Source organism: Arachis hypogaea, chromosome 13 (assembly GCF_003086295.3).
Source record: "Arachis hypogaea cultivar Tifrunner chromosome 13, arahy.Tifrunner.gnm2.J5K5, whole genome shotgun sequence".
Classification (NCBI taxonomy): Eukaryota; Viridiplantae; Streptophyta; class Magnoliopsida; order Fabales; family Fabaceae; genus Arachis; species Arachis hypogaea.
In genome coordinates this window covers 11033951-11178129 of record NC_092048.1, presented here as the reverse complement: position 1 = coordinate 11178129, position 144179 = coordinate 11033951, and the positions used below count along the sequence as shown (strand labels likewise).

Here is a 144179-nt window from a genome sequence, read left to right as displayed (position 1 = left end):
CCTACAAGTGTGTCCTGTCTGTCTGTGTAACACCCTAATTACCCTAAGTCTTACCTCTAGCCATAAAGCAAATGTTACGACAATTCTAAGGCTTATATATCTTTATATATAGAAGGAGATAATATATTCTAGAAGCCCAATGAAAGATTAAGCTTAAAAACATAATTACAAAAGCGCGAAACATTCACACGAAGCTAACGCATAAGACACAAGGTATAGATGCAAAGGAATAGAATATATATATATACAGAGAGAGAGAGAGAGAGAGAGAGAGAGAGAGAGAGAGAGAGAGAGAGAGAGAGAGAGAGAGAGAGAGAGAGAGAGATATAAGAATATAATAATCATAAGGAACTAGTCGCAGCTTGCGGAGTTTAAGCCGACTAGTATATACAGACATACAGAGTTTTAGAGTTAAAAACAGCTTATACAACTATTCTCTCAATTAAGCCTCTAAGGTCATAAAGATAAATATACAAAGAGATGTGAGAGTAACTACAACAAAGTAAAATAGAAATAAATCAATGAGGAACCATACTCCGCTCTGTCACCATATCTGCAATCCCACCGAAGTGGATTTGTAACCTGCATCTGAAAAACGACAACAAAGTATGGAATGAGAACCGGAGATTCTCAGTATGGTAACAGTGCCCAATAATGTAAGATGTAAGGCTCTGGGATGCCATAGGCAATCCTAGAACTTCACATCGAATACGGATATTCAAGCTTAGAATAAATATAAATAAATAAAGAACTTAAACCATAAACCATAAGCAGGGTTATCTAACTTAGGGGATTTCTAACTAGAACTAGTCACACTGCTGTATCCCACAGCCTTCGCCACCCTAACCTTCGTGCGATCCCATCGTCACCACCTACCTAACCTCCTCAGCACCAGGCAAACACAATTAATGCAAACAAGTAATACACAAGTAATAATCATATATCACAATTAATTCAAGAAGCAAGTAAGCATATTATACAATTAGGCAAACTCAAGAAATCAAAGCAAACAAGCACATAAAAGATGCATATGATGAATGTCTGTCCTATTGCCTCGTGATATCACTTGTTGGTCTATAAATGCCAATCCGACACATCCTTTCGAATGTCGTCTTTCTGCCACGTCCGAGGATATAGCGCTTGTCACGCTTTTTGTTTCGAGGATATAGTGCCTGGCACACTTTTCACATCAAATAAGTCCATCCACCTCAAATCATCACCAGTAGTCATTAACATTTTTCATTTCAATCCACTTTCAATTATCAATTCTCAACATTCCAAGGATATAGTGCCTGTCACACTATCTTTCAATCATTATCATTCCAATGATATAGTGCTTGGCACACTCTCAACATTCATCAAGATCATTCATTCCTTTTTGAGTCCTCAACTCATCACATCCATCGTCAATTCATAATTTCCATTCCAAACTCATCAGTTCATCAGTTTCTCAATTCATTGTCGGTCATCACCCAGTTCACTACTCTTCCTTCTCTCTCAACCAAACTCTTTCTCAATACACCAGAAACCTAAACCTCCGTTCGCTAACTTTTCAAAGAATTACCCAATAAAATCCTCCTAGGACCTTTCCCATGTCTGATATCCGAAAATAAGCCCAAGAGTCTTAAAATGGTGTCACAGAAGCTTACAAGCTTGTTGAGAAGGTGAAATAGTTGAAAACAAAGTTTAAGTTTGAGAAACAGGGCGTGTGCGTACGCACAGGGGTGTGCGTGCGCACGCCCAAAGAGATTTTCAAAACGTGTGCATATGCATAGGGGTGTGCGTACGCACAAGTACCAAATTCTATAAATTTGTTCACTCGCACAAGGCGTGCTAGCGCCCCCAACAGACTGACCTTCCCAACTTGTGCGTGCGCACAGGTTGTAATACTCCAGTGGATATGTGCGCGCACAGGTCGTGCTAACGCTCTCACTAGCAAGCCTTTTCCTGCTTGTGCGTACGCACAAGGCTGTGTGCGCGCACAGGATTAAAATTTTACAGGGTTAGGCGTGCGCACATACCAGAAATCACAAAATTATGCAACTTTGTAGAATTTCAGATTTTGATACCAAACTTTGAATGATCATAACTTCATCTACAAAATTCTAAATTTTACAAACTTTATATCGATTCGAAGAGTTTTCAATAAAATTTAATTCTAAACCAGTTTCAACAAATTTTGAAAATCGAGGCATAAGTTATGATCAGACAAAATTCATCAAAAATCTGTTTTAACCAAAAACCTTAAAAACTTACTTTTAACAAAACCTTCACTTCAAAACCAAACTACTCACAATCCAATTAGTACCAAATTAACACAAAAGCTCATACCACTCATTCCTTAATCTCAACCATCAATAATCTCCCATTTACACTATCCCACACCATCAAAATCATTATTCTCCAACAATCAAAAATCATCACAAACAATTCTAATTCTCCTCATTCATCAATACCATTTCTACAACTCATAATCAATTATCAACAATACCAACAACTCTCAACAATATTACACATCAATAATAATCAACCAACCTTAACATAACATCAACCACAAGATTCAATATCCAAAAATCATCATCAACATACATCATCACACATCATAATCATCAATATCCTTTATTCCAAACCACCACAAACATTTTACATTAACTTATTACCTTAAATTCTCATAATCCTCATTTACCCAATTCCGACATCATACATCAACATCATCCTCATCATAATCATCACAATCATCCAAATCATCATATTTCATAATTTTCAACAATCAAAAGCATCATCAACATACATCTTAAATCTCAATATCCACTACCACAACATATTAATAATTAATATTATTTAACAACATCAACAATATTTCGCATCCAGAATCATCACAAATCATACCTCCAACACATACATTCTTCTCAATCTCATCATCATACATATATCACAAACAACCATACTTCCAATTCAATCCTATCCTGTGGGCCACTAGTCTAAGTGTCCAGAAACATTACATATTAGATAAAAAAACCGAAATCATACTTTGATCGATTCCTAAACGCACCAAACACCAAATGAAGCTACCAAACTTGATCCAAAGCCTCAACCAACTCCAACAAACACCCCAAAACTCAATCTAATATCAAACCTAAGGTTCACAAAATAACTAAACACAAGGATTTAGTGAAACATTACCTTATCCAACAAGATTAGGGGTAAAATCCAATAATTATCCGCTACTAGAGATCACCTAAACAAGCAAAACCATACAATCCACTCAAAAACCAAACCCCAAAAAATGCAGAAGTTAGGGCAGGAAACTGGAGATTGAATTTCAAGATCTTACCAGATTTTCTTAGATAGAAAGGAAGAGCTCGTCGAGAGCTTCGCGTAGCCCCAAACGGCTCATCAATCGGAGTTCCGTAGCTCAAAATATGGCTCCCAAAAGATGGAGGTGAATAGTGTCACCCACCCTCACCTCTCTTCTCTCTCAATCCGAGCTCTCTCTCATTTTGGGGGAGGAAATGAGCTGAAAAGCTCATTAAATGAGCTTATATATGTTGGGCCTTGGGCCCGATCCAACCCGTTAGCGTTTTTAGCCCGTTTGACCCACTTTGGGCCAAAACCTTTAAGATTAGTGCCCGGCTTTCAATTCCAAATTACTTTTTACCCTTTCAAAATAATAAATCACTTTTCAAAATCTTATTTTTTCCAAAATACGTGGTACTGGTCAGACTAAAGCCGGTACTGCCAGCTTAAGCGCCAGTACGCTTTTTTACAAGGACCCTTTCGAAAAAGATACATTTTTCAACACAGAAAAATTCACTGAAATCAAATTTTACTTTTATATTTTCAAATTAAAACTTCTAAATTTTAAATCAATTTCGGACACTAAAATTATTTTATTAAAACGGTTTTATGTGAAAAATTCTGGTTCTTACATTCTCCCATCCTAATAAAATTTTTACCCTCGAAAATTCGAATCACGCGATACACACACACACACACACACACACACACACATATATATATATCCTCCACGAAGCATTCTACAGCGTCGATGTCTCCTCTCGCCTTCCGCTGCGTCACTTTGATTATCGTCATTAAGCATCCAAAATTTTCTTTAAAACAAATACCGACTTTTGTAACATTTTTCCAAAACCTTCAAAACAAGTTCAATCTAAACAAGTTCAACGGAGCCAAAAATCATTTCTTTGTAAGTCAAATACTTGAAATCACAGTTTTCTCAAATAAAACTTTTCGATTTAAATCCGTATTCGACAAGATAATTTAGAAACTAAGTTCACAAATTGACAAAATCATAGAACTCTCTTTTCTTTTAAACCATATATTCGAGTTTCCATCTTGCGCAATAGCCAGAAGCAAAGTCCCACCATACTTTTCATACAAATGCGTTCTGTCAATGCTGACTAGTGGCTTGCAATGTTTAAAAGCCTCAACGCATGGAGGGAACGTCTAGAAAAGTCGATGAAAGTACTCAAAGACTCGTCAATCTCACCACCAACACGCACTGGAGAACACCTTCTTCACCGACTTGGCCCCAGCTAACCCTGCCTTCTGCAATATGTTCCTCTTCAGATCCGTCAAAGTATTAGTCGAACGGATAAAAATGCTCAGCGGTTCTTTATCCGGGAACTTAACACCATGCCTGTTACTTTTTTTAATTTTACCAGAACAGTGGACTAGAACCATCAAGCTTTCCTCTCTATCCATTTGTGAAAGTGTAAAAATAACTCTCTTTAAATAACTCACTCCCTATCTTGCTTGGTATTTATAGGCAAAGTTTACAAAGCATAAATCGCTACATTCCTGTACCGGTTTATGCACGTTTCACAAACACACATAAATCCCGACACCCCTGTAGCGGATTACGTTCATACTGTAAACTGCGATACCCCTACCGCGGTTTACATAGTTTAGGGAAAAAATACATTTCGGTATCCAATTTGCTTAATGTATATTCTAGTAATATTAGTTACCTGTTTATTTAAATGGATAAATTGCCCTTTAAACTCTTTAGATCAGAAAAGGAGGAAGAGAGGAGCAGAGACAAAAGGAAAAGAAGGTCGGAAGGCAAATTCAAGAAAAATAAAATATTATAAACTTGTTTAACAAAGAAACAAAGATAAAACTAAAACTATTTTATTTGTTCAGTGCATATTCATTACATCAAGATATTTTGCTATTTGAATAACAAAAATAAAACACTGACATGATTAAAAAAATAAATTTGGTTTTGCTAAATTTTAAATTTTATTTTAGAAGATAAAGTATGATCTATCATTATTTATTTTATAGGTGGGACTAAGAGAAAATATGAGAGAAAAAATATTCAATGGTGAGAGATCTCACTTTATCCTCTAAAATAAAAATTTAAAATTTAGCGGATCTAAATTAAAAAAAAAAGGCTGAATAGAAATGAGCAGCTATTAATTTATGGAGTGCTACACTTTTTTATTTATCATGTTAGATATATTTTAATGAGGTAAATACTAAATCAGTACCTGAAAGATTTTGGCGCGGACAAAATAGTACCTGACTTTTGTTATTGACAAAATAGTCCCTAAAAGATTTTAAAATTTGACAAGCGTATCCCTGAGCTCGCCAGAGCAAATATCCGGTAAGCACAATGCTGACATAGCCACCGTATTCTGGTGACATGGCAAACCATCCCCCAAACCCTAATCCCTTCCTCAAAACGCAGATTCCCCCTCCATCTCCCTCCCCATCACAGCCCCTTCCCCTCTCCCTCCCAACACACACTCTCCCCTCCCTTTCTCTCTCAATTGCAGTCCTTCCCCTACCCAATGCACACTCCCTCTCCATCACAGCCCCCTTCCCTTTCCCTTTCCATTGCAATCCCTCTCCCTAATGCACACTTTTCTTTCCCTCTACCTCCCTAATTGCAGTAGCAAAAGTAACAATAACAGCAAAAATAACACCATCAAAATCCCAAACAAAACCAACAGAAGAACCTGCACATTCAGAACCTAATCTTGCTTGTTCCTCCTTCTCTCTTTTTTCTCCTTCCTTCTCTTCTTGGAGGACTATAACAATAACAATAACAATATTTATTCACACACACACATTTACACAAATACGTAATATACATATATAAATATAAAGAGAGAAAGAGAGAAAGGTTGAGGAGCTGAGGGGATGCGACTATTTTAGATCTTGTTGAGGCTCCGATGGTGGTGGCGGTGGTCTTTGATGGTGCTCTTGCAGTTGAGGTTGTTGTTGCTGTTGTTGTTGAGATTGTTGCTGCGATGGAAAGAGAGAGCGAAGCGTGTGTTGGGGTTGTTGTTGTTGCTTGATGTTGATGTTGAGGTGATTGTTACTGTTAGTGGTGGTGTTGAGAGAGGGAGAGGGGAGTATGCTTTGGGGAGGGGGCTGTGATGGGGAGGGAGAAGGAGGGGGAATGTGCGTTGAGGAGGGAGAGGAAGGGGAGGCTGCGATGGGGAGGAAGAGGGAGGGGGTTGCGTTGGGTAGGGGGAGGGCTACGATTGGGAGGGAGATGGAGGGGGAGTCTGCGTTGGGAGGAAGGGATTAGGGTTTAGGGATGATTTGTCAGGTCACTAGAATATGGTGGCCATATCAGCATTGTACTTGCCGGAGATTTGCTTCAGCGAGCTCGAGGACACGCTTGTCAAATTTTAAAATCTTTTAGGGACTATTTTGTTAATAACAAAAGTCAAGTACTATTTTGTCAGTGCCAGAATCTTTCGAGTACCGATTTGATATTTACCTCTTTTAGATATGACACTAATCGATATTTATTTGATATGTATATCTTTTATATTCAATTGTGTCTTAATAAAAAATTATTTTTAGACACACTTAAATACTATTACGTGTTAGTATGTCAAACTTTATTCTTAATATGTATTTTTAAAATAAATTTAAAAATAATATATATTATTAACTATTAAAATAAAAAATATTTTAAATACTTTATATAATTAAAAATTTATTAAAAATAATTAAAAAAATTAATTTATAATATATATATATATATATATATATATATATATATATATATATATATATATATATATATATATATATATATATATCGTGTCTCCGTATTTTATAAAAATTTAAAACTCGCATGTCTGTGTGTCTCGTATCCGTATATCATAGTTTTTAACGATAAATTATCTTTGAATATAGTTAAAGTAAGATTAGAGAAATATTAAAAGCCATCAAAATTTATTATTTTTAGTCATTACTTTAGTCATCAATTCAATTTATTTATTCTAGTAATTAATAATATATTTTATATTTTTAAATATTAATAACTAATTAATAATAAAAAATAATAAATTTTAATAATTTTTGTAAGGTTATTTAAGAAGATACATATATCTTAATTTTTTTAATTAGAAGTTTGAGTTAGAATCATATATATAAGAAAATTTTATGCTAAATCAAATTAGTCAACGTTTTATAATAAGAATCAAATTATTACCAAGAGAAGAAAGTGCTTATCAATTTATTGCATTGACCAGTCTCATTGCTAATACTTACTAATTCATTAGTGTTAATAACAAGAAACTTTTTTTCCGAAGATAGATATTGTTATTCTCAAATTGATCACGTAATTTCCAATTTGGAAAATAATACCTTCATTCATGGGTACAAAACTATTTATTTTGTTATTTTTTGGGCTGGCAAAACTATTTTTATTAAATTTTTTTTTTGGTGACTATATTTTTATTAAATTAGGAATAGCATTATCAATTTAAAACTTAAAAGTGATAATTTTCTTTTTGGAGATAGTGGGTTTTGGGGATCAATATTAAGAGTTTATTGTTTTCGGTCAATAGACGGAAAGAGTATTAACAAGCCTAGCATAGAAAGCTATTGGGCTTCGTAAGTTTTTTCCACAGTTTTTAAAAGGTACCAAAGAAGTACCAAAATCGAATAAAAAAAAAAAAAACCAAACCGCCATTCGAATTTTGAATATCTTGACAAAAACTTCTTCACTTTTGTTAACGACAAAATTATAGTACTATACTACTATTACTATCCAACCCTAAATTATAAACCTTAGTTTCCTAATTAATTAATGTAAAATAACTAAATTAACCTTCTCACCGGAAACCAACACCAAATCTCTCCCATCTGCTTTCTCTTATTCAAATCTCCATCATCATCTTTACAAGGTCTCTCTCTACTTGCATTCCACAAAATATTTTTGTTAGTTAAATATATTTTAATTTTGAATTTTTTAATTAGTCCAACCATGTAGTTAGTACTAACAATGATATTTTAGAGACTAATTAATTTGTTAGCAAAAGAATTCTTTGGAGATTGGTATTTCAAATATATTTTTTTTCGGTTAACAAGAAAAAAAACACACACTAAATATAAAAAGAGATGTTAGGCTTTTTGACCAATGAAAAACAGGTTAAAATCCGAAAAAAAAAAAAAGAGAGGTTGAGATAGATGCCGAAACATGTCTTGATCTTATTACAATTTTAAGGGTCTTAATTTTATAACTTCATAATATCTTAGCACGCAAAAAAAAAAAAAAAAAGAGAGAGAGAGAGAATGAAATTCGAACTTTTTTTTCATGTTGCAATAATTAAAAGACAACCATCACATTACTATACTATATAGTTAATAAAAATCCTGGGGGCAAAGAAGAGATGCACAAATGAAGAATAGGCAAATGATAGATTAATTAAAAAAAAAAAAAAAGACTGAGGTGATGAAGGTGGAAGACAAAGAGAAATTGGGTGAATTGTGAATGAGTAAATATGTTTGTTTATACTAGTTCTGATCATAAAATGTATTTATTGAAAATTAGTATTTTTACCAGTAATAATATCACGAAAATATAAATATTTTAAGATTATATTAATTTTATTATGACATTATAGAGTATGATATAAAAAATTTATAAAATTAAATTACTTTTACAAAAAGGTCACAGGGGATAAAAGCGCCGGCTAAAAAAACTAAAGTCTCCGTAAATAAAAAAAATTAAATAATAAGATTTTTAGTTATTATTTTAATGTGAAAGAGTTTAATTTTTTACTAATAATTAATTTTAACATTTATTATTTAAAATTTAAAAGAATTTAATGTGTATACTTTTACATTTGATTAGATGTTAAGTCTATTACACAAATAAAAATAATTAATTTTTATGCTTACTATTTAAAAATAATATTTTTTCTTCCTATATATATAAAAAATATAATTAGATAATTATCATAAAAAATTTATATTGATAGTTATAAAATTAACTTAAAATTAACTTTTTTTAAACAATCAAATCTTGATACTAACTTTTAATCACAACATTAATATTATCTCCAAATTACATGTAGTAAATATTTGAATAAAGAGAAGTGAAGATATAGATTAGAAAGATAAGCAGTAAAAATTTACAATTAAATAAAAAATAATATTTTTAATTTGAATTATATTATTTTGTTAATTTTATTTTTTATAGAACAGAAAAGTAGAGAAAAATAGAGAACAAAAGAAACAAGAGAAAAAGATAAATAAGAAGAATGAGAGAGAATTTATTTTAATTGTAATGAAAAAATATCTAATAACATATTTTAGTTTGCCGAATTACTAATATAAAATATAAATTATAAATTATATATATAGTGAAAAGGGTAGATAGAAATAGAAAAAGGGAGAGAAGTGGATAAGAGAATATAGGAAGGAAGTTTATTAATTAATTTTGGAAGAAAATATTTCCTCTCAAGTTTAATAAGAGAGTGTCATGTGACACATTTTGGTTATTAAATTAGTTAGTAATATATAATATAATTATATTATATTTTAACTTTAACTTTAATATTTTAATTTTAATTTAATTTAAATATAATTAGAGAATGTTATGTTGTAACACCCTGCCACACTAAGCTTTACGCTTAAGTCGTAAAACAGAGGTGGTGTGGTATTACGACCTTTAAAATAAAATGAGTACATATAATAGCAGAAGAATTATAATATGCTAGGAGCCTTGAAGAATAGAGGAAACAAAAATCGCGAAATAAAAGCGCAACGCTCAAGGAACGAGTTAACTTGCGTGCTAAGAAAACCATAACTATTAAACATAAGATAACAGAAGTGGGAATAGAGTGCCAAAGATACAAAATAACAAGCTTCTAACTCAGCCTGCGAAGTCAAGACTGGCCGGAGAATATTTACACATATATACATACATATCCAAAACCCAAAAGTACATATACACAATCTTGCCTCTCCATAAACCTCTAAGAGGATAAAAAAGAATAAGTCATGCGGAGAGAAAGCTAAGTACATATATATACATCATAGCATAACAAAATATCCCAATAACCACTCCGCTTCAAGAGTCCAGACGCCTAACGAGATGCCTCTCGACCTGCATCTGAAAAACAACAACATAGTATGGAATGAGAACCGGGGGTTCTCAGTATGGTAAAGGTGCCACACACATAATATATAAGGTCCTGGAAATGTCAGAGGCAATCCTAGAACACCGACACTCAGATTATAGAGTTTAAAGTATTAAACAGAAGTCATAAAAGGTGGTTTTCTAAGAACATTTAAACCTAACTTAACTTAACCTTAAAATCTAAGTCTCATACTGCCATTCCTCCATACCTCCAATTTCATCATGCATTTTCACAAACAAATAAACAGATAAAAGCAAGCACAGGAAGGTTACAATTACTGCAGGTAACAAATACACATTTAACATGGCAAGAACATATAGGCACACCCAATTAATGTACAAGCAAGTAATTCAAGTAATATGCAGATGATGCATGCCTGTCCTATGGCTGATGAGGCTCATCTATCGGTTATCCAGCCAACCCAACAAGTTTGAATTGTACTTAGACTGTCCCCCGACGTGCATCCCCTTGAGTCTATGCATAGCTTTATCTCAAATAATCAATATTGCTCAATGGGGGTAACATTCCCGGGAATTTATATAGTGCCCGGTCACACTTACGTCGTAGGGTCAACAGAGTATCGAATTTTCTACCTGGTACACGTGGTGGCAAGCCACGGCACTTAATCCAGGGAATCTCGTATCTCAAATCATTCAAATTCATAAGCCATATAAATAATTCAATTATAATTCATCAACATCCATATCATTTTCAATTGCATCTCATTCATCATTATACGTCAATCATATTCAATCCTTATCCTTCATTATCACACATTTCACTCCGTCTATCAATAGTTCCAATTCAGAACATAATCCATGCTTTTCTAAATGAATCAAACTTAAAACATGCTCATTTTCTTAATAACTCAAAATCAAACCATATAACCTTTGAATCTAAATCTTTTTAAATAATCATATAAAAAAAATCTCTAATCTCTAATTTCTATAAAATTTCGCCAGCATCTCCTCTAAAACTCGGACTTTACCACCCTGTTCGGGTCCAAACCTGCATTCTTTTCAATTCAACATTCCCTTCCTCATTATCATAACAATCTCCACAAAAAATCTACCTCACATCAACAATTAAACTCATACAATATTCAAATCCAACAACCAAATATATATTCATCGACAAATTACTAAACATTAAACATACACCTGCATTCCAACTTATCATATGGTCATCTAGCCTAAGTTTTCACAGAACATTATATATTAAATGCAAGAAACCTAAACCATACCTTAGCCGATTCCCAAGTATTATTCCAAGAAAATTTTCCTAAAAGAACACAGCCCTCAAAACCTCAACTAATCCGCTTCCTCCAAGTTCCAGTATTCACAATTTCAAGCTCTAATTATTTATTTTCAACCTAATACACATTCATAACACATATATACCCAATTTAATACTCAAAACTCAAATTTAATGAAATTAAAATAAAATTATCGTATCCTCACCTTACCCAAGCTTCATATAAGCAAGAGTGAATGTTTTTCTCAAGCTAATTAGATCCTAAAACATCAAAAATCAAAGAAATTCAACCTTCCCATTAAAAATTCGAAAATTGGGAGAAAAGAGGGCTGAGAGTGATTAAACAAGTTACCAGTAAAATTATTCCAGTAGAAATGTATAGCTCGACACGATGGACACGTGGCCGCAAACGGTGCACACGTGGCCGCAAACGGTGCGGCAATCGGAGCTCGGACGGAGAAGTTACGGGGGTTAAAAGGTTACCGTAAGGGTTCGGGAGTATTTTCTTCTCCCTGTGGCTTTTCACGCTGCAGCTGGTGAAATGAAGAAGAAGGGGCTTTCGAGCTCATTTAAAGTGTGGGTCCGGTTGGACCGACAGCCCGGTTTGGGCCTGGTTCAACCGGTTCGGCCTGTTTAGTCTAATTTTGGACTGTTTTTTTTTAAATTTGTGTCAAAATTCTCGTTTCGATGAGCTCTATCCTAATTTAATATAATATTCACATTTCTAATCCTCTTTATTAAAAACTAATTATCTACTAATTTAACCGGGGTTTACATATGTTATATATTTTGATGGTTAAATTTATAATTAGTCTTTAATAATAATATATAAGAAAGATCGAGTGAGTGAAAAAATAAGAGAGATAGAGAAAGAGAGAGGAAGAAGAAAAGAACTTTTTAATTTTGAAAAAAAAAATGATTTTAATTGTAATGAAAAAATAATATATCATATATTTTAATTGTAAAATTAGTAATAGATTTAATAAATAATATGACTTGACTTTGTAGTAAATTAAATATACAATTTTGACTTCTATTTTCTTTTACTGTTTAAAATTTATTCTAACCATAAACGATGTAGAATATCATTTTTTTTATTTATTGTTGAAACTTTAAAATGGACTACAAAGATTATCTGAGTATATGTTTTTGAGTATGGATAAAAATATATTTACATCTCCTTGTCTTTTTTATTGTTTTAAACGACTGAAAAATTAAAATGAATACGTTTTTTTAATCTAAAAATAAAGGAAAATACAAGAGGGTTACTGGGTTAGTAAATTTTGTTGTCACTACCATTCTTTATCATCCAATTATTACCACAAAAATTTTCATATTATATTTTTCTAGTTATGTTTGTTTTTTTTTTAACAAAAAAAGGATGGATGGGTGTTTGTTATGTTTGGTTTTAGCCGCCTAAAAGCATAATTAGCGGGTAAACTATACGCCGTTTAATTCAAAGTGCAAAGCAATGTTAATGCACTTGCAAATACTACTTTACATCATAATAAAAAATGCCAACTGAACACGTCATCATAATTTTTTTAGATGAGACTTGATTCTACTTCTGTCCAATCTTTGTAACTTTGAATGTTCTTGTTGTCCTGCCGTACATAGAAACGACCGTTACATATAAATTTGATTTGGTAAAAATTTTTAAAAAGATGTTTGTGTTGTATTTTTGAAAAGCATCAATTCTTTATTTTGCGTTTAATAAATAAAAAAATTTATGTACTCGTACTTATATTTTCAAAAAATAAATATACTTTTAAAGGTATTTAAGATAAAATTTTTTAAATATAATTTTATTTATTAATTAATATCTAAATTTAATTTTTAAGTTAAAAAAATTTCTGTTGTTATTCTCTTAAAATATGTCTTTACAATACAACAGATAAGTTCTAAATTGTGTTACATAGTATATCTGAATAAGTAAAGATATTGTAAATTGTAATTGTCCATGGTTAATAATTATGCACAAGTGGACAAAAACAAAACATTGCAACAACAGATACAATTTATGCAAAGAAATCTCTTCCTTCCCCCTTCCCATTCCCTATATAAACCACACCAAACCTTGCATTTTATAGCAAATTAAAGCTACAATTTTTTTGTTTCAAATACATACAACATATCAAAACACACACACACACACACATTTATATATAAAAACATGAGAAATATTAGCACGTTGTTGAGCTTAGCAACCATAGTGGTTGCATGTTCCATAATATATAACACAGAAAAGGTTTCAGGTCAATGTGGAGGGAGTGTTCCAGCACTTATATCAGAATGTGGACAATATGTGCAGAAATCAGGGCCAAAAGTTCCACCATCAGCAGAGTGTTGTTCTGAGTTGTTAAAGCTTGATGTTCCATGTGCATGTAATTTTGTTACCAAAGATGTTGTCAACCTTATTAGTGTTCCTAAGGCTCTCTTTATTGCACACTATTGTGGCATGAAATTAACACCTGGAATGCAATGTGGAGGTAAATATAGGAAAATTTTTGGATATTCCAATAATATTGGTATTTTAGTATTTTTAGCTGTTAATTATAAAATATATATAATTTACTTCAACAGTTAAAATTATTGGAACACCACCACATCAAAAAAAGTAATTACCTTTTACATTGACCATTTAAATGATTATACAAAAACACGGATGTGGTTAGATGAAATTTTAGTGCATAAAAATTAAACTTTTTCTAAAATACTTGAAATTCTTCTTAATTAATACATATAATAGTAACATGAAAAACTAATTAGGACATATTTGGTAACTACTATATCTTAACATAGAAATATATATATATATATATATATATATATATTTTATTTGTGTCTTTATTTTTTATTTTATTTTTATGCTTATCTTTATTTATACCAAAGGATAATTATTCAATTTTTTGGTGCAAGACATATAGGAATAACTAATTTTATTTTAAAATAGAGAAATTTTCTCTGATCTTTTATCTAATACTACTATGACAAAGATTTATTAGATTATGAGTTTAATTTTTATATATGTTCTAATACTTTCGATATCATTATTGTTTCAGCCATTAAGATACCACCCAACTACTAAAAGGTCATGAAGATATGAAGAGCCTATCACTTAGCTTGAACTGCCATGTGGATAATAAACAATAAAGTATCTTCTGGTTGTAAATTGGCAGTAATAATGATCTTCTTATTACTTAATTAGCAAAAAGTGTTCTTCTATGTTGGCGAAGAACAAGAACAATGTTTGAATAAAAGCATCCATTAAAACATGATATTTATCTTGGTATAAATTGATACATGCAAGTTCATGCATGATACATTAATATCATTAATTAGGTGTCTTTTTTCATCGACTAATTTTTTTTATATGAAAAAAACATTGGTGTTTTTATTAGAAATTGGATTATTATGTATAATTAAAGTGGGTGAATTTTGTAGGTAAGACATCAACACGTGTCAACATCTTAGCCAACACGTGAGAAGACGTGTTGAATATTTTCACAATATTATAATATACTCTAAATGTTAATATTCAACCAAAACACCGTTTCCACTTTCATATTAAAAATAATTTCTATTTTCCATCCTTATGCTATGTTCAAACGAAGATTTTCTACTAAAGAAAATGTTGACAACAGAATCACATGGTTTATGATCATTTTAGATTGGCTTTTAAAAAAGTATTTATTTTTTTTAAAATATGTTTTTTACAGACAAAAATTATTTTATATTTGGATAGACTTTTTTAAAAAGAGTTTTCAAATATTAAAAACGTCTTTTACTTTTACTTTTTTTAAAAGTAAGGTATTGTTAACTTTTAAAAAAAGTAAAGAATTTTTTTTAATAAAAGTAATTTTTAAAAAGGACGTATAGTATATATTCAAATAAGTTTTAAATTGAATAAAAGTATTTTATTAAAAAAAGTACTTTTTTTTCACTAAGAAAAACGAATCTAAACTAGTACTTAGTCTTAAAGTATACGAAAGTATAGTGTTTATATCTTGACCCACTACTTAAACTAAGCTCAAAATAAATAAAGTTCAATCAAACAGATATCGGCTAGATCGATACCTACTTGACCTGCACGATGATGTTATACAAGCCATATTTGCCTCAATCAGTGACTAACTCCTCCTATCTTTTCTACTTATCTAGAAAGGAAACCTAAATAACTTCCTTAACAAAAGAAAACAGTTATGTACCATCAAAGATAAAATTACTCTAAAAGGTGATTATCGATTTTACATCTTTATAAATATCTTGACACTCTCAGATACTTTAAACCTAATCTAATAAAAATCTGCTTAAAATCTTTGCTAATTTTAGTATTGGAGTCCTTGCAGGTACCACCCTACACCTTTTCACGAAAAATTCTGACCGCGACACCTTGATACCAATAAACGTCGAATGCTACTTCAAAAGAAGTTTAGATCTCATGTTCAGACCCCAAAGCAATTCAATTTTAGGTAATCTTCAGAACTGATAGGTTCAACTATTTTGTATAAAGTAATTATTTATATAAAGACATTTTTAAGCAAAAATAATAATTAAGATGTGAATACGTAATATATTAAGTAGTTTTTATGTAAAAATTCTAATAATACTTTTCTCGTAATATTTTTTTTTAGTTTGGTTTTAGCCGGCTAAGAGCATAACTGGTTGGATGTATTTCGTTTAATTCAAAGTTCAAAGCATTGATCCGATCTATAATACAATTCAACTAGGTATAATAATTGTTACGTTTGTATTCTTGAAAGTTTTAAAATATTTGTTTCCTTTATAAAATTTAAATATATATTTTTTAATTTACTGATAATTATAATATAATTTAAATATATAATTTTTCTCTTCTTGTTCTTTATATTATTTTTTGTAATAATTATTGTTGTAAATCCGAAAACATAGAAACATGCAAGTACACAATTCGTTATCAATTTTTCATTAAAATATATATGTATGTATATAATTTTATTACGAATGAAATCGGCAAGTAACATTTCAATGGAAAACCTTAGCAAATGCTCCTTCCTTTAAACTAGCGTTCTTGGTTCAATCTCCAATTAAGGAAAAAAATGTTATTAAAACTTTAAAGAATCATACTAATAAAATCCCAAATACTCCATCAAGATTGTTTCCAATTGAGAGATGCTTGCAGTACAATGGAGAAAAAAAAAACTTTAATTGTTCCAGCCAAAATAAATTTCTTTCTAACTCCAAATGATGATAGAAATTATGGTGTGACTTGGTTTCCTCAATACACACCAATGGTGAGCATTGAAGTCATATTGATATTATAATGGAAACATGACATATAACAATTTTTGAGATAGTCAATAACTCAATATGATCAAAACAGCAAAAAGCTAAAAAAAAGTGCATATAATGGAAGTAATGAACCACCAAATATGTGTGGAGCACAAAACAAAGTACAATGCATCCAATTTGAGGCAATAATTATTCATGATTTGATCCAAGTCCACTAAGAAGTCAACTTGCTATATTTGCTGAAAAGAGAACTAACAGGTAAAATATTTGAGAATTTGAAAAACCAACTTGCATTAAACAAGGAAATAATTAAAACAAGTCCATGCTCAACTTACATAAACTACAGAACAGAACTTTATTTCATCCTTTTAATAGTCATCACTCATTATCAGATTGGCAAAACACTTTAATATAAACTAAAAAGGCAAAAGAAAAGTAAAAAAAAAAAAAAAACTAAAGATATAACTCTCATGCAGTTAGTTGTTTTTATGTGAAGTTGATATTCGAAAACCATTAAATGATTGAACAGATTTGACTAATCAACTTCACATGAAGACAACTGACAAAGACTATACTATCGATACTTCTTCCTTATTTTTTCCCTTTTCCTGGATTGTGTATTACTTCCTAGATCTCCAAGCTGATACTGAAAACAAGGGCCTATCTTGCCAACCAATTAATACACAACCATTTTCCTCTCTCATTCTATAACCGTCACAACTATAGCTCTGCAAGAACCTCTTTGCTTGCAGCGTACCAAAATAGCTTAAGGGCATGTTAACAAATCCAGCCAAATAAAATCTGTGGATCCACTTATCCAGCCTCTCGTGCCTTTCCCTTCGTTCCAATCCCTCGCACGCGACAATGTTCTTGATTTCCTCACCGAAAAGCATCTTCTCAAGCCTTAATCTCTCCAATGATGTCCTTGGCAGAGTGCACTCCAAGCAATCAAATAGTGCAGCATAAGAGTATAGAGCTTCTAGTAGCCTGTCCATAAGAGTCAAACCATTGTGATTGGAGTCCTGTTCGGTTACAACCATAACCTTTGGTGATAATCCGCATAATGCATTAAGAAAGCTCTCCGTATGCTTTGAATTTGAAGTAGTTAACGATGCTGGAGACGATGAGGATGAGTCAGGACTAGGCGTATTCTCAGGCAAATCACTGGATGAGCTTTGGAACATAGGCTGTTTTCTTTTCCGGTGAATTGCATTTGAGGTTCTAGCTAATTGAGGATTTCTTCTCTGTGCAGCTTCGTTGTCCCATGCCAAAAGTGAATGCAATTGGAGCATGGAAGTTATAGCGAGTGCCTCCCCACTTTTCACGCGAAATTTTTCAAAATCTAAGCTCTCTAATTTGCTGACTACAGGGTTAAACTGGAATGGAATATCCAACTTCTCTGCTTCTTCAACCAGTCTATAAGCTATTTGGTCTAGAATCTCTTTCTTTTGATGAACACCAGTGATTCTCAAATGAGGTGGACCTTCGGGACGTTTACTCAGAATTTGGAGGAGTGCAAGCCACTGAGCAGATTCAATAGCATTAAGATCAATTATATGAATCATTTTTTCGCCTTTCATCGCCTCAATGATAGCTTGATTTGTCAGAACAAATGCTATCTTCATAAAAGGAAAAATTTCATAAAAAAGCTTTCGAGTGAGAACTTCTTCAGAAACCATGACCATTCTAGTAGAGTTGAGGGCTCTATGGAGCCCGGGCCATGCCTTAAGTATCCGATCAGCAAGTGCTTCGGTAAAATAGGCCGCGATCCGCTGCATAGTATCGCCCTCTGGAGAGGCAAGCATGGAACTTTGCCCAAGTAAAACATTTGCAGTTTCAATATTACCAGCAGCTACATGATTTCCACAAGTGAGAAGCAAATGGATTAAGCACAAACCCCTTTCCTCAGATCTCAGTTCCTTAGGCATGGGGTGTGGAGATCCCAAGCTAGGTGAAAGTGACATGGTTGAAACGGATTGCAGGGGTGAGGAAGTTACAGAAGATGAACCTTCTTCTTGCATAGTAAATACCTTGTAGCAAAGAACATACCAGTAACAACAGTATAAGGAATTTGGAGATAATGAAATGGCAATGAATAAAAACTTGATTAAAAAATAATCAAACTTTAGGCTTGAATAATAAATGCGACCAGCTTCAAAGACCTAGCAAATGCATTATGATTATTATGACACAAAAACACACATATTAAAATCACAACTAGTGCATCTCGCATGAGAAGAATAGGATGAGACAAGAACAAAGCAACAAAGAGAAAAAAACATAAAACCTTTTGATTCTTATTCTTAAGAACCTGCCAGGGAACCCCAAATTCAGAATCTTGATCAGAAGCTTAAAGGTGAAGTCTTCTTAGCTCAGAAACTAATGAGTAAATCGTTTTCTCCGTACCCAATTCAACACAAAATATATAAGAGAGAATTCCGAGAACGCGGAAGCAGTTGCGAGAAGAAGACGAAGAACCCTCACCAAAAACCATGTTAGTGGTGTCAGCAAAACAGAAGAAGCCAAAGTAACAATCAAACCAAACGCTTATCCTTTGTGGGTTTTGAAATTGAGAAATAGTAGAGACGAAACTCCGCAAAAAAACAAAACTTGCCTCTTCGAACTCTCTAAGAACACCAACCAGAAGGGTTGTTGTGTTGTTACTTGTTGCTATGGATTGTCGTATCCATAGGGAAAGGGGTAAATTTCGAAATTAGGAATTTTTGGCGTTAAGCCGGTGGCTTGAAGGTTAGTTCTTCTTCTTCGTGGATACAACAACGTTGTCAGACAAGCGTGAAGGCCACCACCTTTTTATCTTTTACTGTTTTGATTATGTCCTAAACACCACTTAGTGGAGTATGAAATTTGTTAGGAGGCTACGGTTTAATTTTGATATGTTGATGGAGTGTTTTTGTAGTCAATTAGTCAATTTTACAATTGTTTAATTATATTTGTTATTTTAATGATTATTCAAAAATAACATATTATGTTATATAGAAAAAATCAATCATTACATATTTGTATATAAATATATATTATTAATTTATTTTAAATATATATTTTATATTTTAATATATATTTTATATTGATAATTAATTTAGTGATTAATTTTTTATATGCACATAATATAGATGATTATTATTATGAGATTGATTTTCAGTAAGTGTGTAAGTCATAATATTTGTATCCATATTATTGGCTATTAAATCTTTTGATATTGACTCTGATACTAATTAAAAGTTTTTAATAGCTTAGAGAAAGAGATTAAATTTATGACATCTTTTAAATTTGAACATTTTAAGATTATGCAAGCGCTAATTTTATTTTGTCTCTTGACTATTGATCAGTAATAAAATAAACACATTACTTTTGAATACACTTTGTTGCTGTAATGTCTGCCAGATTAATTATGTAGGAGAAAATTTTATTTTGTCTTATATCAAATGATTTAAACAGAGCAGAGAAGAATAACGGATACAGTCAAATATCCTAGTTCAACCACTATGTATAATGTGGTGAAATTTTCACTATCTTTTTCAAATATTATAAACACCAATTCCTAATAATTATTCTATCAGGGACAAACCAAACTTCTACCAAAACTTGATTTGGCTAGGTTCATTCTTAGACTTTTAACCACTGAATACTCACCCAACTTAACAAGAAAATCTTCTCAAGATCGTGAATATAGAACAGAAATACATACAAAATAGATTGAAATAATTTTCTGGCTTTTCTCCATGATAATTCTCTTTGCCTTTTTTCTTAATTACTTTTACTTATACCTCTCAAATTTGTCTTTTGTTTTATTGATTTAAATAAAAAAAAGATAAAACTGAAAAATAAAAAATTCAATGTAAAACTATAAAAGAGAAGAATGTATAGCTAAAAAGCTATGAATATTTAAACTGTGTACTCGTTCTCCTTACTTCAATTTGTGGCCGTTTACCTTTTTCAAATAAAAGTTAAGCTTCCAAAATTTGAGTTTAGTTGAACACATTGACTTTGTTCTCTTTTTTCAAAATTCAGAGTAAAGACGCAGAAGAGAGATAACACGGTAGAAGTGATTCATGATTTATAGAGTTAGTTTGAATATTTACTTAACTATTTTTTTTTTCTTTATTTTTTTTGACTTCAAAAATCTGAACTATTAATCTATTATTTGACTCCAAATTTTAATTGTGACCTTTAATTTACAGAAAAAAAAACTTCCATTTTCTTCTTCTTATGCGAAAATGATCAGTAATAAAAAGTGTGACTTCAATAAATTAAAATGCTTGCACAAAAATAGAATCGTCTATTTTTCTTGTTCTACTTTTAACGTGGTTTTCCTCTTTGATTTGTGATCCACAACATTTTTTATGGGGCTGGAATGTTTATACTTAGTCTTGAACTTGATTGATTGCAATTTTATTAAATTTGGCCTACACAAAAATTACACACACTTTTAGAATTTCAACCCAAATTACTATATTTATCATCGTCAAATTATTATTATTATTATTATTCTTATTATTATAAATTGCATATAAGAACTTTAAAAAATATAATAACAAAATTTTAGAATAAACAAACAAATTAAATTTAACTAAAATAAATTAAATAAAAAATATAAAATAAAACAAAATTAAGATTATAAACTAAGATTTAAAACAAAACTTAAAAATAATTAATTTATTTGTTATAAAACAGTAAATAAAAAATTATATAAAATATAATATAATTTAATAAAACAAAACATGTTATGAATGAAGAGTTGGTTCATTAAAATAGAAACAATATAATAAATAGATTAGTACTAAATATTAATTAATTGATATTGTATATGATAAATTTAATTTATCTTTACATAAATGATATATGTAAACAAATAATAAAACTAATAATTATCTAAAAAAATTGTAAAACAAATGATTAATAGTATACACTATTTAAATAATATTATAAATCAACAATTTAATTTAATATTTTATAATATAATTTTTAAAAAATGGTAAAAATGTATGTCATGAATTTTTTATTTATATTTATTACAAAGTGAAACCAAATTATAAATCATAAGAGTACAGTACTCATCAAATATTAAATTATATAAAGTTGTAAACCAATATTTTTTTTTCTTTATCCTTGTTACCTTTTAAATTTTATAGATAATAAAATAATGTATTTTAGTCAAAGATTTACTAAAGTCTAAGGGTGAAGTCTTTTAGCTTAAAAACAGATAAGTAAGTCAGTTTTCTCCATACCCAATTCAGCATAAAATATATGAGAGAATACGGAAGCAGTTGTGAGAAGAAGACGAAGAACCATAGCCAAAACCCATGTTAGTGGTGTCAGCAAAATAGAAGAAACCAATGTAACAATCAAACGAAACGCTTATCCTTTGGGAGGTTTGGAATTCAGGAATAGTAGAGAGGAAGCCCACGAAAGAACAAAACTTGCCTCTTTGAACTCTCAAAGACCAACCATAAGGGTTGTTGTGCTGTTACTTGTTGTTTTGGATTGTGGTATCCACCAGGAATGGGGTAAACTTCGAAATTAGAAATTTTTGGCGTTAAGCTGGTGGCTTGAAGGTTAGTTCTTTTTCTTTGTGGATACAACAACATTGTCAGACAAGCAAGGAGAAACCGGGTCACCACCTTTTTATCTCTTACTATTTTGATTATATCCTAAACACTACTTAATGGAGTATGAAATTTATTAGGAGGTGACTGTTTAATTTTGATACGTTGATGAAGTGTTTTTTACACCACTAGTCAATTTGACAATTATTCAATTATATTATTTTAATAATTATTAAAAAATAACCTAATATATATAGAAAAAATTAATTATCATATATTTATGTATAAATATATGTTATTTAATTTATTTTAAACATATATTTTATATTTTAATATATATTTTATATTAAAAATTAATTTAATAATTAATTCTTTATATACATATATTATAGATGATGATTATTTATACTTGCGACTCAATAGTATCTGTTCAACCATTTTTTTTATTATTTAAAAAAATATATTTTTCTATAATTGTAAAAGACTTTTGTTAAGATTATATTTTATTTAAATATTAAAAATATTAAAGTAAAATTAAATTTAAAATTTAAAATTTAAAATATATATTTACTGAATTTATATTGATTGAGAGGTAAAATTTTTTTTATGGGTATTAATAATTTTTATTTTCTTTTTAAATTTATAAACATAATTCATAATATAAAATTTTACCAATCAATATAAATCATCTTTGAATTCTAGAACATACAACTCAAAAGGTTATTGCATCTATGTTTTTTTAGGATTTTAGAAAAATAAAAATTATTCGTATTTTTATAGTTAGTTAAATAGATAAATAATGGTGATAATATCATAATTTTAATGAATAAAATAAAATAATTTATCAATTCATATTAAATTATTAATTTACGATTACACTTAAAATTAAACAACACTTTAAAAATAATTAAAAGAAATTTATAAATATGATGTGAATCAACATGTATATAAAATATTATGGGTTTCTATTAAAAAATAATATCAATATAAACAAAAAAAACATTAGAATAACCAATAAGTAATTAGGAAAAAATAAAAACGAAAAAAAATAATTGTTAATAACAAGACCTTAAAATAAACAAATAAATAAAATTCAATTAAAAATAAATTAAATAAAAAATATAAATTTACACAAAATTAATACTGTAAACTAAAATTTAAAGCAAAATTTAAAAATAGTTAATTTATTTGTTGTCAATCACTGAACCGAGAATCATATAAAATAGAATATAATATAATAAAACAAAAAATGTTATGAATAAAGAGTTGGTTGATTAAAATAAAAATAATATAGTAAATAATTAGTATTAAATATTAACTAATTGAAATTGTATAAGACAAATTTAATTTATCTTTACAGAAATGATATATAAAAACAAACCGTAAAATTAATGTTTATCTAAAAAATAATTACAAAACAAATGATTAATGATATATACCATTTAAATAATATCATAAATAAAAAATTTAATTTAAATAATATTATAAGTAAAAAATTTAATTTATTATTTTATAATATAATTTAAAAAAAATATAAATATACATGTAATGACTTTTTTATTTATATTTGTTACTATAAAAGTTAGACTAAATTATAAACGAGAGTACAGTACTCTCAGAGTACTAAACTATATAAATTTTTTTTTTATTTAATAAATGAGAGTAAGATATTGAGAGGCAAGAGGAGAATATAAGAAGAGTAGATAAAGACCTGAAAGAAGAGAATAAAATAAAAAGCATATAATGTGGATGAAAAATAATCGTAATATGAATAAATAAAACTTAACTTATAATTATATTTTTTATATCTTTTAATGGTAGTTATATCAATTACTCTTTATTAATAGGATTAAGATGGAAAAGTAAAAATTAAACCCTAAATTTCTTATATTCTCCTCGTATATTGTTATAGATGAGTAGATATGTTTTGATTTGGCAATATTTAATTAAAAAAATGTTAGGTGTACATAGAAAAATAATCACTAAGGTTAGTTTAGTCGGAAAGAAAGAAATAAAGAGAAAAAAATTAAAAAAAATGAGTAAATTTTTAATTTTTTTAAATATGTTTTGATAAAAAAATATTATAAAAAGATAATTTTATCTTTATGAACAAATAAATTTTATCTAACATATACACATGAGCATTTTTGTAAATTAACTCTACGGTTATCTGTAACACCCTACCACGTAGAGTTTTACACCTAAGATGTAAGATAGAGGTGGTGTAGTATTACGACCTCTAAAATAAAATATATATTAATACATAACAAAGGATAATATATACTAGGAGCCTTGAAAAATGGGTAAAACAAAATCGCAAAAATAAAAAGCGCAACGCTCAAGGAATAGGAATACTTGCGTGCTAAGAAACCTTAATAGGAAATAATAAAGATAAGTAAGAGAGTAAAGGAAAGCCAAGGAAATAGCATAACTAGCCCTTGATTCAGCCTGCGAAGCTAAGGCTGGCCAAAGGATTTAAATATACATATAAACATACATAAGTATCCCAAAATACACCAAAATACCAAATAAACTCCTATCTCTCCCTCAACCTCTAAGAGGAGCAGCATACGCAAGTTACTTGGAGAGTAAGCTAAATACATATATACAAATATACAAACAGAAATCCAAAATACACTCAAGAACTACTTCGCTTCAAGGATCTAGACGCCTAACGAGGAGCCTCTCGACCTGCATCTGAAAAGCAGCAACACAGTATGGAAGTTCTCAGCATAGTAAAAGTGCCACGCGTATAATAAATAAGGTCCTGAGAATGCTATAGGCAATCCTAGAACTCCGTTACTCAATTATCCAACTTAATTACTAAACAGAAGCCATAAACAGGGGTAGGTATTCTATCTCTGCCTAACTTACTCAATTTCAAACCTATCATAACACCAAACCATTTCACCTTTTCCTCCATCCCTCCATCACCCATAATGCAACAGAAACAAACAACCACACAAATTCACGCACAAGTAATGAGCAGATAGTGCAAGTAGCAAGTATAACAAGAAGCAAGAGGTATGTAATCAATTAGGCATTCCCAATTAAGGCATAGCAAACAAAGCACACATATGCATATGATGAATGTCTATCCTACTGGCCGTGAGCTCACGTGTCGGTTATTTTGCCAGAACCCAACACATCTGGTAGCTAACCCAGACATTGGTCTCTAGGTTGCGCATCTCCAGGAGGATCATAAACGAAGGAGAGTGCCTTTCCACATCGAAGGAGTGTGCCTTTCCACCTTCTCCTGGAGGATATACGAAGGAGAGTGCCTTTCCACATCGAAGGAGTGTGCCTTTTCACCTTGCAATCAGAGAAGAACGTGGGGGATACGATATGAAGGAGAGTGTCTTTCCACATTTCCCACATCCACATCACGACAAGAAAAGAACTTCCACTCTCAACTTGCCATCTGAACATATGTTCAAATTAATTACACAAGCGGGATTATATCCAGACCTTGCCATTCCGACCATCTCGGCTAGGGGTGGCAATATGTACCCTACTTGCGGGTATCCAATCTGACCCCACCCGATCAAGTAAGGTTGCCAACCCGATCCGCAGCGGGTAGGGTAGGGTGCAGGTAGGGTTCTCGTGCGGGTCGGGTAGGTACGGGTTGAGCCTCAACCCTACCCGACCAACCCGCACTCTATATATATTTATGTTATATACTTATATAAAAATATGTTTTAAGTGGATGTTGAATCAAAGACCTCTCACTAAATGCAAAAGATCCTTAACCACTAAAAAAAAATCATTAATTGATAATTTAATATTTTTTTACATAAAAATCAGTTCTATTTTAAATTATCATCAAGTTATATAATAATGTTGTATATTTTTTGTAACCCACGGGTAGGGTCGGGTACCCGCGGGTTAAGAGCGGGTAGGGTTAGGGTTGGATCCAAACCCTACCCTACCCTACCCATTGCCACCCCTAATCTCGGCCACACACAATCATCCTAAATCTCATCATTTATCACATCACGTTTTTACATTCATTCTTTATAACCATATCGACGTATATTTATTCAGCTTCACACCATTTCCCTCACAATTCATCTTGTTCACCCCTTTTCTTCATTCCCAAGTTATCTCATTGTCCTAGCTTCTTTTATCCACTGGACCTAAAACCATACTTTAAGCCTTAAGGGAAGAAAATGGAGGTTTAGAAGTGGAAAATTGGTTTAAAAATAGTCAAAACCGGTTTCTGCAGCAGGCAGCATCCACGCGTACGCGTGAGTCATGTGTACGCGTGAATATGCACACACGCGTACGCATGCTTCTCGTGCATGCGTCGCCAAAATTCCACTTCACGCGTACACGTGAGCCACGCGCACGCGTGGATGGGCGTTCCTTCAAAAAAATGGGCAGAATGCCCAGAAAGCTTGCTGCATCCAGTTTAGCCATCCTAAACATAGATTCATACACCAGATTTTCAACGTCCATAACTTTCTTTAAAAAATTCCATTTTTCACAAAATTGATATCAATCAAAAGCTCTTTAAAACCATCTTTTATTTGCAACAAATCACAACTCAATCCAAAATTTGAGTAGAAAATTATGGACCTTCAAAATTCACCCAAAATCACTTTTTACCCAAACACTTCCAAACCTCATTTTCACCATATTCATAATTCCTTACGTATAAAACATGCATATTGCTAACCTCTCCATTCCCAACTCATCAACAACCACTTCAAGTTACCTTTAACCATCATAAGCAAGTCCAAGAGTATAAAATTAATAACCTCATAATTCCATTATATGTTCATCAACAATTTATTCCAACAACATTACAAAAATACTCATTAAATGCAATTAACAATTCAACTTATCCTATGGTTCCTCTAACCTAAGTTTTCACAACACCGTAAATATTAGACGTGCGAAACTTAAACTATACCTTGACCGATCACTTAGTTTCACCCAAGGCAGCCTCACAACACAAAACACAGCCCCTCCAAGCTCAATTAAAACAGCCCTAAACCAAGCTTTGATCACCAACAAGCCTTCAAATACTCCCAATTCAATTCCAATGCATATATACCCACTTAATCTACACCTAATTCATATACATGTTCCAATTTCACTTTTTCCATTATAAATACAAGATTGAGCTAGGGTTAAGGTGTTCTTACCATACCCATATGCTCCATAGCTTGAGCCCATAAGTTCCGGAAGCTAACTTGAACCTAAAACACAAAATTGGACAAGATTTCACTATAGAATTTTAATTTCACCAAAGAAAGGGGAATAGAGATTCTGAATCAAATATAAGGCTTACCAGTGAAATTGTTCGGATAGAAAGGTAGAGCTCGATGCACTGGATGCGTGGCCGCAAACAGTGCGGCGATCGGAGCTCAAACGAGGAAGATACGGTGGTTTGAAGCTTGGATGAGGGTTAGGGATCTCCTCCTCTCCCCAATCTGTTTTCAGCACTGTTGATGCTGAAATGGGGAAGAAGAGCTTCTGTCCCTCTTTTAAGTCATGGTCCGGTTTGGGCCCCAATTCAACCGGTTTGGTTCTTTCGGTCTGATTTTGGGCTAAATTTTTTCGAAATTAGTATCAAAATTCTCGTATTGGCGAGTTCTATCCTATTTTGATATTAGTTTCACATATTTAATTTTTCTAATTAAAATTCGAATTATTGACTAATTATTTATCGATTTTAGCGGGGTTTACATCCGAAATTAGTATCAAAATTCTCGTTTTGGCGAGCTCTATCCTATTTTGATATTAGTTTTGCATATTTAATTTTCCTAATTAAAATTTGAATTATTGACTAATTATTTATCAATTTTAGCGGGGTTTACATTATCTAATATGTCTCATTGAAAATATGACCCGAAAAAATATTAAGTAGTTAATTATATAATTAAAATTGAGATAAGAGGGTTTAAATTGTTTGTTTTGAGTTAAAAATTTAAATATCATAATTTAAAAATTTACATATAAAACTTGAGTTAAGAAAATAAATTGGAGCGCGAAAATATAATTAATCATAGAAGAACGTGTGTATGAGCGTCGTAATGAATTGTATATGCTTAAGTCTATCTGGTATTGCGTATGAGAAAAATAAAAATATAAAAATAACCAAAAAAATTTAGAATACAAACAGAAACACTTATCTTTAAAATTTGGCTCTAGGTAGAGCCAATAGACAAAAGGACAAAAATACCCTTTGCTTATTGAGTGAGAAAAGTGACTCCATTCTTGTTTTCATTCATTCATCCAAAGTGAGAGAGGGGTCGAGATTGAAAAAAGAGAAAAGAGAAAAACCACAAACTAAAATACTATTCAACTTGAACTTCGAATCCACTTTTTTCACAAACTGGAGCTTCGATCGACGATCCGTTTGTGACTACGCGTTCCTCTCAATTCCCCCTCTATATAATTTTTGCAGGGTATAATTGTGAGAACTTAATCCCATTTCTTCATTTTTCTCGGTTTTTATATTTTGGGTATGTGGGTGTTGAAAATTGTGATTTTTATATTTTAGAGGAAATTCAAGCTCAATTTCTGATGGAATTTTGACCCATGTTCATATGGAATAAAATAAGAAAACTCTCTCTCTATGTTTTCTTAATTTGTGTGAAAATCCTAGTATGAACAATGTAAAATTTGGATGTAATTATATTAAATAGAGTTGTTTAAGTGCTTGGGTTGGTTGATAACTTGATGTTGAGTAAAGCTTGTATATTGATGCTTGAATTTGTTGGAGAGAAAGGACCCATGAGGTTGGAACCGCCGTCAATTAAGGTACGGGTTTTGCTTTGGATAATCACTATATAATGCTATGTAAAGACCTAGGCTTGTTGACTTAAGATATGATTGAATTGATAATTATTGATGATAATGGTTTAGTATGAATATGTAGTATTAAATGATTATTGATTTGAATGAAAATGACCAGAAACCTTAAGTGAGTGAATTTCTAATACTTGATATATATATATATATATATATATATATATATATATATATATATATATATATATATATATAACTCCAATTTCCACAATCATACCACAACACAACAATATATATAATTGAATGTGGGGTGAATATTGTTGTTTGGTTTGGAGTGTGAGAATGAAGATGGATTATTGTTGAGTTGTATGTTGTCTATTATTGATAATGATATTGACGAGGATTATAGCCTAAACTTGATGAGAGTGGAATGTTTAATGATGAGAATTGTTGATTTTTGGGTTTTGAATGAAAAATTATATAACTTTGAGATAAAGATTGATGTTTAGCGAATTAGTGAATATAGAATTAGATAGAGTTAAAAATAAAATGAATGGTTATGGTTTAGGCTTGCTTTTGGTTAAGAATGGTTGCTAAAAAATTGGTTTTTGAAATGTGGGGTTTTGCCTTGGTGGTGTAAAAAATTCTGCACTCGCAGATTTTTGGTCAATTTTGGAGGGTTATAATTTAACGCTCAGAACTTGAAAATGAATGAAGTTTATCTTGAAATTAAACTAGGAATATATAATTTAAGACCGTCAAAGAATGGAGGAAAAATAATTTTTGTAGAAAAAGTTATGGGTGTTTGAAAACTGGTGGTTAAAATTAAATTATGCAGATTCTGCAGAATTAGTGGCCGAACCAGGTTTCCTGCGTACGTATCTATGTTGCGTACGCATCATTACACTTTTGTGCGTATGTATGATGCCTGCATACACACCATTCACGCACCCTTAAGGAACCGAGATAGGTTCCGTGCGTACGTACGAAGCCTGTGTACGCACCATTTGTTGTTTTTACTTTTTACTGAAAATGTTGTTTTGAATCGTTAAGCTTTTCTGGCGAGTTTGTATCCCCCTGTAACTTTCGTTTGAAGTCTGATAACTACTTTAAAGGCTTTGCATATGTTGGGGTGGATATAATGAATAGTATTGAATCATTTTCCGATAAAAACTTGTTAAATGAGATATAAATATTGTGGAGACGGTGGTTTGTTCCGTCTGTGGTGAGGATGGTGCCACGGTGGTTTTGTTCCACTCACGGGTTGATGATCCAAGATGGTCCAAGATGGCAAAATTATTGACATCCCGAGAAAATGATGTAGTTTGACACTCGTAATTTCGTTTGAACTTTTTCTTTTCGAACTGTTTTCCTTATCGGCCCGATATGATGCCCTTGATATGTAATTATGAACAATACTTTGTTGTGGTTGGGCCGATGCGATGCCCTTTTGTACTACTATTTTAACGATTTAAACTCTTAGAATCTTCGCATTATTTTGGTTGCTTTTCATATGTTTCATATCTCGCTTGGCCAGCAACTTATAATTCAATGGATATCCGCATGTTGTTGCATTATGGTTTTCAGGGTGATCAGTCCCGGGAAACCATCCTTGTATCTTGATAACATGCATGAACAAATCAAAGTAAAAATAAATTGATATCAACACGCAATCACTTTTCAATAATGGGCCTCGTTAAAACCCTTTGTCGTCGTCTCACTCTGAGGACAAGGGGAAAGAGTACCCCCTTTTTAACAATGTATAATGAAACAAGTGTTCTGGTGAAACAAATTAAATTAAAGAAAGAAATGACAAAGTAGATGAAAGTAAAAGTAAGCGAAGGCAAAGGATAACCAATTGGCCGGGAGGTCGTCCAGCCTTCAGGAGTAAAACCTTCTAAGGTTCGCCACATTCCATGTCCTCGAGACCTCCTTTCTGTCTAATCGCTCTAACTTGTAAGCACCCTTTCCATGCACTTCTTTTACCCTGTAAGCTCCTTCCCAATTAGGCGAGAGCTTGCCTTCTCTAGGAGTCGGTGGGCCGATATCATTACGTTGCAACACCAGGAGTTCAACTCCCCATTGGGAGAAAGGCCGGGAGACCAGGATTGAGCTTAGCTCTTCTGCCGGTGCTTTATGGAAATTTGCATTTTCTTGGCATTTCTTGCACCTCTTGACGAACTCGCGAACGTCTGTCATCATGGAGGCCAGTAACTGGCTCTAACGAGCTTTCGAGCCAAAGCTTTGTCCCCAATGTGGTGGCCATAACATCCTTCATGCACTTCACCTAGGACATACACCATCTGGTCGGGTCGTAAGCACTTTAGTAAGGGTTGGTTGAGCATTTTCTTGTATAGCTATCCCTGTACTACTGCGTACTTAACAACCTCTCTTCTTATTAGCTCCATTAACATGGAGTTTCCATCGTGTGCTTTGATCGCGTGTCGGGATTCATACTGAATATTGAACTGGGACAGCTCTATTGCCTAAGTCATCATTCGCCCCGCCAGGTCAGACTTCTGCAGAATCTGTCGGATCACCTAGTCGGTTCTGAGTGTGATCGAGTGTCCATGAAAGCATTGCCTTAACCTTTGAGAGGAGATTTACAAGGCATCCGCTAATTTTTCTAGCTTGGTGTATCTCAACTCCGCTCCTTGGAGCACTTTGCTTACGAAGTACACAGGTTGTTGTAGCTTGTCCTCCTTCCGGACCAGAGCAGCCGCCATGGCCTCTTCTGTCACCGCAAGGTACAGATACAAGGTCTCCCCTTCTTTTGGCTTACCGAGAAGGTGGCTCCGACAAGATTTTTTTTAAAGTGATTAAAAGCTTCTTCACATGCTGGGGTCCACTCGAAGGCCATCCCTTTCTTCATCAGGTTGAAGAAAGGGAGCCCCCTGGCTGCTGACACGTCGATGAAGCACAATAGGGTCGTGAGTCTCCCGCCAGTCTTTGTACGTCCTTCACACATCTCGGGCTTGTCATGCGGAGAACCACTCACACTTATCCGGGTTGGCCTTTACCCTCTTTTGCATGATCATGAATCCAAGAAATTTTTCCACTTCCATGACAAACGCGCATTTCAGGGGTTTAACCTCAAGTCGGTTACTAAGCTACCCAGCTCACCCATCTTCACAAGTATGTCATCTACGTAAACCTCTACCGACTTACCAATGTGGTCCTTGAAGACTTTATTCATCAATCTCTGGTAGGTCGCTCCCATGTTCTTCATCCCAAATGGCATGACCAGTGACGGATCCAAAAAATTTTATCAGTAGGGGAAAATATATATAGTATAATAATAATTTATATAATTATACTATAGTATTATAAAATTTCTCAAATTATTTAACTAACAAATTAAAATAATAAAATAATAATTTAAATAATAAATAATTTAAAATTCCATTATTCTGGGTTTCATATTTTGAAAAGATTGAATAATCTTTTCATTGTCAATACAATCAAATGTCTCTCTTTCTATGTATGTCACTAAACAATCATTTAAAAATTCATCTCCCATATGGTTGTGAAGCCGACTCTTTATGATGTTCATAGCAGAAAAAAGTTCTTTCAACTGATGCAGTTGCTACAGGCAAAACTAAAGCTAACTTCAAAAGAAGAAACACTAACGGATAAACAATATGTTTTCGAGTCTCAACCAATTTCTGAGAAAGAGCACCAATCCCATTTAAGTTTGAGAATTGATCATCAGAACGTACATCTAGTATAAAGTTCTCAAGTTGACTATCAAGTGCCAAAAGTTGAGTAGAAGAAAATTCTAATGGATATTGGATAGAATTGAGCTAACTGGATTAACTTCTCCTTATCAAACGCAAGAAATGAGTGTCTTGAATTCAGACAAGCTATACAAAGAAGTAATTCAGTATTCACCTCTGTAAAACGATTCTTGAGTTCTTGAAGTTGTCTATCAACTACTTGATAGAATATCTCAACTTGAAAATGATGCAAATTTGAGATCTTTTGAGCTTTGCGTCTTGATCTTCCTTGTGACACAAATATATCATCCATTTTTGGAACAGTAATATTATATTTGTCACAAAATAATGAGACTTCGTCAAGTAAAAGAGACCAACCATCATCTCTTATAGTTTGCAACCGTTGCTTAAACACTTTAACCAATGCCATAGCATTTACAATGTCTTGATCATTCCTTTGTAATGCTTGAGATAATTCATTAGTAACTCCCAAGATATTTTTCATCAAGTGCAAGTTGAAAATGAATTCAAAGGATTGAATGACATTCAATAAATGACATGCTTCAGCTCTTTGTTCTGAATTATTTCCATCTTCCTCAACATATTCAAGAACATTGACCACGGAAGGAAACAAAGAAATTAATCTAAGTATAGTTCCATAGTGTGAATCCCATCTAGTATCTCCAGCTCTTTTCAAAGCTATTTCTTGATTCAAACCACGTCCACTAGCAATTTCTCCACTTTGTAATGCTTCAATGGTCTTAGTCATCTGACTATCACGAAGCATATCTCTTCGTTTACACGAAGCTCCAACAACATTGCACAAATTGGTTAACAAATTAAAAAGCAAAGCAATTTCAACTTGTTTCTTTGCAACCGTTACAAGAGCTAACTGAAGTTGTTGAGCAAAGCAATGTACATAAAAAGCATAAGAATTTTCTTTCAATATCAAAGTTTTCAAACCATTAAATTCTCCTTGCATATTACTGGCACCATCATATCCTTGGCCACGTACTCTTGATAAACTTAAATTATATGTTTCTAATAATGACTCCAATGCTAATTTTAGAGATAAAGCATTAGTATTAGAAACATGAACAAGACCAAGAAAATGCTCCCTAACTTTCCCTTCTTTATTCACATACCTTAAACAAACTGACATTTGCTCCTTAATAGAAATGTCACGGGCTTCATCAACCAAAACAGCAAACAATTCATCCCCAAGACCATTAACAATAACTTTTGTCGTTTCACTTGCAGCAGCTCTTACAATATCTTTTTGAATTGAGGGAGCTCTTAGTTTAAGATTCCCACGAGCATTTTTGAAAGCACGATCAATTTCTTCATTATGTTGTGCAAGAAAGTTTAGAAATTTCAAAAAATTTCCTTGATTAACAGAATCATCTGTCTCATCATTATCACGAAAGGCCAATCCTTGTCGCAAAAGAAATCTAATACAATCAATTGTGGCTGTCAAATGAATTTGATAATTCTTTTTAGCTTGCTCAGATTGTTTTTTAATAGTAGTACTAATGTGTTGTTTTGGTTTCATAAGTGCTTCACATTTTCTCCAAGCTTGATTATGAGCACTATCATGAATCCCAACATGAGTTTGTAATCTCTCTTTTTTTTTTCCAATTTGAAAAGCCATTGATTACAAAAGCATCACCACCTTCAGTCTCAGGTTTCATAAGATAACAACAAAGACAAAAAATAGCATCTTTGATATACTATACTCTAACCAATTGCCATAGTCATCAAACCAATTAGGATTAAATCTTCGAAAAGAAGAACCACAAGCAGTTTGTGGAAAATCATGAGTCCTTGGTTGACAAGGAATTTTTTGCAAATATGCACATCTAACTTTGTCTCTGTCATTCGGATGATAACTTGAAATCTTTGGTCGTTGTCCTGGATCTGCTATGAGACTTTTTACTTCGAATTCTAAAAACCTCCTCTTGTTAGAAGAAATCGATGAATTATTTTGGGATCCAATCTCCAATGATGAAGTTCTTTTGAAATATTTTTCCATTACTAATAGAAGAAAATTATAAACCTAAATTAATTCACAATTCTATACAAATTGAGAAGTTCAGTATAAAATTATAAATACAATTTGAAGTAGGAAGAGATGAATTTGGTGATGAAGGAATACCACGAAAACAAACATGTTATAAGAATGGAAAGATGAAGTAGCAGGTGCGAAAAACCAACACAAAATATGAATAGATTTTTTGGATTCGTGTCTGCTTGGTTTTTGCCTAAAATTTGCAGTTTGTTTAAGCCTAAGCCTAGACATAGTTTACCAATATCGTGTTTGTGCTTTCGTTTTTCTTATTTTATTCATGTGTGTTTATTTCAAATACTGAGATCATACAAAATTGATCAATTAATAAAGTAACAAATACAAATTACATCAGAACAAAATTACATCAATTAATAAAATAACAAAATTAACTTGAATTCCATTAATAACAAAATTCACAAAATAACAAAATTGATAAATTAATAAAATATAAATTCAGTATAAAATATTTCTCCATCAGAACACAATTACCTCAGAACACCATTAGAATTCCATCAGAACACAATTGCTAATTAACAAAGTAACAAACAATTACAATTTACATTAGAACTCTATCAGAACACAATTACATCAGAACAAATTAATGAACTATATCAAATTGAATGAATTAATGAACTATATCAAATTAATAACAATGCAACAAATGAGAATAAAAACTGAATGAAGCAACTAAGTGAACTAACTATATGAATTATGACCAAGAGGCTTAGAAAACCAACACAAATACCATCTAAGAGGCTAAGACCTAACCAAATCATAAGCAGTAGAAGAGGAGCAGGTACAAATTCAGAAGACTGAGAAGAGGAACGCAGGTGCGCAGCGGCAGAACCACACAAATCATAAGCAGTACCTAACGGTAGAACCAGCGGCACCCAAGACCCAGGCACCCAGCGGCAGAACCAGCGACACCCCGCACCCTGAACTGCTGAAGATAGAACCAGATCCAGACGCCGAAGGAACGGAAAGACAGAACCAGACGAGGATTGAAGGCTTGAAGCTGTGAAGACTGAGAAAGAAGACCTCACCAGACGCTAAAGGAACACAGCATCAGAACCAGACGCGGGCATGCGGTGATGCAAGGAGAAACCGACGGAGCCGACGCGGGAGAAAGGGTTAACGGGATAGCGACAGAGAAACTGTCGGACTGGGCGAGTGGCGGCAGACGAGAGTAACTCTGGAGGGCTGGAGTCTGGAAGCGGAGGTTGGAGGCTGGAGCAGAGGAACAAAATTTAAAAAGGGGAGAAGAAGAAGAAGGGGGTTAGCCCGTTAGAGATTTGGAAGGTGGGGAATGGGGTCAAAATGAATTGGATGGTGGGGGAAAATTAGATATTCACTAAGAACTACTAATTAATTTTTTCAAATTCACTGGGGGCAATTGCCCCCACTAGGTGCTGAGTAAATCCATCCCTGGGCATGACCTTGTAACAGTAGGTCCCTACTGGCATTATAAACGCCGTTTTGTCTTCGTCAGGCCGGTGCATAGAGATCTGATTGTATCCCGAATATGCATCCATAAAGCTCAAAAATCTGTATCCCGCTGCCACATCTACCAGGGCATCAATGTTGGGGAGGAAAAAAGAATCCTTGGGACACGCCTTATTGAGATCTGAGTAATCAATATACATCCTCCACTTCCCATTTTCCTTTCTGACAAGCACCACATTTGAAAGTCATGTGGAGTAGGCGAGCTTCCCGATAAAGCCAACTTCCAACAAGCTAGTCATTTGTCTGGCTACCTCGTCAGCTCTTTTCGATGACATTTTCCTTCTTTACTACAAGACCGGATAGGTCTCCAGCTTCACAGCCAGGCAGTGTGACATGAAGTCAGGGTCTATCCGCGGCATGTCGGCTGGAGTTTAGGCGAAGAGGTCTCTGTTTGCTTTGATAAATTCCATCAGGGGTTCCTTTAACTCATACGGTTGGTTTCGGTTTACGAACGTAAACTTATTCTCCATATCCCTCACTCGGAATTTCTCCAGGTCTTCTTCTGGTTGAGGCCTCGGTTTCTCGTCAACCCTGGCATCCAAGTCCGCCAAGAACACTCCAGCTGACTCCTTTGATTTCTTCTTGAGTGTTAGGCTGGTGTTGTCACAAACAACCACCATTTCTAAATCTTCCAAGATCAATCCCACAGATCCATTGTCTGCCACAAATTTCATTGTAAGGAACTTCGTGCAAATGATAGCCGACAGCTCGTTAATGGTCCTTCCTCCCAGAATCCCTCAGGACCACAAACTCAGCCATTGTCAACTTCTGGCTTGCCCTAGAACCCACACAGATCGGAAGGGTAACGGGCCCATCAAGCTTGATGTAGTTGTCTCCCAATCCTATGACCCCGTGACGGTGGTCTTTGAGGTCGTTCTCCTTGAGTCCCAAGGCATCGAACACGTTCTGGAACATGATGTTCGAATCCATCCCTATATCCGCTAAGATCCATTTGACCAAGCCAGTCCCAATCTTTGCCGTGATTACCATTGGCAGGTCCTCGGGAAGGTCGTAGCACCAACGGTCTCCCGGGCCGAATGATATCTCAGGGAGTTCTCCAAAATGGACCTTAGAGCTTCCCGAAGACATGGCTAACACCATGGCATCTTTCCTGACCGCTGACTTCAACTTAGGTGGGGCATCCCTTCCAACCACTACATTCACCACCACAGTTGGACTAGTGTCTGGGTTCTTGGAGGTACCTTGCCTCAGCTTCACAATTCAGCTTCGATCTTCCTCGAAGCGTTCTTTCTCTCTCTCTCCTCCTTAGTTCTCAGATGAATTTCGAGAACTCAACTAGCTTTTCTTCCCAGATGGCTTGTTCCATTGCATCTTTCAAGTCAAAATAGTCTTGTGTTTTGTGGCCAAAACCTTTATGGTAATCACATTAAAGGCTTTTGTTTTCCCCCCATTGATGAGAGAACTTTTGCGTGGTCTAGAAATTTGCGGATAAATCATCGTTGCAAGTATAGTTTCTAAACCTTCAAAAGTCCTTTCATACAAACGTTTTGGTTGTCACAAGTAACAAACCCCTTTTAAAATTGATAACCGAAGTATTTAGACCTCGGGTCGTCTTCTCAAGGAACTGCAGGGAGGTATGTTCTTATTATTGGTTATGAGTTTGTAAATTGGGGTTTTGGAGTTTGGGCAATGGGCACAGGTATATTTAAATGACAAGTAAAATAAATTAATAATAATCTCTTGGCAAGGTATGAAGAACTGGAAGTCCTATCCTGGTTATCCTTATCAATTGTAATGAGAATTGGATTTTTCTCCCACTTTGTTAACCTCTAACTATGAAGGTAAGTTAAGTGGATGAATTAATTTTTATTCCTCAGATCCTAGTCTTTCCTTGGGAAAAGTTAGAGTTATTGGAACTTAAATTAATTCTTGAAGAATTCCAATTTTCAATCAACAATGAGTTTGATAACTCAAGAGTCACCAATTATTTAACCAAAGCCAAAAGGGAAAATATCTAAATTAAATTAAAAGCATTAATATAAATAAAGCAAAGCAATCTTAAGTCTGAAATACCTCAAATAATATTAATTAAGAAAATCATAACATGAATATAGCATAAGCCAAATAGGCAACATAACTAATATAAGCATTAAAGTATCTAAAAGTAAGAGATAAATATAAAGTAAAAGAACATTGAACCTGGGATTGAGAGTCACTCCTAAAACTAAGAGAAGTCCTAAATCCTAATCCTAAGAGAGAGGAGAGAACCTCTCTCTCTAAAAACTACATATACTCCTAAAATTGTGAATGTGAAAGCCTGTTTTATGAATGGATGTATTCTCTCTACTTTATAGCCTCTAATCTGTATTTTTTGGGCCAAGAACTGGGTCAGAAACAGCCCAGAATTCGCTGGTTGCGAATTCAAACACGCTGAATTTTCGTCACTGCGATGCGTCCGCATGGAGCACGCGGTCGCGTCACCTAGCATCAGGGCAACTATGACATATTATATATTAAATCGAACCCCGGACGTTAGCTTTCCAACGCAACTAAAACCGCATCATTTGGACCTCTGTAGCTAAAGTTATAGCCATTTGAGTGCGAAGAGGTCAGGCTGGACAACTTAGCAATTTCTCCAACTTCTTGTATTCCTTCCACTTTTGCATGCTTCCTTTCCATCCTCTGAGCCATTCCTGTCCTGTAATTTCTGAAATTACTTAACACACATATCAAGGCATCTAATGGTAATAAGAGAGGATTAATATTAGCAAATTAAGACCAAAGAAGCATGTTTTCAATCAAAGCACATAATTAGGAAGGCAAATGTAAAACCATGCAAATAGTATGAATAAGTGGGTAAAGAGTTGATAAAATCCACTCAATTGAGCACAAGATAAACCATAAAATAGTGGTTTATCAACCTCCCCACACTTAAACAATAGCATGTCCTCATGCTAAGCTTAAGAGAAGCTATAAAGATGAAGAGAAATGGTAGAATGTATGAAATGCAACCTATTTATATGAATGCAACTACATGCAAAATGTTTCTACCTACTTAGTTAAAAGTAAACAAATCTTTCAAGAGAAAATATGAACTGGATTTCACTAATTCAAATCATGAAAATGAAATACAAATAGACTTGCAAGAAGAAAATAGCTCATGAAAGAAGGGAACAAGGAATTGAGCATCGAACCCTCACTGGTAGTGTATACACTCTAATCACTCAAGTGTTTTTAGGTTCGATTCTCTCAATTCTCTACTAACCTTGCTTTCTAAGGCTTGCTCTTCATCTAACAATCAACATAAATTTAATGCACAGATACACATATCAAGAGGTTTTTAAGGGTTGTAATGAGGTTAGGGTCAAGGTAGGATTGTATTTGGCCAAGTGGACTAAAATCTGAATCCTTAATTAACTTAAACTTTCCACCTAACTTTAGACAATCCATGTAATCATAATACCACATCTAACTATCCATTAACCATGTTTTCCACATATTCATGCATCTTAACTTTAGTGCAACTCATATGCATTGCTTTCACCATTTACTTTGGGGCATTTTGTCCCCTTTTACTTATTTGCTCTTTTTCTCTTCTTTTTCTCTTTTTCTTTTTTTTATTATATATTTTTTTTCTTTTATTTTTTTTAATTTTTTTTCAATGCATATGATTAAATTATTGAATGCATGAACATGTCCTATTTCTTTCACATTTTTAAAAAATTCTAACATACTCAATTCTCAAACCAAATATTTTCAATCCCAATTTCCCACACTTAATTCATGAGCACTCTTACTAGTCTAAGCTAACCAAGGATTCACATTAGGGACATTATTATTTTCCGCTTAGAGTTAATGATATGCTAAAGTAAAGAATAAAAGGGGTAAAATAGGCTCAAATTGGTTTGCAAAGGATAATGAAAGGGTAAGGCCATATGGGTATGTAAGCTCAGTGAAACAAAGGCCTCAATCATATAAGTGCATGCATACATCAAACCATGGAAATATAGAATTAAACAAGATAAAGATCACAATTTTAGAGAGAAAAATACACACCAAAATAGAATATTGGTTGATAAAATGCAACCAATTTAAATAAGCTCAAAATCTCACTGGTTTTGTGTGTTCGAGCTCTAAACCATGTTCCAGTATAATATCTCTTCAAACAAGTGTAACATTAAATTTTATTCAAATTAGTGAAATGCTCTTAAAAGGTTTTTTTTGAAAAAAAAAAATATTACTTCAACCAAGTGGTAAAATATGCATAAAATCAAATAATCATGCAATCAAACATGCAAATGCAATAACTAACAAGGAAAATAAAACATTGGTGTTTGAGAAGAAAATACTAACCCATGGAGATCGGTATCGACCTCCCCACACTTAAAGATTGCACCGTCCTCGGTGTATGCTGAGATGTGCAGGTGGATGGGTTGTTCCAATTGATGCTTTTCTTCAAGGATTGTGCAGATGGACTTGTGTGTCTCCCCATGTAAACGTCTTCCGCTTCCCTTCCGGGTGGCCATCCTGAAAGAAAAAGGGAAGAAAGGTAACCCAGTAATAGAGATAAGAAAATAAATGAAGTATGGGTGGGTTAATGCCAAGTGAAAAAGGTCTCATTTACATGGAAGCTTCAACATGCAAGTGAGAAAACAATAGAAGCCATGGCATGCCAGTGGTACAAAATGTACAACAATGGGGAAGAGAGTGGGGAAGGAGAGATAATATAAATTCATGTCAATGCAAAAGTAATACAGGTATAAAAGGTTGGCATTGATATAAATAATATTACCTATCCAGAATAAAACAAGTCACTAAGTACCCAAAATAATTCAAGAGAAGATGCAACAGTTAAATAAGAAAATTTTAACTCCAAATGAAAAATAATGAATTTAGAAACGAAAACAAAAAATATGCACAAAATTAAGATGCAATGAATGAAATATGCAAATAAATTAAGTAAAATAAAATAAAAGATAAGAAGAATGAGAAGGGAAAGAAGGGAAGAAGAAGTAAGTAAGAAAGGAGGGAGGAAAAATTAGGATTGGGGGAGAAAAGATAAGATATTTGGCAAATTAGGATAAGCTGTGCGGCGCAAGCGACGCCGTCGCGTGGGGCACGCGGTCGCGCGGCTTGCGCTTAAACTGATTGACGCGGTCGCGTCGGTCACGCGGTCGCGTGACACAGTTTATGCTACTGGTGCGAGGGCTAGGGGTGGCAGCAATACCCGAACCCTCGGGTACCCGCCCCGCCCCTACCCGGTCGGGGCGGGTTTAAACCCGACCTGCAGCGGGGCGGGGCGGGGTCGGGTTTAGGGTGAACCCACCCCTACCCGCCCCGGAGTGCATAAATATATATATATATATATATATATATATATATATATATATATATATATATATATATATATATATATATATATATATATATATATATATATAATTTAAAAATTAGGGTTACTTGACTTCACTTCCTCGCCGCCGTCACTCATTTCATTTCCATTCTCAAATCTCAACCCTAGGCATTAGGCAAACTCTGAAGCTCACTTCGTCACTCACTCACTCTTCACTCCTTCAGGCTTGAGGCTTCAGGCCTTCAGCTCTTCTCCAACTCTCCAAGGCTGTCAAGGACCACATCCTCTGCTCAGCTGCGCCAGTAAGTCGCCGTCACAGCTCGTCCGATCGTTCGCCGTCGCTCACCAAGACACCAACCCTCCTCATTCATCTCGGTCGCTTCGCCGCTGTTGCTCACGGAGCTCACGTCGGCGTCGCTCCCACTTCTCGCCGTCACTGTCCTCGCCGACTCGCTCTCCAATCTGCGGTCTTTGGTCTGTGCTCACCTTGTCATCCCTTCTTCCTCCGTCGTCGTCTCTCTGGTGACTGGTAAGCACTAAGCACTTCTCGCTCAATACTTACCGCTGATGTGCATGTTCAGTTTTTTTTAATTTAATTTTTATGATTTATGTTTTATGTTAAAATAGTTAAGATAAAACTAAAATTAATTTTGATTTCAAAAAATTAATTTCTCGCTCTGGTGACTGGTAGATTCCTACATTGTGTAGCTCTTTTTCTTGTAAAATTCAGTCCATGGAAAATTTAGGGAAGAATATGTTTGTTGGCTCAATTTGTCAGACTTTGTTAGGCTAAAGCTTGTAAAATTAAAGTTATTTTGGCTTCTTTGATGATTGGTTATATGGAGAAGAAGAAGTGATTTATTCTGATTTTATTCTGATTTTGCAATTGTCATTGAGTAGTGAATGGACTCTTCAAGATTAGAGTGACTTGGTTTATGAAAGGGAATATAATCAAGATGTTATAATTATGAAGAGAATCAAAGACTGTTCTATTTTTTCTGTTAAGAACAAAGGCCAGAGCAATAAGTTTAGTGTTAATTATGTTATGAACTTTGTTTATCTGTTTTGGTATGTTGCAGTTTTTGGTTGAATAAATTTGGCTGAATTTTGCCTAAAACTTGTGTGATTTTTGTGCAATTTTACTACACTAATTAAACAGCAAAAGTGCAGAACTGATCAACAAATTTTGCTGATAATTCCATTCCATGCATCTTGTAAATTTCTTCCTATCCATGTGATAAAAAAAATTCAGTTATATCTATCTAAAGAAATAAAAGGGTATTGACATAATTCTTTCTTGGTCATTACGATTCACTTTCCTAATCTCTTAATTATAAAAGTTGAGTGATGAATTATCAAATCATATTCACGTAGTTTACTGCTACTGCTACTGTTACCAAATGAATTTTGAATTTAATAAAAGTAATCTCTAAATTATAAATCTAAATAAGCAAACTCATAATCCTCAAAAAATAAAAGATGTTAACAACTTCTAATTAACCTACTTGAATGGAGTTATTTTCCTCGTCGAGTTCCTTATTTCCTTGTCAAGTCTAGTAAGTTCTTCATGGAGTAATTGGACTTCAGTTCTAAGCTTTGTCACGGATCCTTCGAGCTCTTGGAATGCTTCCTAATAAAATTAACAGTTTTGTTTATAAATTGAAATTCAAGTTTTGGAGATATATATCAATCAAGATAATGCACATTTTTATATTGTATTATGTACCTGTTCATAATTTCTCTTCCTCTGAGCACATTTTCTGCTGGCCTCTCTTACATAGTACCAATTAATTTGCTAATTGTTACATCTTTTGATTTTCAGGTTTAAATCTTGATTTGCAAACTTTTAATGATGATGAAGATGTTGAAAGTGATCAAGAATAAGGGTTGAAGATTCCTTTATATCTAATATTGTAATTTCTTTATTATGGTGTTAAGTTTGTAGTGATCTAACACTTTTTTTTTTTAATTTCAAGTTATTTGAGCTAATGACATTGTATGAATTTCATGTTTGTATTTTAATTTATTTATGAATTTTAAGTTTTTTGTCTTAATTTAGATATGAATATGTTAAAATTAAAATATTTAATTTTTATAGGGGCGGGTAGGGGTGGGGCGGGTACCCGCGGGTTGTGACGGGGCGGGTAGTAACTGAGTTACGGGATGGCGGGGCGGGATCGGGTAGGGTAAAAACCCGCCCTTACCCGCCCCACTGCCACCCCTAGCGAGGGCAGCCTCGCGCTCGCACAACTCTATGTTCAAATTATTATTAGTGCCAAATTTTAAGTGACGCGATCGCATGGGGCATGCGATCGCGTGAGTGGGCTTTAAAGGAATATGACGCGGTCGCATGGGTCACGCGGCCGCGTGGGAAGGATTATGCGTTCAGCACCAATCCAGCACCACTCTCGCACAACTTTCGGGTGTGCACCACTTTGACGTCGAAATCTTGGTCACGCGGCCGCGTGGGGCACGCGGTCGCGTGGGAGGCCATTATTCCCATATGACGCGGTCGAATCAGCGATGCGGTTGCGTGGGACGATTTGTGCCATTGGCACGCCTCCAGCCACGCTCTCGCGTGACTTTCTGTTCGTTTTCTTTTCTTCCCATTGCACTGGTGACGCGGACGCGTCAGCGACGCTGCCGCGTCGCGTGCGTTTTTTTTTATATGCAATTATGTAGTATGCAATGCTAATGTAGATGCTATGAAAACTTCCAAGTTCAATGAAAATAAAATAAAATAAAAATAAATAACACGAAATAAAATTGAAAAAGAACGATCATACCATGGTGGGTTGTCTCCCACCTAGCACTTTTAGTTAAAGTCCTTAAGTTGGACATTTGGGGAGTCCTTTGTTATGGTGGCTTGTGCTTGAACTCATCCAAGAATCTCCACCAATGTTTGTATCTCCAGTAACCTCCGGGGTCCCAAACTAGGCATGTAAAGCACTTAAGAAGCTTCAAACAGATTCTTAGGCTCCCGGGGTGACAAATGTCAGAGCAGATTCCAGGATCCCAAATCTTGCTTTTACACCCATTTTTGTCGGGATCTGTATTTTTCCAGCCGGGTGATAAGTAATTTGAATTCTCACTGCAACTACCAAACAGCTTCCTAGACCCATTCAATTGAGCTTTACACCAACCTTTGCGTTTAAACTTTGAGCACACAACCATGTTGAATCTTATTTGACAATTCTTACCACTGGCCATCTTCCTCTTACTCTTAATGCTACAAAGAGTTCTAAGTTGACCATCCGTCTCCAGTAGCCCATATTCAAGTGGGATTAGAAAGCTAAGGGGTATGAATTTTACCCACTTGAATGTTGTGAAGGATGATGGCAACTTAGGGGGAGGGGTCTCCAATAACTTTGGCAAGGTGATTCCAAACTCCACTCCCTTGTGCTCTTTGACAACTTCCACCTCTTTGCAAGCTTCTTTAATTTCAACCTCTTCCTCTTGGTAGCTTTCTTCCAATTCAATCTCTTCTTTATTACTTACCAAGGGCATGGGAGGCTGTGCTTCTTCTTCTTTAATCTCCATCTCTTGATCGACCTCTTCTAAGTTCTTAATCATGATATGCCTTGGAGGTTGTACACCCTCCTCAACATCAATTTCAATCGCCTTGGAAGGAGGTTCTATAACCTGACTTTCCCATGGAGGTTCAGCATCTCCTAAGTCTGCAACCACTTCTTCTTCTTCAATAATTACAGCTTCCTCCACTTGTTCCAGTACAAAGTCATGCTCCGTACTATTCACTGGAGTTTCTAATATCTCCTTCATGCTACGTTCTTCATTAGATTGCCCACATGAAGCCATGGGAGCACTTTGAGTGTCCGAGCGTTGGGAACCTAATTGACTTATCGCTTGATTTAGTTGATATAGAGTAGCATGAAATCGATCCGCTGCTTCCTTGAGATGATCCCTTGATTCTTCCTTCACTAATTCTTCAACCACTCCTTCGACTCCAAGGGTTTTTACTACCTTCACCTTTAGGGCCTCCTCTAGCTCCTTATGAAGTATGGATTCGCGAAGATGATCCCTTCTCTCTTGTTCCATGTCAATAGCATCATTGAGATCATGTTGCTCTTGGATTGATGGATGTAGGTGCTCTTCCATGGATGGTGGTGATGGGATGGAGAGATCATTCTGTGGTTGACAAGGAAGTGCACTAGAGCTTGAGGGTTGATTGTTGAAGGTATTTGGTGGTCCGATTTGGGCGAAGAGAGCTTGTATAGTAGAGTTTAGATCGGCAAGTGCTTTCTCCATGGAGGTTTGGGGTGGATAGGATGGTTCATTTGGTTCATAGGGTGGTTGGTATGGTGGATGTGGGTTAGGGTCATATGGAGGTGTTTGGTGGTGAGGGGCTTGTGAGTATGGTGGTCCAGAGTTATTTTGAGGAGAGGGTTCATAGGCATATGGTGGTGGTTGTTGATAGTCCATTGGAGGTGGTTGTTGCCATGAGAGTTGATCAAATCCTTGTAGCTCCTCCCATCTTTGATTGTTCCAACCTTGATGTCTGTTCTCCTTGTAATCTCCTCTTCCTACAACATAATTGTAACCAGACTCATAGCCAAAGGGGTGAGAGTTCATAGTAGCAAATAAAAATTAAAAACGAAAATAAAAACAAATTTAAATTAAAAGATTATTTAAATTTTGAATTTGAAAATTAAATTTTGAAATTCGAAATTTTAAAATTTTGAATTTTAAATTTTTGAAATTTGAATTTTGAAATTTGAAATTTGAAATCTGAAAATTGAATTTTTGAATATTAAATTTTGAAATTTGATTTTTTTGGAATAAGATAAGATAAGATTTTTGAAATTTTAAATTTTGAAATTTAAAATTTGAATTTTAAATTTTTAAATTTGAATTTTGAAAATAGAAATTTGAAATTTGAAATTTGAGTTTTAAATTTTGAATTTTTGAATTTAATGAGGAAAGAGAAAAACAATAAAATGACACCAAACTTAAAATTTTTAGATAAGAATGAAGAAAACAACTAAGAACAACTTGAAGGTCAAAATGAACACGAAGACCAACCTGAAGATCAAGATGAACACCAAGAAAAACAATTTTGAAAGATTTTTAATAACTAAACAAAAACCAATAACCTCTTAATTTATGAAAAAGCAAAAATAAAAACAAAAAAATAAAAACAAATAAACAAGCAAAAATAAAATATTTACAATAACCAATAATAAGGCACACGTTTGCAATTCCCCGGCAACAGCGCCATTTTGATGAGAGAACTTTTACGTGGTCTAGAAATTTGCGGATAAATCCTCGTTGCAAGTATAGTTTCTAAACCTTCAAAAATCCTTTCATACAAACGTTTTGGTTGTCACAAGTAACAAACCTCTTTTAAAATTGATAACCGAAGTATTTAGACCTCGGGTCGTCTTCTCAAGGAACTGCAGGGAGGTATGTTCTTATTATTGGTTATGAGTTTGTAAATTGGGGTTTTGGAGTTTGGGCAATGGGTATAGGTATATTTAAATGACAAGTAAAATAAATTAATAATAATCTCTTGGCAAGGTATGAAGAACTGGAAGTCCTATCCTGGTTATCCTTATCAATTGTAATGAGAATTGGATTTTTCTCCCACTTTGTTAACCTCTAACTATGAAGGTAAGTTAAGTGGATGAATTAATTTTTATTCCTCAGATCCTAGTCTTTCCTTGGGAAAAGTTAGAGTTATTGGAACTTAAATTAATTCTTGAAGGATTCCAATTTTCAATCAACAATGAGTTTGATAACTCAAGAGTCACCAATTATTTAACCAAAGCCAAAAGAGAAAATATCTAAATTAAATTAAAAGCATTAATATAAATAAAGCAAAGCAATCTTAAGTCTGAAATACCTCAAATAATATTAATTAAGAAAATCATAACATGAATGTAGCATAAGCCAAATAGGCAACATAACTAATATAAGCATTAAAGTATCTGAAAGTAAGAGATAAATATAAAGTAAAAGAACATTGAACCTGGGATTGAGAGTCACTCCTAAAACTAAGAGAAGTCCTAAATCCTAATCCTAAGAGAGAGGAGAGAATCTCTCTCTAAAAACTACATCTACTCCTAAAATTGTGAATGTGAAAGCCTGTTTTATGAATGGATGCATTTCCTCTACTTTATAGCCTCTAATCTGTATTTTCTGGGCCGAGAACTGGGTCAAAAACAGCCCAGAATTCGCTGGTTGCGAATTCAAACACGCTAAATTTTCGTCACTGCGACGCGTCTGCATGGAGCACGCGGTCGCGTCGCCTAGCGTCAGGGCAACTATGACATATTATATCAAATCGAAGCCCCGGACGTTAGCTTCCAACGCAACTAGAACTCCGTCATTTGGACCTCTGTAGCTAAAGTTATAGCCGTTTGAGTACGAAGAGGTCAGGCTGGACAATTTAGTAATTTCTCCAACTTCTTGTATTCCTTCCACTTTTGCATGCTTCCTTTCCATCCTCTGAGCCATTCCTGTCCTGTAATTTTTGAAATCACTTAACACACATATCAAGGCATCTAATGGTAATAAGAGAGGATTAATATTAGCAAATTAAGACCAAAGAAGCATGTTTTCAATCAAATCACATAATTAGGAAGGCAAATGTAAAACCATGCAAATAGTATGAATAAGTGGGTAAAGAGTTGATAAAATTCACTCAATTGAGCACAAGATAAACCATAAAATAGTGGTTTATCACCCATCCTGTCCTTGAGCTGCCTTGTCTTGGCTAATATACCTTTTTCAATGATTTGTTGGTATACCTCAACAATGGGTGCAGTTAAAAAGGTGTAATTGGTGAACTCACCCACCTGGAGAAACAGTTTAAATGGTTTCCCGGATGTCCCTTCTCTTGACGCATCTTTTGGCCTTTTAACGTTGTCGGCCTGACGAGTTGGCTGGTTGGGTGGTTGCCGTTTGTTAGCGGCTACCACTTGGCTGACTTCTTCATCATTGATATATTCCCTTTCAACATTCTGGATATCCTGCATTGTCTAGACGGATTTAGTGGTGAGGTGTTTCCTAAAATCCTCATTCACCAGACCGTTGGTCAGGCATAGGTTTGCCACTGAGTCTGTCAGGCCGTCAATCTCCAAACATTCATCATAAAATCAGTCGAGGAATTTTCTCGTCGGTTCGCCAATTCGTTGGGTCACTCCCAGCAAATTAATCGGGTGCTTGGTTTTGGGGATCCGGGTGGTGAATTGTGCCAAGAACTTTCGTGTAATGTCCATGAAGGTCGTAATGGACCTTTGCAGAAGGGAGTTGAACCAATAAATTGCTGGTCCTACCAGGATTACGAGAAATGCACGACATCTAACGGCGTCGCCCACGCCCTCGAAGTTCATTTTGACCTCAAAGGTCGTTAAGTGCTCTTGTGGGTCATTGGTTCTGTCTTACCTCATGTCCGTTGGCTTGGCGAAATTCTCCGGCAGCCAGACCCTGAGGATGGATGGGTGGAAAGGAGTGTCCCCCATTATGATGGGATCTCCCTGTTTCTTCCCTCGATCTCTCCTTCACTCCCCATGGGCTTTCGACTTGCCGTGTGCGTAGGTGAGAGAGTGAGCATCGGTTTGATCATGCCTGTCGTCTCTCTTGGTGCTTTGTTGCCGATCTTCCGATCTCGGTGATGGAGATCGGGTTCGTGAAAGGCTTGGACGAGAGTTCTGGCTATGCTCGGGACGGTAGCGGTCCCTCGCCGCCAATTTTCTCTCCAAGTTCTGTACCCTGTGTCTGAGCTCTTGCATGATTCGAGAGTTATCGCCGCTGGTACCGCCTAACAGGTGCTTTTCTAAAGATCGGACGTGGGAGTCGTCTTGGTGAGATGGGAATCTTCGACATTTCTGAGAGGTCCTCGAACTCACTTTTCTTCGTGGGCGGCCCCCCGGACACCCAACGGATCCACCCTCAGCTCGTACCTCTTCGGTACGAGGGATAAGCTAGATGGTCGCGTCAGGTCCCCACAAACGGCGCCAATGTTCCGTTGTCGTCAGGATGAGAGGTCAGTCCAGTGTTGGGTCGAGAGCAACTACTAGAGAAAGGAAGGTATCTGGACCTGGGCACGAGCTGTTGAGAATAAATAGTATGGCCACAATTCAATCAATCATGTGTCAAATAATTTGTTATTGTTATTATATTAAAATATTAATATAATAAGGTCCTTGATTAAATTTAGAGATTTATTATTGTGATAGTGATCATAATATTGAGAGATAAATCTTTTATAATTTAATCTAAATTATTCTTGGTCATAAGATTATTAAAAAGGACATTAATAATCTGAAAAGATCAATATATATATATATAATGGCCTTCGTTAGATGAATATTAATAGATCTCATTTATTAAATTATATATATATATGGTGCATATAGAGATATGACCATTGAACTGACTCAATTTGAGAACTTTTAATGGTTATAATTACTGCATATTTATCAATAGGATATTCTCAAGATGAACATGGTGATAGAGTTTCTTTTGACGTGCGATTGTCATAGTAATTAACAATATATTTATTATACTTTGATTCCGGACACCTAATACCCTAGGGTGCTAATTGAATGGATATTGGGTATAATTTAAATACTTATAGAATTAATGATTAGTTAATAAGGAATCCGTCAACTCTCGGTAAAGAGTTTGAGATTTATGATTATAATGACTAAGATGAATAAAACATTGGCCAAGGGGATTGAATGAATGAAGAAATGAGTTTCTTAAGTCATTCACAGTTCATTATAATAATGGTAACAAGTTAGAGTTTGACAATTAAATCATACTCTAAGGGTTAATTAAGTGCTGAAAAGATGGAAGGAATTATACTTTGTTCTTATCAGGTTCTTAGTAAAAATATATATTACTTCATACTATCGGTCGTTGAGGAGTGTTGTTAGATGCCAACCTTGATTAATAAATTTAGTATGACTAGTTTACTACCCGCTTAGTATTGAACCTATGGGTCACACACTAACGAGTGTTCTAATAGAATTATTTAATTATTATTTTGATTTGATTAAATAAATAATTATATTAATTCAAATAAAATATTATTATATTCTTTGTTAGCACCAAGAATATTGAATATAATAATAATACGATAATTGAGAATATTAAATGAGATTTGAAAATAATTAGCTATTCTATTTCTAAATTTGAATTCTAAATTTGAATGAGATCCTAACTGATTCTATTTCAAATTGAGTTATGATATGATTCATAAATTTGAAAGATTCAAATTTAAAATCAGTAACAAGTCTCATATTATATATATGTATGCCAAGAGTAGAGGAAAGAGACGAGAATAAAACACAAGAGTTTTATTCCTTTTACCTCTACAAACATAAACGTATGTGAGCCTAATTTTTGGAGAAGAATTTATGGCATGCAAAGAGTTGCAAGAGGTTTCTCAATTTAGATTAGATGTCCATTGGTTAAGGAGTTGACAGCAAAAGTTGGTCTCGGTGTAGATACGCATAGCGCCTTCGTACTATCGAAGGAGAAAGTAATTTTTACTAGCGTACACAAGTATTTAGATCTGAGCTATACATATATTATTGGAATAAAGTTTAAGCATAAAATAGATCTTTAGGATTACTTTCTTTTTTCTGCTGCGTGTTATGAACACATAGTAATCCTTCACGAGCTTTACAAGACTAGGTGCTGCTATGGTCGGCGAGTGAGGCCACCTGCAAGAACACTCCGATGCTAAAGTGTCCGTACGATGAAACGGTTAATTAGGGTAAAGATGACGTACTTTGGGGGAGGGGTAGGTCCCTCCCCATTTATACCTTGTACTCGGGTGGGTCCTCTAATTTGGACCTGTCTGCCTAGAAGCTTCTGTCAGCTGTCTAGGAGGACTAGGACTTCTTCAGAAAGTACAGTAATGCGTAGGTCATTTTTTGCGCGCATGGGTCGATGACTCGTCGGGTCAGTAGCCTACAACATGGGTCACCGACCTTTATTCGGCTGGGCCGAAACAGAAATTATAACTAATTTTCATACGTGATTTTTTAAAAATAAAAAATAATTTAGCTCAGTTGAAGGTTAGGTTTTATGTAATCTAAATTAATATTTTTGTCTATAATATTTCAATTTTTTTATGTGATTTCTAAAAAATAGATAATGACTTCACTCACTTAAAGGTTCTAAAAATAGATAATGACTTGGTTCAGTTAAAATTTAAGTTATATGTAGTCCAAACTAATATTGTTATTATAATATTCCAATTTTTCATATGTAATTTTCAAAAAGTAGATAATGACTTAGCTTAGTTGAAAGTTCCAAAAAACAGATAATGAGTTAGCTCATTTGAAGGTAAGGTAATCTAAATTAGTATTTTTGTCGAATGAAGGTAAGGTTGTATGTAATGTAAATTAGTATTTTTGTCGAATAAATTATTAAAATAGTATCTGAAAGTTTATATAGATATGAAAAAAAAAATTCCAAAAGATGTTAACAACAAATAAGCTTTTGAAAGATTTAAAACTGACAAAAATAACTAGATATTTTATATATATATATTCTAAAAAATGATTTTAGAGATTAAATTTTGATACAAATTTTTACAATCATTATTTAAAAAAAAAGATCTTTTTATCTTTAAAATTTAGTAATTTTTTGTCAAGTGAATTTTTTAAAATTTTGTATTATGAATGACCATATTTTTTAAAAAAATAAAAAGAAAAATCTAGAAATTAAGTTTTGATCCGAATTTTTCTGTGCACATTCTAGATGTTTATTCAAATGTTGCCATGAAACTTTAGATTAAATAAATAAGTCGTTTGCTAATATATGAAAGTTTTTTTTGTTACTTACAAAAAATATAATATTTATTGATTCTCTTTATCGTATTTTCAAATTATTTAATGGTTATTTTGTCGATAACTTCTTTTAGAGATTTTTTTATCGGCAGACGAATCTTTTGAATACCAAATTAGTATTTAACCCTATTTTTGTCCATAATATTTCAATTTTCATATGATTTTCAAAAAATAGATAATGACTTAGCTCAGTTGAAGGTTCCAAAAACCAGACAATGACTTGGCTCAGTTGAAGATTAGGTTATATATATGTAATCCAAACTAGTATGTTTGTTCGTAATATTCTAATTTTCATGTGTGATTTTTAAAAAACAGACAATGACTTAACTCAATTGAAGGTTAGATTATATGTAATCCAAATTAGTATTTTGTCCATAATATTTCAATTTTTATATGTAATTTCTAAAAAACAGACAATGGCTTAACTCAGTTGAAGGTTCTAAAAAATAGATAATGACTTAGTTCAATTAAACTAGTATTTTTGTAGGTCAATAAAAAAAATCAAGTAATAAACTATTTAGTTATCATTTTTAAAAAAAAATAATTTGTTTAATTATTTAATTTTTTAATATTATATTAATAATTAATTGAACACTATTATAAATTTATTTAAATTATATTATTTTATTTATTTTTATTTTTTAAAATACGTCTAGATGTGTAAATACATGAAAAAAAAAGAAGAATATGCAGTAACTGAAAGAAGAAAGTATATATATACATAGTGTGACAATATAAGCAACAACATACATATTTTGAAGAGACATTTTGAGCAAAAAAGATTTTTAATTAATTGTATTGTAACATGTGATGTGATATATTTTAGTTGTCAAATGAATTCTAAATAACAACAACAATAATAATAATAATAGTAATAGTAATAGAGTGAGAATGATAGAGATAGAAAAAAAAAAGAATTTTTTTTATTTAAATTAAATAAATATAAAAAATTTACAAAAATACATAAAATATAGTATAATTACGTAAATATTTTTTTATATAGATATGCATGATAAAAAATATTTTAAGAATAAAAATTTGTATATCAAATTATTTTTCAAATTTACTATATATAGTATATGATAGATAGATAATAATTAATGGCAAGAACAGCATGACTCAAACTGTGGCTTTGTTTTATTTCCAAAATAGCAATCAACATCCATACAAGTGGTAGTATCATATTTGCCCTAGTAGGACAAACAGACACGCAGGTTTAGGAAACTTCCAAAAGTAGATTCAACATTTAGTTTATCTCTACTTGTGGTCTTATGGATTCTTAGGTGGCACTTGCCAAAATCCCAGCAATGTGCTATTTTACTTGGGAATTATAACCAATTTTCATACGTCATTTTCTAAAAATAGAGAATGGCTTATTCGCGCAATGAAAGGACAGGTTATATGTAGTCTAAATTAATATTGTTTTCTGTAATATTTTAATTTTTATAAATAATTTCTAAAAAAAAAATCACTTATCTTAATTGAAGGTTCTAAAAAATAGATAATGATTTAGTTTCGTTAAAGATTAGGTTATATGTAATTTAAACTAATTGTTTTGTCTGTAATATTTCAATTCTCATATGAAATTTTTTAAAAAATAAATAATAATTTAACTCAGTGAAGGTTAGATCCTAAAAAATAGATAATAATTTAATTCAGTTAAAGGTGAGATTATATATAATCTAAATTAGTATTTTTGTCTATAATATTCCTATTTTTATATGTAATTTTCAAATAATAGATAATAATTTAGTTCGGTTGAAGGTTTCAAAAATTAGATAATGACTTAGCTCTATTATTTGTCCGTAATATTTTAATTTTCATATGTGATTTCCAAAAAATAAATAATGGCTTAGTTCAGTTGAATGTTACGCTTACGCATGTAATCTAAACTAGTATTTTTGTTTGTAATATTTCAATTTTAATATGTAATTTTCAAACTCCGGATAATAGGTTAGGCCAGTTGAAGATTCCAAAAACCAGATAATGGTTTAGTTCAGTTGAAGGTTAGATTATATGTAGTCTAAACTAGTATTTTCGTCTATAATATTTTAATATAACTGATTGGAGGAGAGCATATCGAATTGTCGCACTTGAAATTTGCAGATGATACGATATTATTTTGTCTTCCGGTGACAGAGACAATAGTGAATTATAGGACACTGTTGCGATGTTTAGAGTTGATGTCGGAGTTGAGCATTAATTTTGATAAGTCAAGTCTGATATCGGTGAATTGTGAGCAGAAATGGATAGATCATGCCGGTAGTTTGCTGGGGTGCAAGCAAGTAGTTCTACCCATTAGGTATCTCGGGATTTTCTTGGGTGCGAATCCTCGTATGCTGAAGACTTGGAAACCGATAATTGATAAGGTGGAAGAGAAACTCAGCCTATGAAAAGCAAAGGTTCTAACCAAAGCGGGCAAACTTGTTCTTATCAAATCAGTGCTGAATAGCCTGCCTATCTACTACCTCAGTCAGTACAAGATGCCAAAGGCGGTTGCGGATAAGCTGATCGCATTGCAAAGGCGATTTATGTGGTATAAGGGGGATGGTAATGATGGTATTCCGTTAGTTAAGTGGGAGTTGGTTCAGGCACCGAAAAAGGTTGGGGGTTTGGGGGTTGGGGATGCGGTGCTGCGAAACACAGCGTTCTTATTTAAGTGGTGGTGGCGATTTTCTAAAGAGGAGTGCTCCTCGTGGAAGAAGATTGTATGCTCGTGCAACAACCTGAATCCTGATGTAATGCTAGTAAATCAACAGTTACCGGTTAAAGGAGGGCCCTGGAAAGACATATGTCATTTAAATATAAAAGAGCAAAGGATAAAAGAGAAAATGCTTACTGGCCTGGCGATGGAGGTAGGGAATGGGAGGAGTACCCTATTTTGGGAAGATAACCGGTTGCAAGGTGGGCCCTTGAAGGTGACTTTTCCAAGACTATTCTCTATTTCGAATCGGCAAGGATCGATGATAGGGGATTGTGGATTTTGGGATGGGTTTGAGTGGATATGGAATTTCCAGTGGCAAAGAGAGTTGTTCCAATGGGAGCTGGAATTTGTCCACCAACTTTATGAGCGACTAAGGCCGGTGAAGTTGTTAGATGGTAAAAATGATAATATGGTTTGGAAGTTTGATAGTAAAGGGGTATTTTCTACCAAGTCTGTTGTGCAGGTCCTACAATCAGAGACTCTGTCGGATGAGATAACGAGCTACAGTTTCACAAGTTCAGTTTGGAGAGGAGTGGTACCGCCGAGAATTGAGCTTTTTGGGTGGTTTGTGCTTATTGGTAGAGTGAATACTAAGGAGATGTTGAGTAGACTAGGCGTTATTAGGCCCAGTGATAATCTCTGTGTACTATGTAAGAAGGAGATAGAGTCGGTAGAGCATTTATTTCTCCTATGTGAACTAACATGACAGGTGTGGTGTAGTTGGTTGAGGTCTTTTAGGGAGATTTGGTCTATTCCTGGAACCATAAGGGAACTGTTTGAGCGGTGGACCGGTAGGCATAAGTGGAAACAAGATCAGAAGAAATGGTTGTCGGGGTTCTTTGCAGTTATTTGAAACATTTGGGTGGAACGCAATGCTAGGATTTTCGATAATCAGGAAACAGGTGTGGAGTTCGTAATAAGGAAAACGATTCTGAGCTACAACGAATGGATCGAGAGTGATCCTTTTGGTGGTTGATGGCATTGTCGGAAGTTACAAGGATTTTTTGTATTTTTATGAAGTACTTGTTGTTTCTTTTGTTGTTCCACATTAGTGTGTTGAGATTATTTTGATTAAAAAAAAATATTCTAATATAACTAATATTTTTATTGGTAATATTTTAATTTTTATCTATGATTTTTAAAAAAATAGATAATGGCTTAACCAGTTGAAGGTTAAGTTATATGTAATCTAAACTAGTATTTTTGTTCTTAATATTCTAAGTTTCATATGTGATTTCCAAAAAAATAGATAATGACTTAATTCAATTAGACTACTATATTTGTAGATCAAGAAAAGAAAATCAACTAATAAAATATTTAGTTATATTTTTGTAAAGATTTTTGTTTAATTATTGATTTGTTTAATTTATTATTGTGTGAAATAGTTTAATATTTTAATAATAATTAATTGAATACTATAACAAATTTATTTAAATTATATTATATTATTTATTTTTATTTTTTCAAAGACGCCTTGTAAAAGAAAAGAAAAGAATAGAATATAATATACAGTAACAGAAGGAAAAAAGTATGTACATACTACGTAGTATAAAAATATAAGCAGCAGCGTACATATTTTGAAGAGGAATTTTGAGAAAAAAAAATTTGAAGGTAAAGATTTTATTTTAATCGTAATTAAAGAGTGATATATATTCATATTTTGGTTGTTAAATAATAACAATAACAATAATAATAATAATAGGGTAAAAAGAATCAATAGAAATAGAAAAGAAGAGGGGAAGGAAGAAAAAAGAGATAGGAGTACATTAATTTTAATAGAAAATATTTTATTTTAATTATAATGGTTAATGAAAAAATATTATCTGAGTATGTGATATATTTTAATGGTCAAATTAGTAATAACTGAATAAGAGATGAGGTGGATAAAAGAGAAAGAGAGATAGAGAAGTGAGAAGGAAGAAGGGAGAAGGAAAAATCTCCTTAATTTTTTAAAAAAATATTTTAATTTAATTACAATAAAAAAGCGACATATAATATATTTTAGTTGTAAAATTAGTAATAAATAATAGATATCTATATTGGCTATCATGCGCCTTATCTATACTTCAAATACTTGGGTTCCAAATATATTCAACTAAGTATGAAGATCAACAGAGACTAGTAGTTGCTAAAAAATGAATTAGTTTTGAATCAAGAGATCTCTTATCAGTGTTATTTGTATACTTATGAGTAGCTAACCTAAGGTTGTCTTGATTTTTAATTGGAACAATTGAGTTAGACATGATGTTTGAAATGGAGCTAAGTATACAGTGACATCAGCATGACATCATAATGGAACTCTTAATAGTTAATACTTAATACATCCTATAAATGGAACTAGAGGGATTTGTCTATCTACCTATAGAGTTACTCGGTCAATCTATATTCTACACTATAGTAATCTATTAATCTATTTCTATCTATCTATCTATCTTTAATATATAATAGGAGAGTAGTAGTGGGTTGGTTGCTCGACAAGTGGCACTTCATTTATTCGACAAGTGTTAAGCTTTATTGCATGACAAGTGGCAACCTAAATAGTACAGTAGAATCTTTAATATATAATTAATAGGAGAGTAGTAGTGGGTTGATTGCTCGACAAGTGGCACTTCATTTATTCGACAAGTGTTAAGCTTTATTGCATGACAAGTGGCAACCTAAATAGTACAGTAGAATCTTTAATATATAATTAATAGGAGAGTAGTAGTGGGTTGGTTGCTCGACAAGTGGCACTTCATTTATTCGACAAGTGTTAAGCTTTATTGCATGGCAAGTGGCAACCTAAATAGTACAGTAGAATCGTTGAAATAAAATGAAATGAACATGAATAAGAGAAATAAATTTTGAATAACTTTTGGTTCTTTCATTCTTTATGGCATGCCGTTCACACACTGGGTTGTCCACCAGTTTTTATCCGGTGAATGAGGCGGGAAATAAATTTGAATTGAGAAATCAAATTTTAAAAATTAATTTATTTCTCTCCCCTAATCCCTTTCTCCTTTACCCTGATGATCACTGAGTTCTCTACCTTTTTTTTTTCAATCTCTCTTCTCTTACACCAAGGTCTCCTCTCACATTCCCATTGAAGCAGAGAAGAAGAGAACATGACAGTGAAGAGGAAAAGCACGAGGAAGAAGAGGGAGGCGATGGCGGCCGTAGTGAGAGGTGGCAACCTTGCCACTGAATCAAATGAAAGAGAGTGAAAGCAAACAGATCGGTGACAGAGGAAGAGGAAGGAGGCGACGGCGGTGATAGAGGCCACCGCCGCTATTGGATACGTCGCCAGAGAAGAAATTCGTTGGACTGAGGGGAGAGAAAAAAATGGAAGAAGAAGAGTAGAGGCTCAGGTTCGTCATGGTCTACAAAATTTTTACATGATATATTAAATGCTAAAATGTACGAATAAAACTGATGTAAATAAAACTGTTGTATCTGCAGAACCCAAAACTTCACTTTTTTTGTTGTATACTTTTTTCTCATTTGGAGTTTATTACTGTTGTCTTTCCTGCAGTCGTGTATTATACTATGGGCTGATGTAAATTGATAAAATAGGACGGATTCTATAGTTTATAGAAAAGCCGAAGGGATCTGATATGACAAAATTGGTATGTTAATGGTATCTAAAGCCTCAAACTTCTAACATGTTGCCTTGGTAATGCTTGCTTTACAACTGCTGTAAGTTGACACCACTGTCCTAGGGTTATCTACGGAAGAAGCAAAGAAACATCCTTAGATTGCATCAATGGGAGGATTAATAATAAAGTCCAAAAATAAAAGATTATCATAATTTATTTTTATTTTCAGTAACTAATTGTAGGTTTAATTTTTTTTTTACCATTCAAATGATCGTAGGTAAAATCAGCTAAGAAGTGAATTTTTTTAAGGTAAGAGTGTTTGGATTGTGTTAAAATAATTTCAAGTTACTATCATCATGTTTATCAGTACAAGAATTTAAATTTTTGTTGTTTTCTATTTGTTTTATTAATCTGATTTATGATGTGTTGTTTTCCGTTAGTGTAGGTTCCTCCTCTAAATGATGGAAACTCAGCTTACTTTGTCCAGTCAAATGCAGTTGAAAATGAATCATATCAAAACTCACCAAAGAACTCTAGCAGACAGAGGTATTCTATCATTTCATTTTTGGGTTTTGATTAAATTTTGTTATACTTTTTGCTATCCTCTTCAATATTCTTGATTTTTCTATTTATTTGAGTTTGATGCCTGTAATCAGCAGCCCTTTTTCTATTGTTAGGAATTCTTTCACTTGGCACGTCAATACTCTCATCACTAACACTACACATCAGTAAAAAGGATTTGGGTTTTGAAAATTCTATAAGAGATCATTTAGGAGCAATGAAGATAATCAAGTAATGCAAAAAAAATTTTTGTAAGAGACAATTTTTTCAAGGTTTTGTATTTCTGTTGTACAACTAATTTGAAATTAGTGTAGCTGAACAGTTTTTCATCTTTTAAATTTGTTCTTCATTTGGTCAAAATTTGTTCTCCTGCATAATATTGCAATGATCAGGTATTGATTTATAATATTGCAATGAAGCAATAGCCTTGCATCTTGCCTTTTTAGCTATCACTTATCTTTTGAATTAACTTTGACATCTTGGCCTATGTTGTAGATTTACCTTGGAGTGGATGAAAGTTATAGTTTTATTCCAAAGTAGTCAGAATTGAGGTTTGCTTTTAGCTTTTAAATCCAGTCTATGTACATTAGATCTATTTGTAATTTGAGTTGAATTTTATGTGTGTCTCAATTGTATTCATAGGTCATAAATATACTTTCATGAGGCGACGACAGTGATGGAGGCCACCACCGCTGTTAGATCCGCAGAGCTGCGTCCACCACAATGGGTGAGTTGGCAACAATTTCCTATCCTTGCCACATATGGAAGGATCAACAAAAGAGGGGAGCCACAAAGACAAGCTCCCAAAAGTACTGTACCTGATAGAGGTATTATTCTATCATATATTTTTGGGTTTTGATTAAATTTTGTTATACTTTTTATGTGTTCTGGATTTGCACCCACCATCTTATTGTTTGGAATTCTTTCATTTGGGACATCAATTCTCTAATCATTAACGCTTCACATATACCAATATAAATCTATAAGAGATGTTTCGAGCTTTTAATTTATCAGCTGGAATTGATTTGAGTAAAAATAATTTGGTTTTGAAAATTCTATAAGAGATAATTTTGGAGCAATAAAGATCATCAAGTAATGAAAAAAAATATCCGGTCCCACTTTAATGACTCTATATTTCCGGTCTTTGAAGAACATGATAACATCAAGCATAATACAACTTTCCCAACTTTGATTAGATACAAATGTCCGCATATCCTTTATTTGGGTTGAAATACCAATATGATTGCCTAATTTGCTTTAAGCCTTTAATGCCTCTTTAGGTTCTATCTCAAAGATACATTTCCACCCTTCAATTGGCTATGGTAGTCATGCCCCGTTTTACTTTTTCGCACAGGTTTGGTGGACTGTAAAGTGAATTTTATGAAATCTGCAAAAGAGTTTTAGTTTTGGTATTAATAGATATATTCTTTTGATCTTTTTTCATAGGGTTGGGCATGATGTAGAAACTAAAGATATTATCAATGGAGCTATGAAATTGCTATGGTAGACTATGGGCTGCAAATATCACATATATATATATATATACCTAGGTACACAACTAAGCAATGGAGCTATCAGATCGCTATGGTGAACTTTGAAGTGTAGGAATATTGGCAGCAGAAAAGGCACAAAAGAGGAATGGTTTTGAGATGACATTTTCAGGTATTGTTAAAAATTACCTATCTTTACTAAACTGTTTTGTGACTTATTATTAAAAAGAGTGGGGGCAGGGAAATAGAAGGGGAAGAGATGTGAATACTGCAATTGTATAGTGAGTCATGATTGTTCACTTAGTCATGAAGAATATAAGTATATTTGAATCATAAATTTTCTATTTTTTATTGGCAGATTAAAGATGGAAACACTACTATAGCAGGAAGGAGGGTTCTTAAGTGATCATGCTTTAGACTTTAACCCAAACTTCTACTGGATATCAATTGGAGCCAAGCTTGGTATCACAACAATTTTTTATTTTGGATTTGTCTTAGCTCACCTTATTTAAATCGTAAGTAACATACAAGTTATTATAGAAAAAGAAAAATGAAACAATCATTTTAATTTGCTCAATTCACTAATTTGATGAAAATATATTCACTAATTTTGTGAGTGTGTGTGCTGATTTTTTTCTCTTTAAAATCTACTACATTTTTATAGTTATTGATTCTATCTGAATGTTGTTTGGCTAATTCTTTTTTTCACATTGTTCAAATTCTCCCCTTTTACTACTGCTACACTAACTAGAGAACTTAGCTCATGGGTCCATTTATAAAAGTTGTTGTGTTGAACAAGCTTCCATCTTAATTTTTTAAAATTTAAACACGATTTCCAATGTGTTTTATCATTTTAAATAATTGTTGTCTGGACCTGAAGTTGATGAGAGACGCCTCTATGATTTGTTCCACCAGGATTGACAAGTGGTTTGGGTTTGTTTTGCCCCCGCCCTTTTGTTTGATTGTGTTTATTTTTCTTTTTCCAAGTTTGTTTGTAAACTTTGTATGAATAAATGGAGTGTCATTTGTGCAATATGAGTTCTGCAAATGTAATGTTGACTGTGATACTGTGATTTATTTATATATAGATATTTCTTTCTTGGTAAAGTACCTTGCTTATGTTAGGATCATAACAATATTTTAATTGTCCTTAGTTGGTGGCATTATGAAATTATTTCCAAGCTTCACTCTTTGTCTTTCATTTTTGAAATTGGAATATGCTAATGAACTTTAGCTTTAACTTTGTGTCGATACTATTGCTACACATTTTCTTTTATTTGTTATTCCAACAAACCAATTTGGTGAAAGGTCTGAAATCACATCCTACGTTCTCTGTGATGTTGATTTGTGTGGTGGAATTCTCAAGAATATATTTGTTTTTAAACTTTCTTCTTTGCATGTTACATGCTTGATTAAATGCCTATAAACTCTTTGAATTTTGCTTCATTTGTTCTAACTTTAGACTACAAGATTAAGAAGTTAGTTAATGAATGCAGGGGTAGTTAATAAGAATTAACTAATATATGAGACTTAGGACTTAAGAGCATTATCTTATGATTTTACATTACTAAAACAGAGTTAGAAATGTGTAGCCACATTGCCTTCGTTACTTATATTCTATTGGATCTGACTAGAGATGAAATGGTAGTTTATTTTGGCATTGTAGTTAGATTCTATTAATAAAATTGTAGCGAGAATTTTATGCTCTAAATTGAAAACTGCTATGTCATAATCATTTATGAATTGGGACTGATGCTTTATTTTTTATAAACTGTTATTGTCCTGATCATTCTACCTTGCTCACTCATTAGTTATTTAACCCATCAATTTAGTTTAGGTTATTTACCTACAAGAATACACTATTTTTTTTACTCTCACTATATTTTTATTTGACATGAAATTGTGGTTTTTAACTTGCATGATGTATTAGTAGATGATATAAATTGACTTAAATGTATTGTGTAAGAACCATGCCCCTTTTTTTTTCTTTTATTGCATCAATGCACATTTTCTGAGCAAACAATTTCAAATATATAACAATGGTTAGTGGTTCTCATAGTAGTAGTTTTCTATCCATGGATATAACAATGATAATGTAAGTTTTTGTTTGCTTTTCAAGTCGTATTTGTGACTCTAGTTCTTTTATGCAATAGTTTGGCTATATTAAAATTTCTCATAATTTTAAGTTGCATTGATTCTTGATTAATGGGCTCTATTGAGAGTAAATAATAATTAATTCTTTTTTTCATTTGACAGTACTATCAATTATGAATGTGAACTGTCATTGTTTGGGGAAAAAAATTTTGGCCAGGCAGTTACAATGTAACAAACAGTATCCTTTAAATCAGGTTTAAAAAAGAAAAAAAAAAGAATTAGATGGTAGTTAAGAAAATGCTTAGTTTGATGAAAAGAATTGTTCATGACATAATTTAAGATGACTTCTTTAGTGATTTAAATGAGGTGTTACTTTATTTAGTTTCAATATATGTATTGTATGTTAGAATTCCTTAACATGCTTTGCGAAATAAAAGGATATCTATTTAGTATTTTAAGGAATTTAAATTCTTATAAATTTTAAACTGCATATGTAAATTAAGTAGTTTTGATGATTTTGAAGTTCGATTCTGGAATATTATTAAGGTGTTGAGTTTCGCATATTAACATAATTTAGTGCAGTGGTTGAAGGTGGCAAATTGATCAAAAATGAATGGTACAGAGTCAGTGTCTCTAAGGGAAACAGAGCTGTAAGTGGAGGTTGAAAGAATGATTGCTAAGGCAAATATGGAGAAACTTAGAGTTGATTTGCTCTCTATTGAGTATGAGACTAGGGTTATTGCTTTCATTTACTTCAAAAATGAATTAGTTATATTTTAATGAAATATTTTTTCTATCTGATTTACAAAGCTAGAGAGAATCATATTTTTTAGCCTATGGTTAAAATTGTTCTCATTATCAGGATCAGCAAGTGTTTTTATTGTAAGTAAAAGTATATAGTAAAAACCCTGTTGGCAGATCAGGAATTTTTTTTCTGTAACACCAATAATTTAAACATGTATGTGAATAGTTCGATAACCATGACAAATTCAAGATTTAATTAAACAAATTATGACATTATGGCTAAAAAGAAAAAAAAAGATAAGGTATTGTATTGCTTGCTATACTCTCAAAACAAAAATCTATTTTTGTTTTATGTATGTTGTTATTAACACAATAAGATTCGAACAATGCTCCTTATTTGTTCAATTGTCTGACATTTTCTGAACTTTTTTTCTTTGGAAGATTGTTTGGGACAAATGTCTTGGTATTTAATAGTTCGTACCTTCTTGGGTTGCAATTAATAACAAAGAAATTAGAGTTGCCTGTGAATATTGTATTTCCTAAAAAATTGTTGCCTGGTGTTGTTCCTAAAGAGGATATGGTGTGACATTCTTATCCCTTGAGCTATCCTGTTAAACATTCTTATTCCTTAACTGTTTCAAGATTTGTTTTGGGAAGTATCATAAATTAGTACTTTTGTTTGCATTGGATTTATTTTGAATAGAGATATAAAATCGTTAGAATAATGAAACAACTTTGTATCATTTTTTTGGTTTGATTTTTTTTTCTTTTAAAGAGTAGCTCATGAATGATTTTGTATCAAATAGATACTTTTCTGTTGAGATTTTACTTTTGAAAAATAACAAGATTTTTATTTTAACTTTTAAGTATAAATTAAATTGGAATTTAGTTCTCTAGAAATAATTTTTTTCTTTCCGTGTTAGTATTTGTATTTGTATTTATTTAACGTATAATGCTCTAATTGTTATGTAGAGAAGTAAGTAACTTTATGCAAATATGCAACAACTCATATGGAGGATACTATTTACTTATTTAAAGTGACATAAAATGAAAGTTAGAAATAACACTAATTCATCGGATGTAAAAGTACTTATAGGTAGAGGATATTAGTATAAATGTGATTTTATAAAATTATAATTAATTATGATGTCATATAATTTATGTTGGGATATTTTTTATTAGACATTAAAAAATGAATACTTTTAACTAATGTTAGTTAAAATTACGTTGAAGTGTAATTTATTAATAGGATATAAATTATATAATATTTATAGTACTTTTTTAATCTAGTTTTTACAATAATAGTATGTAATTCATTTAAAAAAAATCAATGAAATGGATTTTAGTATGCACCTTTTTTTTTTAAAATGAATATTAATATGAGTTATAAAAATAAAAAGATTATTTAGCCTTTATAAATATAGGTTGGAACAATTTTATACATTGGATAATAAATTTTTATATATGAAAACTTTTCAAATGAAAAATAACAACTATTAATATCAATAGTATTATACCAACAAATTTTGATAATGATACAATATTTGACCCGCGTTATGCGCGGGTTTTACCCTAGTTTTAATATATAATAGGAAAGTAGTAGTAGATCCTTTACTCGACAAGTGGCATGTCCAATGGTTGACAAGTGCTAGCTTTCATTGTATGACATGTGTAACTTATCAAAACAGCAGTTGTAAAATATTATTTTAATTTTAATATATAATAAGAGAATAGTAGTAGATCCTTTACTCGACAAGTGGCATGTCCAATAGTTGACAAGTGCTAGCTTTTATTGTATGACATGTGTAACTTATCAAAACAGCAGTTGTGAAATATTATTTTAATTTTAATATATAATAAGAGAGTAGTAGTAGATCCTTTACTCGACAAGTGGCATGTGCAATGGTTGACAAATGCTAGCTTTCATTGTATGACATATGTAACTTATCAAAACAGCAGTTGTGAAATATTATTTTAATTTTAATATATAATAGGAGAGTAGTAGTAGATCCTTTACTCGACAAGTGGCATGTGCAATGGTTGACAAGTGCTAGCTTTCATTATATGACATGTGTAACTTATCAAAACGGCAATTGTGATAATAGGAGAATAGTAGTAGATCCTTAACTCGACAAGTGGCATGTCCAATAGTTGACAAGTGCTAGCTTTCATTATATGACATGTGTAACTTATCAAAACAGTAGTTGTGAAATATTATTTTAATTTTAATATATAATAAGAGAGTAGTAGTAGATCCTTTACTCGACAAGTGGCATGTGCAATAGTTGACAAGTGCTAGCTTTCATTGTATGACATGTGTAACTTATCAAAAGAGCAGTTGTGAAATTTGAAATTTGAAGCTCAGCGGGAATTTTCCCAAAAAGATAGCTCCAGTAATATTGAATCTTTTTCCATTTCAAATCCATGATTTGAATCTCTCTCTTGCTCTCATTCCTCATTTTGCTTTGCAGCTCTGAAGAAGTAGCTTCAAATTTTTGGGATTCATTTGGTGTTTACTTTCATTTCCTCCCCGTATCCGCACCAGTGACGTCGGCACCGTCTACCTCTGGTCTGACTTGCAGAAAGTACTAGCCTTAACCTTACACAGTTGGTACTTCTTCATCATATCTACCTTCTCTGTTTTGAACCGTGTTCATCATGCCTCAGTCTCAAAGAAGATACATTCAAGTGAGTTTTTGTGAATTATTTTCACTATTTTTCTTTTAAAAGCTTATATAATTGTTTACATCTACCAAATACTCTGTTACCTATCTTTACTAACCCATCTTCCCACCGAAGCAGAGAAGAAGAAAGCTAGGGCCTTCCACGAAATGCAGGCCAAGGTTGAGAAAGAGATGGACAGTGTTTAAGGTTTTTATTTTCCCCTAAAATCAGATTTTCACTTATTTAAGCTTATTTGTTTCATTTTATCTGTTAATTTTAATTTAATGTTCAATGCTGAGGTTTTGTTCAAGTTGGTAGTAAGTAGTAACATTTTCTATTATTTTCTCAAGGTTGTTGAAGATGGAAACCTGACTTTTACCCTTCAGGAGGCAAATTGAGACAGTTAATTTCTTTTTTCAATATTTCTTTTCTATATGTGAAATCACTTGATATGTTATGGTATGTGATTCTAAAAGTGTAAACTAGACAAAATTTAAATGGAAAAATATAAGCTGATTGTTGATAAGCTGTGATCTGTGGTTGGAAAATGTGATGGAATTGACTGAGATTATGGTGTTGTGGTAATATGTAGGTAGATGAAGAGGATTGTTATGCAGAGATCCTAAAGAATACTATTATAATGTGAGATGAATCAGCACTCCTATGGGTGGATCCAGCAACGATACAATCGCTACTAAAGGACTGCTCATGCCAAGGGGCAGCAAATAGGAGAATAAGGCTAAGGATTCCAAATAAAGGATTTGTCCTCCTTTAGCTACCGTAATTTGTTTCCAAGGTTCGATGCCATAGTTTTTCTTATTTAGTTTGTTACAGTATAGAACTTGAGTTCAGGCTTAATAGTCCCAAAGATGATTGGTGTGAATCATTTAGTACGTATCCCATGACCTATGATCCCTGTTTTTGAATGGTGCCACAGGTTTCATCAAATTCATTTAAAAAATTGTAGACTCTGTTATGATTATTTCTACGTGTTTTCAAAATTAAATATATTTTTTATAATTGCAGCTGGAGTATTAGTATCATGAAATTAAATATAGTTTCTCATATCTAATTTATGAGCAACATTGTGCATTGGATTGGACTGACAATAGCTTAGTGGTTAGTAGAATCACTACTTTTCTTGACAAATGATATTTGAGAAGAGAAAAAATCTCATTGATCTTGAGACAGATATGAGGAAGAATAATTTTCCTAACTTATATGTTTAGTTGTAGATAATTACCAGCTAATTGAATTTAGCAAACAACTTTCTTTTAACATAGTAATTCACAGAAATATGTATTTAAGCTATGTGTATTCTTACTGTATGTGCTTCAAAATGTTAGTTTACAGTTATAAGTTGGTTTACCCATGGCTCTTTAGTAAACAAAGCTCAAAGCTACAAGAATGCACATTTATGTCAGAAGAGGCGGTCAAATTATCAGGCTGGCATAGCAAAGATGCTGTCCTGTCCTGGGAGAGGAACGAGAAATACCAATTCAAGTAGGAATACAACAATCTTTTCATAAATCTTGGATTATGAATTTATGAAACGTAAATCATATGATGGAGTCTAGCACACAGAGTACATCATTTTCTGTCAGATACGTCGAACTATGTGGCTAATTTATAAGCATGGAGGATAAAACTTTTGAAACATATAATTAAAATTAAATATCAAAACACATGACTGTGATTGCAAAAATACATGGACCACTAAGTTGAACATTAGAATTTACCACCAAATTTTGTGAATATTTTGAGCGTTTTTTCCCATTTGTTTTAAACTCTATCTTTTTGGCTTTTGAGATGATGCATGATGATAGGATACTGTTTAGCATTTTTGAAGAAATGAATTTATATAGAGAGAGAATATGATTTTATATGTGATTTTGTATGAAGAAATCTTAAAGACTATAAGACATTGTATTAACTAGCCTTTTAATTATATATATCTTACATTAGGACTGATTTGTTTCTCTCATTTTTTTTCCCTGTTCTCTTTTTTTTGTACTTCTTTGGACATCTGTTTGACTACAAAATGATATCAATGCAAGTTTATAGATAGCTAGATTGATTTGTAACAATCCATTCAAAGTTTCCAAACAATATAAAAAATAAAAATTGTTCATAGTCAAAATGATGCCTAGAGATCATGTATATGTTAATGAAGCTTTTCAAAAACTCAGTGTCTTAATTTGATTTACCATGAATATTAAGTTTGTCCTTTTATTAATACAAGTATTTTTTATTAAATTGAAAGTTAAAATTTTCAAAAATTCAATTAAATTACATAAATAGTTTTTGTATAACGGTAAGGTTGGTGATATGCAATGATACGACAGCAGATGGAGAATACACATATATGAGGGGAAGAAAAAATTTCTTGGTGCAATTTCCTTCTGTGTGATTTAATAACAAATTGTGCCCTGTAATCATATATCTCAAAATTAAAAATAAATAACAAAACTGATTGAATGGATTGCCAACGAAGTCCAAAGCTTCTTTGTGTCCTTTGTTGTGTGTGTGATTGTGGTAATGTTTTGGCAGAGAAGATATAGAATGTAGTAGGTCGATGCTGCTGTTAGAAGATGGCGGCAAGTGGAAGATAGAGTGGTTCGGAAGAAGAAGAGGAGGGGAAGGAGAAGTCAGTGAAGGGTGAGAACAAGATCAAGCACAAAATGAAGATTGATTCATAGTTGGAAGTTTTAGAGAAAACTTTTGCTGGTAGGTGAAAGTATTTTAACCATTTTTGAACAATATTGTAATATTCCTTTTCTTTTGTTGGTTTTTTTCCACGGTTTTAGTGTTGTGCATTTTTTTTGTTCAGGGAGGCTTACCCTTCAGAAGTAGTGTAAGCCGAGTTATTTTGAGAGTACTTTCGAGTATTGATAAGTGGTAACTAAGACCTTTATTTTGGGCATACTTTCAAGTAAGATGTTTTTGTTAAAAGTTTTTCGAATGCATTCACTTTGCTAGTAATTTCTGTTGCCGTGCCTTCATAAAAATCATAGCTACCTGCACTGCTGAAGATCAGTTTAGAGATTAATGCCATCAACCTACTCAAAAGAGATATCTTGAATCTCAATATTAAATTGGCAGAGCTTTAGGGACTACTCGATTAGAAAGAGGCAAAGTTATCACACTACAAGAGGTAAGCATGTTCAATTCTCTCGAGACTCTAATGAGATATAAATATTGATTTTGTTAATTAGTTGTGATTGAAGTATGGAAGGGAGTATTAGTTCATTGAACAATTTTGCGAGACCAAAATTCTCAGATGTCAAGAGGCGTACATCCATCTCCTGCTTTTGGTAGTTTTCCTAATCTTGAAGCATTGGTAATTGAAGAAAGTAATGCTGAAGAAATGGATGAGAAACATTTTTGTACATGTAAGTGCTCAATATTCATGGTAGGTAGATTTAACATCTTAAAACAAATATTCCTATATAAGCAATTCTACTCATCCATTTAATTATTTTTTACAGATTTTTGAAAATTAAAAAAAAAAAAACTAAGATAACATTCTTAGCACACTTATATGTCCATACAAGACCAATTTATGATGAGTTTTTTTTGTTATTTTTCAGCACATCTGAAATTGTGCAATTCAGACGGAAAAAGTAATAATTGAAATTGTCTTAAATAAACAGTAGTTTTCTATTATTAGTAAATTAAGTAGGCTTAGGCATCTCTTAAAACATAAAAAACAAAAGTTGTTAAATATATGTATGTCATGTTGTATATCATATATATTCTTATTGTTATTCGTTTATAATGTATAATCATTTATTGGTTTGAATTATGATTTCTTAAATGTTCTTCATATCTATGTGTCATTCTGATTTAGATGGAGGAGAATATGAAAAGTCGGTTGAACACCTTTGCTACCTCTTTTTAGATTCGGAACTTCAACGAAGAAACATATTTGATTCGTTGACATACTATAGTCGTGTAAGTGATGTTGTAAAAATACTTTAGTGACGGTAGCATCATCATTCTTTTTGCTTGATTCTTTAGGTTACACTTAGTAAGGATGAAAGTTATTACTTTATAAATGAGAATTGAAACTTAATTTGTAAACATGACACTTGGTTTACTATTTTTTTTTTCAATTTTTTTGTGAAATATCTGTAAAAGCTACTTGGATCTTTTTTTTTTTTTCTTTTTACAATCGTTGAATATCTTGGTGAATAAGTACATTGGTTTTGCTGCTTCTTCTTTCTTTTTGATCTGCCACCTGGAGTATAACTACCGACTGGAGGAGGGGTGGAGGGTGTTTAGATGTGCTACGGGTACTTTGTTATTATTTTATTTATTCGTGTCCATTTATATTTTAGGGATAATCGTCTCGTTCTCTTTTATGTTTCACAGTTTTTTGTGGCAGCTGATAGTCTGACAAGGATTATACCATGTTCAATTTCTGACAATTTTGAGATCCGAGATTATTGATGCTGATATTCTGAGCTGGGCAAACAATAAAGTGAAAAAAAAAAGTTTCAAAAGTAATTAACCAAATATTTATCAGTTATAAGTTATCAATCTTTTATCATGAGTACATTGTAAACTAGTTCCCAAATTCTTTTTAATTAAAGATTAGTGTCTAAGAATTGTGTAGGTCAAGGAAAAAAGGTCATAATAGTTCTTTTGATATGTCTTTTACAGTACTCCTATATCACATCTGATTGGAAGTGTAATCAAAATCAGTTTTTATAATTTTTTAGTATAGTATCAAATTGAACCTCCGTTGTAATGAAGTTAGTATCTAGATCATAATCCACTTTTGTTTTTATTTTTAACATATTTTTATTGTTGACCCAATTTGGTATATTTAATCATATTTTACAAATGTAATATTTATTAATCTCTGTATTAGTGGGTTTTGCCTTTGATTTTATTTTGTTTGTTTACTTTTTTGGGAAAGCCAGGCTTCAAACATGGCTATTCTTCTTTGAAAGCAAAATCATAATTATCTGTTAAAAGAACTATTGAACATATAAATAGCAAGTAAAGAATTTAAGTTTTTCATTCTATTGATCTGTGAAGGGGGCATATCTTTTGCTACAAAAGATGATAAAAGTCCTTAAATTATTGAGTTTCATTTTAAATATTTTTATATTCTTATTTCTCATATTTGAATCGAAGGTAACAAAAATAATATTTATTGAATGTCTTTAAGATATTGAAATGGTGAGAAAATTAATTCGTTAATTTTATAAGATCTATATATGCTTTCTTACCTTTATTTATAAATAACAATATCAATAAGCGAGTTTCAGTAGTCGGATGCTAAAGATTATGGAAAAAACTATATTGTATTATAGTCTATATTAATAGCAAGGAAAATTGGCCAATAGTTGGTTTTAGAAAATTTTACTGTACTATTTTTTTAAGCATAGAATTTTAAATGTATAAATTTTTTTGCAACGGTATATTGGCAAGTTTAGATCAAACAAACTCATTCAGTTACACGTTTTAAGAATTTAAGAAGAGGTGAAAGCTCAACATAAAAGATCTTTTGCTTTTAGAAATATGTATATGCAAAAGAAAGAAGAAAGAAAAATAAAGAACACTGACACATCAAATAAAAAAGAAAATAAAAGAGAAAAGAAAAATAAAGAAACTAACAAAGGAATACAAAAAAGTGAAGAATTGAACAAACTATATATTTTTTTTGGTTCAATTTTATATCATTGTCAAAAAAAATTATCATTTAGCTATGCTAAAAAGATTCATTAATAATACTCCAACATGATTTAAATTCTATAAAATTTATATTCTTTGAGAAGTTGTGTATGCAAATTGATTGAAGTTGGTATCATGCATGATTATATTTGTGAAACATTAATCATAAATAAATATAAATTCTCTAATTTATATTTTTTTTGTTATTGAATAAAAATTATAAATAATTTGTTCATTAACTTTTTTCGTCTATTTATTATTAGGAGTAGAAAAGATGTAAGTTAAAAATATTTATCAGTTTAAACATCAATATAATAAAAAAGATTGAGATAAAAAGTTTTTTTGTATACTAATAAATTAATTCTTTCAATAAATATATGTATTAATGTTTTTGTATACAAACTATACATAAATATAATAAAGTAAATTAAGTATAAGATTTGTGTGTAACGCAAACCATATATTAGGGATCTAATAATATAACTAAATGTCATTTAGTTGGTATCCGTACATTGTATGATTACAATATAAACTATTTTTATTAAAATTTTAATTTTTTTTAATTGTATTACAATAACAGAGTATAATAATATTTATTTAAATATACAAACATAATAACTTTTATATTTAAATAGAATTCACTCATATGGACTAAAAAAATAAGATTATTTTGGTTTCTAAAAACAGAAGATGGAATAATCTTATATATTATACCATAAATTTTTAATTTTTCATACATGAAAAATTTTTTAAATTAAAAGTAACAATTATTATTATCATTAAATAAATATCAATAAATTTTTATAATAGAATAATATTTGGCCCGGGCTACGCCCGGGTTTACACTAGTATTGGAATACAAGAGAAACTTCAGAAGATAAAAAATATATGAAATGTGCTAAATCAATGCAACCATCTTTAATTTTCTCGTATGTGATAGCAAAAGGAGTGAACTGAAAAACATAGAAAGAAACTATGAAATAAAAGTAAGACAGGAATAGGGCTTCAATGAAATCCAATGTATTATCATCTTAGCTTTCTCTTTAATAAAATTGGATCTCATTGAGACTGTCAAAGGATACACTAGATTCAAGTACAAAAGGTCTCATTAGGCTCGATGAGACCATCAAAGGATATCAAATACAAATAGCATGTACCACAATATACAAACCAACATTTTTTCTATTGGGGAAAGGTAAATACAATTCAAGTGTCTAGTGGAACAAAAGTTACAACAATAAACTAAAATTTCACTTTGGAGATTTATGCTCAATGAAATGATACCTGCTAAGGTTGACAGATGTTAAGCCTGCATGCTTAAGCTGAATAAAACAAAACCGCTTAGATGTTCAGGTTGGTGTCAAATGTTGTCCGATGTACCCCATTCAATTTGTACCTTTTGTCAAAACCTATTTAATTTCAGAAGCTTCACCCCAATTCTCTTGATTCACACAAAAAAACATTGTAGGACTCATTGGAATGTCTAACATCTTCAGCTAATTTATGCTAGACCCAGCTTGATGTGTGCTCTCAAAACCACCAGGGACAAATACAGGAAGCTGATTTGAAATTGAATCCCTTCTATATCTTGTTTCCTGGGGAATGCTTACTCCTGTGCTATCTTGGCTCTCTAAATGTCTTTCATTTTTTAAACCATCCTTAACAGGGAGACTCAAAAGTGGACCACCAAAAAATATAGAATCTCCTGTATATGTCAGATTCTGTGCATGATGCACCGGAGACTTGAGTGCAGATGATGTCTCTTGTGCAGGAATCACTGGTTTTCTTGCAGCATTACTTGTCTCAGCATTAAAAGTTGCCAAGTCTGAACGCACAGATGGCCTATTTCGAGGTTCTGAGGGCAATAAAGGAACAGATACATATCTGCCAGCTTCTTGATCCCAAATGACAGAAGTCCTTCGCACATCTCTTAGAATGGAAGTGCCGGAAGCTGAAAGCAACAATGGATCATTATTGGCTCCCCTCTGTGTTATCCTTCCATCAAATCCAAGAGGAGGATTAGATATTGGGTTCCTGAAGTTGGACAAAGTTGGTCTAGAAGTTAAAGGACGTTCAGGCACCAAGCTAGGGATCAAGGTACCTGGCTTAGGGCCACCTAAGCCATGACCCTGCGGTAGAGGGCTAAGTGTAACTGCCTCATGGACATGGCTTGGACTGCTAAAGCTACTCATACTCTGAGTCCCAGTTTCATACTCATCACGACTGCCTAGACTAGGAGCAATAGAACCTCTCACCGGAGACAATCTCAACTCATTTTTAATTCCTTTATTAGTTCCTGTGTCTGCACTCAAACTACTTCTGACACTCATGTTGCCACTAGAGCTTAATTCTGGATCTGCTAGACGGTTATTATCTACAGGTCGCAAAACTGAAGAAGATGCCCTGGCTTTTGCTGCTGCTTTCATTGCTTCTTGTGAATCCAACTTAGCAAGCTTCCAAGCACTAATACGAACAGCCCTTTTTGGCATTTTTGGCCCTGTCTCTGCATTACCAGCTGCATCTGGATCAACAGTTGATGGTAGCATTCCAGGATCCAAGTGAGGAACAACTTCATCCTAAAAAACCCATGATTAAGGCAAGTCCATAAATCATGGCATAACAAGAAACAACTAATAATTCTCATGCTGAAATCTACACTATTAAGGTTGATGTTAATATATATATTATCCTTAAAATTAACACGGGCATAAAATTAACCCTTAAGTTTTATGGCAATACCAAGCATAGCCCAAACTGAGAAATATTCTTGATGCTTTGCTTATTGCACATAGTCCTTAATAAAGTTTCACATTAAAGATTTATAAAGCCAACAAGCCCTTCAGGTGGTTTTCTTTAAATACATCAGTAAATATAGAGATGAGAATAAGTTTCAATCCAAGTACCTGATAATCCACAAATACTCTAGGAGGGGTACACCAAGCCCCTTTGTACTGCAAACCTAAAGAACTTCCTCCACTTACTCCAGTTGTGGCTGAGCCTGTTGGAGAGTAAAGTACATTAGGCAAATCCCCATCATAAGATGCCGCTGCAGGTCCTTCACTCATAGCTCTCATTGCCACAACATACTCGTAGGTTGTGATACCCTGTCCAATTGGGAAAACAAAGTCACATGAGAGTGCTAGCTACTTGAAAAATGGCCCTCTAGTTATACATAAGTTTGCTAAAACACCAAAAATGTTCCGTAAGGTCCACTGCTTAGAGTTCCTTCAACCAAATTGGATTAGTTGAGCAGTATAGAACCATGTATGAAAGAATGGGGTTCAGAAGACAAAGAACAGGAAAACAACCTCAGATTCTCAGCAACTGAATCACTGACCTTCCTGATTAGTATCATGTGGAAAAAGAAAAGTTCACTCAAAGGCACAAGAGCCAAGATAGAAACTGCAGTACATACAACCTATACAAATTGAACAAAAAATCATGAGAGATTTTTATATATAGTTGATAATAACCATTTTCTGTATGTTACATCCAATATAAAACATGAATAAATACATACCACAACTGTTGCAAATGGTGGACGAGAGAACCCATTTCCAAGTCTATCAACAATTTCAGATTCCATTCCTCTTTTGTTAACAAAGAAACGCACAAGAACGGCAATACCCACTCCAGCTTCAAGAACAAGCTGAAACGCAGCGGAATAATGTACAAAAGGAATTATTAACAACCAAAAGAAAATGGTTGGTTTTCAAAGATTAAAATTTTATTGGATCACTATACATACCCACATAAGACTGAAGGCCATGAGAGCAATAAAAGAAATGTAATTTTTTTGACCCACACAGTTGTTAAGCCACTGCAGTAATGTGATGTATCAAGTGAAGCTCGATGTTGAAAAGTAAATGATGAAAATGATACTAAAATTTTAGATTATTCCAAGATGTTACAAAGTACTCCAAGCATACCCGACAATGGTGATCAAAGCCATCAACACACTTATCACAACTTCTACAATGTTTACTGAACTTGCGCACCTGTAGCATAGGAACAAAGGGAATAAATAAGGAACCAGTGTGACAGGCATCAGAATTCATCAGCATCTCTCACTCAAAATTTCCAAGAAAGTGGAAGTCTCAAATGTAAAATTGCATAGGTAGGAAGTTTCAATGAAATTTACAGAGAAAATAGAGATATTACTTAAGAGAAGAGAAGGGCAAAAAATGATGTTACTAGATGCGCTTAGAAGAGAGAATTAAAGACAGACAAATAAAATGAATTCATCAAAAACCATAACTCCACCCGATGAAGTACAAAGGTTCCCAACTTCAATCATATTGTACAAAATGGTTTAATATCATCTTCAATCTTCATTTTCCAAGATCAAGTCCATAAATCATGGTATTTCTAAAAGAAGAAAATTTCAATCTAATTTTGAAGATTATCCATGATGCCCCATAAGATTTGGATTTAAATGGTTTGTTTATAGATCATTCCCCACCTAGTCACTGGCAGAGCTTTTTGTGGACAATGGGAGGTCATGGCCCCCCCAAATATTTTGTAAAATATTTAGTAGTAGTACTACAGATAACATAACAAGCTCATTTGGCTAATCTCTTATGTAACAATTTAAGCGTACCTGTGTTCAACTCTTCACTCATTCACTCAAATTTTTCAAATTCAACATGATGGGCTGTTCAACTCTTCACCCATTCACTCAATACTTATTTTAATTCAACATGATGGACTATTGGGCTAACTGAAACGGCTCATTACACATAATCATTACAATAATTGATTTATTTGTTTAATGTTATTTTATGTTTCATTGGTTTTTAAAGAACAAGATGGAAGAATACTTTTTCATGGATAATTTAGTTATTTATATTAGAAAAAATACCAAAAATATTTTGTTCTAATTCAATTATTAAAGATTTTAAGTCACTTAAAATTTGAAGAGTACCACTTTAAGATATTTTATAATATTTATCTTTAAAATAATTCATTATTGTCATGGTAATGACAAAATATTGAAGATTGTGATATTTATAAGTTTTGTTTCTATATAATGTTGTTATGTATTTTTTATGTTAAAATTTTTTGCCCCCTCAAAAAAATTTTTCAAGCTCAACCACTGCACCTAGTGGAATAAGACTTTGATGTTGTTTATAGACATGAAAAATAGGACACATAGTGGTGTCTGATTCATGTACTTGACCCTACTTAATGGGAAAATGACTGATGCTGGTGTTGTTGTTCATAATATCCCCATGTCTTGTTATTGTGTTCATGACATACATGTATGTGGTTAAAATGCAAGTAACAGGCAATGCAAAGGATCCCAATAGCAAGTAAAATTAAGAAGTAAAGGAAATAACTGAAATTTAATACTATTAAGCTATGTGCCAAAGACTGCAATGGAATACCTCGGCATCACACAGAGTGCAGAACAATGCATCGTCACCACCACCCTGCTCATCCGCTGTTGCGTCTTGTTCCCGGCAATCTCCGTGTGTAAATAATATACATAAAATTCCTCCAAATACATCACATGAGTTTCTGCTATGTTGTGTCCTTGAATTATCTGCTCTCTCAATGTCTTCAACAGAGCTTTTCTTGCTAGCATTTGCCACAGACCTTTTGGAAGCAACAGATGATGGAGAATATTCCTCTCCAGCAACAAAGTCATCATGTTCAGAAGCTTGATGCTTCATCAAACCATGGGCTGAGTCAAATCTATTTCCCACTCGAGGGTCGAATTTCGACATTATGCCTGGATCTGCAGGGTTAATTGCAGTACATCTGATGTAAAGAATAAAAACAACCAGTGCCTGCAATGCCCAAGAATGCGACAATCTAAGCCTTCCCTCAAACTAAGTAAATAATGATAATAAATCATGCAGAATGATTAAAAGTCGGTTCACATACCACAGGAGAGTAAACAGCAATGAAGGTGTATTCCAGTATATGACCTCCAAGGAAGGGAACAAGGAAAGCATAGAAGGCAATTACCAGCAAGCAGAATACAGTGATGGCAACAACCTATTCATGAAAGATCAACAATTTTAATAAAAAGAAGTTGACATGCCAGCAAGGCTGCAACTGGTTAAATACAAATCATAGTGCTTTAATGTACTCTAACATAGTATTCTATTTATTTAAGGATCACTACTATTTTTTTCCAGTACAAGTAGCACTTAATCAAGAAACATAAAACCAGTTACTTTACACATTACTGTAAATGTTCAACACCAATGACACCCATCTAATATGCCAATGTGTTGGTCGTCTTGTCTACCTCGCCCAAAATAAGATCACAGATTCTGTTCTGCATCATATCACTTATCAACCCAGCCACAAAAATCCCAATACACTATAAAATAACACAAAACAAGACCCTTGAAAGCTGTATGTCTGGTCTTCACCCTTTAAGCATGGATGCAATCCCCATTATAATTAATGGTTGTTAACATTATTCCAATTTTTCTAAACTGCTTCTTTTCAATTTTCCGAAACAGCCAATATAGTAAATCAATAAGTTTCTCCAAACATAAATTCTCCAATTTTATTAATTTGTTCCCTTCAAAATTCAAAAACGTCGTATCGAGGGCATAACAGAACCTCCACAAAGTAGCTAAAATAGAAATGCATGAAAAAAAATTAAGCGATCAGATAAATTGAGCAATAAATTGACAGGATCGAGCTAGAGAGAGTGAAGATAACAGTGAATTAAGAAGCAATTGCATGAATCCCTAAGAAAAAAGGGACGATTGGGAACAAATGAGAGAAGAAGAGGTGAGAAATTAAGACCTGAAAAGTGTGTGCGGGTAATTGCCAGCCATGTTTTCTGACCATGTTGCTGAAAAAAATGGATTGGGAATTTGAGAAGGGGAAAAAGGCGCCACCTTTGAGGTACAGGTTGAGCTGACAGTCAACGGGGTCAACGACGGAGTGAGTGTACCCTAAGAAGGTTCAACCTGCAAGCGCGCGCACTTTACTTCACTTGCTATTTGCAGAGAATGAGTTACCAATGTCCAAAGGGAAAATACACGGCCCCGAAATATAATAATGTTATTTTTTTAATTCTTAAATGGTGCATCAATTCCGTTGTCGTCCAGCGGTTAGGATGTCTGGCTTTCACCCAGGAGACCCGGGTTCGATTCCCGGCAACGGAATTAATTTATTAAGTCACTAAATAAAAATGGTGCATCTCAAATAAATTCCTATTCTATAGAATTTTTTTAGTCACTTTTTGTCGGATAAATTGGTCTTTTTTTTATATTTTAAAGAAATTATTAAAAATTTATATGTCTAATATATATATATATATATTTAAAAATTTGATTGAAAATAATGAAAAAAAATAATCTATTCAAAAAATATTCTTGAAAATTTATGGAGAATAAAATTTCGTGAGACCGAAGGATCTAACTTAAAAATCATTGGATTGGAGAGTCAATTTGATCTAAAAAGAATTATTCCCTTACAAAAAAACAAATAAGAAAAGTTTAAATCAATTTTTGGTTGCTAATATATTGTAGATGTGTACCCGCTGTATGGCTGATGCTGTGTTTTATTTTGTGTCAAAATAGTAGAGAACAGAGATCCAAGCATTTGATTGCTGTACTGACGAATTCTATTTGGATATTATTTTTAAGATTAATATAAAGAGAGATGAGGGAAAAAAAACATGTTTAGTTGTTAAGACAGAGACAAAGATGAGTAAGTCACTACCTCACTATTCGGAAAAATTTAGGTGTTAATTAAATTATTTTTAAAACAAAAATATTATATACAATAAAAAATTAGTCACTAAATTAATTATTATAAATAATATAATTTATTTTTAATACATATTTTATATTTTAATATATATTTTATAGTTTATACAAATAATTAATTTGACAGATGATTTTTTGTATACATGTAATATAGTTATTTTTAAAAATTAAAATGACAAAATATTTTTAAAAAATTTGAAAAGTGAAAAATAATAAAAGAAATATGTTTCTACAAGTGATAAACAAGTTAGATACTTAATCCAAATTTTCATGATAGCATTTAGATAACTATTTAAGGAGTGGATATACCACAGGTTATGATAAGAAAGCATATATGTCAAGCTGGAGAAGAAAATGTAAACAAAAAATGTCATTACTCACTTCTATTATTACCATTTTTACAGCTAAAGAAAATATTGTAAACTGTCTTTCTGTAACTTCAACAATTTTTTGTCATTTCCTTAATTTATGTCTTTTTAGAGTCTTTAGTCTTTACCATAAGAGACTAAATATTAACTTTGTGATATTAATTTTTTAAATATTTTTGATAAAAAAATATAAATTAAATATTAATTTTTAAAATTTTTAATGCATTTAATTTATTTGAAAAACAAAAATTTTCCCCTTTCATAATCTTAACCAATGCTTTTTGCCTTAGGAGTGAGGACACTTTTTTACCTATTTTTTTTTTTCCAATATTGTGATGGAATAGAATTTAAACTTGAAGTTTTATGCTCTTAGTGACAATACAGTTACTTTTGCATTAGTTTTATGTATCATGGATTAATATTTCTTTCTTAAAATAAATATTTTCCCAAGTCTAAAAACATTGGAACACCTCTGTAAAACTATCACAGAACTTTCTTTGGAAGGAAAGTTATCAAACTTGAAGTTTAAACTTTAAACAATTTCTAAAAATATCAATGTAATCAGTTGCTTAGAGAAGCAACATGAAATGTCAGTCCCAGCCACCATTATGGTAAAGAAAGTGATATTGAGGCTCAAAAGACCAGTCTACTTGGCCTTGGGCAAGGAATATTGAAACTGTAGGCTACTTGGAAGGCGTTTCAGAAGATGTAGAACCCTTTTCAACCACTTTGGTAGAAGTAGAAATAGCAGATTCTTCAGTTTCAACAAGCTTTCGTAGTTTCTCTTGAAGATTCTTTACTCTGTCTTCGGTTTTTCGAAGCTTTTTCCATCTATATGCAGTCCATATACCAAAGCCACCATATACAACAATATAGGAAGCCCATACATAAGGGTAGGTTTCTGCATTCTCTTTGATTTTGAGATATTGTTTCTGCAATGAATCTATCAAGTTCACAGTAGAAGAGGCACTTGCTACTTGATCCTCAGTATTCAGGACCGGTGTGGCAGAACTTGTTGCTTGTGGCTGATTTACCATACTCTCTGACTGTAATATTCAGTTATCAATAATCTAATAGTTGCATAACCAATGACCCTTTCACAATCGAGCCCTATACAATAACATCAAAGCATAAACATACAACATGAGAAAAGATTTATTGTGCTGCTAATCAAGAGTCAACAGTCTTGTAAAGGAGAAACTGTAATGAGTATAGGTATTGCAACACTTAGTTTGGAATTTGTAAAATTTCTTAGGACTCTCCTCCCCGATTACATCTCTTCTATCTGATTTATCTCCCTTTTCTCTACCAAATTTCCTCAATATGATTCTACTTTCACTATAATCCTCTAATCCTACTACTCGTAAAATCAATCTCATTACAGAAAAATATTTTCCTTTTTTCAAAATATAAAATTATCAATGATCAATAATATAACTTAGAAACAAAATTACAAAACAATATAACATGACTACAAAACCAAGTAAAAAACAACTAAACCGACATAAAATATTAATGAGTATAAAGTGAAACTTTAACCAGATGCATTCTCATAATATGGCTGCCACAATCTAAACTGAACTCACAATTAGCATTTTTATTTTCTCAAATTTGAAACTTTTCAACCATAAAACCAAGGGAATCAGCCATACAAACATTAAAACTTTTAAGACCAAACCAACATTAACACAAAAGAACAGTGTCATTTGCACCAAACAAAATTTTTTCAAATTACAAAAGACATGACAATTGACAAGTTAACAACCAAATAATCAACCACATTTTATCCTAAAACATTGCCAATCAGAATTAGAAACTATATTGGAAAAATTCACAGTCCACATTAAAACTCACACCTCAAAAATCTGCAAATGAACCGGTAAAAGAAAAGTTTACATGCCTTAACACACATTTTATCAAACACCTCATGTGCAATACCCATCTTTGGCTTCTTGGCAATGATCGATTTGCAAGACAATACTAACAAAAAACATCCACACATGTATATACAGCTTCTGAATTCTAAGCCTTTTGCAATTAACAAAAAATTAACACTATCGTGTACCTATTAAAGCACAACAAATATCATCAAGTTTATGCAGTTTTTTTCATTGACCAGAACAAAACAAAGAAGAATGAACTAAAGTGAGTTAAGAAGCTTCGTCAAATACCTCGAATTGCAAAAGCTTGGAAAAACCAGAAACGGTTAGGAATAGAAAGAGGTTGCAGAATTGGAGTATTAATATCACTCTAAGAAGCTAGAACACCATCTGATAGCTGCACTTCGATTTAGGCCCTGTTTGATACGTACATATAGAAAAATGCCCGATTAATTTGTGTATATTTATACATATTGATGCATATTTTTTTAACTAAATAATTAACAATCAACTTAAAATTCAAATTTATTTGTAATAGTATAATGAAATTTTTTTTTATGCCAAATACATATTTTTATAAATACTAATTTATTAGTAGCTATTTAAAATTTTTATGTTTGCTTAAAATATTAAGAAATTTGATAATACATCAATAGCAATTAGCAAGAATGAGTGAGAATGACCTTAAATAATCTAAGATTTTTTCCTCCTTCTAGTTCTAGTTTGAGTACAAGACTTTTAATCCGGAGAACATCTCTTCCCTGATTGAAGAATTATTAACAAAGAAAAGCATAATTTTAACTTTAAATTGAATAAAATAAGATATTTGTATTTTAGTCTTAAATGTTTAAATTGAGTTTTAAGTTTATCCACGTCATTATATTTATTTCATTTTATTTCGAATATTTTAAATATATTTTATTTTAGTGTTAGTAATATTTTTTGACGTATAATTTGTCGAGAATGTAGTTTATTGTCCCAAATTTTATTGTTACGGCCTTGGACACATTATAACTACCGTGTCAGTACTTGAACTTACTCAACCTCTTGAGTTAAGACCAAGTTAGTCTAACCCTCAATACTTAACAAGAAAATTAATAATACAAGAGAACACAAGAGAAACAAAACTTTGGTAAAAAGACTTTTTATTACTCAAGAGTTTGTTACAATTAACTCACACACACCAAACTCTTACTGTCACTCAGATTTATAGCCATCCACCTCTTCAATGGGTGGTTAGGATTAAATCTAATTAACAGTCCAGATTGATCATCTAGAACCTTCAGTACAAATATCTATCCTACCAAAACTTTTAAATACTTCTAGATTCTTCCATACTATTCTTCGTACTCCTATATATATCTACACTTTTCTAGAATACTTTATGACCTTCCAGAGTCTTCTAGAACTTTCTAGGGTATTCCGGGACATTCTAGGACATTCTAGAACGTCCTAGAATCATCTAAAGCATTCTCAAATACTCCAGAAAACTATACAAACACTGTTAAATCTAACCTTCTAAAATTTACTGTGACATTCTCCCCACCTAATGCGCAGACGTCCTCGTCGCATTCTGTTCATGATAGCACTCTAGGTGTTCTTGAAATTGCCACAGATCTTCACGAGCTTCCCAACTAGCTTCGGATATCGGGAGCCCTTTCCACTTGATCAAGTATTGGATACTTGGTGGTATTCCTCTTCATCGCACGACGCGATTAGCTAAGATCTCTTCGATTTCTTTATCAAATGATCTAATCACCACAGGCGGAGCACGACTCAAGTCACCTCTACTCGGTTCATCTTGGTCTTCATGATATGGTTTAAGCATACTCACATGAAAAGACCGGGTAGATCTTCATAGAGGGAGGAAGCTATACTTTGTAAACAATCTCTCCAACACGTCCAATGATCTCAAATGGCCCTTCGTATTTGCAGATTAATCCCTTATGAACCTTGCGAAAGGTTTTGAATTGTTGTGTAAGAAGTTTAATCATTACTTTTGTTTCCCACTTGATAGTTTGCATGCCTCTTCTTCTTATCTACCAATTTCTTCATCATCTTTGCAGCTTTGTCGAGGTAAAAACAAGTGACATCTGCTTGTTCTTCCTATGACTTAATCATATGATAAGCTCCAGGGCTCTTCCCCGAGTAAGAAGAAGAAAGAGAGTGAGGTGTAAGCGGCTGTTGTCCAGTCATAATCTCGAACGGACTCTTCCATGTAGACTCACTCCTTTGCAGATTGTATGAGAATTGAGCAATGTCTAGGAGTTTTGTCCAATCCTTTTGATTAGCACTTACGAAATGCCTCAAGTAACATTCGAGTAAGGCATTCACTCTTTCAGTCTGCCCATCGGTTTGGGGATGGAAGCTTTTGAAAAATGAAGCTCCGACCCAAGGAGTTTGAACAACTCTGTCCATAGTCGTCCTGTGAAGCGTGAATCTCGATCACTAATGATGCTCTTAGGCAATCCCCAGTACTTCACCACATTCTTGAAGAATAGTCGTGCTGCTTCTTCTGCAATGCAGTCAGTAGGGGCAGGAATAAAAGTAGCATACTTTGAAAATTGATCCACTACCACAATAATAGATCCAAATCCCTCGGACTTCGGTAAGGCATAGATGAAATCTAGCAAGACACTTTTTTACGGTCGCTCTGATGAGGCAGAGGTTCCAACAACCCACTTGGTGTCTTGTTTTCAATCTTATCTTGTTGGCACACAAGACAAGTCTTAACATAGCTCTCCACTTCATCTCTCGTTTGAGGCCAATAATAAGAAGATTCAATGAGTGCCAAGGTCCTTCGCTGACCTTGATGACTAGCCCACTTGGTGTCGTGGTATTCTCTCACTAACTTTCTTCTTAGATTTTCTCATTTAGGGACGTATAGTCTTCTTCTTTTGATGTAGAGAAGGTCGTCTTCTAGCCAAAATCTTTTGGTCTTACCTTCTCTAGCTAACTCTACCAACTTCTTGGCTAATGGATCATGATGCAATCCTTCTTTGATGGTATGCACAATATCTCTTTCGACCATAGAAATGGATGCCAACTCAGCCTTGCGGCTTAGCGCATCTGCTACTACATTAGTCTTGCCTGACTTGTACCTAATTTGTTTGGGGCTTAACTTTTTCTGAGTTTGGAAGTAGCTTGTAGCTACATTATCTGTCTTGACGATGAAGTGTGAACTAAGCAATTAGTGATGCCAAGTTCTCAAACAATGCACTACCGCGGTCATCTCCTTCTCTTTGACAGTGTATCGCCTATCTGTATCATTCAACTTGTGACTCTCAAAGGCAATAGGATGTCCTTCTTGCATCAGAACCCATCCAATAGCGTAGTCAGAAGCATCAATGTGGACTTCAAACACCTTTTAGTAGTCGGATAGTGCTAGTATTGGTCCTTCTGTGATAGCAGCCTTCAACTCATCAAAGGCCTTTTGACACTCCTTTGACCATTCCCAAGAGTGATTTTTTTTGAGAATATCAGTTAATGGTGTAGCCTTGGCGGAGTATCCCTTGATAAACCTCCGATAGTAATTAGCCAATCAAAGGAATGACCTCAATTCACCTTTCCTTGATCCATGCAGAGAGTTCCATCTTTAATGATGTGTCCCAAGAAATGGACTTTATCCCTTGCAAAAGAACACTTTTCCTTCTCATATATAGGTTATTCTCTCGAAAGATCTTAAACACGATTCGTAAGTGTTCTACATGTTCCTCCAAAGTATTGCTATAGACAGCAATATCATCCAAGTAGACCTCTACAAACCAATCAAGGTAAGGTTGAAAGATCTAATTCATCAAGGTATAGAAGGTCACAGGAGCATTAGTCAAGCCAAAAGGCATCACCAACCACTTATGCGATCCATACCTCGTGACACACATGGTCTTAGGCTCATCACCATCAGCAATCTTCACTTGGTGATATCCTGACCTCAAATCCAGCTTTGAGAACCACTTGGCTCTACCAAGTTGATCAAACAAATCGGCTATCAAAGGAATAGGTTATTTGTTCTTGATGGTTACCTTGTTAAGTACTCGATAGTCGATACATAGTCTCAACAAACCATCATGTTTCTTTTGGAAAAAGACCGGTGCGCCATACGATACCTTTGATGGACAGATGAACCCAACATCTAGCAAATCCTTGAGTTGCTTCTTCAACTCCTCAAGTTCTGGCGGTGCCATCCTATAAGATGTTGAGGCAGGCGGCTTTACTCCTGACTCCAATTCAATCTTGTGGTCCACCTTCCTCTTAGGTGGTAGTTATTTTGGCAACTCAGGAGGCATCACGTCCTTATTTTCTTCAAGGACTTCTTTGATTTCGGGAGGAACGTCTTCTCTTTCAGATATTGACTCCTCTTGCAATAGAGCCAAATATGTAATCTCTCTCTTCTTGAACCCTTTCTTGAGTTGTATAGCAGAGAGCATCGGTGGTCCTCCAACTTTAGAGACTGTAGGGACCATGCATGGAGACCCTTTCTCCATGACGCATACTATGTCGTAGTATGGCATAGGTATTATATTTACCTTTCTTTGCAAATCGAGCCTGATGACTATTTTGAAATCGTCCATGGGTGCTATTGAGAAATCCACAAGACTCTTCCAAGAACCAAGAGTCATCTCAACCCATTTTGCTACTCCCTTAAGAGGTTCACCCTTGGTATTCACGGGTTTGAACCAGCCATTCTTTTCGGTGATCTTCAACCCAAGCCTCTTTGCTTTATCAGGCGTGATGAAGTTATGTGTAGCACCTGTGTCGATCATAGCCATGGCGGATTTTTTATTGATAAAGGCCTTGACATACATCAAGCTTTTCTTTTATCCAGTGCTTGCTTCTTTGTCCTTCACAGCATTTATGAGTTGGATAGATCCAACACACTCATTTACTTGAGTTTGAGCCTCTCGTTCCTCAGTGATAGATGCCAGAGTCCCTAGCTTGGGACAATTCTTCATTTGATGTGGTCCCTTGCACACAAAGCATCTTCCTTTGGGCACAAAATCCTTCTTCTTTTTCTCGTACTCTTTTTTTTTTTGTTGAGAAACTCTTTCCCTTGTCTCCCCCACCTTTAGTAGAACTATGTTTGGAGGAAGACTTGGGTTTAGAGTCTCCCCTATGATACTCAGTGAGTGATTCAGCCACCACGATGACCTCATTGACATCCTTAACATTCCTTCTTTATAGTTATTGCTTTGCCCAAGGTTGGAGTCCATCAATGAAGAAGAACAATGCATCCTCTGATGCTAAGTTGGGGATTTAAAGTGTAAGAGTAGTGAACTCCTTTACATAGTCGCTAATTGTACTCTTGTGCTTCAACTCCCTCAACTCATTTCTTGCTTCATAGACCACATTCTCAGGGAAGAATTGTCTTTTCAACTCTCTTTTGAAATCTTTTTATGTGGCTATGTTGCAAGTACAATTTTTTATATCTACGCACATTCTCCTCCACCACAAAGTAGCATTATCAGAAAAGTAGAGAGCTATAGTGTGTACCTTTATTACTTCTTTGACCACCCCTTGGCCTTTAAAGTACCTCTCCATTTGCCATAGGAAGTTCTCCACCTCTCGAGCGTCCCTCACACCCTTGAACTCCTTTAGCTTTGGGAGATCAATCTTTGTCGTCTCTCTTATAATGGTCGGTCGAGATTTTGCCTCCTTGAACTTCCTCAAATAGCTTCAAGGAATTCTCAAGTTTCTCTTTGATTTGGAGCATGCTTTCTTTAAAAGCATCTAGTTCTCCTAACACATGAGTCTCGAGGGTCTCCTTGTCATATTTTATCATTTGGAAGCGCTCATCCATAGAGGATAGAACATTCTCCAACATAGAAACTCTCTTTTCTAAGAAGTTAGAGTTCTTACCTATAGGCTCACTTGAAGAGCACACCTTCTTGCTTTCCAATTAAAAAGGAATGGTATCCCTTCCCCTTTGAGACTCAACATGCTCCATAGTTACACTATAAGTCATACCCACAAACTACTTGTGCTCCCTCTCGAACCAGGCTTTGATACCAAATTTTCAGGACCTTGGACACACTCCAACACTACCGTGCCAGCACTCGGACTTACTCAACCTGTAACACCCTAATACTTTTAAATTGAGTTAAGCTTTATTTGGATTATATTTAGTAGTTGATATTCAAAACCTTGCAAAAATTTTCTTTTAAAACAAATGTGAAATATTTATATAAAATAATTTATAGATAAAAATATTGAATAATTAGTTTTTATTAGAATAGTTACTAGTTGAAAAATATAATTGGATTTGAAAATACTAACATGAAAAATCGGTGTGCTAAACTATGAAGGCACAACAATGACAAGCTTTACTCATACCAAATAAAAAAGGAAACATCATAGTTACAATTGCAATCAGTCAATAAGGATAAAACAAGACATATAGGAAATCCTAATTCTCTCAATTTGTTTAAATATGACTGAAACAATCGCCTATTCTTCCTTCTTAAGATAAACACTTAATGTTTCGTATCTACGTTCTTGATAACTCGCTCCTAATAGCGCACTTGTCTTTTCACCTCAACTGAGCAGTGTAAGATGGTACGGAGAGAGGGGTGAGAAACAAAAGATTCTCAATAGTTTATCTATATGGTGTCATCGTATCCATCTCCAGCCACTCCGAGTTTTAAAATAAAAACAGTGATAATGCAATGTTGTTCAATTATTATTTTCAAAAGTCCTTGTTAGTCAGAGTGGTGTGACTTTTAGATGCTTCTCATTTACTTATGTTATGACATATGTGATGCATACAAAATACCTATAGCGTTAAAACATATAAAGGTAAACTCATAAACCTTGGTATGATGTTCTCATAGGCCATAAAGCAAGACAAAATAAATAATAAATAAGAGAAAAATAGTAACATTGCCATAGATAAGTCAAACAGGATAGATCTGAATAAAATAAAAATCTTAAACAATATCATACATCATACAAAAAGGAACTTTGGAAAAAAGAAGGATCTTTGAATGCAATAATAAACATAATCATAAATGAAAAAAAATAAATAAAAGAAGAACAATCATGATCACACTTTTCATTGCACTTTTCATTACTTTTTCTCGTAGCTTTTATGGAAGGTATTGAGCTCAAACCGGTATAAAAGGTGGGAGTCCTCTTCCCTTACCGAAGGTTCTTATCCCAAATGTTTTGGCGATCACCTTCCCTTATCGAAGGATCATATCGATATCTTGTCTTTGGGTTCACCTTCCCTTACCGAAGGATCATTCTCTCAGTTTAATTTACAATCAAGGTTATTTAGACATACACAAGAAAAGAGTTATATCAACAAAGATATCTTATTATATAAAATTGATGAGAGTCTCCTTCCCTTACCGAAGATTCCCAAAAGTTTGCCGATCACCTTCCCTTACCGAAGGATCATCTCGATTATCTTGTCTTTGGGGGTCACCTTCCCTTACCGAAGGATCATTCCCTCAATTCTTTATGCACATAAGATTTTTTTATTATAATGCATAATGCGTATGAAGGAAAGAGACATTATATCATGACATATAATGCTAACATCTATATATGACATAAAAATTAGCATAAAATCCCTACCTCAAGTGAAGTTTCACTAGGTATTCTGATGCAAATAGATGCGGTTTGTTGGTAAAGAGAGACTTGTTTTATGGCTAGACTTTGTGTATACTAGAATGTTTTGTATAGAAAAAGAGAATAGATTGAGAAAGGAAGGATCAAATAGCTCTTAGGTATGTGCAGATTTTGTTAGGAGGTATTTAGGTGAAATATTCAATCTGAATTGTCACTTTGTGAACCCTATAATGTTTTCTACATTTGGAATTTGGAAATAACTATTAGAGACAAATTTATAGAGAATTGAATTAGCTTTAAAACAAATCTTAAAAGAAGTCAATCGGATAACCAAATCTTGAGATATTCCCAAAATATTGTTAGTATATCAGGCTGGCTGATAAGAGTGCGATTTTCTACTATGAACTTGTAACAGATTTATCTACCTAATTTAATTTGAATTTGATTTTATACTGAATTTAAGGAATAGAGCTAGTATTCTTATCTTTTCATATAACTAAATATCATTCAAATCTAATAAATGTAGAATTAATTATGACTATATTTTAAAAGGTTGTTTATTGTCGGTTAGAGATTTACTACCACTAGTGTTTTCATATGTTTAATTTTAAATTCAAATCTTAAATCATTACCATTTTAATTAATTAATTAGTTATAAAAAAAATGACTTGATTCAAAAAGTTGGGATGTTACACAACCTCTTGAGCTAAGACCAAGTCAGCCTAACCCTCAATACTTAACAAGAAAGCTAAGAACACAAGAGAACACAAGAGAAATGAAGCTTTGGTGGAAAGACTCTTTATTACTCAAGTGTTTGTTTATAATTGACTCACACACACTAAAATCTTACTCTCACTCCTATTTATAGCCATCCACCTCCTCAATGGATGGTTAGAATTAAATGTAATTAACAGTCCAGATTGATCATCTAGAACCTTCAGTACAAGTATCTATCCTACCACAATTTTCTAAATACTTTTAGATTCTTCTATACTACTCTTCATACTCATATATACATCCACATTCTTCTAGAATATTCTATGACCTTCCAGAGTCTTCTAGAATTTTTTAGGATATTTCGGGACCTTCTTGGACATTCTAGAACGTTCCGAAACTATCTAGAACATTTTCAAATATTCTAAAAAACTATACAAATACCGTTAAATCTAACCTTCTAAAATTTACCATAACAACGTAATCAAATTGAAGTGATAACTCTAAGTTATAAAACTAATAAAAGAGTTCTTTGTTAGAAACTCTTTAATAGTTGTAGGTGAGATTGATGAGCTGATACTAAGTAGGATATAACATTATAATGCTCAAGTACGCAAATATTTAAGAGGTATACAAATTTTATAAATATAAAATGTAGATAATAATTTATAAAACTATAAAAATATATGCTGTGTAACTTAGTTGGGAGTTAGTAGTTAGCTAGTAAATATTTATGATGGTAATTTCTCTCTCTATATATATATATGTTGTATCTTATATTCATTACATATAATTTCAACATAAAAAAAATTATTTTTTTAGTATCCTTTCTTGAATTCTAACATAGTATTAGGGTCATGTTATCCTCGTTAAGTTTCTCGAGTTGTTTTTTATCTCTGGAATGAAAGCAATTTTTTTTCTGTTGTCTTTTTCTTTCCTTTTTTTGATCACCTCTTTGACAATATCTTTTGTCATAGACCACATATTTTGATTCTTCATGACGTTCTGAGTTTCACATATCAAACCTCACTATCATACTTTGTTGGACGTGCTGCCAGAAGCTCCATATCTGCCTCTAAGCCATGCTTCTTCCAGTCACATTTTAAATTAGTTGCCAATATTTTTATCCATCATCGATCGTACCATAGTTTTGAGTTGAACGCGACCAACTCCACCCTCCGCAGGTGCTGTTTGAAGGTGCTGTCGTTGTCAAGCCACCCACTACATCTTCATTCGCGATTTTTTTTACCTTTTTCGGTCATCTTTTCGATGTCTTTTTGCACAAATAACCACATTATTGTACTCGTCTCGTTGTTTCGAGTCTAACAAAGCCGGTTGCTTCCATCTCATCTTCATATTCGTTTTCCTCTATTGGATCCATTTGAAGATTAACATTTCTCATCGTACAGCATCTCTACCATTCGATATAATTTCAAATCATCGGTCCTCATTAAAGCACGTGCCGATGACCCGTATTGCGACCCCGTTTTGGATGTTGACCCGCATGTTAACCTGTTACAAGGGATGGCAAATGAGCCAAAATTTATTGGGCCGGCCTGCATAACTCACTAAAAAAGGCGAGTCGAATTAGAAATTTTAGACTGCTATAATAAAAAAGTCCGCTTAACTCGCACCGTCTAACCCATTGGTTTTGGCGGATTTCGGCGGAGCGGGGCGGACTTTCCCGCCATACTATGATTTTGCTTCAAAAAATTTGGTTAATAATTATGTTTATTAGATATTTAGAAATATAAATATTTTAGTGTTTGTGAATTTAGAAGTTATAATTTATTTGTCTTTAAAAATTATAAATTTATTAAAATATTTATGAAATTATATATATATAATATTTAATAGTTAAAAAAAAAAAAAGGCGAGTTTGGCCTGCCAATCTACTATTAGAAGGAGCGAGATAAGCCGGGCTGCCAAATAGCGAATTTTTAGCTGGATAAACTAATTCGTTTATCACTCCTATTTATCCCTCTAACGTTAACAAGACTATTAACTCATTTTGTTGACATGTTTTTTCTCCTCTACTCAGGTTCTGCTATGTGTCTTTTGACGACTGACGTGACATATTTTGTAGAATTTTTATTAGACAATAATATATAAAATAGTTAGAAACCAATAAGGATTTACTATGATAAAATAGTTTATCATTCCTATTTGTTCTCAACATTTGGGGTAAGTTCCAAAATTATTCTTAATGTTTAAATCGTCTTATTTAAGTCTCTAACGTTTTAAAATTGACTCAATGTTGTTCTGCCATTAGAGATATATTAACAGAATTGACGGGGGAGGGAGGGGACAAAATTGAGACGATTTTGAAATGTTAGGAACTTAAGACGAAAACATTAGAAAAAATGATACACAAATAAATTTTAATTTTATCATTCAATAATATCAATCTTTTACGGTACATAGTTATTCAATTATTTTTTAATCACATCTAAGTAAATTATACTTAATCACATTACTTTCATTCTAAATAAATTTAATTTTTTTATAATTTTACTCATAATGAAATGTTTGAAGAATGACAAGAATCACATTATTTTATTGTATTTATATCATTTTTTTTTCACAAGTTTATGTACTAGTCATTCTACAAATATTTTATGATAAATAAAATCTTTAAGAGTAAAATTATAAAAAAATAAAGTTATTTAGAATAAAAGTAATGTGATTAAGTGTAAATTACTTAGATGTAATTAAAAAATAATTGAATAACTATGTACCGTAAAAAATTGATATTATTGAAAGATAAAATTAAAATTTATTTCTATGTATCGTTTTCATCCTATTTAAGTCCATAACGTTTCAAAATCGTCTCAATTTTGTCCTGCCGTCAATTCAGTTAACAAATCTCTAACAGCAGAACAACATTGAGTCAATTTTGAAACATTAGGGGCTTAAATAGAACGATTTAAACGTTGGAGACAACTTTGAGACTTACCCTAAACGTTAGGGATAAAAACGATACTTTACTCTTTTTATATATATGTTGTATCTTGTATTTATTATATATAATCTCATTATTCATAAATCTATTTTGGGTAAAGTATATTTTTTGTTCTTGAAATTTGGTAAAAGTTTTAAAAATACCCTTAAATTTTATTTTGTTTTAATTTTGTCTTAGAAGTTTTTTATTTGCATCAACTATATCCTAGCCGCTAATTTTTCAAAAAATATAGAACCAATTTAACAACAATTTTATAAGAACAACCTTTAATACAAGTAAATCAAGTATAATTTTCATGTATTTTTGTTGGATTGGCTTTACAATTTTTGAAAATTTAGTTATCAGAGATATATTCGATGCAAATAAAATTTTTTTGGAATAAAATTGAAACAAAATAAAACTTAAGAATATTTTAAAAAATTTTACTAAATTTTAAAGATAAAAAAAATTAATTTTGGCCATCTATTTTTTTAAGCTTTTTTTAAGTTTTAGCCGATGCTATGGCGATTTGGTTATTGAATTAATAATTATGGACTTATGGTCATTAATTTCGTTATTAGAAACTACAAATGAATAACAATTAAAGGCAAGATATAATTTATCATGAGTATTTAAATTGAGTTATAATTTTTTATTGTATAAGGGATTATGTTCAATTTAAAAGTTAGAAATAAAAAACAAATAAAATGTTAGTGTTGATTCACTTATTCAACAATTAACAACAGCTGATGTAAATTGTGGGTCATAGCACTTATCGTTATCGCTTTAGGAATTAGGACACACCCGCCTTCTCCATTGCGGTCCACCTCCACTTAGACATGGCTGAATCCTTGCGTACGCAATTCCTACTTTCTCTGAAAAAGGTCAAGTGAGTAAGTAAATAATTAAATTATCATAAAGTCAAAAGTTTTATAAATATCTACACTGCTACACTTCATGTGATTCATGAACAATCCGTATAAATAAATCTATTTTATTCTTAGGCAATGGTAACACACACTAGATGGACTCATATCAGCCGAGGGTGCCGGCCTAGGATACTGTCCATGGCTACAAACTAATAATAATAACAAATAACATAACATGTCTTAAGTGTATATATATTAATAATAGTTTAGGAAAGATTTTTAGTGTACTAGAAATATCGGTATTTCAGTTGTTTTAATCATTAATTTTAATTAATATATATTATATATATTTTTTATAATTTAGATCAACAGTTATTTTAACTGAAACATCCGTATTTTTGACACATTTAAAACTCTCTCAATAATTTAATACTATTATTGTTAGTAAAAGTTGTTGATTTTTTTATTTTATTTATAAAAGATTTATTAAAAACATAAAATTTGTATATGTTTTAAAATCATTTTAAATGATCTTTCATTGCCTATGACTAGGATTAGCATGAAATGAATGCTGAATCAGAACCATCAAGCGTTAAAGACAAACTTCATCAATTTCAAAGATGTGATACAAATCCGGTGAGTGCCAAGTCTGCCAACTTTTAATTTGTTTTTTTTTGGTGACTACTTTTAATTTGTTTTACCTCAAAAAATTTAGATCACATGTTTTAAAACAAAAAAAAATATTCTAACACTAAAATTAATTATTAATATATTTATATATAAATATATATAATTTAATTTATTTTTAATATATATTTATATTCTAACATATATTTATATTTATATTGATAACTGATTTTGATAATTAATTTTAATATATACCTAATATAATTAATTTTAAAAATATATATTAAAATTATTAATTTATAAGTTTTTATTAAAAATATATAAAATTTTTTTTTTAATATATTTATTAAAAAAAATAAATATTATTATTAATTCTAATTTTGAGACGTGTTCTTAACCTTTAATTTAATTATTATTTCTCTTAGTATTTAGGGATGAATTAACAAAAGGAAAAGTTTAGAAACCAGTAATTTTATCAAATTCTAACCAGTAATCAGCAAAGAAAAATAAACTATTGGATGAAATTTTACATCAATCTCATACCATTAAAATTATCATTAATGACTATTTGATAGTTACAAATCACAAAAGTTATTGCCCCTAACACTCCTTTTAACAAAATTAATAAATAATTACAATAGATTATTACTCTGGTTGTCGTTTTGGGACCCACCAAGGAGCGAAATCACTATAATCATTACAAATTTGGATTTTGGATGCTTAACAACACTGCTAACAGTTTTCAATTTCAGTTCCATTTTCACTAAGCAATCTCTCTCTCTCTCTCTCTCTCTCTCGTTGGTGATGATGAACAGGCTCTTCCGATCCACCACACTCACAGCGCAGGCACGCATGTTATCCATTATAGTTTCAATACCTGTTTTCATAACTTATTTTCATTTATTTATTGGTTAATCTGCTGGTGATTCCGTTTTCAAGGTTTCTGAATTGTTTTCGTAGTTGCAAAATCGAAGTGAACATCTACGTTACCTTGATGATGATGATGATGATGATGATTCGTGAATTTTGAAACCGCTTTTCATTTCTTCTTCACTTTGACTTTTCCTTTTCGTATCATACTTTCTTGGATTCCTTTGCTATATATTATTGTAGTCTTAGCATTTGGATTTGTATTTGGATTCGGATTCGGATTCGTCGCGCTTATCGTCCAATGCAAGTGTATAACAACAAACTAGCATTCTTTTTCAGTCAAAATGAAAAGCTCGTTTATCGTATCACTGACACGTATATTAAATTATTAATCACTGCGGTTTAAGCTGTTGATGCTGCTTAATCACTACGGTCTAAGTTGCTGATAATGTTTCGGACTCTGTATCTTATTTAGAGTAACCGAGATTTAACTGAAGTTTTAGGTAGCCAGAGTAAATTTTTGTTGACCGTTGGCAATAGTTGGAATCGGAAGAGTTAATATAATTTCCTGTTTTATAATTTATTATTAAGTTTAATTTTTTGAACACATAAAACCCTTTACTAATTTATTGGTTCTGCTTGAATGTTTGATGTTTATGAATGTGGTGGTCCAAAGGCTACCCTGTTTTTTATTTGAACCTTTCACATGTCATATGTCAATGATGTCTATCTTTAAATCTTCATTAGGTTTCCAGAAGTTTGCATGAAAATCTTCTTAAGATTGCCTTATGGTCTCGATCAAACAGTACAAGCTCTTCTTTGGCAACAGACAACACCACTAATGATGCACGGTATATGGTTCTTCTATGTTAGTACAAGTCTATGGCGATGTTCTGATGTGTGTTTCTAAATATTGATCATAACTTCTGTTGCATGTAACTACATTGTTACAGTGCTTTTGATATGGATAGCACATTAATTTATTTTTCTTATTTTTGGTTTTAAAATTTAATTTTGGAAATTAAACAATAGGGTGTTAGTGTTTAAGCTTAAGCAACATGATAATTGCCATTTTTACTATCCAGATGATGGTGTTATCTGGACACCCACAGGCTAAAGTTTATAACATCATTTAGATAAATAAATGCATCACTTTCTTGTCTCATTCCTTTTCTACTTTGAGTTTGTTTGCGCTTATAATAATTATTAGTCAAACACGTAAACTCAGTTGAAAATCCATGTTTGAAGAAAACAATGGAATATCACTGTAAGTGTAAAACTCGAGAATGATATGGTCGACATGTGTACATCCTGTTTAGTGCTTTGATTTTCTCAGGTTCAAGGGCCATGATATGCTTGCGCCTTTCACAGCTGGGTGGCAGACAACTGATGTGAATCCTTTGGTTATAGACAAGTCAGAGGTGAGCTTCCTTGGTACTTCTGTTTTTTGTTGCATTTTTTGCTTTCTTTTTGCAACAACCTTGAGCCAACATATTGCATCAGATAAACAATTGCTTTAGTTTTATTTAAAGATGACTAATTCTTCAACTATGTAACTTACCTGATCAATGGAGACAGGGAAGCTATGTATATGACATTAATGGGAAGAAGTATCTTGACTCACTTGCTGGTCTATGGTGCACAGCTCTAGGTATTTTACATATGTTTTTATCTCCCCGTTTCTTTGATATCTCACTTGTTATTCATTATGTTTATCTCTTGGAATTACAAGTATTCCTCAAGGATATGGTCTCTAGAGCGTTTATTAGCGTGAGGTATTTCTCACCTCTGAGCTAGCTTTTGGGGTGAATTAGGCCCATTCAATTCTAATACTTGGTTCATCGTCATAATTGTTAATCCATCTTTTGAAGGAATCGTGTTATCCTTTCCCTTCAACCAACTGCCATGTCACTTCTTAGTTGCTCAAGGACCTTCTTCCCCCCATTTGAATTTAGAATTTTTTTTTATCCGTGGTGGTCGGAGAAGTTGCGACAATGTTTTCTGGCTGTCCTGGACATAAAATTCTAGTAGATTAACAGTGATAGAAATTGAGCTTATTAATTTGAAGAATTGATTTCTTAGTTCTTGAAGTGGAGTATTGAATTTTTTGATGGAGGCATGGTTGAATTGTGGTTATATTTGTTTGGTTTTCCCCCAGTATATAGTTATTATGTGCCTAAATATCAAAATCCATATTCTAGAATAGAAATCAATCTGCAAGCCTAGGCACTTCATTTTTCCGAAGTATTCTGTTTTATAAATGGTTCTTTTTGTTTCTACTGCTGTTGCTATCTATGAATTGTACCCTTCTAGGGATATTTGACAAACTTGTAGAGCCATTGGAACCAGAGACTCTTTTTTATGGAAAAGCTTTTTTATTTTTTTGAAGAAATCAGATCATGCTTAAATATCTTTTAGACATGGTGTTTGAAATATATTCAGATACTCATAATTGTATGGTATATTTCACATGTGCAATTACACCTGATGTAATGATTTATTATTTTCTTTTGAAAAAGAAAAAACGGTTTTTTATGTTTGTGCAGGGGGGAATGAGCCACGTCTAGTTGAAGCTGCCACTGCACAACTGAACAAATTGCCATTTTACCATTCCTTTTGGAATCGGACTACAAAACCCTCTCTGGTATCCTTATTGTTATCCTATATATATTCTACACATAATCTTATGCCTGTTTATAACTTTTCTTATTTATAGTTTACTTTGTCATTATACACTTCCTTTTTTTACTTCTTCCGTTCTACTCAAAATAGGAAGAAAGAAAATTGGGGTTCAACACATTTACTTTATAACATCTTAAAGGTGCCGAGTTTTTGGTGGGGTTGAAGGGGGGTGATACTGTTTAAGCTAATCCTAAGTGTACTCATTAGTATTATCAATTACCTTAAATATGCCTGTCGTGGCCACAAAAAATAAAATAGCTTTTTGTGATATTGACACTTGACTTTTCATCTTTGGTTCTTCATTAATATATTTTTCAACATACAGGATCTAGCCAAGGACCTCCTAGAAACGTTCACAGCCAGAAAGATGGCTAAAGCTTTTTTTGTTAATAGTGGATCAGAAGCAAATGACACTCAGGTTTGTAAGATTCTTTATCCACTTTAGTCTCATTATCTTCTGTTAATTTTCATTCAATTTTAAGTTAGATAGTTATCTACAATGCATATAGTATATCTATACAAAATATCAAGAAGTAGCTACATATGATGAACATGCCAAGATGGCAAATATGGACCAAGTTTTAGGTGCAGGCACCTAAAACAAAATAAACTACAATCAAATATGTTCTTAATAGCAGCTGTGATTCTTCAGATAAATTTGGATCTATAAAACAAGGTTTTAAGCAAAGATGAAAAAATAACATGTAGGGGGAGTTAAAAAGTGTCATGTTAACATATTGCTGAATTATATATTATAATTTAGAGAGAAAAAAAATAGCACTATTCTATATTTGACTTTTGCAGGTGAAACTTGTATGGTATTATAACAACGCACTTGGAAGACCAAATAAAAAGAAATTCATAGCTCGTGCTAAATCGTACGCATGACATCTCAACAATCTCAATCAATTTTTTTTTCCTCTAGCAAACCTGAAAAAATAGCTCATGTACTGTACACTCTAACAGGTATCATGGTTCAACATTGATAGCAGCCAGTCTTTCTGGGTATGCAGAACTTTTTATTTTTATTTCTTAAACATAATAGACCTTTTATATGTGAAAAATTGAAAAAATATTTTATCTAATCAATTAGCTTGGAAATGTGTATTTCAGACTTCCAGCTCTGCATCAAAAATTTGATCTGCCTGCTCCTTTTGTCTTACACACTGATTGTCCACATTACTGGCGGTTTCATCTTCCAGGTTGTTATTTGTATGGACCTGTTGGGAATAATAGTTTAGACATTTGTTATAAGGAATACATATTATCCATGCTTATGAACATCTCAGGTGAGACAGAGGAAGAGTTTTCAACCAGATTAGCCAAAAATCTAGAGGAGCTAATTCTGAAAGAGGGACCAGATACAGTAATACTTCCATATACCAAATTTTTTCTACTACTTGAACATTGACTTTGTACCAACTTATATGTCCTTTTATTACAGATTGCTGCATTTATTGCTGAGCCAGTTATGGGGGCAGGAGGTGTAATACCTCCACCTGCAACTTATTTCGAAAAGGTATCTTATTATCATCATTGCTTCATACATGTTAGAATTCCACATTTTCAAGCTGAGTGCCAAAGAATTTGCTAGCCTTCATCTATGTGCTTTTGCTGATTATGCATCTTCATTTGCATTCCCAATCACAAAACACCAATTCATCAATTATAGGAGCTCATAATGTTGCAATCTTTCGAATTTAGAATGCTACTACTGACACCACTACGCCTGTGACTTTTATCCTACAACCTTTCTAAGCTTTCAAAAGGACCAGAAAATTGATGCATGTCTTAACTTTATACTGGCTTATACCTGATAGCATTTACTCATATGCAGATCCAAGCTGTTGTCAAGAAGTATGACATTCTTTTTATTGCTGATGAGGTACTTCTTTCTTCATAACAGTTACAAAATGGATCCTTTTGTGGAATTTACAACAATGGAAGGCTTGTATTGTGTGTTTCTTTTGAAGGTGATCTGTGCCTTTGGAAGACTTGGAACAATGTATGGATGTGACAAGTATGGCATCAAGCCCGATCTTGTCTCCTTAGCAAAGGTATGAGTATGAAACAGCTGTAGGTACAGTTTTACTGGTTCCTTCTTTTTGTGTGTATTTAATGTGCTCCATGTTATGTTAACTTCTAGGCACTCTCGTCTGCATATTTGCCAATTGGAGCAGTTCTTGTGAGTCCAGAAGTTTCAGAAGTTATACACTCACAGAGCAACAAGCTTGGTATGGTGGTTCATTCATTATTCGTTACATGTTTTGAAATGAACTTTTCTTTATTGTTAAGGGTAAAGTATACTTTTTGTCCCTGAAATTTGGCAAAAGTTTTAAAAATACCCCTAAGTTTTATTTTGTTTCAATTTTGTCCCAAAAGTTTTCGATTTGCATCAAATATACCCTCGACGGCTAAATTCTCAAAAAATTTAAGACCAATCTAACAATAATGCATAAAAATTATGCTTGATTTGCTTGTGTTGAGGGTTGTTCTTATGAAATTGTTGTTGAATTGGTCTTAAATGTTTTGAAAAATTAGCCGTCAGGGGTATATTTGATGCAAATTGAAAACTTCTGGGACAAAATTGAAACAAAATAAAACTTAGGGGTATTTTTGAAACTTTTGTCAAACTTCAGGGACAAAAAATATAATTTACCCTATTGTTAATTATTCATTCATTATTAGTTCTTTATTAATTCTCTTGGCTAGTTGGCTTAGTATCTCTTAACAGATGTTTACTTATTCTAGGTTCATTTTCCCATGGGTTTACTTACTCTGGACACCCTGTATCCTGTGCTGTTGCAATTGAAGCACTGAAGATCTACAAGTGTGTCCTGTTATTTCCTGCTTTTGAATCCTATTTGATCATCTTTCATTGATTAATATTTGGCGATGTCATATGATCATTGCTCATCTTCGCAGAGAAAGAAATATTGTCGAGAAGGTGGCAAATATCTCCCCAAGGTTCCAAGATGGTGTAAAAGCTTTTGCTGACAGTCCTATCGTTGGAGAGGTATTTATTATTTTGCTGGGTAATTTTTAGTTTGTGGTCAACATCAATATAAATATATGACAAGCATAACTTTTCTGTTACTACAGATCCGAGGAACTGGCTTAATTTTGGGTACCGAGTTCACAGACAACAAGTCACCTAATGATCCATTTCCTCCTGAATGGGGCAAGTTTCTATCCTTATTTTTATCCTACCTTCTAGATCGCTTCAGATATTTGGCTCCGGCTATTTTAAATCCCGTTTGGTCATCTTTCAGTAATTTCAGTGCCATACTTATGTATTATATCGTCATCCTTTAATTGTGCTAAGTAATCTTTGTGAAACATTTTAAAATAGACCTATGAAGAACAGAAGGTATTATTTATACTCGGATTGGACAAGACTACATCTTGGCTACTTTGTTTTCCTCTAACAGTGATGTATCAGTTCGATGGTGACATAGGAGGGACAAGTCATGCTGATTCTATGTAGATGTGTCATATTTTCTATAATTTGTTGTGACATAATGATGTTTGTTACAGGGATTGGTGCCTATTTTGGAGCACAATGTGAGAAGCATGGTATGTTAGTTCGTGTAGCTGGGGATAACATTATGATGTCTCCACCGTTCATCATTTCTCCTGAAGAAGTTGATGAGGTAACTTAAATTACCTTTCCTTGTGTTTCTGCCAATTTAATATACATAAAGTTTTCTCATATTGGACAATAAAAGGAAATCATATATCTACCCAAAACATCACTATGGCAGTGTAAATCAGCGGGAATCATACATCTACTATAAACACACTTCTCAATTATCTTAGAGACTTCATCACTAATTGATGGTAATTACCCAAAAATCAGCTGCCCCCCCCCCCCCCCAAAAAAAAGTCTTTTAAACACAAATAGCTTAGCTAACAAGCATTCACAATAGGTTAACATTCTATTAAATGGTTCTGAGTGACTACTCAAAAGCCAGAAACCTCATGAGTCGTGTGCAGTTGTGTACTACTTTGTGTTTTTTGCTTCATCGTTGACGAATAAATATGAATTGTCAATGCATTTGATCTGTCGTGTTTATCATGTTCATTATTTCATGGCATATGTTGCTGTAACTGCAGCCTGCATTTCAAAGTTAAAATAGTATTTGATTACCAAGTCTGAGATTGCATATTTTTGTTTTCCCTCAGTTAATAAGCATTTATGGGAAAGCCCTAAAAGGTACGGAAGAGAGGGTGAAAGAGCTCAAGTCTCAGCGGAAGTAGCTCAAAGTTGCTCGGCAGAAGATGCCATAGTAAATAAATTATGCTACCTTCAAACAAAATAGAAAAATAATAGTTTGAAGAGGAATTGTGTATTATGACACTTTGGACACACAACACTCGATAAAACTGCGTGAACCTTCTAGCTATTGTAAATGTCAGTAGATTGCCGCAGATTAATTTTCATATGATTCTAATTTCTGTGAAATGCATGTTAATGGGCTTAAATGGAGTTTTACAGAGACATTTAAAAAATTAAAACCTGCAATTCACCTCCTGCGTGTTGCTTCATATCCAACAAAAGTGAATACGCCCCTTACGTATTCTTCTTTAACCAATTCCCATTACACAAAAATGGCCGATATCCTGGATATTATTCACCAAACGGGACCCAATATATAAAAAAAAAATAAACGTAAATTTCTTCCCTAAATTGTTTAAAAGTGACCATCAAATATTTTATATTACTCTTTTTTTTATTTTTTTGCTTGAGAAAATGAAAAGAGAAGTTCAAATTGGGTTATTACATGGGCGGAGAGTGTTGACTCCAATATGAAATCCAAATCCATCGTATATTTGAATACGAAATGCACCTACTATGAAACTTTAATTTAAATTTAGTCTGCACCTACTACGAGTATGAGCAGTTGAGCACACCTCCTTATCCAATTCCAGCAAAGTTTGAAGTCCAATATTATTAAAAATCACACAAACTCTGTTATTCAATATTCATTACTTAAACATATCTCATCGAATAAAATTATAAAACCACGAACACGGTGCTTTTGATTTTCCGGCAAACCTAAACTTGGGGTTCATTGCTGTTGAAGCATCATATTAAATATTAAATAGCAATTAATATTATGTAGTGAAACACGAAATTGAAAATGAAAGGCAACCAAACAATCGACAAGTTCATCATCATCCCATTATAATAATAAAAGACGGTGGCGTAAACCTGCAATTGGCAGCAAAGTAAGGATTATGTAATACTAATTAAGCTAGGGTTTGGAATTTTTGTTAGCTTGTCTTCTAGCTCTCCTCTCTCTAGAGCTTGGTGTTGGCTTATAGCCTCCATTTTCGGATTCAGATTCATCCAACTCTCTAAATGATTTCTGTTCCAATTGAGCATTTGTAAATTAAACTTTATTGTGAAAAGAAACAAATTAGAGAAATAGAACAATGGAGTTTTGATTTATATATGTTACCTCTCTAATCTCAGAGAAGCTTACAGCATAGAAGGTCACAGCTGCAGCAGCAACAATTCCAATAACAGGCAGCGCAATTTGCATATCCATATCTTATATCATTTATATGATATATGGTATAATCTCTATTTTATTTTCTTTTTTTTTTTTTTGGGTGTTCCTTTCTCTTTTTGTTTATGAACTGAAGAGTGAAGAGTGAAGACAGGAGTTAGTGAACTAAAGAGAAGGCATTGGATATGATATGATAAGGCATGCTTCTACTATACACCCTTACTCAAACTCAAACTCTAGTCCTTCACCAATAACTCTGGTTTCAACCGGCAACCTGCTATTACCTGTTTACAAAATTATTGATTTTAATTTCCACAAAAGAATAATCATTATTTCAGAATTGACCGTGGAAACTTTAGTTTTTAGGCAGGTATTTTGACCACTAAAAAGCAGTTTTCTTTTCTTTCTTCATAAAAAGTGGGTTATTATTGATTATATACAATTATGCAAGTTTTTTTAATTAAAATAAAAATTACTAAAAGACCATCAGAATTTATTGTTTGTGATGATTATTTTTTATTATTATTTTTAATTATTAACCTAATTTTTTTAGTCTAATAATTAAAAAATATATTTTAATTCATATTTTTAAATATTAATAATTAATTGATAAATAAAAATAATAAATTGTGATGATTTTTTAATTTTTTTTTAAAATATATAAATATTTTAATTTTTAAAGTATGCACATAAAAATTTGATTCCAAAAATGCACATGTGAATCTAATTTATAGACATCACATGAGTATTTTTGGAGCCAACGTTTTTTTTTAATATTTTGATAATTAAAATTTTTATATACTTATTAAAAAATATTATACATACATTAAAAATCAATTACTATATATTTATATTTTAATATATATATATATATATATATATATATATTTTATACTAATAATAAATTTTGTTATCGATTTTTAGTATATACATGATTCTATTTATTTTAATAAAAAGTTAAAAACTCGTTCATGGGGACCATGACAGTGTAGTGATAGCTTAAGCCTCCGCTATCGCCCCTAAACCTTGATTGTATCAAAACTCTCTGAATGATTAAACATTAATCTTTTTCTTTACAACTAATACTACTTATATATATATAATGACTTGTAGAGTTCGGCCAAGATTCAATGCATTCCATTTGGCATGTTCTGGTTTTCCATAACCACAACAAGCAAGCTAAGTGATCCATCATACATGTAGGAATAGAAGACAACCTAAATGTTAGGGATGCAAGATCCAATCTATGTTGAGTTGAGAATTTTTGGGGCACATGTCCTACCAAAGATTGTTAACTTTTTAGAAATATGTATGTAAATGAATATGTTATTATATCGGGTCCAACATAAGTGTCTAAAAGTAATTATGTATAAAAATTAAGAAAATGATTAGAAATATATTTGTTTTAGATAAATTAAAATAATGGGCAATTTATCTAAATAAATAAATTGGGTGAAAGCTTTACTCAAATACACAAAATAGAAATTCCTTACGCACATATGCCGTGGGAAGCTACCACGGTTTCTGATTTTAACATAAACCGTGGCAAGCTACCACGGATTATGGTGTTTGTGGTTTGTGTGTAAATCGTGGCAATCTCCAACGGTTTAAGAAGAGAGAAAGCTGAGCATAAACCGTGGCAAGCTCCCACGGTTTATAAAAGAGGAATTTTTATTATAAACCATTTATTTTTAGATGTTTGATTGCATCAATGTGGTATCATTTAGACTGCGCATGATAATTGTGACATAATACATGTATATAATAGAAGCTCAAACCGTTTAAACTATCAAATACATAGCAGATAATATATTAGACAATTCTCAAACCTTTTTAACTATCATTTCCTGTTACTTCATTATTGTGTCATGTCATGCACCCAACAAAACTAATCTAATGTAATCTAATCTTCACTCTCAAATCTCAATACTCACTGCTCAATACACAATAGTAAAACAATTTTGTTAAAACATTCATCGTATTTTTTTTAAGTTTTGGATTATAAAATTAAAGTATCAATTATATGTATAAAATATATATTAAAATGTAAAATATATATTAAAAATAAATAAAATAATATATATTTATACAAAAATATATAATAATTGATTATATATATATATATATATATATATATATATATATATTTGAAAAAATACAATATCAAATTTTTGAAATGTTAGACAATGAGTACAATAACTTTTAAGGAAATTTTTTGGCTTTTTAGGAGGAAAAAAATATTCTTCTTAAATTAACATTAGATCTAATGAAGTTTCAAGAGTGCTTGTCAGAGATCTAATGTTAATTTAAGAAGAATATTTTTTTTGTCCTAAAAAGCCAAAAAATTTCTTTAAAAGTTATTGTACTCATTGTCTAACATTTCAAAAATTTGATATTGTATTTTTTCAAAAAAAAAACTTTATATATATATATATATAATCAATTATTATATATTTTTGTATAAATATATATTATTTTATTTATTTTTAATATATATTTTACATTTTAATATATATTTTATACATATAATTGATACTTTAATTTTATAATCCAAAACTTAAAAAAAATACGATGAATGTGTTAACAAAATTGTTTTACTATTGTGTATTGAGCAGTGAATATTGAGATTTGAGAGTGAAGATTAGATTACATTAGATTAGTTTTGTTGGGTGCATGATATGACACAATAATGAAGTAACAGAAAAAGATAGTTAAAAAAGTTTGAGAATTGTCTAATATATTATCTGCTATGTATTTGATAGTTTAAGCGGTTTGAGCTTCTATTATATACATGTATTCTGTCACAATTATCATGCGCAGTCTAAATGATACCACATTGATGCAATCAAACATCTAAAAATAAATGGTTTATGATAAAAATTCCTCCTTCATAAACCGTGGGAGCTTGCCACGGTCTAAGCTTAGCTTTCTCTCTTCGTAAACCGTTGGAACTTGCCACGGCTTACACACAAACCACAAACACCATAATCCGTGGTAGCTTGCCATGGTTTATGTTAAAATCAGAAACCGTGGTAGCTTCCCACGGTTTATATAGAAGTGTGAAAATGCACATGTACGTAAAGGATTTCTATTTTGTGTATTTGAGTAAAGTTTTCACCCAATTTATTTATTTGGGTAAATTGCCCTAAAATAATTGTATAAAACTGCTTTTATTTTCTCAACTATATTAACTATCTAATTTCATTAATTCTCATAGAACATAATTATTAGTGAAATTTTTTCACCTAAATCAAATACTTGCTGAGGAAGTCAACTAGCCACAGTGAAGTCATCAAATTAAGTTGATAAGTTACTAATTATAGTATATTAGTTAGTTAACTTATTGTAGTTAGTGTAATCAGTTAGTTGTTGTGATTGGTTAATTGATTAGTTACTTACTTGCTAACTAGTGTGTTAATTAGTTTTTCTGTTAATTTTTTATTTTTCTATTAGCTTTAATGCAACAAAGTTTATAAAGCAGAAACTTGTATAATTTGCTTCGTGATTTTCCATTCTGAAAATCCAAGCATCATTGCTCATCTTCTTTGGTTATCTATTTTAATTTACGCATTGTTTTGGTATCTTATCGTATTTTTTCACTTGATAAATCAATAGCTAATACGTTATAAATTTGAGTTTTATTTAAAAATTTATAATGAATTATTATATAAAATGACAAATTAATTTTCCATACTTATTTAAATAAAGATTCTATTTATCACCATTCCTTCCACATCTAAATTTACTTAAAATAAATATTTACTTTTAAATTATTTAATATAAATTTTAACATTTAATCATTTCCGTTACATATGTATGTAAGCTATTTAATATTTAACCTAACAAACGAAATTACTTTTTATTTTCCGTTTTAACTTATGAGCTTAATTTTAGTAATGACAATATAAAAATTTGAAGTATTCATACATATAATAAATATAAAAATAATTATTTTTATTTATACAATATTATGTAATTAAATATACATATAAAGTATTTAATGTAAAATTTTATAGAATACATATTGTTAGAACAAAATAAAAAAAGAAATCATGCTCTAAAATAAATAAAATTATGGGGGATGCATTTTTTGTGTGTATGGTATTAATTGGGTTAAGAAAAGACAGCAATGGTCATGTTGGCGCTTTGCACGCTTATGGAGGGCGGTTTGGTCGGTCATGTGTGGCCGCCACTTTCATACCAAAATCAAAACAACACAACATTGCTACTTTTCTCTCATTCTGTTTCTTTTTTCTTTCTCCATTAAGCCCTCACTTATAGCCCTTAAATTTTATTATAGTATTTCTAGAAGGTAATTAATGCCTTTTTATTAATTTATTTATTTATTTTAAGCAATTCTCCTGTTTTTTCTCGATATGTTTCAAATAAACAACATTGGTCTTTTTCCTAGGAGGATGTCTTGTACGCAATTATGCAAAAGTGTTTGTAGAAATGTAGAACTATTTATTACTGTTAGAAAGTTCATATATGATATATCGTTAGATGATATTCCATTCTATAATTTAGACAATGATATTTCCTTTAAGTAAATGTGTAAAGAATGTAAACCAGTCAAAAAGTTTTGTCGATATAAACAAAAAGTTGCAAAATTGTTGCTTAAGTTATAAATTTAAAATTTGAATGAAAATGGTGAGACATAACTTAACTTCGGAACAAAAACAATAGGATTAGAATGTCCGTTTCTTCTTTGTGTTGAGATAAATAAAGCCAAGTATGATATAACCATATATATTTTTTTTTTTTTTTAAGAAAGAAGCAATGGATTCAATATTTGGAAATTGGAATTACATAATTGGCAACAGAAAAAAAAGTTGAGAGTGAAAAAAAAATTTTCTTTTATGGTATCTCCTAACTTAGTAGATTAAGGACTAATTCGTCACATATTATAATTTTATTTAAGAATTTGTTATTGATCAATTAGTACGAGATAAAATTTAAATTTTCGATATTTATTTAAGTAGATTAATTTGTTAATCATTAGACTAATTCAAACTAGTTTGAAGTGAACAAGTTGATGGATCCATATATGATATGGTGGATACTGAGACACTTTATTGAAAGATCTTTTGAACACGGTATTCATCGGCACTTATTCGATATACATGTTTTTTGTGTTAAATTATATCTTAATAAAAAATAAAAAGAATTTGTCAATCATACTTAGGTTTGGTTTGATAAAGTTTTTTGAAGAGGTACTTGTATTTTTTAAAAATTGAAGTTTCTCATTTTGTATTTGGTAAATCAAAAAGATCATGTGTTTGTGCTTGCAGCTTTTAAAAGATTATGGTACTTTTGAAAGCACTAATATAACATCATATGTTAACTAATTTTTAAATTTAATGCTTACATTTATGTCTATTATAGTATTTTTAAATTTTAAAAACTATTTTTACCAAACGTAATTGATGTTGCTTGTGTTTATTAAAAGCTATTTTTGATTTGATTTACCAAACATAAATGTTATAACTTTTAAAAAGTCATATTTTAAAAGTTAACTTTTATAGTTATTTTTGAAAAATAAAAGCTTTACCAAACTATCACATGTTAACGTGTCTAGTCTTATTCTTAATATATATTTTTAAAATAAATTTTTAAAAAATATATATTATTATTTATTAAAATAATTAAAAAATAATTTATATTATATATATAGTGTTCATATGGGATAAGAATTTAAAATTTATATAATGGCATATCTCGTGAAGTCCGTCCGGGCATCATAGATTGGGTATGATTATTTTGATAAGGTTAGTTATGTAAATAAATAAAAAACCGTGGGCAATAAGGTAAAACCATGGGCAGTCCAAATGAGTTATTGGCTAATTTGCTATTTGATTAGGACCCACCAAATTGGTCCCAAATGCCACCCTCACCCCCCTCTAAAGTAAAAGAAGACGACCACTTCTTCTAACTTATAAACCTCTCTCTCTCTCTCTCTCTCTCTCTAATTTCCATCATCACCACCTTCTTCTTCTTCCTCACTACTCCATTTCCCCATTTGTTTGCATTTTCTCCAATTATAATAATAATAATAATTGTTATTTTATTATTATTTTCCAGAAAACAGAAGCAAACTAAAACGTTTCCTGCAAGCAAAAAACAAGCAAAGCAATTCAGCTTTTTGTTTCTTCAATTCTCTCAGGCAAGAATTCTCTCGCACACTCCTCTGCTTTTTCCTTTTTCTCTTTTCTGCTTTCTTTTTTATTTTCTCTCTGTATTCATAATTAGATTGCTGTATATTTGTGCCATTGATCATGCTTACTTGATTGAATGAACAAACATACACTCTTATGTGTTCTTGATCTTTTCATGTTTTTTATTATTTGCTCGGATCAGATATTAATTGTATATGATGATATGAATTGTTATAGTTTTGAGCTACTCTTTGATCATTGTTCTATTATTGGTTAACTCATGAATTTTGAACTCGGATTATACTCTTTTTCTTTGGTTTATTATGTGAAGTTTGAAGAAATCAAAATAATTTCTCTTGAATTTGATCGTCATATCTGATCTCTGTGTAGACCGATCGATGATTTTGGTAAAGTTTTTTGCCGATTTTGTTTAAACGCTTCTATGCAAATTTTACAAAACAAACAAATCTAGGAGCCTTCTCCGGCGTTAGGTACTCATTTTTTTATTTTTTTATTTTATTTCTGAGTTTGAAAGCCGCTTAGATCACAATTAATAAAAATTAATGCTATATTAATTAATATGAACATAAATCAAATGGTCCTAAAACTTTATTACTGTTAGCAAAGTAAAGTGAAGTAAAGTAAAGATTAGAAAAATAATTGAAAGTCTATATTAATCAACTATTGCCATTTGCCAGCGTTAGTGTTTGTTGGCAACTTCAGATTCCAAATTTTCACAGCTACCCCTACTTTTCCCATCAATTACCATTTTGTCCTTAACTATTTACTACCTTTGTCTTTTTTTGCATAAACAAATGACTGAGGAGTATTTAAGTGACATTCCTTTTCAAAGGAAATTCCAAGATACTTAATATAAAAAACAATTTCACAAAGTGAGCGGTTTAATATTTTAGTTTGTTTTGCTTGTACACCATTTTTTTATTAGTAAATTCTGAAAATGGAAATTGAAAATTGTTTAATGTTTGTCAAATACAATTCATTGTTGCATGACTAAAATATTTTGTTAATTAGTTATTATTATTTATTAACTATTGTTATACGTTACTAACTTTATTAAATAATTACTAGTATTAATATGAATATTTAATTATTGAACAACATGCATTGCATGAACTAAAAATAATTAACAAAAGAAGTCACAAATTAGAATCTAAAAACAAAATGCACGTGAAGAGCGCAACTGATTTACATATAATGGAATAAAAGGGAGCAAATTACGCACTTTAATTAACTTTGCTAATATAAACGGTAAAAAATTAATTTTTTTAATTTTCTTTTTCCAAAGAGGGGAAGTTTGGTTGGTGTGAGCAAGCTAACATTGACAATTGGGCCCACTAATACATGTCAGATAATGAAGTTTATTCTTGCAAAATTCTTGGTTCATTCAGCTTTATTTTTATTGAATTTTAGAAATATGGGTCCCATTCCACGTAGAACCGACGTTACAGATGCAAAATATTCTTAGCAGTTAAGGAAATTTAATGGTAGATTTGAATTTTGCATGAAAAAAGAGTAGGAAAATGGAAACAAAAATATTGGGCCTATTTGGCCCAATAGGCCCAAGACTAAGAAAGGAAAAACAACAGGAGCCATAGTGTTAAATAATAGTGGACATGGAAAATGTCTTATGTGTGAGATGAAGCTGGAACACAGCATTATAGGGACCCACAAACGTGGTTCTTCCACGTGACATCTTCAGAAAGCTACTATAACCAGATCAAATCTTCCTATTTGTGATCTTAGAATTATATTGCCGGTGTTAACATTTTCCTAGACACAATGTTCTGAAGAGATTCTTGTGTATGCACAGTAGTATTAATTTCACTGAATAAATTTTTTTGGTTGTATTTCACATAATCAATTTGAATATACTTAAAATATAAAATAACTGATCTCATCTACCACAAGACACAACAAATTTTTAAGGTAATGGCCATGAAAGTCTATATAGTATTTTTAATTTATTCTTAGAACCGATCAAACTAGTGGATTAGACCGGGGTTAACTTGGAAGCAACATCAAACCGGTCTATTTTATGATAAAAATCGGTTCTCAGTAAATAAGTAAAAAATTTGTAAAACAAGTAAAAAAAAAAAAAAGCAAATTGATCGACCAGTCCAAATTTTTAGCAGTTAACCATTTTAAAAATAATGAAACAAAAAACATTTTTTTTCTAAAAAAATATATATTTTATATATAAATATATTATTTTATTATATTCATTTTAACTTCGGATAAATCTTTTAACATCTGTATCTCTAACAATACCTGTTTGATGGTTGGTTCGCTCTTCAGATCCTTGGTGTTTTTTTAGAAAGATTTGTACCATTGAATCCAAGCAACAATTTAAGTTGGTGATGACTTGACTTTATTGTTATACAAACATTTTCTACTTTTACTGTGTTTCTAATTCCTATTCTTATTATCAACTTGTCTTGAGTTATGGTCCGGTGTGCAATTTTTTTATTATTAAAAAGGAAAATAAAATTGTTTATTATGGAGTTGATTGAGTCTTCTACACTCTACCCATTTACTTAAACTGACAAATAATCTTGTTAATACAAAATCCTAGTAAGGTTATGATGATTATTTTTTATCTTCTTCAATGTTTAGGCATACAAGTTCTCTAAACTTTTAAAGAAGTGTCATTCTTTAAACCAATGATTTTATTGTTTGTATTGGACCAACTTTTTTGTGTCATGTGTTATAAGGGGCTGTTGCAAACTTGCAATGAATGAATTTACACCTTGAAAATTGAAAATGATGTCAGTGGAATTCGGCAACTATAGACTATAGACTATAGACTATATACTTAACAGCTGTATTTATTTGTATGCTTATTTTGGAGTCCCATGATCATCCAACTTCTCAATTTTTCAATATTATCATTATTAATTTATTATTAACAACCCTCTCCCCACCCTCTTCTTTGTTTATTCTAATCTATAACAAACAACAAACCTCATATCATTCCTTTTCTTCTTGATCAGCTATTAAGAGGAAGCAACCATGGAAGCAGAGACAACAGTTGTTTCAGAAGTTCCAGTGACAAAAGCTGTTGAGGACACAGATCATAAAGATGATAAAATTAAGGTATTTTTTTTTTTATGTTGTTTTACATTTGTTACTTTAGAAGTTTTGCATTACCTTGAGTTTTATCTGATATTCATTGATCAGTGATATTTTAGTGTAATCCATATAAGATTGATGCACCTAATACTATAGTAGCATTGCTTAAGAAAATTCAATCAGGATGAATAATATGTTCTTAGTTCCTGATTATGTTTTTCTTTTCTTTGAATGATTTATAATAGGAAACAAACGGGGACTTGCCTCAAGTGGAGATTGAAGGTAAGAAAGAAGAGGAAGAGAATTCTTTTGATGGAGAATTCATTAAAGTCGAAAAGGAAGAGAACACGGTGACAGAAAGAAGCTCAGACTCAGATCCTCCAAGCAGAGAATTTCTAGAAGCACAAGAGAAGATTCAGGAACTCCAAGTTGAACTGCAGAGGCTAGCTGAGTCTTTGAAGACATCTGAACATGAAAATGCTCAGTTGAAGGGAGAGATTTCGGTTACAAAAGAGAAATTGGAGGAAACCGGAAAGAATTATCAAGAGCTTGAACTAAGTCACAAGAAACTACAAGAGCAGATTATTGAAGCTGAGGAGAAATATAAGCTGCAGCTGAGTGTTCTTGAGGAGGCAATGCAAAGTCAAGAATCGAAGCAGAAAGAGCTTCTTAACGTGAAGGAAGCATTCGATGGTGTGAGCCTTGAGCTTGAAAGCTCAAGAAAGAAGATGGAGGAATTGCAGCAAGAGCTTCAGCTTTCTTCGGACGAGGCTAGGAAGTATGAGGAGCTGCATAAGGAAAGTGGCTTACATGCTGAATCAGAAGGAAAGAAGGCCTTAGAATTCGAAAGACTATTAGAAGAAGCGAAATTGAGCACAAAAGTAGTGGAAGATGAGATGGCTTCTCTAAAGGAAGAATTGAAGGGATTGTATGATAAGATTGCTGAGAATGAGAAGGTTGAAGAAGCACTTAAAACAACTGCAGCAGAACTCGCTACCATCCAAGAAGAGTTGACAAACTCAAAATCTCAGATATTGGATTTGGAGAGTAGACTCTCTTCAAGGGACTCTCTAGTAGATGAGTTGAGCCAAGAATTGGAGCTGCGAAAGTCTTCGGAAACACAACTGAAGGAAGACATGTCAGCACTTCAAAACTTGTTTGCCTCCACAAAGGAAGAACTGCAAGAAAAGATATCTGATCTTGAAGCTGTGAATCTTAAGTTGCAGGAGGAAGAGAATTTGAGGGAATCAACCGAAGCTGCGCTGAAGACTCATGAAGCACAGCTTCTGGCTGTACAAGAGGAACTCTCTAAACTCGGTGTAGAAAAACAAGGTCTTGAATCATCTGTGGAAGATCTAACCAATAATGCTAAGCAGTTGAAGGAGTTGTGTGCTGATTTAGAGGAAAAGCTAAAGCTTTCGGATGAGAATTTCCAAAAGACGGATTCTCTTTTATCCGAGGCGCTTTCAAACAATGCCGAGCTAGAACAGAAGCTGAAGTCTCTAGAAGATCTCCATACTGAATCTGGAGCTGCTGCAGCTACTGCTACTCAAAGGAGTCTTGAGCTTGAAGGACATGTTCAGGCTTCAAATGCAGCTGTAGAAGAGGCGAAATCACAACTGAGGGAGATGGAAACACGATTCATAGCAGCGGAGCAGAAGAATGTGGAGCTTGAACAAGAGTTAAATTTATTACAACTGAAAACAAGTGATGCAGAGAGAGAACTGACTGAATTCTCTGAAAAAGTTTCTCATCTAAGTTCAAAGTTGACAGAGGCCGAGGAAGAAAAGAATGCTCTTAATAACCAACTCCAGGAGTACTCGGAAAAGATAAGTCAACTCGAATCGGACTTAAACCAATCATCTCAACAGAGTTCACAGTTGGAGGAGGAGCTGAAGTTAGCCAAAGACAAATGTGCCGAGCATGAAGATCGAGCCAGTATGAACCATCAGCGCAGCCGAGAACTAGAAGATTTATTTCAGAGCTCTCATTCCAAATTGGAAGATGCTGATAAAAAGGTGAATGAGTTGGAGTTGTTACTTGAAGCAGAGAAATACAGAATTCAGGAGCTCGAACAACAAATAAGCACTTTGGAAAAGAGATGCAGTGATTCAGAAGTAGATAACAATAAGCACCTTGAAAATATATCTTTTCTGACATCAGAACTTGATGCATTCCAAGCACGAGTCTCGAGCCTTGAAACTACACTTCAGGAGGCTAATGAAAGGGAAAAGAGTTTGGAAAACTCACTGAGTGCAGCAGCAGCTGAAAGAACAATGATAGAAGCTGCTTCAAGCAGTTTGAATGAGAAGCTTTCCGAAGCAGAAAGCCTTTTGGAAATTGTGAGGGATGATTTGAATCTCACACAAGAAAAGTTGCAAGGCACTGAGGATGATCTCAAGGCTGCTCAGTTGAGAGAAAATGAGATACTGGAGAAACTCAAGGCTTCAGAAGAAAATCATGTCATACGAGGAAGAGATATGGAGGAAACTGTCACGAAGCATGCCGAACTTCAATTGTTGCATGAGTCTCTGACCAGAGATTCTGAACAGAAACTCCAAGATGCTGTAGAGAAACTCAACAACAGGGAGTCTGAGGTTCAATCTTTGCTTGAGAAAATCAAGATTTTGGAGGATCAGATTGCTGAATCCGGGGAACAGTCCACGTCGGTGAAGGATGAATATGAGAAGAGTTTGAGCAAGCTGGCTTCATTGGAAGGTGAAAATGAAGATTTGAGGAGGAAGATTACAGAAGCTGAGGAGAAGATTTCTCAGTCCTTTTCTGAGAATGACTTATTGGTTGGAACAAACATGCAACTGAAAATCAAGATTGATGAGCTTCAGGAATCACTGAACTCTGCTATATCAGAGAAGGAAGCTACTATTCAAGAAATTGTTTCTCACAAGAGCACTATTGCTGAGTTGAATGATCTACATTCAAGATCCACTGAACTCCACAGTGCAAGCACGACTCGCATCCTCGAAGTAGAATCACAACTACAAGAAGCATTGCAGAGGCATACTGTGAAGGAATCCGAAGCGAAAGAGTTGAATGAGAAGCTGAACACATTGGAAGGCCAAATAAAGTTCCATGAAGAACAGGCACGAGAAGCAGCCGCGGTTTCTGAATCTCACAAAGCTGAACTCGAAGAGTCTCTTCAAAAGTTAAAGCATCTTGAAACTGTTGTTGAGGAACTACAAAATAAGGCACTCCACCATGAACAAGAATCTGCAGGACTACATGAGGAAAAATCAAAACTTAATAAGGAAATAGCATCATATGAATCAAAATTAAGTGATTTACAGTCAAAGCTTGATGCTGCACTAGTTGAGAAAGATGAAACAGTTCAACTGATACACTCATCCAAGAATGCTATTGACGAATTAGTGACAAAACATAATGCAGAAGCCGAGGCACTAAAGTCACAGGTACATATTATTCATGGACTTTAATTTTTTTTTTTTTTTTTATATTCATGTAGTTTTGTTTTTTCTTCATGATCTCTTTTCAGTAATATAAATTTATGAAATCATCTTTGAATGCAATGTGTCAACTGCAGATAGCTTCGGTAACAGAGGAGAAAAACTTGCTCAATGAGACAAATCAGGATTTGAAGAAGGAACTTCAGTCTGTGATACTTGCTCTTGAAGAAAAGTTGAAAGAACAACAGAAAATTGAAGAATCTTTGAAATCTGAGGTTGAAACTCTCAAAACTGAGATTGCTGAGAAATCTGCATTGCAAATTCGGCTGAAGGAAATCGAAGAGCAACTGGCAAAAGCTGAATCCAGATTAAATGAAGAGGTACTGGAAAAATTCATGATGTATAAATAAGTACAAAATTCAGAATCAAAGTACCTTTCAGAAATAAGTTCTCAACATATATTGAAGGAACTGTGCTTAATGTGACGATTTTGTAGGTTGGAAGTGTTCAAGCAGCTGCTTCTCAAAGAGAAGCCGATTTAAGTTCAAAACTGGAAGAGTTGGAACAAAAAGTCCATGATAGAAATGTGCTGAATGAAAAGATTGTAGAGCTTGAGAAAGAGTTGCAGCTTGCACAAGAAACTATTGCTAACCAGGTATGACCATCAGACCATACATTTTTTACTTGTGATATACTCTTCGCGATCCAAGCTAAACTTAAAAATATTTGATGACATTTAATCATTAAAAATATCCTTTTCTTTGTGCTATTCCTTTAAAATATTTCAAACTACTGAGTGTTTTTCTTGTATTATTTCCTTTTTTTCCCTTGAAATTCCAAGCAGAAAGGAGCAGAATCTCAAAAGTTGGAACTAGAGGCAGCCCTGAAGAGTTCTCATGAAGAACTTGAAAGTAAGAAAAAGGAAGTCTCTCTTCTACAGAACCAAGTGACAGATTTAGAACAAAAATTGCAAGTGGCTGCTGATAAATTATCAGCTAAGGTAATTATCCTCCTGATCCTACCTTTATTTCCAACTAATTGTAAAGGAAGAACAAAAAACTGAAATGACAAGATTTGCATCCATTTCAACTTTGCAAGTCGCATAAAATGAATAATATCATAATTCAAACTCCTCATAAGGGCAAAGTATGATTTTCTGGGTTGATGTTTGGGAAAGATTAGCCATTTTGAGCTCGTGTGTTGACTATTGTAACTAGTCAAAGTAATGACATAGTAACATAGCATTTTAGTACAAGAGATTAATGTTAACAGTATGATTAGAGTGAAGAGTTTTATGTGTGTCTCATATTGGCAGAAGAATATATAATTGAACGTCTGTGTAAATATACGAAAAATGAATGAATTTGTTATTCAAACGTGCTATAAAAATTTCGAAAATGTAATCTTTGAGATGATTATGTTACAGGGTGAGGGTGTTGAACCTAAAGAAGAGATGGAAGTTAAGTCCAGGGACATTGGATCAAGCATTTCAACACCATCAAAGAGAAAGAGCAAGAAAAAATCAGAAGCAACAACTTCTCAAGCATCATCTTCTTCTGAGGCACATATTCAAACAAATACTGTCCATGCTTCTTCTGCCATGAATTTCAAGTCCATTTTGGGAGTTGCTGTTGTGTCCATCATCTTTGGCATAATTCTTGGGAAGCGCTACTAAGATCAACATCATCAACAACCACCAAACATGTGAATGTACTTTTTTTGGTTTTGTTACTTATCATGGTTTTGATATTTTTTTTTTCTTTTTCATGCATCTTTTTTTTATTATGACTATGTATGATGTTGAAAGCTTTATTTCTTTTCATGCTTCCAATTTTGAGTCTTCATGTTGGTCAGGGAACTTGTTTTCATTCCCATCCCTTGCCTGTGTGTAGAAGAAGATGAGGGTTGATTCATATCTTATTTCAACATTTTTTTTAATCTTTTAGTAATTATTTGAATGAGAGTTTGGCTTTTACCTGAAAATGTTAGCTAAATAATAACATTTCAATTTTATAAGTTTCTACTTAATAGTTTAAATATTTAGTAGAGATAGTTTTTGATATGGTATAAATATTTGTGTAACTACAAAATTTAGAATTCCATTCTTATTATCTCATTCTTCTAATAAAGATATAATTTCAATCCAAGACAATAAATAAATAAAACCTATGCCTTAAATACAAACGATATATAATTTGTATATTATAGCATATGAAAGAAAAAAACAAAAAGAAAGGCAATATATCAAAATAAGGTATCACTTTACATTATATAAAAATGTAAAGATGAGAAGGAAAAAATAAAACTGCAGTAAACTTCAATTCAGTCAGTAATATTCTGGCAGAATTGTCCAGCAACAGCAACTTAGATTTTGTTGCTTTATTCTCTGTATCGAATCCTTCTGCATAATATTTTGATTTAATGGTACAAATGTTTCAATCATGTCAGTTTTAATTTACCATCTTGTAAAAATTTTTTTTATTATTTTTGTCATTACTATCTCCAATCCTAACACCTCCCCCGGAATTTTTGGTCTTGTTTGTTGATCCAGCGAACTAGTTTCACTTTCAATTTGAAGGACCATATGCTAGAATGTCTTTATACACATATATGTTAAAGATCTAAAATCTCATAATTTTTTTTTATATATTTTATTTGAATGAAACACTTCCATGTCTTCCATCTTAAGAATACATATAGCACTTCTTTCGAGTTTCGACCGAATAGTAACTATAATTGAGATAATGTATGTTATTTTCAGTCCTTATCTCGTACCATCCATATCCCTACTCTTATCTAGTTATCTCAATTCTCTGTTCTAAGAAATTAAGTTATAGCCATCCATGCACGTAATTGAGATTTTTCCTCCTTTTTTCTTTTTAAATTTTTATAAATTAAATGCTGGATCGTTACATGAGATGCATATTTTCATCATTGTGTAGCAATAATAGAAGCAATTGGGTGACTGGACCACCTTTCTTTGTCTACCTCTGCTTGGTGCCATGTAACTACGGTGTAAGCTTTTTTCTTGCTAGAGATCTTATACGATTTTTTTGCCATGTGCTAATCATCATCATCAATTAAATGAGACCATGTTTTCATAAACGCGGGAGAAAAAAGTTCGTTTATTTTTCAACTTTTTTTTTTTTTTTTGGTTTTACCGGAGCTTGAAAATGGATCATGGTGACATTATTTTATTGAGTCAATGTAAAGATTGTAATCATCATACGATGATCATAACATAAGTCTCGAAAATATTTGTCTGACACGACCCATTTGGTTTAGAAAACAAGAGGGTTGTTTCCCTTTGGATTGTCACGAATGATTTTTGCCGTCAATTCGAGGATTTAATTAATTTTTAATTCTTATTTTTTTTTTCTTTTTTAAATGTGTCACGTGAATATCAAAGCTATGATAAAAAGGTAAATAATGTAAGTGGAGAAAAAGTGGTCCTTGTTGAAGAATGTTCACTTATATACCAAACAATGAGGTAAAGAACACACAAGTATTAACTTTGCATGTAGGCCAGGGTCACTACCTACCCAGAGTTTAAAGAAAAAAGAGAATTAGGTATGATCAAAAACAGCTTTAACATGCTAGAAAAAGAAGTTAATGGAATAAAATGGATAAAAGCCACCATGTAACGCAAGTAATAATATATTAAAAGGTCATTATCAGGCTATGAATATTATAATATTATAATAATAATAATAATACTATGAAAGAAAGATAATTAATTGTTGATAAAACAAGACGTATCATTGTCTGAACGTCCTACTCATACAGAAAGGACAAAAGTGGATGAGTTAATTAAAAAGTTTTTGGCATACCCAAAGCCCCCCAAAGCATCCAAAGATGACGCGATTTCTAAACTAATCTTGCTTTATTAATCCCCTAATCACCCTAATTATCACACTGTCATCTAGAGGGGCAATAACAACAATATAAGGTGGGTTTGGTTTATATTTTTATTTTTATTAAATTTAAAAAATAAAAGACACTACAAATAAAAAATAAAAAAAAACGCAAACCAAAACCATCCATCATTCTTCATACAAGGCTTTTAATAAAAAAAAAAAACTATAAGCCAATGTGCGAGTTTTATGATTAATATAAAAACGGCAGAGTTTGCTGATATAAAACCGAAGGAAACGACATAACGAAAACAAAACGGAGCACCCGAAGAGGATAACACCCAAACTTTTCTGGGCTACAAACTACAAAGTCATCACCCTTTCTGTCTGCTTTATTTTTTAATCTCCCTAATTTTCCATCTCATAAACAAAAGAGAGAAAAACAAGTTTTTATTTTTTCTCACACCAAACACACCCTTCTTATCTGACAAAACCGCCTATCCATACTGCGAAAACTTTCCCTCAAAGTTTTGTCACTTTACCACCAAAAGTTTCCTCCAAAGCTTTCGATTCTTTCACCGATCATGCTTCAAAGCTTGGTCCCTCGTTCGCCTATTACTCCAAACCCTAACTCCATGAAGACCAAGCGTGACCGCCACGACGCCACCGCTGATTCCCCCGCTGACGAGGAGCCTTCCTTCAAGCGCGCTAACTTCTCCGGTGAGAAGTCATCGGCGCAGGCCGTGGGAGAAGCTGAGGGACACCACGAAGAACAGCAGCAACAGGTTCTGGAAGTGGCGGAGGCCAGAGGAGGAGAATCAACCGGCCTTAAGCTCCTCGGTTTGCTGCTCCAATGCGCGGAGTGCGTCGCCATGGACAACCTTGACTTCGCGAACGACCTCCTCCCGGAGATCGCGGAGCTCTCGTCGCCGTTCGGAACCTCGCCGGAGCGCGTCGGCGCGTACTTCGCACAGGCTCTGCAGGCTCGCGTGGTGAGCTCATGCCTCGGAGCGTACTCACCTCTCACCGCGAAATCGGTAACCCTAACTCAGTCGCAGCGAATCTTCAACGCGTTCCAGTCCTACAACTCGGTGTCGCCGCTCGTCAAGTTCTCTCACTTCACCGCAAACCAAGCGATCTTCCAAGCTCTCGACGGCGAGGATCGCGTCCACATCATCGACCTCGACATCATGCAAGGTCTTCAATGGCCAGGACTCTTCCACATCCTTGCCTCGCGATCCAGGAAGATCCGCTCCATGCGGATCACCGGATTTGGATCCTCGTCGGAGCTTCTAGAATCCACCGGAAGACGCCTCGCCGATTTCGCTAGCTCGCTCGGTTTACCGTTCGAGTTTCATCCGGTGGAAGGAAAAATCGGAAGCATCACGGACCTGAGTCAACTCGGCGTTCGACCAAATGAAGCGATCGTAGTTCACTGGATGCACCATTGCTTATACGACATAACAGGGAGCGATTTAGGGACGTTGAGATTGCTGAGTCAGCTGAGGCCGAAGCTGATCACGACGGTGGAGCAGGATCTGAGCCACGCCGGGAGCTTCCTCGCGAGGTTCGTGGAGGCTTTGCATTATTACAGCGCGTTGTTCGACGCGCTGGGAGACGGTTTGGGTGCGGACAGTTTGGAGAGGCACACGGTAGAGCAGCAGCTTCTAGGGTGCGAGATCAGGAACATCGTGGCCGTTGGAGGTCCCAAGAGGACCGGCGAGGTTAAAGTGGAGCGCTGGGGAGAGGAGTTGAGACGGGTCGGATTTCGACCCGTTTCTCTTCGGGGAAACCCGGCCTCGCAGGCTAGTTTGCTCCTTGGGATGTTCCCTTGGAGAGGGTATACCCTCGTTGAGGAAAACGGTTCTCTCAAGCTTGGTTGGAAGGATCTTTCTTTGTTGACCGCTTCTGCTTGGCAACCGTCCGATTTGATTACTTATCCTGAATGACATTGAGAGAATCCCCCGCAGCCGCATGATTTGTTTTTCTCTTTGTTCCTTGTTTGCTTTGTTTTGGCCCGTTGGGGAGCACGCAACCGTCACGGTTGGAATTGCAAAGTGGTTTGATTTCATCTCGTAGCTCTGCTGCGAGTTGCAGACCTCAAACGGGACACGGGTTTGGCGCACAGAGAGAGAGAGAGAGAGAATCTTTATTAAATTATTAATTATTAAGTGAAATTACTAAAATTGAGAAATCATTGCAACCATGGTCCATGGTTATCTTCATTGATTTTTTTATTAATTAATTTCAATTTTATTAATTGTTTAATGTAATTGACTCTCTTCAGGAGAAGAACGATGTTTAGGGGTGGAGTAGAGTAGTACTGTAGTAGAAGGAACAAGGAAGGATGGGTCCTAGGTGTATAATATAATAAGTATATAATAATAAATTAATGATGATGTTTGGGCATAAAAGAGAGAAAGGTAGAGAAAAGCGTCAAAGATTAACAATGAGTGGTTTTTTTGTTTTTAGTTTTGTGACGTTTCAGAAGAGGAATGGTAGGAGTAAGATAAATTCAAAAAATGATGGATGTATGAATGAGTGACGTATCATGCGTGGAAAACTTACCAGTAACAGCAACAATGGTTTATGGGTGGCCAGGGAAAAAGAGGACAGAATATACGTAAGTGGTCAAATGCTCATTACTCATTTCATTTACTTTACCACAGAGAAAGGCCAGACTTCAATTTTATTGGTGGACCTAACTTCTTTGATGCATCTTCTTTTCTAGCTGGAAAATGGAAATGTACACGACTTCTGCTGTTCTGCATAACTAATTATTGGAATTTTATAATAAGGATGCAAAATTTTGCTATTTTTAATTTTAATATAATTATGTGAGAGGTGATTTACATAATAATGGTGTAATTTCATTATTTACGGTAAATATAATTGACCTGAGAATTTGTTGGGATGTGGTGAATTGTACTTTTACATTTTAAAAAATGTTTAAAAAAAAAACTATTTGTCTCCAACAAATTTACTTTTCGAAAATAAAAGAACTACAATTTACTTTCATATTTTAATAAATCACCTACAATTTCTATTTTTTTAGTATTTCACCTATCAACCAACAGCATAATTTTTTTTTCATATTTTAAAAGAACAGTAAGTAAATACAAATTAACAAGAAGTTTCAAGTCTCAACTGGAACACACCAATGGCATTGAGAAAGTATGTATAAATGGACAGAAGTGTATTTATCAATTAGTGTACACTTCGAGGCTAAAATCAGAGTCTTGGCTTGTTATCTTATCTGTGTTTTGTATCCGTGTGCCTTGTTAAGTTATATGGATTTTTATATAGTATAAACTTTAATTTTCGTGTTCATTCTCATCATTGTTTCTCATTCATTTATTCATATTCAAATAAACTCCCCTATATATCATGTTATTCTTCACGTAAACCAATTAGTGAAAAATAACACTGATGATAAAATTACTAGATTTACCGTGTATTTATTTTCAAGAACGTGATGGCATGCATGTAACTTTTCGCATATAAATCGCTTTCTTTCTGTCAAAGCTTTGCTTCTCCTAACGAGGAAATCCTTTTTTCTTTTCCTCTTTTTGGGCGATGTTTATCAAAGGAGGGAAAATTAAAAGGAGAAGTAAGCCGTCTTTCTAATGGACTCAATTCTTAATTATACACAAAAACGTACCTAATGCGTGATCAATTGCATAGTAATATGACTCTCGTAAACTATTATTATGAAGATAAGGTAAGATAACAATTAAACTTGTTATATTCATTTTCAAACATTAAGCATATAGTATATATTTATTTGGTGGATATTATTATAAAAATTTTATAATTGTCTTTATATAAAGATGTTTTTTTTTATTTATCATTAGATTATGAATTGTATGGTTTAATTTTAATGTATTATAAAAGAGTTATTTTTTTTAAAGTGTAGCTAAACAAACAAAATATATTTTTAACACAAGAATTTTCATAAAAAGATATTTTTAGCATCTTGTCTTCATTTGAGTAGGTGCTTATTTATTTTTCCCCCATATTTTATGCTTTTTGTATTTGAGTTATTATAATACAGGAATGTTATTTACAAACTAAAATCAGTTATAATATATTTGTATATAAATACATGTATAATTTAACTAATTTTTAATGTGTATTTTATATTTTAGGGTAAAGTATTAAATTGGTCTCTTACGTTTTGTTTAAAGTGTCCTATTTGAATCCAATAAAGTTTCATTTAACTTTAATATAATCCTACCATAAGGTCAAAGTTAAATAACTAACGAAATGTCCTACATGACAGCAGTACAAGAATAAGGTCGATAATCTAAAAAATAAGTACAAGTTTCAGAGGCACAAAATCAACCGTGGATGCATCAATAAATTTATTTATCATTCTTCTTACAATTTAATGAAATATTTTCTATATATAAAACTAAAGAGAATGATAAATAAAAGTATTGATACATCCACAGTTGATTTTGTGTCTCTGGAGCTTGTACTTGTTCTCCAGATTATCGATATTATTTTTGTACTGCTGTTATGTAGGATATTCCATTAATTATTTAATTTTGACTTCACGGTGGGACTACATTGAAACTAAATGAAACTTTTTTGGATTTAAATAGAACACTTTAAACTTTAAAAACGAAAACAGGATTACACCCAAATATAAAGGACCAATTTAATATTTTATCCTATATTTTAATATTTATTTACGCTAATAGTTAATTTTAGTTATTGATTTTGTTATACACTTAACGTGATTGATTATAATAATAATAGTTGTTACGGCTTGGCCCAAACAGCTTGCGGGCCGACCTGATCCATAAACCACCTGACCCAAACGGTCGGGTGCGAGCCGCTCAACCACCGACCCGGACACGCGTCTTTGACAGCTCTCCACTACAGCTATATGAGGAAGCTTCGAGGAAGGTGGGTCTGCTCTTGCGGGACCCACTTCTGACACAGTATATATGGGGAGGGTCCTACCCCTCCTCCAAGGTACGACACACCTCACTTTATCCCTTTTTCGCCTGCACACTCGATTGACTAGAGCGTCGGAGTGTCTTTGCAGGTGACACCTCCTCCACACGAAGAGCTCGGGACGTCGCCTACCCCTCCTCCGACGCAGCAACCCGGAACCAGGCGATACCCCATCTCACCAACCGAAGTTCCACCTCGAACCGTCCGGTACCCGACCTACCGAACATTGGCGCTGTCTGTGGAGACTCGCCTGAATGGACGTCGTACTGGGTCCCGGAGAACCAAGCCACGGGGCCGAGCGGAGGGGGAAGCCTCGGTAGCTTCCTCCCGAGAGCGCACGAGGTCCCCTCCACGACGAACCGAGCCATCTTCACGATCTCAAGAACGACGCCCCTTTGGGGGAACAAGCAACAACAACGCCAGAATAATGCAGGAACTACGTCACAGGATGCAGAACCTGGAGTGCCAACTGGCAGATCAGGAACATCATCAACGAACACCCGAACTTAGCTACTCCCGTTCTCCTCCGAAAAGTTGCTCCCAGCGAACGCCTAGCCCAAGATTTGAATCCGAGAGCGCCCGAGAAGAAGGACGCCCAGGAAGACGCCGTGACCCCGTCATATACACCAGGACGGAAAGGAGACGTGCCACAGAGCAAGACCGGGAAGACGGCGGGGGGAGACCGAGGAGGACGCGGCAACCCGTGATAATGGGCGCAACCCCGTTTCATCGTTCCATCCTCGAGGTTCGGCTACCAAAGCACTTTGATAAGCCCACGGACATGAGGTACGACGAAACCCAAGACCCACAGAAGCACCTTACGGCCTTCGAGGCCAGGATGAACTTGGAGGGAGTGGGAGACGAAGTGAGATGCCGCGCTTTCCCGATCACTCTGGCGGGACCTACAATACGGTGGTTTAACAGCCTCCCACAGGGCTCGGTGGCTAGGTTTTCGAACATCAGCCGCGCTTTCCTAGCCCAATTTACGACCAGAATCGCAAAGGCAAAGCACCCGATCAATTTGCTCGGGGTGACTCAGAGATCCGGCGAGCCGACCAGAAAGTACCTAGACCGGTTCAACGACAAGTGCTTGGAGATCGACGGGCTAACTGATTCGGTAGCTAGTCTGTGCTCGACGAATGGACTTCTGAACGAGGACTTCAGGAAACATCTCACCACGAAACCGGTGTGGAAGATGCAGGAGATCCAAAGCATAGCCAGGGAATATATCAACGATGAAGAAGTCAGTCAGGTCGTGGCTGCCAACAAGCGACAGCCCTCCTACAATCAACCTCAGCAGCACGGTAGCGGAGAAAGGCAGAAGGAGCACGCTAGAGACGACAGTCCGAGCAAGCCGTCCAGGCCGTTTCCTTGAGTCAGGAAGTTCACCAATTATACTCCCCTCTCCTTCCCCATCATAGAAGTTTATCAGTTGATAGCCGAGAAGGGAATCTTTTCGAAGCCCCGACCTCTAAAGGACCGAACCGGGGGAAACAAAAGTCTCTATTGTGATTATCATAAGGGCTATGGACACAAGACACAGGATTGTTTCGACCTGAAGGACGCACTGGAGCAAGCGATCCGGGACGAAAAACTGGCCGAATTCTCCCATCTCATCAGGGAGCCGAGAAGACGAGATCGCGACCGCGAGGGAGAAGACAAGACCCGCGCAATGAAGCGATGGTATGAGTTGGAGGACAGCGAACACGACCTTACCATAGTGAACGTGGTAACAGCAAGGGACACGGCTCCAAGGTCGAGGTCGGCACACAAGAAAGACGCCAAAGTCCTGGCGGTTTCCTCATCTGTGCGAAGCTCCAAGAGAGTTCCACCCATCTCATTCGATCCGGACGACCAATGGTTTGATGAGGTCACAGAAAACCCTCCCGTGGTTATTACGGCCAAAGTGGGAACCGGCCTCATCAAGAGGATCCTCGTGGACACCGGGGCTGACTCGAATATCATGTTCTGCAATGTGTTCGATGCCTTGGGCCTACGGGATGCCGATCTAAAGACTCACCAGCACGGTGTCATAGGCTTGGGCGACCACTTCATCAAGCCAGACGGGATAATCTCCCTCCCAGTATCCGTAAGACAGGGACAAGGGCGAAGATCGGTAATAGCTGAGTTCGTGGTCCTGCGAGACTCCACAGCCTACAACGTCATCATAAGAAGAAAGACTATCAATGATCTCGAGGCAAGGATCTGTACAAAGATGTTGGTAATGAAGTTCGTCACTGACGACGGATCCGTGGGATCCATAAAAGGAGACTTAGAAACGGCAGTCGCTTGCGACAATGTGGTGCACGAAATTGCGATCATCAACAATGGCTCCCAAAGGCTTGGTGCTCTCAAACGTGAATCACACTTTGTCACAACTCCGCACAACTAACCAGCAAGTGCACTGAGTCGTCCAAGTAATAAACCTTACGTGAGTAAGGGTCGATCCCACGGAGATTGTCGGCCTGAAGCAAGCTATGGTCACCTTGTAAATCTCAGTCAGGCGGATTCAATTGGTTATAGTGAATTGATAATAAATATAAATAAAATATAAATTAGGATAGAGATGCTTATGAATTCATTTGTGAGAATTTCAGATAAGCGTATAGAGATGCTTTCGTTCCTCCTGAACTTCTGCTTTCCTACTGTCTTCATCCAATCATTCCTACTCCTTTCCATGGCAAGCTTTTTGTAGGGCATCACCGTTGTCAATGGCTACATCCCATCCTCTCTGTGAAAATGGTCCAATGCGCTGTCACTGCATGGCTAATCATCTGTCGGTTCTCGATCATACTGGAATAGGATTTACTATCCTTTTGCGTCTGTCACTACGCCCAGCACTCGCGAGTTTGAAACTCGTCACAGCCATCCCTTCCCACATCCTACACGGAATACCACAGACAATGTTTAGACTTTTTGGATCTCGGGAATGGCCATCCATGTGTTCTAACTTATACCACGAAGATTCTAATATCTCGGACTCGGTCCCCTGTATTAGATACCTAAGAGATACTCATTCTAGCTTGTTTGCATGTAGAACGGAAGTGTTTGTCAGGCACGCGTTCATAAGTGAGAATGATGATGAGCGTCACATAATCATCACATTAATCATGTTCTTGGGTGCGAATGAACATCTTAGAATTGGAATAAGCTTGAATTGAATAGAAAAACATTAGTACTTTGCATTAATACTCAAAGAACAGCAGAGCTCCACACCTTAATCTATGGTGTGTAGAAACTCTACCGTTGAAAATACATAAGTGATAATGGTCCAGGCATTGCCGAATGGCCAGCCCCCATAAAGGTCTAAGATAGCATAAAACTGATCAAAGATGTCAAATACAATAGTAAAAGGTCCTATTTATATCAGACTAGTTACTAGGGTTTACAGAAATGAGTAAATGATGCAGAAATCCACTTCCGGTGCCCACTTGGTGTGTGCTTGGGCTGAGCATTGAGCTTTACACGTGTAGAGGCTTCTCTCGGAGTTGAACGCCAGTTTGTAACCTGTTTCTGGCGTTTAACTCCACTTTGCAACCTGTTTTTGGCGTTTAACTCCAGAATAGGGCAGAAAGCTGGCATTGAATGCCAGTTTGCGTCATCTAAACGCGGGCAAAGTATAGACTATTATATATTGCTGGAAAGCCCTGAATGTCTACTTTCCAACGCAATTGAGAGCGCGCCATTTGGAATTTTGTAGCTCCAGAAAATCTACTTTGAGTGCAAAGAGGTCAGAATCCAACATCATCTGCAGTCCTTCTTCAACCTCTGAATCTGATTTTTGCTCAGGTCCCTCAATTTCAGCCAGAAAATATCTGAAATCACAGAAAAACACACAAACTCATAGTAAAGTCTAGAAATGTGATTTTATTTAAAAACTAATAAAAATATACTAAAAACTAATCAAATCATACTAAAAACTATGTAAAAACAATGCCAAAAAGCGTATAAATTATCCGCTCATCACAACACCAAACTTAAATTGTTGCTTGTCCCCAAGCAACTGAAAATCAAATAGGATAAAAAGAAGAGAATATACTATAAATTCTAAAATATCAATGAAACTTAGCTCCAATCAGATGAGCGGGACTTGTAGCTTTTTGCCTCTTGAATAGTTTTGGCATCTCATTTTATCCATTGAAGTTCAGAATGATTGGCATCTATAGGAACTTAGAGTTTAGATAGTGTTATTGATTCTCCTAGTTCAGTATGTTGATTCTTGAACACAGCTACTTTATGAGTCTTGGTCGTGGCCCTAAGCACTTTGTTTTCCAGTATTACCACCGGATACATAAATACCACAGACACATAACTGGGTGAACCTTTTCAGATTGTGACTCAACTTTGCTAAAGTCCCCAATTAGAGGTGTCCAGGGTTCTTAAGCACACTCTTTTTTTTTTTTGCTTTGGACCTTGACTTTAACCGCCCAGTCTCAAGTTTTCACTTGACACCTTCACGCCACAAGCACATGGTTAGGGACAGCTTGGTTTAGCCGCTTAGGCCAGGATTTTATTCCTTTAGGCCCTCCTATCCACTGATGCTCAAAGCCTTGGATCCTTTTTATTACCCTTGCCTTTTGGTTTTAAGGGCTATTGGCTTTTTGCTCTTGCCTTTTGGTTTAAAGAGCTTTTGGCTTTTTCTGCTTGCTTTTTCTTTTTCTTTTTCTTTTTCGCTATTTTTTTTTATTTTCTCTTTTTTTTTTCTTTTTTTCGCAAGCTTTGTTCTTCACTGCTTTTTCTTGCTTCAAGAATCAATTTTTATGATTTTTCAGATCATCAAATAACATTTCTCCTTTTTCCTTATTCTTCAAGAGCTAACATATTTAACATTCATAAACAAAAAATTCAAAAGACATATGCACTGTTCAAGCATTCATTCAGAAAATAAAAAGTATTGTCACCACATCAAAATAATTAAACTAGTTTTAAGGATGAATTCGAAACCCTGTACTTCTTGTTCTTTTGTTTTTAGAACATTTTTCATTTAAGAGAGGTGATGGATTCATAGGACATTCATAGCTTTAAGACATAGACACTTAAACACTAATGATCATGTAACAAGACACAAACATAAACATAAAGCATAGTAAACAAAAAATAGAAAAATAAGAACAAGGAGATTAAGGAATGAGTCCACCTTAGTGAGGGTGGTGTCTTCCTCTTCTTGAAGAACCAATGGTGCTCTTGAGCTCCTCTATGTCTCTTTCTTGTCTTTGTTGCTCCTCCCTCATAGCTCTTTGATCTTCTCTAATTTCATGGAGGATGATGGAGTGCTCTTGGTGCTCTACCCTTAGTTGTCCCATGTTGGAACTTAATTCTCCTAGGGAAGTATTGGTTTGCTCCCAATAATTTTGTGGAGGGAGATGGATCCCTTGAGGCATTAGTGGTTATGGAAAAACAATAAAGCAATGCTTTTTCCACACCAAATTAAAAATATTTGCTCGTCCTCGAGCAAAAGAAGGAGGAAAAGAGGAGAAGAAGAAGAAATAGAGGAGATGGAGGTGTGTGGTAGGTTCGATCAAGGGAGGGGGAAGTGTGTATGAAAAAGTATGAAGAAGAAAGAAGAAGAGGTGTGGTAGGTGGGGATCCTGTGGGGTCCACAGATCCAGTGGGGTCAAGGACTTAACATCCCTGCTCCAATGAGGCGTGTAAAACGCCCTTGCTGTGCAATCCTGGCGTTTAATGCCAGACTGCTGCTTGTTTCTGGCGTTAAACGCCTAAATGTAGCCTGTTTCTGGCGTTTAAACGCCAGAATGCTCCTCCTCCAGGGTGTGCTATTTTTAATGCTGTTTTTTATTCTATTTTTGATTTTTCAGCAGTTTTTGTGACTCCACATGATCATCAACCTAATAAAACACGAAATAACAAAAAGAAAATAAAATAGATATGATTAAATAACATTGGGTTGCCTCCCAACAAGCGCTTCTTTAATGTCAATAGCTTGACAGTGAGCTCTCATGGAGCCTCAAAGATAATCAGAGCAAGGTTGGAACCTCCCAACACCAAACTTAGAGTTTGAATGTCGGGGTTCAACACCAAACTTAGAGTTTGGTTGTGGCCTCCCAACACCAAACTTAGAGTTTGACTGTGGAGGCTTTAGTTGACTCTGCAGTGAGAGAAGCTTTTCATGCTTCCTCTCTATGGTTACAGAAGGAGATCCTTGAGTTTTAAACACAAGGTTGTCCTCATTCAGTTGAAGGACCAACTCTCCTCTATCTACATCAATCACAGCTCTTGCTGTGGCTAGGAAGGGTCTTCCAAGGATGAAGGATTCATCCTCATCCTTCCCAGTGTCTAGGATTATAAAATCAGCAGGGATGTAAAGGCCTTCAACCTTTACTAACACATCCTCTACTAGTCCATAAGCCTGTTTTCTTGAGTTGTCTGCCATCTCTAATGAGATTCTGACAGCTTGCACCTCAAAGATCCCAAGTCTCTCCATTATAGAGAGTGGCATTAAGTTTATTCCTAACCCCAGGTCATACAGAGCCTTCTCAAAGGTCATGGTGCCTATGGTATAGGGTATTAAGAATTTGCCAGGATCCTGTTTCTTTTGAGGTAATTTCTACCTATCTGATGAACGGATTTTTGACGGTTTAGAATTTCACAAATAAAATCTCGTTGAAGTATAGTTTCTAAACCAACCAATAATCCTTTCATACAAAAATTTGTTTGTCACAAGTACAAACCCCTAAAATCTATAAACCGAAGTATTTAAACCTCGGGTCGTCTCTCAAAGGACTTGTAGGGTAGTGTTCTTGTTATTGGTTATGGACTTGTTTATTTTGGGGTTTTGGATGAGGAATGTGAATAGTAAATGGTAGGAAAACTTTATTCACAAAATGGTCTTGGCAAGGTTTGGTTGTCAAGGGTCTTCATCATTATCACTAGCCACAAGTATGGTAGTTACAAGGATTAATCCCACTTAGTCATCCTTAAATCGATTAACAAAGGAAAGTCAAGTGAATTATATCAATCCTAGTCCATAAGTCCTAGCTTTCCACTAATTGGATTAATGAAGGCTAGAGTTAATGGCTATCAACTATCAATCAATTGGACACTAGTAACTCAAGAAATCCTAAGTTACCTTCTCAAGCCAAGAACATAAAATTCTAGTCTAACATTCTTCCAAGCATTTAATCAAACACTTGGAAGGCACAAAAGAAAAGTATAGTCAATCACAACAAGAATGAATTCTAACTACAATTGAATGTAAAGAATTAACAACAACAATCAAGGAAATCACAATTATCATGAATTACCTCAAATTGCATTATTGAAAGAAAATAGAGAGAACAAGAGTATCTCAATTACAAAACCTAGAAACAAAATAAGAGAAATTACAACAAGAGAATAGGGATAGAGAGAAGAACCAAAGTGTGGCAATCATCAATTGAAGGTAGAAGTAGAAGGAGACTTGAAATAAACCTAGAACTATGAGATCCTAATCTAACCCTAATTCCTAATCCTAATTCTAGAGAGAAGGGAGAGCTTCTCTCTCTAACTCTAACTATTTCTAAAACTAAACTATGACTAATGATTCAAGTATGTAAAGTATGTAAAAGTATCTTGATTCCCCTTCAATCCTTGGCTTAAATAGCATCAGAAATGAGTTGGATTGGGCCCACAAGGCTTCTAAAATCGCTGGCCACGTGTTGCATTAAGTGAGTCATGTGCCACCAACGGCGCGTCCGCGTACCGTGCGCGTGCGCGCCCCTATGCACGATGCAACTATGACAAATCTTATATCGTTTCGAAGCCCCGGATGTTAGCTTTCCAACCCAACTGGAACCGCATCATTTGGACCTCTGTAGCTCAAGTTATGGTCAATTAAGTGCGAAGAGGTCAGGCTTGACAGCTTTTTGGTTCCATCATTTCTTCATGAGTTCTCAAACTTTACATGCTTTTTCTTCATTCCCTTAATCCAATCTTTGCCTCCTAAATCTGAAATCACTTAACAAACATATCAAGGCATCTAATAGAATCAAGGTGAATTAAATTTAGCTATTTTAAGTCCTAAAAAGCATGTTTTCACTCTTAAGCACAATTAAGGGAGAAGTTATAAAACCATGCTATTTCATTGAATAAATGTGGGTAAAAGTTGATAAAATCTCCAAAAATCAATACAAGATAAACCCTACAAATGGGGTTTGTCACTATCCAATGCATTTAGTTCATTGGTGAGCAAGGGAGGTTCATCCTCCCAAGTCTCATTACCAAATAGTCTGGCATTCAGCTTCATGATTGCACCAAGGTACTTAGCAACTTGCTCTTCAGTAACGTCTTCATTCTCTTCAGAAGAAGAATACTCATCAGAGCTCATTAAGGGCAGAAGGAGGTTCAATGGAATCTCTATGGTCTCTAGATGAGCATCAGATTCCTTTGGTTCCTCAAAGAAAAACTCCTTATTGGTCACTGAATGTCCCAGGAGGTCTTCCTCACTAGGATTCACGTCCTCCTCCTCCCTTGTAGGTTTGGCCATGATGGTCAAGTCAATGGCCTTGCACTCTCTCTTTGGATTTTCTTCTGTATTGCTTGGGAGAGTACTAGGAGGAGTTTCAGTGACCTTTTTACTCAGCTGGCCCACTTGTGCCTCCAAATTTCTAATGGAGGACCTTGTTTCATTCATGAAACTTAGAGTGGCCTTAGATAGATCAGAGACTATATTTGCTAAGCTAGATGGATTCTACTCAGAATTCTCTGTCTGTTGCTGAGTGGATGATGGAAAAGGCTTGCTATTACTAAACATGTTTCTTCCACCATTATTAAAGCCTTGTTGAGGCTTTTGTTGATCCTTCTATGAGAGATTTGGATGATTTCTCCATGAGGGATTATAGGTGTTTCCATAGGGTTCACCCATATAATTCACTTCTGCTATTGCAGGGTTTTCAGGATCATAAGCTTCTTCTTCAGAAGATGCCTCTATAGTACTGTTGGATGATTCCTTTAATCCAATCAGACTCTGAGAAATCATATTGACTTGCTGAGTCAATATTTTATTCTGAGCCAATATGGCATTCAGAGTATCAATTTAAAGAACTCCCTTCCTCTGAGGCGTCCCATTATTCACAGGATTCCTTTCAGAAGTGTACATGAACTGGTTATTTGCAACCATGTCAATGAGTTCTTGAGCTTCTGCAGGCATTTTCTTTAGGTGAATGGATCCACCTGCAGAATGGTCCAATGACATCTTTGATAATTCAAACAGACCATCATAGAATATATCTAGGATGGTCCATTCTGAAAGTATGTCAGAAGGACACTTTTTGGTCAGTTCCTTGTATCTCTCCCAAGCTTCATAGAGGGATTCACCGTCCTTCTTTCTAAAGGTTTGAACATCCACTCTAAGCTTACTAAGCTTTTAAGGAGGAAAGAACTTGGCTAAGAAAGCCGTGACCAGCTTATCCCAAGAGTTCAGGCTATCTTTAGGTTGAGACTCCAACCATATTCTAGCTCTGTCTCTTATAGCAAACGGGAAAAGCATAAGCCTGTAGACCTCAGGATCAACCCCATTGGTCTTAACAGTATCACAAATTTGCAAGAATTCAGTTAAGAACTGAAAAGGATCTTCTGATGGAAGTCCATGAAACTTGCAGTTCTGTTGTATCAGAGAAACTAATTGAGACTTTAGCTCAAAATTGTTTGCTCCAATGGCAGGGATTAAGATGCTTCTTCCATGTAAATTGAAATTTGGTGCAGTAAAGTCATCAAGCATCTTCCTTGCATTGTTATTATTTTCGGCCATGTCTCCTTCTTGTTCGAAAATTTTAATAAAGTTCTCTTTAGAGTGTTGTGTTTTAGCTTCTCTTAGCTTCCTCTTTAGAGTCCTTTCAGGTTCCGGATCAACTTCAACAAGAATGTTCTTATCCTTGCTCCTGCTCATATGAAAAAGAAGGGAACAGAAAATAATAGGGATCCTCTTTGCCATAGTGGAGAGGTTCCTTTATGTGAGTAGAAGAGAAGAATAGAAAAAGAAAAAGGTAAGAATCCAAACACAAGGGAGAGGAGTACGTTCGAATTCTTAGATGAAGAGAAGTGTTAGTAAATAAATAAATAATTAGAAGGAGATGGGGGAGAAGAATTTTCGAAAATCATTTGAAAAGAAAAGAAAAATATTTTTGTTTTTAATTTAAATTTAAAATTAAAATTCGAAAATAAAAAAAGAAGAAAAATGAAATTAAATTAAAATTTAAAACAATTAGTTAGTAAAAAAAGAAGGAATTTTGAAAAAGAAGGAAGGGATTTTCGAAAATTAGAAAGGGAGAGTTAGTTAGGTAGTTTTGAAAAAGATATGAATCAAACAAAAAGATAAGATTAATTGAAAAAGATTTGAAAATCAATTTTTGAAAAGATAAGAAGTTAGAAAAGATTTTGAAATTGATTTTGAAAAAGATGTGATTGAAACTTATTTTGAAAAAGAAATTTAAAAAGATTTTATTTTGAAAATTAAAGTTGATTACTTGACTAACAAGAAACTAAAAAGATATGATTTAAATTTAAAGATTGAACCTTTCTTACTAGGCAAGTAACAAACTTAAAATTTTTGAATCAATCACATTAATTGTTAGCATTAATTTTGAAAATATGAAATAAAAATAAGAAAAAGATTTTTGAAAATCATTTTGAAATTTTTGAAAATTATGAAAGAAAAATGAAAAATATTTGATTTTTTTTTTTTGAAAAAGATTTGAAAAAGATAGAATTTTTAAATTGAAAATTTGACTTGACTCATAAGAAACAACTAAATTTTAAATTTTTTTTTTAAAAAGTCAACTCAAATTTTTGAATTTTATGAGAAGAAAAAGGGAAAGATATTTTTTTTATTTTTGAATTTTTAATGATGAAAGAGAAAAATAATGAAAAGACTCAAAACATGAAAATTATGAATCAAAACACACAATGCATGCAAGAACACTTCGAATATCAAGATGAACACCAAGAACACTTTGAATGTCAAGATGAACACCAAGAACTTATTTTTGAAAATTTTTAAGAAAATAAAAACATGTAGGACATCAAACTTAAAATTTTTCATGTATGGACACTAAACAAATTGAAAATGCATATGAAAAACAAAAAAAGACACAAAACAAGAAATTTTAAAGATCAAATAAGAAGACTTATCAAGAACAACTTGAAGATCATGAAGAACATCATGCATGAATTTTTGAATATTTTAAGAAGAATTAAAAAGATGTAATTGACACCAAACTTACAAATTAATACTAAACTCAAATAAGGAACATAAAATTTTTGGTTTTTATGATTTTATAAGAATTTTTTTGGTTTTTTCAAAAATTATTTTGGGAAAAACGAAAAAGAAGAAATTTTTTTATTATTATTTTCGAAAATAAGAAATAAAAAAGCTTAAAAATAAAATAAAATTACCTAATCTGAGCAACAAGATGAACCGTCAGTTGTCCAAACTTGAACAATCCCTGGCAACGGCGCCAAAAACTTGGTGCACGAAATTGCAATCATCAACAATGGCTCCCAAAGGCTTGGTGCTCTCAAACGTGAATCACACTTTGTCACAACTCCGCACAACTAACCAGCAAGTGTACTGGGTCGTCCAAGTAATAAACCTTATGTGAGTAAAGGTCGATCCCACGGAGATTGTCGGCCTGAAGCAAGCTATGGTCACCTTGTAAATCTCAGTCAGGCGGATTCAATTGGTTATGGTGAATTGATAATAAATATAAATAAAATATAAATTAGGATAGAGATGCTTATGAATTCATTAGTGAGAATTTCAGATAAGCGTATAGAGATGCTTTCGTTCCTCCTGAACTTCTGCTTTCCTGCTGTCTTCATCCAATCATTCCTACTCATTTCCATGGCAAGCTTTTTGTAGGGCATCACCGTTGTCAATGGCTACATCCCATCCTCTCTGTGAAAATGGTCCAATGCGCTGTCACTGCATGGCTAATCATCTGTCGATTCTCGATCATACTGGAATAGGATTTACTATCCTTTTGCGTCTGTCACTACGCCCAGCACTCGCGAGTTTGAAGCTCGTCACAGCCATCCCTTCCCACATCCTACTCGAAATACCACAGACAAGGTTTAGACTTTCCGGATCTCGGAAATGGCAATCCATGGGATCTAACTTATACCACGAAGATTCTAATATGTCGGACTCGGTCCCCTGTATTAGATACCTAAGAGATACTCATTCTAGCTTGTTTGCATGTAGAACGGAAGTGTTTGTCAGGCACGCGTTCATAAGTGAGAATGATGATGAGCGTCACATAATCATCACATTCATCATGTTCTTGGGTGCGAATGAACATCTTAGAATAGGAATAAGCTTGAATTGAATAGAAAAATAGTAGTACTTTGTATTAATACTCAAGGAACAGCAGAGCTCCACACCTTAATCTATGGTGTGTAGAAACTCTACCGTTGAAAATACATAAGTGATAATGGTCCAGGCATGGGCGAATAGCCATCCCCCATAAAGGTCTAAGATAGCATAAAACTGATCAAAGATGTCTAATACAATAGTAAAAGGTCCTATTTATATCAGACTAGTTACTAGGGTTTACAGAAATGAGTAAATGATGCAGAAATCCACTTCCAGGGCCCACTTGGTGTGAGCTTGGGCTGAGCATTGAGCTTTACACGTGTAGAGGCTTCTCTTGGAGTTGAACGCCAGTTTGTAACCTGTTTCTGGCGTTTAACTCCACTTTGCAACCTGTTTCTGGCGTTTAACTCCAGAATAGGGCAGGAATCTGGCATTGAATGCCAGTTTGTGTCATCTAAACTCGGGCAAAGTATAGACTATTATATATTGCTGGAAAGCCCTGAATGTCTACTTTCCAAAGCAATTGAGAGCACGCCATTTGGAATTCTGTAGCTCCAGAAAATCTACTTTGAGTGCAGGGAGGTCAGAATCCAACAGCATCTGCAGTCCTTCTTCAACCTCTGAATATGATTTTTGCTCAGGTTCCTCAATTTCAGCCAGAAAATATCTGAAATCACAAAAAAACACACAAACTCATAGTAAAGTCCAGAAATGTGATTTTTATTTAAAAACTAATAAAAATATACTAAAAACTAATCAAATCATACTAAAAACTATGTAAAAATAATGACAAAAAGCGTATAAATTATCCGCCCATCACAATGCCAGCCTCTCCTTAAGGAGAAATCTAAAGAAGCATCGGGAGTGTTCCTTGCCGACTTGGACGCTAGAGTTAACGACAAGCCAAGACCCGAACCAGAAGGGAACTTAGAAAAGTTCAGAGTCGACGACACAGATGAGAAATTCACATTCGTGAACAGAAATTCAAATTCAGGGATAACGGCGACCTATTTGCTTGGACGCCGGCCGACATGCCAGGGATAAACCCCCAACTCATGTCACATCACTTGGCTGTCAAGCCGAAGGCCAGACCAGTGGCTCAGAGGCAAAGAAAAATGTCACAAGAAAGAGCCAAGGAGGTGGCCAGACAGACGGCCAGCCTCCTCGAAGCGGGATTTATTTGGGAACTCGACTATTCGACATGGCTGTCGAATGTAGTTCTAGTAAGAAAGTACAATGGAAAATGGAGGATGTGCGTTGATTACTCCGATCTCAACAAAGCATTCCCCAAGGACTGTTACCCCCTCCCCAACATTGACGCGCTCGTCGATGCGGCGGCGTGATACCGGTATCTGAGCTTTATGGATGCCTACTCTGGCTATAATCAGATACCGATGCACCGGCCAGACGAAGAGAAAATGGCGTTCATAACGCCGGGAGGAATATATTACTACAAGGTAATGCCATTTGGCCTGAAGAACGCCGGGGCCACGTATCAAAGGTTAATGAACAAGATATTCAGCGACCTCATAGGCAAAACAGTAGAGGTGTACGTGGATGACATCCTTGCAAAGACCACCCGGTCCGAGGACCTCCTAAGCGACTTAGGAAATGTGTTCGCTTCCCTCCGACAACACGGAATGAGGCTCAACCCACTTAAGTGTGCCTTTGCCATGGAAGCAGGAAAGTTTCTAGGGTTTATGATAACCCAAAGAGGAGTGGAGGCCAACCCTGAAAAGTGTCAAGAAATACTCCAAATGAAGAGCCCGGGCTGCGTCAAGGATGTTCAGAGGTTGTCAGGAAGACTTACCGCATTATCCCGCTTCCTCGGGGCGTCGGCTGTGAAGGTCCTGCCATTTTTTAACCTGATGAGAAAGGGGATAGCGTTTGAATGGACCCTGGCATGCGAAGAAGCATTCAATCATTTCAAAGAAATCCTTGCAGCACCATCCGTTCTCGGGAAGCCGAAGGTCGGAGAACCAATATACCTGTACTTGGCCATAACGGATGAAGCGATGGCCACGGTTTTGGTGCGAGAGGAAGGGAAGACCCAACAACCAATCTACTTTGTGAGCAAAGCATTCCAAGGAGCCAAACTGAGGTATAGCAAATTAGAAAAGTTGGCTCTGGCACTCCTAACTTCTTCCCGCAGATTACGACAATACTTCCAAGGTCATCAAGTGGTCGTGAGAACAGACCAGAGAAACTACCAGGTACTCCAGAAACCCGACTTAGCGGGAAGAATAATGACTTGGGCTATTGAGCTATCCTAGTATGACTTGCGGTATGAGCCCAGGCACGCGATCAAGGCACAGGCAATGGCCGACTTCTTGGTAGAGGTAACGGGAGATCCAACCGAGGAAACGAGCATACGGTGGAGGCTCCACATAGACGGAGCCTCCAACCAAACGTCCAGTGGTGCCGGGATCATCCTGGAAAGCCCTGCCAGGGTCATATATGAACAGTCAATCAAGTTTGAGTTCCCGGTGTCAAATAACCAAGCGGAATACGAGGCCCTCTTGGACGGCTTAATCCTAGCTAGGGAAGTCGGAGCCACGAGGCTGGAAGTGTGCAGCGACTCGCAGGTCGTTATCTCTCAAGTGAACGGGAGCTACCAAGCCAGATACTCACTGTTACAGAAGTACCTGGAGAAGGTGAAAGAGTTGAGCAAGCAATTTGAGGAGGTCACGATCCAGCACGTTCCAAGGGAAAGGAACACACGGGCAGACCTCCTATCCAAGTTAGCAAGCACAAAACCAGGAGCCGGCAACCGGTCTCTCATTCAAGGTATGATAAAAGAACGAGCAGTCACCCTCCACCTAACAAAAAAGGATCCCTCTTGGATGGACCCGATCACCGACTTCTGTGAAAGCGGAAAGGTCCCTGACAACGAGAAGACGGCCAGAGCGTTGAGAAGGGAGGCGGCCAAATATGCGATCATTCAAGGTCAGTTGTTTAAAAAGTGACTCAGCCAACCTTTCCTGAAATGCCAACACCCCGACCAAACGGATTACGTGCTCAGAGAGGTCCACGAGGGGTGCTGCGGTCACCACATCGGGGGCAAAGCCCTAGCAAAAAAGCTCATCAGAGCTGGTTATTACTGGCCATCGATGATGGAGGACTCCAAAGAATTCGTAAGGAAATGCGTTAAGTGCCAGGAGAACGCCAATTTCCATAAGGCACTGGCTTCAGAGCTAAACCTGTTGACGTCTTCGCGACCTTTCTCGCAGTGGGGAGTTGACCTCTTGGGACCTTTCCCGGTTGGCCCGGGGCAAGTCAAATATCTCATAGTGGCTATTGACTACACCAAGTGGATAAAGGCCGAGCCACTAGCCAATATATCCTCATCTAATTGTTGAAAGTTTATGTGGAGACAGGTGATAACTCGATTCGGCATCCCAGAAGTCGTTATCTTTGATAACGGGACGCAATTCACTGACAAGAAGTTCGTAGAATTCCTCGCCGGTCTGGGCATAAAGCAAAAATTCTCCTTTGTAGAGCATCCCCAGACGAACGGCCAAGTTGAGGCCGCAAACAAGGTCATCTTGCTAGGCCTCAAGAAGCGGCTTGATAATAAAAAAGGTGCATGGGCCGACGAACTCGCCTCAGTTCTCTGGTCTTACCGAACAACCGATCAGTCGTCCACAGGAGAAACCCCTTTCCGCCTGACATAGGGGTGGATGCAATGATACCCGTAGAGATCGGCGAGCCGAGCCCACGATTACTTCTGGAGGGAGTAGAGGAAGCTGTAAAAAAGGACCTAGTAGATGAGGCTAGAGAGATGGCCCATTTGTCAGAAGTAGCACTAAAGCAAAGAATAGCCCTGCGCTACAACGCCAAAGTACTCAGGAGAGAATTCGAATAAAATGACCTCGTCTTGCGGCGCAACGACATCGGGCTGCCGACTCAGGGGGAAGGTAAACTGGCGGCAAACTGGGAAGGCCCCTACAGGGTCAACGAGGTGATTGGCAAGGGCGCCTACAAATTAGAGAAGCTCGATGGTAAGGAAGTCCCGAGAACCTGGAATGCAGGTAACTTAAGAAGATTTTATTCTTAGTCCAAACACGCCGAGTAGGCGATCTGACAAGCTCAGTAAGACCCGGGTTCCTTTTTACCGTCAAATAATTTACTTTTGTTAAATACTTATCATTGCAATCGATTTCTTCAACTGTCGAGTAATGTTCACTTGTTAAATTTACTTTTTCCCATTTATACATCCCACGACAACAAATTTCTTATGATACATGTTAAACGGGACAATGACACGGTACCCCGGGACTGATCACCCCAGAAACCAATTAAGTTAACGCCATAAAAACGGCTAGAGTGATAGCGAAGCCACGAATTGGCTTCATCAAATTACCAACAACGGTAAACAAACGCGAGCGACAAGCCAATACCAACAAAATGGTAACACAATAGAACAAAAACGCACTGCCGGATAACCGAAAAAAGACGATAATTATAAGCCGACCAAGCGACTATCAAAGTATATCAAAAGATACAAGTTCTACAAGTTCACCAAACCGCGCAGCAAGTTCCACAAAAAAATTACAAATTCCATGTACAGAGATCACTTCTTCGGCATATCGACGATCTTGCCATCTTTGATAGTTTTGAAAACCCCGATTGCCGATGTGTCGAAGTCAGGAGCCACGAGCTTGACCTGGGCTTTAAGGGCTTCTTCAGTCATCAGAATTGCGCTCTTCCCCTGCTTCACGGTCTCTTTATACTTCTTCTGAAATTCTTCAGCTTCAATCCGAGCAGTCTTGGCCAATGAAACGGCCTCATTGCGTTCCTTCTCCAAAGCGGTAACCCGACCCTGCGCCACATTGAGCTGGCTCTCCAGGGTCATCTCTCGCTCGGTCAACCGGGAGACAGTCGCATCGGAGGTCTTCAATTTTTCCTCGGCAGATGCGGCCTTCTCCTCGGCAGCTTTAAGCTTTTCCTCTGCTTTGGACAACTGCTCCTGAAGTGTTTCAACTTGAGTCTTAAATTGATTGTTGGCCTTAACGGAAGATTCGAGCCTCCTCTGCACTGACTGCATTCCTGATAACTCAAACTCGGCCTTCCAAGCTATGGCGGCGCCGCGGAGGAGAGTACGATACATCCACCTCGCCTGCCCAGGAAGGTCGGAGCCATGGAAATACTCCTCCGTGCCGGGAAGCAACTGGGAGTCTATAAAGTTCCGGCATCGAAGTTTCTCTCCATCACAATAAGGGCTCCTTCAGGACTGGAGGATGACTTCTGCCTCTTGGGGTTGTGGATAACCTTCAAGTCATCATCCTCGACATGTGGATTGGAGGTCGAATCCCAGTACCGGCCACCTCCTCGTGAGTAGGAGAGACATGCGCCCCATCAGCATTTTTGTCCGACATCTCGGTGTCATGGGGTGGAGGCACCGCCTGGTCCTCCTTATTCTCAGGAGAGGTCTCTGGCTTCCCGTCAGTCTTCTCTTCATCACTATCACCAGCCAGAAAGGTATTGTACAAACTCTCAAGACCCGTCATCTCGGCAGACATTCCCACTACAACAAAAATAGTGAAACAGGTTAGTCATGAAATCGGCATAACAACATGGCAAATCAAAGCAACAGCAACGCAAGAAATACAAGTTAAAGCTACTCACGAATATAATTCATGGCGACCTCCCGGTCGCCCATAAGGAGGTGGGGATTCACGTGGTTTCTCCCAAAGACGGCCAACAACACATCGGCAATCTTTTTGTCCACAGCGGACATCCCCTTGTAGGTCATCTTGATAAAGGTATTGGACCCTGCCCCGAAACTCCAATACGTCGGGATGAGGCGCTGCCCTTCTAACGACAATCAGAAGGGGTGGCGACCTTTGACTGGGCCCACTTTAAAGTACTTGTCCTTGAACCCATGGTAAAAGTCCTCGAACAAGCCAAAAATCTTCCGACCCTGGGCAGATCGGAAGGACATGAACCCCTTCCTCTCTTTCCCTTCTTTAGAAGGATTCGTGAGGTTGAAGAGATAAAGGAAAACGTCGATGGACACCGGCAGCTCCAAGTATTCACACACCATCTCGAAACAGCGAATGGAAGCCCAACTGTTCGGATGCAACTGCGATGGCGCCACGGAGATTCGGTTTAGGAGCGCCATTTGAAAAGAAGAAAAAGGAATGCGAACCCCCAATTGGGTAAACATTGCCTTATAGAACCAGATCCAGTCAGCAATTCGGGGGGAGTGAAGGTTGATCTCGTACAACCGCTCGTTGGGAGCGGGAACGAAAACGTCGTAGTTGGCCTCCTCGTCGGTTTCGCCGCACAAATTCTCGGCTTGACAGAACTCTGTAAGCTCCTCCTCACCTATCTGGTTTGGAGAGTCCTTCACGTCGGAGGTCACCCAAGCATACCGGTCGTAACCCGCGCTT

The 144179-nt window shown here is 34.1% G+C and overlaps 8 protein-coding genes, 4 long non-coding RNA genes and 2 other non-coding genes across 20 annotated transcripts; 8 read left to right on the top strand and 6 right to left on the bottom strand.

The window, feature by feature from the left end:
• Positions 1–10094: 10094 nt before the first annotated feature.
• On the bottom strand, positions 10095–12215 carry LOC140178102 (uncharacterized). Its single transcript, XR_011870342.1, has 4 exons — positions 12025–12215; positions 11879–11933; positions 11662–11790; positions 10095–10390 (listed from the first exon to the last, which is right to left on the bottom strand). It is a non-coding gene; the product is annotated as an uncharacterized lncRNA (long non-coding RNA).
• A 1630-nt stretch (positions 12216–13845) lies between these two features.
• LOC112735754 (uncharacterized) lies at positions 13846–14760 on the top strand. The gene is made up of 2 exons (XM_025785264.2): positions 13846–14161; positions 14735–14760. Exons 1-2 carry the CDS (start codon positions 13846–13848, stop codon positions 14758–14760), a joined length of 342 nt encoding a protein of 113 aa, XP_025641049.1.
• Positions 14761–17274: 2514 nt separating this feature from the next.
• LOC112737169 (scarecrow-like protein 3) lies at positions 17275–19771 on the bottom strand. Its single transcript, XM_025786938.2, has 2 exons — positions 19231–19771; positions 17275–18973 (listed from the first exon to the last, which is right to left on the bottom strand). Exon 2 carries the CDS (start codon positions 18962–18964, stop codon positions 17564–17566), a length of 1401 nt encoding a protein of 466 aa, XP_025642723.1. The 5' UTR covers positions 18965–18973; positions 19231–19771; the 3' UTR covers positions 17275–17563.
• Positions 19772–32778: 13007 nt separating this feature from the next.
• Positions 32779–37230, bottom strand: LOC112732649 (uncharacterized). The gene is made up of 4 exons (XM_025781399.1): positions 36989–37230; positions 35922–36077; positions 33078–34436; positions 32779–33013 (listed from the first exon to the last, which is right to left on the bottom strand). Exons 1-4 carry the CDS (start codon positions 37228–37230, stop codon positions 32779–32781), a joined length of 1992 nt encoding a protein of 663 aa, XP_025637184.1.
• Positions 37231–41943: 4713 nt separating this feature from the next.
• Positions 41944–43924, top strand: LOC112737168 (uncharacterized). The gene is made up of 2 exons (XR_003168895.3): positions 41944–42399; positions 43693–43924. It is a non-coding gene; the product is annotated as an uncharacterized lncRNA (long non-coding RNA).
• Positions 43925–66199: 22275 nt separating this feature from the next.
• On the top strand, positions 66200–70667 carry LOC112737167 (uncharacterized). 3 transcript variants are annotated; one of them, XR_011869345.1, is made up of 8 exons: positions 66278–66552; positions 66667–66735; positions 67121–67324; positions 69079–69255; positions 69359–69426; positions 69543–69682; positions 69756–69920; positions 70379–70667. It is a non-coding gene; the product is annotated as an uncharacterized lncRNA (long non-coding RNA). The 3 variants fall into 3 exon arrangements; XR_011869343.1 differs by lacking the exons at positions 69079–69255; positions 69359–69426; positions 69543–69682; positions 69756–69920; positions 70379–70667 and adding exons at positions 66200–66257; positions 66879–66930 and having other exon boundaries at positions 66336–66552; positions 67121–67553; XR_003168893.3 differs by lacking the exons at positions 69079–69255; positions 69359–69426; positions 69543–69682; positions 69756–69920; positions 70379–70667 and adding an exon at positions 66879–66930 and having other exon boundaries at positions 67121–67553.
• Positions 70668–73211: 2544 nt separating this feature from the next.
• Positions 73212–79231, bottom strand: LOC112737165 (probable protein S-acyltransferase 19). 4 transcript variants are annotated; one of them, XM_025786935.3, is made up of 9 exons: positions 78985–79231; positions 78103–78216; positions 77601–78005; positions 76143–76211; positions 75962–76033; positions 75734–75862; positions 75551–75631; positions 75117–75317; positions 73212–74789 (listed from the first exon to the last, which is right to left on the bottom strand). In XM_025786935.3, exons 1-9 carry the CDS (start codon positions 79027–79029, stop codon positions 73710–73712), a joined length of 2196 nt encoding a protein of 731 aa, XP_025642720.1. In that variant the 5' UTR covers positions 79030–79231; the 3' UTR covers positions 73212–73709. The 4 variants fall into 4 exon arrangements, with proteins under 4 accessions (XP_025642720.1, XP_072067281.1, XP_025642721.1 ...); XM_072211180.1 differs by having other exon boundaries at positions 77601–77953; positions 78985–79188; XM_025786936.3 differs by lacking the exon at positions 75962–76033 and having other exon boundaries at positions 78985–79229.
• A 46-nt stretch (positions 79232–79277) lies between these two features.
• On the top strand, positions 79278–79349 carry TRNAE-UUC (transfer RNA glutamic acid (anticodon UUC)). Its single transcript has one exon. It is a non-coding gene; the product is annotated as a tRNA-Glu (tRNA).
• Positions 79350–80722: 1373 nt separating this feature from the next.
• LOC112737164 (uncharacterized) lies at positions 80723–82980 on the bottom strand. 2 transcript variants are annotated; one of them, XR_003168888.2, is made up of 3 exons: positions 82887–82980; positions 82495–82619; positions 80723–81433 (listed from the first exon to the last, which is right to left on the bottom strand). It is a non-coding gene; the product is annotated as an uncharacterized lncRNA (long non-coding RNA). The 2 variants fall into 2 exon arrangements; XR_011869342.1 differs by lacking the exon at positions 82887–82980 and having other exon boundaries at positions 82495–82636.
• A 12634-nt stretch (positions 82981–95614) lies between these two features.
• LOC112737162 (gamma aminobutyrate transaminase 1, mitochondrial) lies at positions 95615–102940 on the top strand. Its single transcript, XM_025786933.3, has 19 exons — positions 95615–95769; positions 96541–96644; positions 97130–97214; positions 97372–97444; positions 98340–98437; positions 98801–98893; positions 99280–99353; positions 99442–99480; positions 99589–99677; positions 99765–99841; positions 99920–99994; positions 100313–100360; positions 100449–100532; positions 100622–100709; positions 101227–101305; positions 101401–101491; positions 101578–101656; positions 102013–102128; positions 102661–102940. Exons 1-19 carry the CDS (start codon positions 95728–95730, stop codon positions 102733–102735), a joined length of 1509 nt encoding a protein of 502 aa, XP_025642718.1. The 5' UTR covers positions 95615–95727; the 3' UTR covers positions 102736–102940.
• A 629-nt stretch (positions 102941–103569) lies between these two features.
• Positions 103570–104165, bottom strand: LOC112737163 (uncharacterized). Its single transcript, XM_025786934.3, has 2 exons — positions 103941–104165; positions 103570–103847 (listed from the first exon to the last, which is right to left on the bottom strand). The coding sequence occupies exons 1-2, from the start codon at positions 104028–104030 to the stop codon at positions 103734–103736; spliced, it is 204 nt and encodes a 67-aa protein (XP_025642719.1). The 5' UTR covers positions 104031–104165; the 3' UTR covers positions 103570–103733.
• Positions 104166–109845: 5680 nt separating this feature from the next.
• On the top strand, positions 109846–118641 carry LOC112737160 (uncharacterized). Its single transcript, XM_025786931.3, has 7 exons — positions 109846–110154; positions 113158–113260; positions 113482–116664; positions 116796–117038; positions 117155–117313; positions 117503–117658; positions 118085–118641. The coding sequence occupies exons 2-7, from the start codon at positions 113177–113179 to the stop codon at positions 118331–118333; spliced, it is 4074 nt and encodes a 1357-aa protein (XP_025642716.1). The 5' UTR covers positions 109846–110154; positions 113158–113176; the 3' UTR covers positions 118334–118641.
• Positions 118642–120616: 1975 nt separating this feature from the next.
• Positions 120617–122737, top strand: LOC112737161 (scarecrow-like protein 23). The gene has a single exon (XM_025786932.3). The coding sequence runs from the start codon at positions 121097–121099 to the stop codon at positions 122459–122461; it is 1365 nt and encodes a 454-aa protein (XP_025642717.1). The 5' UTR covers positions 120617–121096; the 3' UTR covers positions 122462–122737.
• Positions 122738–134725: 11988 nt separating this feature from the next.
• On the top strand, positions 134726–134829 carry LOC112738657 (small nucleolar RNA R71). Its single transcript, XR_003169603.1, has one exon. It is a non-coding gene; the product is annotated as a small nucleolar RNA R71 (small nucleolar RNA).
• Positions 134830–144179: the final 9350 nt, after the last annotated feature.

Excerpts from the sequence above, each read along its gene's own strand:
- LOC112737160 (XM_025786931.3), top strand. The coding sequence starts at position 113,177 with ATGGAAGCAGAGACAACAGTTGTTTCAGAAGTTCCAGTGACAAAAGCT. Across the intron at positions 117,039-117,154 it reads AATCCAGATTAAATGAAGAG|GTTGGAAGTGTTCAAGCAGC; the intron begins GTACTGGAAAAA and ends ACGATTTTGTAG. Across the intron at positions 117,659-118,084 it reads CTGATAAATTATCAGCTAAG|GGTGAGGGTGTTGAACCTAA; the intron begins GTAATTATCCTC and ends ATTATGTTACAG.
- LOC112732649 (XM_025781399.1), bottom strand. The coding sequence starts at position 37,230 with ATGAAATTTGTGGCAGACAATGGATCTGTGGGATTGATCTTGGAAGAT. Across the intron at positions 34,437-35,921 it reads GCCGCTGGTTCTACCGTTAG|ATTTCTTTTGCGACAAGGAT; the intron begins GTACTGCTTATG and ends TGATTGTATTAG. Across the intron at positions 33,014-33,077 it reads GATAAGGAGAAGTTAATCCA|TCAACTTGAGAACTTTATAC; the intron begins GTTAGCTCAATT and ends GGCACTTGATAG.
- LOC112737163 (XM_025786934.3), bottom strand. The coding sequence starts at position 104,030 with ATGGATATGCAAATTGCGCTGCCTGTTATTGGAATTGTTGCTGCTGCA. Across the intron at positions 103,848-103,940 it reads GCTTCTCTGAGATTAGAGAG|AAATCATTTAGAGAGTTGGA; the intron begins GTAACATATATA and ends CAATTGGAACAG.
- LOC112737165 (XM_025786935.3), bottom strand. The coding sequence starts at position 79,029 with ATGGTCAGAAAACATGGCTGGCAATTACCCGCACACACTTTTCAG. Across the intron at positions 78,217-78,984 it reads TACCCGCACACACTTTTCAG|GTTGTTGCCATCACTGTATT; the intron begins GTCTTAATTTCT and ends TTTCATGAATAG. Across the intron at positions 76,212-77,600 it reads GCACTCTGTGTGATGCCGAG|GTGCGCAAGTTCAGTAAACA; the intron begins GTATTCCATTGC and ends CCTATGCTACAG.
- LOC112737162 (XM_025786933.3), top strand. The coding sequence starts at position 95,728 with ATGATGAACAGGCTCTTCCGATCCACCACACTCACAGCGCAG. Across the intron at positions 97,445-98,339 it reads TCTATGGTGCACAGCTCTAG|GGGGGAATGAGCCACGTCTA; the intron begins GTATTTTACATA and ends ATGTTTGTGCAG. Across the intron at positions 99,842-99,919 it reads TGAAAGAGGGACCAGATACA|ATTGCTGCATTTATTGCTGA; the intron begins GTAATACTTCCA and ends CTTTTATTACAG.
- LOC112737161 (XM_025786932.3), top strand. The coding sequence starts at position 121,097 with ATGCTTCAAAGCTTGGTCCCTCGTTCGCCTATTACTCCAAACCCTAAC.
- LOC112735754 (XM_025785264.2), top strand. The coding sequence starts at position 13,846 with ATGAGAAATATTAGCACGTTGTTGAGCTTAGCAACCATAGTGGTTGCA. Across the intron at positions 14,162-14,734 it reads ACCTGGAATGCAATGTGGAG|CCATTAAGATACCACCCAAC; the intron begins GTAAATATAGGA and ends TTATTGTTTCAG.
- LOC112737169 (XM_025786938.2), bottom strand. The coding sequence starts at position 18,964 with ATGCAAGAAGAAGGTTCATCTTCTGTAACTTCCTCACCCCTGCAATCC.